Here is a 144,179-nt window from a genome sequence, read left to right as displayed (position 1 = left end):
ACAGCTAGGAAGTCTATTTTAGGTATGTTCCAAGGGGCCCATGACTTGACTAATTTTTGCTTGAGCCTGACAGCTAACATGGAGGTGGGCTGAAGTATTGTCTAGGAAGATGTTGTCAGAGTTGGGAATAGGGTCAGACAGCTGGATCAGGGCAGAGAAGCTCCCAAATATGGGAAAAGTATATTAATACCATTAACTGGTAAACCTCGTCAATCTGACCTAGACTCATGTCTATCCATATTTAGTACAGGAGCCTGTGCAACCTCTGCATCTCTGTCAGTCTGCATGGAACTCGCATTCCATGGTCATAGCTAGGAAAGAATATTCTAGGCTGCATTCAATTCAGGACCAGTCTTCCTCAAGTGGCAGAGTATATTGACACAGCCTCCCTTTGGAAAGTGGGGTCGTTTCTATTATTGTTGTTTTATATTGAAGGCAAGGTCCCACAAGAGGGTTTATGATGTTGTTCCTGATGGAGATGACCAATGATGGTGGAGAGAGGGATCTGTTAGAGGTCTAGGCCCATCATATCTGTATAGGAATCCCAGGATTTCCTGACTAGGGCCCTACTCTTTCCTTGTTTCTTTTTTTTTTTAATTATCTGTATTTATTTATTTGGATAGAGACAGTCAGAAATCGAGAAGGAAGGGGGTGATAGAGAGGAAGAGAAACAGAGAGACACCTGCAGTCCTGCTTCACCACTTGTGAAGCTTTCCCCCTGCATGTGGGAGCCAGGGGCTCAAACTTAACATGCTATCTCCCTTTTCTAATGAAGCCTTTGTTCACAGTAATGGGAAGAAGGAAAACTTAGGTTCCGTTATGATACTACCACACTACACAGAAAACTAACAGATATTTATCTAAAGAAGTACATGTAGGTAACTACAATAATAATAACTACAACAATAAAACAAGAGCAACAAAAGGGAATAAATAAATATTTTTTAAAAAAGTGCATGTAGGGAAGAAGCAATAATTTTCACTCTACCGTCTAGAGGTTTGTTGCTGAGACCCAACTGTAGTAACAGATTAACAGGAGAAAAATAAATGGAAGTTTAATATCGTTGTGAGCCTCTTGTATATACAGGATAGACTCAAGAAGACTAACTCCCTGAAATGTCCTAAGACACCTCCACGAAATACCATCTCCAGTTAAAAGACAAAAGATACTGGGTGGTGGGGAAGTCGGTTTTATTTTGGAGGTTGGGCTGAAGTGTTACTAGGAAAAGCAGTGTGTAAATAAGTGAAGCTGTTACACAGACCTGTGTCCCTGCATTCTCTGTTGGTAAATTTTTAGAGATTGACTCATCTTCCTCTGCCGTGTACAGAGATATCCGTACAGAAATTCCCCTCTTAAATGCTTATTTCCCTATTAAAGTATAACTTCTACTAGGTTTTATAAAGCTTCTCTACTGTTTCATAAAAATAACCAGGTCTGAGACAAGTGGTGGCACACCTGGTAAAGGGCACATGTTATCACAATGTAAGGACCTGGGTTCAAGCCCCTGATGCCCACCTGCAAGAGGGAAGCTTCACAAGTGGTGAAGCAGTGCTGCAGGTCTCTCTCTCTTTCTGTCTTTCTCTTTCTCCCTCCCCCTTCCCTTGTGAATCCCATTTCTATCTGTCTATATCCAAAATAAATAAATTAAAATTTTAACAAATAAGTAACCAGTTCAGGGGGCTAGGAAATAGCATAGTGAGTAGAGTGCTAAAGTTTGAAGCATGAGTTTCCAAGTTTAATCCCTGGCATCCCATGTGCCAGAGTGATGCTCTGGCTCTCTCTCTCTCTCTCTCCATCTATCTATTTATCTGTCTACCTATCTTGTGCAAATAAATAAATATATAATTAATTTATTTATTTTATTAAAAAATAACCACTGTGGGATAATCCTTATGCCTAAATGGATTATTTAGGTTGGCAAAAACTCCATGCCTCCGTAACAGTTTAACGTAACAGTATCATAGAAACTTTCAGGGGCCAGGCAGTGGCACACCTGGTTAAGTACTCACATTACAAAGCACAAGGATCCACTTTCAAGTCCCTGGTCCCCACCTGCAGGAAGAAGGCTTCACAAGTGGAGAAGCAGGGCTGCAGGTATCTCTCTATCTCTCTCCCTCTCTATCTCCTCCTCCCCTCTCAATTTCTCTCTGGCTTTATCTAATAAATAAAATTTTTTTGGAAAAAAGAAAATTAAATTTACTTATTAAAATAATTTTCATTTTATTTGACAGGACAGAGAAATTGTGAGGTGAGAGGGATATAGAGACACTTACAAACCTGCTTAACTGCTCATGAAATGTCCCCCCTGCAGATGGGGATCAGGGGCTCAAACTCAGGTCCTTGCACATGGTAAAATGTGCACTCATGCAGGTGCACCACCATCTAGCCCCCACTTTCAATTACCTATTTTTTGTTGATTCAATAATGATCAATAAGACTGTAGGATAAGAAAGGTATAATTCTGCACAATTCCCACCACCAGAGTTCTGTATCCTCTCCCCTCCATTGGAAGCTTTCCTATTCTTTGTCACTCTTGGACCATGGACCTAGGATCATTATAGGGTGCAGAAAGTGGAAGGTCTAGCTTCTGTAATTGATTCTCTACTGGACATGAACATTGGCAGGTCTATCCATGCTCCCAGCCTGTCTCTATCTTTCTCTGGTGGTGGAGGGCTCTGGAGTGGTGGGATTCTAGGACACATTGATGAGGTCATCTGCCCAGGGATGACAGATTGGCGTCATGGTAGCATCTGCAACTTGGGGGCTGAAAAAGCATTAAGATACAAAGCAGAACAAATTGTTTAATAATCAGGAACCTAGAGGCAAAAATATAGTAGATGAGATTTGGGGTTTCCATTTTGGAAAAAGCTAGTAGGTCTATTTTAGGTATATTGCAAGAGACAAATGGATTTACTAATTTTTGCCTGACCCTTGACAGCTAACATGCAGATGGGCTAAAGATATTATTTGGGGAGATGGTGTCAGAGTTGGAAATAGGACCAGAAAGCTGGATCAGGGAAGAGAGTAACTCCCAAATATGAGAAAAGTATATAAATACCGGTAACTGTAAACCCCATCGATTTGATCTGAGGCCCATATTCAACACAGGAGCCTGTGCAACTTCTACATCCCTGTGGGTCTGAGCTCGCATTCTGTGGTCATAGCTATGAATATTCTATAGGCTGCATTCATTGTAGGGCTTGTCTTCTCAAGTGGCAGAGTATATTGATCCAACCTCCCTTCGGAGAATGGAGCAGTCCCCACCACTGTTGATTCACATTGAGGGCAAGGTCCTGTAGAGACCCACAGAGGATCCACTATGTTGTTCCTGATGCAGATGATAAGTGACAATGGAGAGAGACATCTGTTAGAGGTCTAGGCCCATCATGTCTGTGTGGGAATCCCAGGACTCCCTGACTAGGGCCCGGGTGATGGGGCAGCCCGGTAGTGACCAAAAGAGCCATCATTAACATATGCCCTTTCTCTTGCTTTTGTAGTCCTTACTTTGTCTGACAAGGTTAACCTTGGAGTGCTTGAGGGAAGTGAAATAGGAAGTAGGTGAGGAGTTCCCATTACCTTTTACACATAGCATTGTGTTAGTGATTTTCCAAGGAGATCTGCATACAATATTATTTCTTCTCGAAGTTTGTATATAAGACTCCATACCATTAAATTTGGGTGTTTCTCCTAGAGTAGTTTTCATTGTCCCTACTCTCCGTGGTGGGCATTTTCACACTGCAACAATCTAGAGCTATATTAGTGTTAGGGACAAGGATATTTAATTTTTTTTAATCTCCCCTAGGTTGATCATTTCTTTCCTCCTGATGAAAGCCTCTAGGGAGAGAGTGTTAGCTTCAGCATCCACTCCAAATTTCCAACCAGAGTTGCTGAGTATATTTTAAATCCTTTGAAGGCCATCAGATCAGTCAGTAACCAGATCTGTTAGGATCCCAAGGTGGGTGGGCATGGAGGGCAGGGTTCCCTGTTTGGCTGCAAAATGGCTAGTATGAATCAATAATAAGGGTCTAAAAGCAACAGCGAGCCCCTCTCTCTATGCTGTCAGCTTCTCCTTTGGCTGAACTTGGATGCCAGGCTGGCCATCTGCCTGGGCCCATCAGAGAATGAATGAATTTATTGTGAGTGAGTGCAGGAGACAGGGAGAGCAGAAAAGGTCAAGGACATGGTTGAACTCATACATCTGCCTGGCCATGAAAATGAGAGAAGTGATCTGTGTTTAAAGGAGCTGTGACTTTCTCTTCTTTCTCCTCCCTGCTTAATAATGACTGATTCCCTTTCCACTGAAACCATATGTTTTTGTTTTTGTTACATTGTGTTGGGGGTGGGGTTTGATCTGGAAGCTCTAAAACAAGGAAAAAAGTGGCTTTTCTTAATGTTTTTTATGTTGAGACTTTTGACATACCCAAGTTATAACTCTTAAAACATGTTCCTGGATGCTTGCACCCCAGTTCTATTTCCAAACTGTCAGCTTAAGCAGCCCACTTAGCATCTCAGTGCCTTATCTGTAGAATGAAATGTAGGAGTTCTTACTTCATAGGGTTATTTTAAGAATCAAATGAGTTCATAAATGTCAAGCACTTGCAACTATGCCCTGCTTCGAACAGGCATACAACAAATGACAAGTGGCATTGCTGTTTTTGAGGTGGTTTTCCTTGCCCTGTGTATTTTACCGCTCACAAGCCCCATCTCTCACCCGGTAATTACCACTTGCTGGATGAGTCTAACCAGAGGAGTGGACAGAAGCAATAGATTGGTGAAATAAACATTGGGGTTTCCCAAAATGCTACACCCATCTGCATGCACAGTACTTCCTGTCTTCTCTCACTCACCATGAGTTCATTCATGAAATGGTAGGCAATGAAAAGAACAACAAAAAGTTACTTTAGTACCCTAGAAAGGTGACGTTTCAGTGTTCAAAAAGTGGAAACTAGCAAAGCCAAATTTTAAATCATTCCACTATAAAGCGCAGGCTGTGTTAGTCAGGATAGACAAAGTCTTGTGAAGTAACAAAGAAGCCCAGTGTAGTTATAACGTATGGTAATACCAGGAGCTTATTTCTGTCTTCCACAAACTGTCATAGGGAGCCTGGGTCCCTAACTGTATAACTCGCTGAATAACTTTGACTGGTGGAGCAGGCAGCATCTGGAAAAGGGCTGCACTGTCACAAGGGCTGGATTGTCACATGAGAAAGGTGGCCTAATCATGCACTGGCTTAAGCCCATATCCCAGAAATGAACCACATCTGCTCACATTTCTTTGGTTAAAACAGGTCAGATGTCTATGCTTAAACTCAACAGGGGGTAGGAAAGGGCAGTGCTATTGAGTGCTATCCAATAAAGGATATCCTACTTACATTCAGATGGGGAAAGAAAGGACACCAATGGGCAAGTACTTCCTACTATTAACAGATAGCAACTCGAGGAAAGGCTTAGAGGTATCATTTTTTTTAATTGGGTCATCTTTTAAATACTTTATTTATTTATTACAGAGAGAAATCAAGAGTGAAGGAGGAGATAGGAAGAGAGAAAGAGACACCTGCAGTACAACTTCACCACTTGTGAAGCTTCCATGCAGGTAGGGACCAGGGGCTTGAACCTGGGTCCTTGTGCATGGTAACATGTGCTCTCAACTAGGTGTGCCACCTTCTGGCCCCTGGGTCATCTTTTAATTTATAAAAACAAGCAAATTAAAAGGTGGCTTATGGTGATACTAGGGATTGAATCTGGAACCTCAAAACCTCAGGCATGAACACCTTTTGCATAGGCTTTATGCTATCCCCCCGTGATGTCTTCTTTAATTTTTTTTTTATTGCCACCAGGGTTATGACTGGGGCTTAGGGCTGGCACGATGAATCCACTGTTCCCGGTGGCCATTTTCTTTCATTTATGTCTTTATTATATTTTATATGACAGAGAAATTGAGAGGGGGGAGGGAGAAGATAAGACACCTACAGACCTGCTTCACCACTCATCACGTGTCCTCCCTGCAGGTGGGGAGCAAGGACTTGAATCCGGGTCTTTGTGCGGGTCCTTGCGCTTAGTACTATGTGGCTCTTAACTAGGTGCACCATCACCCAGCCCCTTATTTTATGTATTTATTTGTTTTATTTGTCTTCCACATATGAGAAAAATCACATGGTATATGTCTTCGACTTATTTCACTTAGCATAGTACCCTGTAGATCCGTCTATTTTGTTGCAAGTGGGAAGATTAGGAAAATAATTATTATAACTTCCCTGAGGGGGGCTGGAAGGTGGCTCACCTGCTAGAACACACTGTACCATATGTGAGGTCCTGGGTTCACACCTCCAACAACCAAACAGAAGCACTTTCACAGGGAAAACTTCACAAACAATGAAGCATTGCTGTGCTGTGACTCCTCTCTTTGTCTACTCTATCTCTCTTTCTCTCTATCTTTCTTTTTTTTGCCTCCAGGGTTACTGCTGGGGCTTAGTTGCCTGCACCATGAATCCACTCCCCCTGGAGGCTATTTATTTATATAGAGGCTTTTGTTGCCCTTGTTGTTTTATCATTGTTGTGGTTATTATTGTTGTTATTGTTATTGATGTCATTGTTGTTGGATTGGGCAGAGAAATAGAGAGAGGAGGGGAAGACAGAGGGGGGGAGAGAAAGATAGACACCTGCATACGTGCTTCACCGCTTGTGAAACAACCCCCTTCAGGTGGGGAGCCGGGAGCTCGAACCAGGATCCTCACTTCAGTCCTTGCACTTTGCGCCATCTGTGCTTAACCCACTCTGCTACCGCCCAAACCACTCTCTTTCTCTTTCTTACCCTCTATGTTGGAGGAGGGAAGAAAAAGAAAAAGGAGCCCTCTGGGAGTGGGTGGAATCATATAGGCATGAAGCTCTAACAACAACAACAACAAAAAATCCTGGCAGAAAATAAAGAAAACACCTCCCTACAGGATCATCCTCTTGAAACTGTAGACTGTTTCCTGCAACAGGAAAAAAAAGTTTGATTGGCTAAATAAAAAACTCAAGGCAGGTTTTTTGTTTGTTTCCTTTGTTGGGGGATCAATGTTTTACATTCAACAGTAAATACAATAGTTTGTACATGCATAACAATTCTCAGTTTTCCACATAATAATATAACCCCCACTAGGTCCTCTGTCATCCTTTTTGGACCTGTATTCTCCCACCAACCCACCCCAGAGTCTTTTACTTTGGTGCAATACACCAACTCCAGTCCAGGGGCAGTTTTTTTTTTCTGAGGTTCCAGGTATTTTTTTATTAGTAATTTAATATTGATTTACAAAATTATAAATCACCAATTTTCCACACCATTCCCCACACCAGAATTCTGTGTCCCCCTTCCATCCATTGGAAACTGCAGTAGTCTTCCCAAGGTTACAGACATGGGCCAACTATTTTTTTTTAATTTTTTCTTTTTTTTTATTGGGGAATTAATGTTTTACATTCAACAGTAAGTACATTGATTTGTACATGCATAACATTCCCCAGTTTCCCATATAACAATACAACCCCCACTAGGTCCTCTGAATCCTTCTTGGACCTGTATTTTCCCCACCCACCCACCCCAGAGTCTTTTACTTTGGTGCGATACGTTTTTTTTGTTTTGTTTTGTTTTGTTTTGTTTTTTTTAGTAACTTAGAGATAACTTTGATGTATTTCAGCGTGGTTTTGAGTCATCTGCCTGCTTTTAGTTATCCAACTTTTCCTCATGGTAATTTTATAAGAAACCATGGTTGTATTTACTTGAGTAATGGTGACCTAGATATGCAAAATGCATTACTTTTGAAATTGCTATGTTTGTAATAAAAAATCTCTAGGATTCTCTTCAGAAAGCTGTAACATACTTGCTAGGATACATTTCTGACCTCATTTTTTAATCAGTTAGCCACTGGTATAGCACAATGCAAGACTGTAACCAATCCAAGATGTTCTAACAAAACACTAAGCTTTGTGAAGGTGCCAGGGAGGTGTGTTAGTGGTAGGGTATAGGACTTGAGTGTGTGAGGCCTTGGACAGCCCCTGGCACCAACTCTAGCACTAGATATGCCAAAACAGTACTGTACTCTCTCTCTCCTGTCTCCCTCTCCCTCTTCCCTCCCCTCCTCTCTTTCTCATTTAATAAAAGAGATCATGAAAGCCAGCAAGATAGCTCACCTGGATAGTGCATCTGCTTTGTTATGAGCACAATCTAAGCTCCAGTTCGACCCCCATTGCACTGGAGGAAGTTTTGGTGCTATGATATCTTCCCTGTGTCTCTTTCTATCTAGAAAAAAAAAAAGAAGAAGGAGAAGGAGGGGGAGGAGGAGAGGGAGGAGGGGGAGGGGGAGAGGGAGGAGGGGGAGAGGGAGGAGGGGGAGGGGAGAGGGAGGAGGGGAGGGGGAGGAGGAGGAGGAGGAGAACCAGCCCAGAGCTGTGAATTTCCAGTGTCGACTAAGAGGGAGAGAGAGAGGGCTGGGGAGAGAAGGTATTGATTGTCTCTGTTTCTTATTGTTTAGTCTGAACATTAGCTGGACGTATTTGTATTCATACACTTAAAATATATGGTACATACATGCACATATATTATACACATTACCCATTTCCTGTGTGAGTCTATTTTTTTTTCTCATGTGAACACTTACCCTCGAACCTTCCTAAGGCTGACGAGACCCTTTTTCCATGCTTAGGAAAGGATAGGGAAAGATGCCACAAGTTTAATATTGATGTAAAATAATATTTATGCAAAAGGAATCCACCCACCCATTCATTTTACTACTTCTACATCTGGCAGTGATTGAGTGCTAGAAAGCACAAGATGAACAGACTGGTGATATGGCACATTCTCTTCTCTTTTTGAAAAACGGCATGTGATCTATTTAGCCTTTCATTTCTAGTGGTTCTTGTTGCTGTTTTTGTGTAAAGTTGCATCTGTTCATGATATACCGGTTTACATTAGAATGGAGAAGGGGAAAGAGAACAAGAAAGTGGAAGAACATTCTGGACCTTTTGCATCACATCTATATATGTTATTTTATTTTATTTTTATTGGATAGAGACAGAGAGAAATTGAGAGGGGAGGGGATATAGGGAGGGAGAAAGACAGAGACACCTGCAGCCCTGCTTCACCACTTGTGAAGCTTTCTTCCTGCAGGTGGGGACCAGGGGCTTGAACCTGGGTCCTTGCGCACTGTAATGTAAATACTTAACCAGGTGCGCCACCACCTGGTCCCATGTATATCTAATTTTTAAAAAGATGATATCTTGTTAAATGTTGATTGATGGGTTGGTTGGTTGACTGATTGATTGATTGCTGCTATGAGAGCACTACTCACCTCTTGCTTGTGGTGGGTTAAGGAGACTAAATCTGGGATTTCAGGCCTGAAAGTCTGTTGCACTGTCACTGGTATTATTTCTCCTGCCCTTTCTTAGAACTTCTGAGTGTCTTTTCTGTCCCTGTATAAACATGCTATGGTGTTTTCTTACATGTTAATTTCAACAATAAACTTGTTTTTATTGCCAGTAGTTAAAACTATTACACATTAAAATAAGCAGGATAAGATATCCTTTTTATCAGAGCTCTGGTTTATGGTGGTTCTGGGGATTAAACCTGAGGCCTTAGAGCCTCAAGCATGAGATTGTCTTTGCATACTGATTATGCTATCTCCACTGCACAAGAGGGTTGAGAATTTTGAACTATGGTTGGCAGAGATCTCCTGTGTGACCAGCCCCCAGTGGGTGCTGAGTTTCTCAGAGGTTTCCTTGAACAAAAGCATCACACACATTGCATTTTTTTCTATTATCACTTTATTGGGGTGTGTTAATGATTTACATTACAGTTGTTGACACACTGAAATAACAATAAAATGCCACTTAATACTAGTGAGACTATTATACATTAGAAGGGATAGTAACAACATATGTTGGAGAGGTTGTGGAGGTAAAAGAACCCTTCTTTTTTTTTTACTTCTTTTTTTAATTTATTTTATTTATTTATTCCCTTTTGTTGCCCTTGTTGTTTATTGTTGTAGTTATTATTGTTGTTGTTGTTGGATAGGACAGAGAGAAATGGAGAGAGGGAGGGGAAGACAGAGAAGAGGAGAGAAAGATAGACACCTGCAGACCTGCTTCACTGCCTGTGAAGCGACTCCCCTGCAGGTGGGGAGCCGGGGTTCGAACCGGGATCCTTATGCCGGTCCTTGTGCTTTGCGCCACCTGCGCTTAGCCCGCTGCACTACAGCCCGACTCCCTAAAAGAACCCTTCTGCACTGCTGGTGGAAATGCAGATTGGTCTCAAATGCTAGAAAGGGACCTATCCTATCACCTGGTAATACCTCTCCTGGGGATATATCCCAAGTAAACAAGCACATTCATCCAAAGGGTCATGTGTACGTTTATGTTCATAGCAGCATGATTTGTAATAAACCAAACTTGGAAGCACACTTTGCATTTTTGCTTCAAGTAGAAGAATGTGATCATGGGGAGAGAGAGCTTGCAGCAGGCTAAACAGGAATTCTTTCAGATTTCGTTGCCCTACCCCCACGGTCCAGCTGTATCTTGATATACATCATGGCAACCAACCTGAGCCCCATGTACACCTATCTGCTTTATCCCAGCCGCCTTCCAGGTGCTCTCCTCAACCAGCAATCGTCCTGGCAGTCCTACGCATAGCAGCCACTTTCCACAGTCATCTTACCTCCAGAGATTTCTGTTTGAAAAGTGGTACTGAGGCCGTAGCACAGCGGGTTAAGCGCATGTGGCACCAAGCACAAGGACCAACGTAAGGATCCCGGTTCGAGCTCTGGCTCCCCACCTGCAGGGGAGTCGCTTCATAAGCGGTGAAGCAGGTCTGCAGGTGTCTGTCTTTCTCTCTCTCTGTCTTCCCTCCTCTCCCCATTTCTCTCTGTCCTATCCAACAACAACAACATCAATTAAAAAACTACAACAATAAAACAACAAGGGCAACTAAAGGGAATAAATAAATAAATAAATAAATATAAAGAAAAAGTGGTTTTTTAGTTCAGATATTTCATCAAAAAAGGCATGGATAGCCTTGCTATTCACCCCTTAAAAACAATCTAGGAAACCATATGATGGTCTACTGTGGACTCCAAAAACAAATATCAACGGGGGAAAGAGGGCAGAGATAGAGGGGTCATGTTATTATTAATGCCATCTTTCCAAATGACAGCCACATTATTACAGCATCAGTATGCACTATGCCTATACTTTCTAGGTGGCGGAGGGTTTTTAAATACTTATGAATTAAGGAAAAGGTCATAGATACAGAGTATGTTTTTAAAACTAAGTTCAGAACAGAAGAGAACAGAACAATGTTCACTAATAACATCACATTAAAACAAAAGATGCCTAATAGCAAGCAGATTGAAGTAAAATGGCAGTTCCCTAAAATGCACAGGTGAGGTGAGGCTATGTAAAAAGATGGGAAACAGTAAGTATGTCTTCTAAGCACTACTCTATTTCAACTCTAAGCCTTTAACACAATGCAAGTTCTAGAATGTGTAAGAAGCAACATTACGACAGTGTTTAAAAGTATACTTTATGTAGTATGATATGGTGATTCCAGAAAATGAGTCATAGTTTGTAAAAGATTTAATGCTTTGAGAGTATGACTTGAAAACTCTTTTTCTTTCCTTGAACATTCTTGTGACCTTTAAGCATCCTGATCATCAACCCCTTGTTTTTCCTTTTGCCACCTACTCCCTAACTCTATTTTTCTTTCTTACAAGCTAGATGACTTAATGGAAAATAAGTAAAAGACTGGCCTTTAGGGGAATTGGTTTTGAGATAAAGTCCTAAGTAGTGGCCAGAGGGATAATGCAGTGACTGGATGCAAAAGCTTGAGGTTCTGAACTCTAATAAATAAATAATATTTTTTTCTTTTTTATTTAAGAAAGGAGACATTAACAAAACCATAGAATAAGAGGGGTACAATTCCACACAATTCCCATAACCCGATCTCCAGATCCCATCCCCTCCCCTGATAGCCTTCCCATTCTATAAGTAATAATTTTTTAACTTTAAAAAAAAATTTCATGGGAGTCGGGTGGTAGCACAGCGGGTTAAGCGCACGTGGTGCAAAGCTCAAGGACCGATGTAAGGACCCCAGCTCGAGCCCCGGCTCCCCACCTGCAGAGGAGTTGCTTCACAAGCAGTGAAGCAGGTCTGCAGGTGTCTATCTTTCTCTCCCCCTCTCTGTCTTCCTCTCCTCTCTCAATTTTTCTGTGTCCTATCCAACAACGATGACATCAATAACAATAGTAACTACAACAGTAAAAAACAAGGGCAACAAAAGGGAATAAATATATAAATAAATATTTTTTAAAATTTCATTTATTTAATTTTAGTGAGAGACAGAGAGACACCAGAGCAGTGCTCAGTTCTGGCGTATGGTGATGCCAGGGATCGAACTTGGGACTTCAGAGTCTCAGACACTGCAAGTCTTTTGCATCACCACTGTGCTGCCTCCCCTAACCCATAAATAAATTAAAATTTAACTTGTAAGTGGATAAGGTTAAGAGATGAAATATATAATGATCAACAGTTTGGGGAGTACAGATTTCCATCACTAGCATGAAGTTACTCTAGTAATAATGCATAAGACTTTTGAAATGATCTATCATTAATTAAAATAGAAGTAATGTAACATATAAGTCTATTGGAGAATTATAGTCATAAAAATGATTCTTTTCAGCATGCTCAATCCAGTTGCAATATGTAAACCATTTGTAACGCATACATTTTTATTTCTGTTATATTTCTTATAATAAAGGTGAATAGATTTGACTTCCTCTGACTTTGAAGTTCTTTGAGGGAGACAGGTAAATCCATCACTACTTATATTTTTCTCCTGACATCCTCTAACTTTTTGTTATGTGTACTCCATAAGAGGAAGTTGGGAGGAAAAATGGTGGAGGATAATAAATGAGGGAACATTGCTCTTTTTATGTATGTGGTATAAAAAATTATTTACTTACTGTGAAAATTGGGCAGTGGCACACCTGATAGAGCACACACATTACCATACACAAGGACCTGGGTTCAAAACCCTAATCTCCATCTGTAGTAGGGAAACTTCATGAGTGGTGGAGCAATGTTACAGATATATTTCTCCATTTCTCCCTCTGTATTTCACTCTGTCTCTAACAGAAAAGATAGAAAAAAGGAAGGGAAAAAAAAGGTCGCTAGGAGTAATAAAGTTATCATGCAGACACCTAGCAAGCCCTAGCAAGACTACTGGCAGCAATGAACAAAAAATGTATATGTCCCTAGGGTTATGGAGCTCCAAGTCTGCATGATTCCACTGGTCCAGATGGATTCTTTTCTTTACCAATTAGAAGGTAAGAGACAGAGAGATAGAGCCATAGGAGGAGAGATACCACAGCATTGTTCCAACACTCAAAGTCTCCTCTGTGCAGGCACTCCTACATGGTGACCGCGGACTTGAACCCAGGTCCTCTCATGTGGCAATGTGTGTACACTACTGAGTAAGCCATCTCTTAGCACTCTGTTTTATAAGAGAAACTAGAACACTACTTGGTCTTATGTAGTGTTTGAAATTGAACCCAGAGTCTCATGCATGCAAACCATACAAGTTTACCTGCTGAGTCACATCCCAGTCATTTTTTAAAGGGCTAGGTGGTGGCACACCCAGTTGAGTGCTCACATTACCATGTGCCTGGAGCTGGTTTTAAGGCCCCAATCAACACCTGAGGTGAAATAGTGCTACAGGTGTCTTTCTGACTCTCTCCCTCTATCTCCCCTCCCCCTCTCAATTTCTCTCTGTCCTATCAAATAACTAAAGAGTAGGGGAGAAAAATAGGGTTTCCTGGAGTGGTGGATTCATTGTGCAGGCACAGAGCCATGGCAGCAATAAAAAGAAATTTATTATTTATCCAATGAGAGAGAAGGCTGATATGTTATAAATGTTAGTTTTGCCTATGATTATTAACTGAGAGGTGGACTTCAAATTTATATGATTTAGATCCTAGAATTTACACTCAGTTATTTTTATATAGTCTCTATTTCTTTTTAAAGTTGTAATTAAAGTATTTTTCAAATGTTTTATATTTTATTTATTGAATAGTGACAGTGAGAAATTGAGAGGGGAGAGAGAGCAGGGAGGCAGGGAGGAGGAGAGGAAGACAGACCTGAAGCACTACTTCTCTGTTTAAGAAACTTTCCCCCTGCAGATAGGGACCAGGGACTTGAATCTGGGTCCTTGTGTATTATAATATAACATGTGTACTCAACCATGTGTACCACTGCCCATAGCCTCATTGTTTCTATTTCTTTGCTAAAATTCCCTGCTTTATATTAATTGTGAGGGCATATCCCTTAGCATAATTAAAATCGCTCCTTTATTTATTTCATTTTATTTCATTTCATTCTTTGGATCTCATTGGAGCTTTACTGCTCAAGGAGGACTTTTTCAAATAGAGAGACAGGAAGAAATACAACACAACACTGAAGCTTCCTTCAGTGCAGTGGGGACCAGACTGGAACCTGGGTCGCATGCATGGCAAAGCAGAGGCACTATCCATAGACTTGTGTTCTTTTTCCTTTCAATCACAGAAACAGGAGAAAGAAGGATAGAATGAGAGAAGAGAGGCATCATAGTGTCACTCCACCACTTTTCAAGTTTACCCTTGTTTATGGTGTTCCTATGGTGCTGAAGTCTCAAACCTGGATATTGTGAGTGTCGTGTTGGAGAGATTATAGCTAGTGATGTTTTGTTTGTTTTTAAGTCAGGGACATCATTTGATTGGTTTCAAACTGCATGGTCTGCAGGTCCTGAGGTGGCAACACCACAAGTATCAGTTCTTTAGACATAGCTGTGTTAACTTGAGACTGCCATAGCATGCAAGTGCCTCAGAAGTGAGCCACAGAATCAGAACAAAATTCATAGAGAGAAATTGATGAATACTCACTTCTCCACCTTCCCAGTGTCATTCCCATGCTTCCCAGTGGCTGTGATTGTTCTGGACTCTGTCCTCTAGTTGTTCAGATCTGAAATATGGAGAGCTAGGTGTGTTCTTTCCTGAGCCCCAAACTTGGAAAACCAGTACTATTGCCCTGTTTCTTCTGACAAGTTTCAAATCTTCTGCAGGATATACCAGGTTTTCTTTATTCTTCTATGCCTCCAAACCACTATGACCCTGATTCTAAATTATTATAGATAAAGACATTGGACCTCAGTGCAGGACACAGTTTTTCACTAAAAGTCTAATGAGGATTGGAAGGGGCTCTCTCCTCCATTTGGTGATTCAGAGATCGAGGTTCCCAATGTCTTGTGATGTTGCCATGTCATGTAACTTGAATAATCTGTGCTACAGATAGTATAATTATATATATATAATACTATAGTCAGAGTTAATGTTTTAAAACTTTGACCTTACTCTTTTGGGGCCTTTGCCTTAATGTTTGACAGAGACTTACATGTAATCCACTCAGAAAACCCCAAACTAGAAAAATTCTTTACTGATGCTGATTCTGTCTTTAAAGTAATCCCTATATCAAGGTTGTGAATTTATTATGCCTACATTGTTTTATTGATAGAGATGAGTTCTAAATGTTTTTAGGTTATAATATCTTAGGTAACACCTCGCAGTTTATCTGGTGGATTTATCTGTATTACTCTAGCTAGATTTAAAATTATTTTATTTATTTAATGAGAGAAAGGGGGAAAAAAAAGAACATAAACCAGCATGTGCATGTGTGGTGCCTAGGATCTGGGGGCTTACTCATTCAATTTCTGAACTTTATCTGCTGAGACACCTCCACTATTGCTACCGTTAACTATTTTATTTTGTTATTTTGATAAAAATATTGCTATTTTTATTTTATTTTATTTGGGGATTAATGGTTTACAGTACAGTTGATGACACATGGGTATTCCTCAAGTACCCATAATAGGTGTTCACAAAGCACTCTCACTCACAACTTAGGTCCTTTTCCACCATGGTGCACTAGGGCCCCAAAGCTCACCACCCTCTCCAACCCCTCCCTGCCCTCCTTCCTCAGAATTCTTTGTCTAGGTGCAATACACCAAACTCAGTTAAAGTTTTACTTTGTGTTTTCCCTTTCTGTTATTCTTCCTTAGCTTCTGCCTACTAGTAAGATCATCTTGTGTTCATCTGTTTCACTTAACATTGTTCCATCAAGCTCTATCCACGACGAGGTGATGATGATGACTTCAACATTCTTAACAATTGAGTAGCATTCCAGTGATATATATATATATATATATATATATATATATATATATATATATATATATATATATATCACAACTTTCTTAGCCACTAATCTGTTTGGGGGCACCTAGATTGTTTCCAAGTTTGTTTGTTTTATCGGAGCACTGCTCAGCTCTGGCTTATGGTGATGTGGGGGATTGAACCTGGGACTTTGGAGCCTCAGGCATGAGAGTCTGTTTGCATAACCATTATGCTATCTATCCTCTACTCCTTCTATGAACATAGGTACACTCAGATCTCTTTGGATTGGGTATGATTCCTTAGGATATATCCCCAGGAGAATTGCCAGATCATATGGGTAGGTCCATTTCTAACCATCTGAGAGTTCTCCAGACTGCTCTCCACAGGGGTTGGACCAATTTACATTCCCATCAGCAATGCAAGAAGGTTCCTTACCCCAACAACCTCTCCAACATTTGTTAATATTGACCTTTCTGATGTGTGACATTCTCACAGGAGTGAAGTGGTATCTCATTCTTGTCTTCACTTGCATTCCCCTCATAATCAGTGACTTGGAGCATTTTTTCATGTCTGTTAGCCTTTGAATCTCTTCTTTGATGAATATTCTGTTTATACCTTCTCCCAATTTTTAGATAGGATCATTTGTTTGTCGCTGCTGCTACTGAATTTGCTGATTTTTTTTTGTTTATTTTGGTTATTAACATTTTGTCCAATGTATGGCATAAAAATATCTCCTCTCATTCTGTAAAGAATTTCTCTGGGTGGTAGTTCCTTTTGCTCTGCAAACGCTTTTCAATTTGATGTGGTACCATTGGTATTTTTGTTTTCCATGTGACGGGACTTGAGTCATCAAAGATGCCTTTAAAACTCAGATAGAAAAGAGTTCTGCCAATGTTTTCCTCTAAATATTTGATGGTTTCTGGTCTAGTATCCAAATCCTTGATTCATTTGAAGTTTACTTTTGTGTGTGGTGAAATGTAGTGGTCCAGTTTCATTTTTATGCATGTTAGTATCCAATTTTCTGTCCAGGGAAGTCCGGTTAGCATCATGGTAGCATCTGGAACCTGGTGGCTGAAAGAGAGTTAACATATAAATCCAAACAAGTTGTTGACTAATCATGAACCTAAAGGCTGGAATAGTGCAGATGAAGAGTTGGGGGTCTCTGTTTTGTAGGTGTCCTGGAGCCCTGCTTCCCCAGAGCTCTGCCCCACTAGGGAAAGAGAGAGACAGACTGGGAGTATGGATCGAACTGTCAATGCCCATGTTCAGCGGGGAAGCAATTACAGAAGCCAGACCTTCCACCCTCTGCATCCCACAATGGCCTTGGGTCCATACTCCCAGAGGGATAAAGAATAGGAAAGCTATCAGGGAAGGGGATGGGATACAGAGTCCTGGTGGTGGGAATTGTGTAGATTTGTACCCCTCTTATCCTATGGTTTGGTCAGAGTTTCCTTTTTATAAATAAAAAAAAGATTAAAAAATAATAGGAATCGGGTGGTATAGCGCAGTGGGTTAAGCGCACGTGATGCGAAGCACAAGGACTGGTGTAAGGATCCCAGTTTGAGCCCCCAGCTCCCCACCTGCGGGGGGTCGCTTCACAGGCGGTGAAGCAGGTCTGCAGGTGTCTATCTTTCTCTCCCCTTCTCTGTCTTCCCCTCCTCTCTCCATTTCTCTCTGTCCTATCCAACAAGGACAACAACAATAATAACTACAACAATAAAACAACAAGGGCAACAAAAGGGACTAAATAAATATTTATTTTTAAAAAAGAATAGGAAAGCTATCAGGGGAAAGAATGGGATACGGAGTTCTGGTGGTGGGAATTGTGTGGAATTGTACCCCTCTTATCCTATGGTTTTGTCAAAGTTTTCTTTTTAAAAAATAAATATATAAATAAATGAAATTTAAAAATAATAATTAAAAAATGATCCAATTTTCCCAACAACATCTGTTGAAGAGACTCTGATTTCTCCATTTAATACTTGGGGCCCCCTTGTCAAGAATTAGATGTACATTGTAACTTAAGTTTGAGCTCTTTCTAGGTTAAAACTTAGCATACTTAGTTTTATTTATTTGTAGTTACTTTCATACTCATACACAAAGAAGTGGAGAAAGAAACTAACAAACAGAGGATTAGGGTCATCTGTACAAAAAAATACAATACAGTAATTTTTTTGCAAAAAGTTTAAACAATTATTTTCTGAAAGAGCTAACACCTCCTGACCAGAAGGTGACACAGTAGGCAGTAGGTAAAACACTGGACTTTTTGGCATGAGGTCCCAAGTTTGATACCTGGCATTGCAATGTGCCAGAGCAATATTCTGATTCTCTCTTTCTCTCCGCTCTCTAATAAACAAAGTAATCTTTAAAAAAAAGAGCAAGCATCTCTGTCAAATATAATTTAAACAAAAATTATTTTATTAATAAAGTAATCTTTTTATTGTTATTTTATTTTATTTTGATGAGAGAGTGAGAAGGAGAGAGACAGAGAGAGAGAGAGCTACAGAGAGAAAGATACAGAGAGACCAGAGTACTGCTCAGCTCTGGATTATGGTGGTGCTGGTATTAAACCTGGGACCTCAGAGCCTCAGGCATGAGGGTCTTTTGCAGAACTATTATGTTGTTTCCCTAGCTCTTATAGTAATTTCTACTATAAATTTATACACTAGGAAATATACAAAAAGTAATCCAAATGAGCCAAACAAGAGAAATCACTTAAAGTCTCACTATTCGATCACTGTTTACAAATGAGAGAGGGAGAGAGAGAGAGAGAGAGTATTTGCACTGAAAACTTAATGATGTTTATAACTGAACAGAAAGTAAATTTAGTACAAGACCATGAACAGGTGTTGAGCTGAGGAGACAGTCGGTAGAAATGGAGAGAATGATTTAACTCATTGATATCAGAAGTGCATACAGCAATCACATAAATGAAAAGGAACAAAACTATTTTTTATCTTATTAGTGACTTAATATTGATATACAAAACTATAAGATAATGGGTATAATTCTGTGCCATTCCTACCACCAGAGTTCTGCATCACAATTCCCTTCGTTGGAAGCTACAGTAGTTCTCCCAATGTTGCATTATGGGCTGACTATTACTTCTGTAACTATCTGCCTATATTCATATATATTTGCCCATTTTTTCCCTATGACCTTGACTTCTCTTATTTATTTATTTATTTATTTATTTATTTATTGCCTCCAGGGTTATCGCCAGGGCTGAGTGCCAGCACTACGAATCCACTGTTCCTGGCAGCCACTTTTTCCCATTTTATTTGACAGGACATAGAGAAATTGAGAGGAGAGGAATAGACAGCGAGGGAGAAATAAAGAGAGAGAGAGTCCTGCAGACCTGCTTCACTGCTGATGAAGCATCCCCACTTCAGGTGGGGATCCAGGGGCTCAAACCCAGATCCTTGCATGGGTCCTTGCACTTCATCGGTGTGCCACTGACCACTCCCTCATATCTTCCTTTCCAAGTCACACCTACACCGATTATTATTTTTCAGTGTCCTTCCTTTTTCCCTTTCCTCTCTCTAGGTCCTGATGGAGTTGGAGTTCAGAGCTCTCTGGTCATCTTCCCCTGTCATTTTCCATCCTCTGTGAGTATGGACCAAAATTATTTTGGGTGTGCAGAAGGTGGGAGTTCTGGCTTCTGTAATTGCTTCTCCACTGGACAAGAACATTGGCAGGGAGATTCATACCCCCAGAAAAGGATCAAAACTATTACAAAAGGATAGTTTTTAATAATTTAAAGGAAAAAAAGAAACTACAAGCAACATCTTTTAGGTGAAGAAAACCCCACAGTACCAGTTCCTTGATAGAAAAAAAGCTAGAGATAGTTCATAACCCACCCCCACCCCATATAGAAAAGCTGATGCCACCCCAAGACTAATAGCTTTAAGAGCCCTGTGGGATGTTAGAGGAGCCAGAGTGCTTCAACGTGTTCTTCCTGACAGAAAAAAAAAAGCATGAGGTAAATTAATTAATTTTATTTAATGGCTCAAGTTGGGAAAAAGAGATCCAGCAATTTCCTCATTGCAAGCAAGAAAAAGAAATTATCCTGTTTGTGTTACTTTGGTTGTATATTTTGTTTGTAAGGTGAGTACATTTTTCAATCAGATATTGTTCTTCCATTTAGGTTGCTAACAGAAAATGCAATGTATATACTGGAATTTTATTTATATTCTGTTGTTCATTAGGGAAATAGTTATTTACAAGTCTGTTGTCACATCCATACAATTTTTCATTGGTATTTTATTATTAAGTTCAAATTTGAAGAAAAAATGACGAAATGACTGTAAAGCTCAAGAACTTAGATAGCATTAGGAAATACTTTTTTTTTTCCTCCAGAGTTATCGCTGGGGCTCGGTGCCTGCACTACAAATCCACTGCTTCTGGAGGCCATTTTTCCCATTTTGTTGCCTGTTGTTGTTATTATTGCCATTGCTGTTGTTGGATAGGACAGAGAAAAATCGAGTGGAGGGGAAGACAGAGAAGGGGAGAGAAAAATAGACACTTGCAGACCTGCTTCACCACCTGTGAAACGACCTCCTGCAGATGGGGAGCCGGGGCTCTAACTGGGATCCTTAAAATGGTCCTCACACTTCACACCATGTGCGCTTAACTCACTGCACTACCATCTGCCCCCTGGAAATAATTTTAAAGACTTATTTACTAATGATGGAGAGAGAGGAAGAGGGAGAGAGAACACCAGAGCATCAGTCTGGCATATGCCATGCCAGGGATGAAAGCATAATTGAGAACAGGAGGGAAAGAGGAAGGCAGCTGGGAGGGATAATTCTTTTTTCTTTTTTCTTTTTAAGGGAGGGAGAATTCTTAAGTTTTAAATAAAATTTGTTGCTAAAAGAAATGAGCCTTGTATGCTACTTGTTCCCAAATCCAATCTAAAAATATCCATTACCAAAGTTTTAAAATTACTTTTTAAAGTTAAATTGCTGTTTAATTTCTCAGTTTAGGCATTCTGGACATCCCTGATTACTTCTTCAGTTTGCTTTTGGAAATTAGTTCCTTAGTCTCTAATTAAGTCTGGTGTGTGGTAGACTGAGTGATAGCCCCCAACTAAATCTGCATTCTAACCCCTGGAGCCCACTAATGTACTATCTAGCATAGTTCAAGGACCTCAGCAGATGTGATTAAGTTACGAATCTTGAGATGGGGAGATTATCCTGCATTATTTAAGTGGGTTTAAATGTAATCACATAGGTTCATATAAAAGGAAGTAAAAAGGAGATTTGGTAGCAGAAGAACTGTGATTTTCATTTGGCAAGAATTTGAAGAGAAGCAAGACAGTGGAGAAATGGGAGTAAGGCGATGAAGGAGACCATTAGCCAAATATTATAGGTGACCTCCAGAATTTAGAATGGGCCGGAAAACAAATTCTTCCTGAATTCTCCAGAAATACCACTCGGACTCGGAGGCCCATTGGTGGCACACCCAGTTGAGTACATATGTCACAATGTGCAAGGCCCTGGGTTTGAGCTCCTAGTTTTGCCTCCAGGTTTAACTCTGAGGCTCGGTGCCAGCACTGCCCATCCACTGCTCTTGGCAGCCATTATTTCCATTTTATGTGACAGGACAGAGAGAACTTGAGAGGGGAGGGGAAGATAGAGAGGAAGAGAGAAAGACAGACACCTGCAGCCCTGCCTCACTGCTTGTGAAGCATCTTGCTAACACCCTGAATTTATATTGGACGGGGGATGGAATCTTAGATAATTTGGGGGGTTACTACTGGCATTTCACTGCTCCAGGCTGACTTTTTCAGGTAGATAGAGATAGAAAGATATAGAGAAAGGTATTACAGTACCAAAGCTTCCCTTGCTCAGTATGATGGGAGCTGGGCTTGAGCCTGGGTCCTGTGCAATGCAAAGATAGGGCACTATCCAAGTGAGCTATCTTGCTACAGTTTTGACTAAGGAACGAACTGTAACATAATATGTTTATGTTGTTTAAGTCATTAAATTGATGGCAATTTGTTGCAATGATATTAGAAAACTAACATAGCAACTTAGTTTAAATATATTTGAAACTTGAAAAAGAGATAAATATATAAAGGGGCTCTGTATGTGTGTCCTGTATATAAACTACTGGTATATATTATACACACATTTTAATTTATTTCATATATATATATGTGCATATGTGTATATATATATGGAGATATATATATATGTGTGTATATATATATATATATATATATATATATGATCAGCTATTTGACTTGTTAACTTAAAGAAAAGCAACACATTCCTCCGAACTCATATGAAGGTACTGTTAATATATACTTTCACTATATCATTTGCAATTGTGGCAAAACACAGGTGAAATATAAAACATGTATGGGGAGATACAATCTTTGAAAAGTGAAAGATCTGAAGATGACTCAGATTGCTTCCATCTAAAGTCACACATGTCGCTGGAGGATAGTACAGAAGTAACATACAAGACTTGCATGTCTGAGACCCCAGAAGCTCTAGGCTCAATCCCCACCACTGCCACATGCCACAAGTGAGTGGTACTCTGGGGTCTCTCTCTCTCATAAGTAAATCCTTAAAAATATCATCATAAATGTATTTAGCTTCTTTATAAAAATATTTATTTGTTTATTAATGAGAGAGGTAAAGATAGAGAAAACCAGAGCATCAGTCTGGCACATGTAGAGCTAGGAATTGAACTGAGGACTTAGTTTTTGCAAGTTCAGTGCTCTACCTGATGTACAACCTCACAGATTATGTCTTTCATTTCTTTTTTGTGCTACATTAGAAAAACAACATAGTGTTTTTGTTAGTTAGATAGTTAGTTTGTTTTCTTTTTTATCTAAGCACTGTTCAGCTCTGGCTTATGTTGGTGCTAGAGATTGAACCAGGGGCCTTTAGTGCTTCAGGTATGAAATATTTTTTGCATAGCCATTATGCTATCTCCCCAGCTTGTCTTTAGTTTCTTTTTAATATAAATTAATTAATTAATTTTAATTTCTGCCACGAGGGTTATCACTGGGGCTCAGTGCCAGTGATACTGCAAATCCACTGCTCCTAGCAGACATTTAAAAAATGTTTTTTGTGTTATCTTTATTTATTTATTGAATAGACACAGCCAGAAATGACAGAAAAGGGATAGCAAAAAAGGAAAGAAACAGACACCTGCAACACTGCTTCACCACTTGAAAAGCTTTTCCCTTGCAGGTGGGGACTCAGGAATCAAACCTGGGTCCTTGTGAATTATAGCATGTGCACTCAACCAAGTATGCCACCACCCAGCCCCAACTTTTTTTTAAAAAAAATTATTTATAAAAAGGAAACACTGACAAAACCAAAGGACAAGAGAGGTACAACTCCACACAATTCCCACCACCAGAACTCCTTATCCCATCCCCTCCCCTGATAGCTTCCCTATTCTTTATCGCTCTGGGAGTATGGACCCAGGGTCATTATGGGGTGCAGAAGGTGGAAACTCTGGCTTCTATAATTGCTTCCCCACTGAACATGGGCATTGACAGGTCAATCCATACTTTCAGCCTGCCTTTATCTTTCCCTAGTGAGACAGGGCTCTGGGGAAGTGGGGCTCCAGGACACATTGGTGGGGTCGTCTGCCCAGAGAAATCCGGTTGGCATCATAGTAGCATCTGAAACCTGGTGGCTGAAAAAGAATTAACATAAGGCCAAACAAGTTGTTGCTTAATCATGAACCTAAAGGCTGGAATAGTGCATATGAAGATTTGGGGGTCTCTGTTTTGTAGCTAGTTAGTAGGCCTATTTTAGTTATATTCCAAAGGGCCCATGACTACACAATTTTTTTTTTCTGAGGCTGACATCTGATATGCAGGTGGATCCAAGTTACTGTCTGGGGAAATGATTTCATGGCTGGAAAAAGTGCTTGAAAGCTGGATCAGGGAAGAGAGTAGCTCCCAATTATGGGAAAGGTGTATAAATATTGTTGACAACCCCCCTTGATTTTATCTGATCTAAGACCCATATTCAGTTTAGGAGCCTACGTAATCTCTGCATCCCTGTAGATCTGAGCTCACATTCTGTGGTCATGAGTAGGAACATTCCAAGCTGTCCTAATTTCAGGTGGTAGATAGAGTATGTTGTCCAGCCTCCAATTCTCTACTGTTGTTGATCCACGTTGAGGGCAAGGTCCTATGGGGGCCCACAAAGGGGTCTGTTGTGTTGTTCCTGATAGAGATGACTGGTAACAGTGGAGAAAGGGATCTATTCAAGGTCTAGGCCCATCATGTCTGTTTGGCAGTCTCAGGACTCCCTGACTAAGGCTCCAGCTGATGGGGTGGCCTGATAGTGACCAAAGAGTCATCATTAAAGTATGCCAGTCTCTTGCCCTTAATCAGCTTTTGCACCTTACTTTGATAAGTTTAGCTTCGGAGTGACTGAGGGAAGTGTAATAGGAAACAGGTGAGGAGGGTATCTAAGTCTAAGTAGAAGCTATTTCATTAGGAACTTTATGGTGTCTTTTTAGGTCTTTCTACTTGCTTGCTGCATATATTGACTCACTGCTGACTATTGTGCACTTTTGCTTTCAAGTATATATTTTGCCCTAATTTACGGATACATGTGAACATATGTCCAATCTCATGGGACCTGATCTATACCTAGGTTTTGGGACTTTGTTAGGAAGTGAACCACCCAAAATGGAATTAGAGAATCCTATGAGAAAGGAAAGGTCTCACCCAAGTAATGAAGGGTTGACTTTCCAAGTCTGACATCTCTGGACACAGTCTGAAGTGAAGCATGCAGAGTTGGTACTCATTGTGTTGATTAGGTTGGGATCAGCAGATGCAGTGTCATTTGGTATGAATTGAGAGAAGCATACAGGAAAGTGAGCCCCACCCTAGAGGTTCTAGGACTGGGGGAAATACAGGCTCTATAGGAGAAGCAGGATGTTCCTGCTGTCTTAGGGTTTAAGAAGGCAATAGATAGTTATTGCTATAGTCACAGTATTTGGCAATTGGATTAACTTTCAAAATCCCATTGTTCGGATTTGCTGTATCATACACAACATCACCGTAATTTATGTCCTTTGACATGATTTATATATAGCTGTGTCTTATAGAGTAACGCCATGGGTTGCTTCTGTTCTCCCTGGTCTAAGCTTTTAGGAGAGTCAACATTTCAAAGACTCAGCCTGTGGTGCATTAAAAAGTTTGAGACATTCAATCATTTAGGTTAAAAGGCACAGTGGGTTAAGCACACATGGCGCAAAGCCCCAGGACAGGCATAAGAATCCAGGTTCGAGCCCTGCCTCCCCACCTATAGTGGGGCTACTTCACAAGCGGTGAAGCAGTTCTGCAGGTGTCTGTCTTTCTCTCCTCCTCTCTGTCTTCCCATCCTCTGTTAATTTCTCTCTGTCCTATCCACCAACGACAGTAATAACAACAACAACAGTGATAATAACAATGATAAACAGCAAGAGCAACAAAAGGGAAAAAGTAGCCTCCAGGATCAGTGGATTCGTAGTGCAGACACCAAGCCCCAGCAATAACCCTGGAGGCAAAAAAAAATAGTAACCTTAAACATTTAAAAATAAATTCATAGTTTTGAGTCAAGAACATGAAGTGAGGTGTTACAGGGCCTGGACAGTAATCCTAACCCCCTGCATATTAAAGCAAGAGTGATAATGTCCAGCCTGAGAACCCTACAGGGGCCTGAAATATTCGTTCTGACCTTGTCAAGGCAGTTGTAGGCAGGACTTGAAATTCAACAAATCTAGGAGCTTTTTTCATAGCAACATTTAGGGCTATATCATTATTGTTATTGCTACTGTTATTACCAGAGCACTGCTCAACTCTGCCTTATGGTGGCGCTGGGAATTAAATTTGTAACCTATAGTGCCTCTGGTATGAAAGGCCTTTTGCATAATAATTATGCTATCTTCCCAGCCCAGGACTATTTTTTCCCTTTATTTGAGGGATTGATAGTTTACAGTCAACAGTACATGTATAACATTTCTTAATTTTCCACATAGCAATCTAATCCCCCACCTAGATCTTCCTCCGACATCATGTTCTAGTACCTGAACATTTTCCCTCTCCCCAGAGTCCTTTACTTTGGTGCAATATGCCAAATGCAGTCCAAGTTCTGCTTTGTTTGTTCCCTGCAGTTCTCATTTTTTCAACTTCTGTCTATGAGTGGGATCATCCCATATTCATCTTTCTCTTTCTGGCTTATCTCACTTAACATGATTCCTTCAAGCTCCATCCAAGATGAGGTGAAGAAGGTGACTTCATCATTTTTTGTAGCCAAGATACACACACACACACACACACACACACACACACACACACACACACACACACACACACACACACCTTAGCCACTCATCTGTTATTGGACACTTGGGTTGCAGGACTAATTTTTAAGTTAATAATTATTGCATATGGCCTTCAAATGATATCATAAATATCCAAATAGCCACGACAGAGAAAAGGTTCCCCACTCTTGTATTAGCATGAAGAAATTTAACTTCTCAAACCTGAATGGCCTGAGACACAGTATTTAACAATTTTTAGCCTTGGATTTGCTGTGAAACAGAAGCAAACTCTTCTTGGTAGAAGTGATGATTACATAGGGTAGCATATGTCAAGAATAACACCGTGCCTGGCATATAGTGCTCAATGGCTAGTGACTGTGAGTTATGTATTTGTTAGGGAAGCAGTCACAGGGAATGGCAGGAAGTAATGAGTGTCAGAATTTATGGGAAAAGAGCTATCTATATTTTCTTTATATATATTAGAATATTTCAGTTCTTTATTTCAGTCTTTTATATTTGTAGTTATGACACTCAGCACTGGATGACTTTTAAAAACAATTCCATCATCTTCTGTTTGTTTGTCCACTGAAAAGTATACAGTCATTCTTGTCTTTGCTCCCTCTGAATATGATGGTTTTTTTTCAATTTCTTATTAGTGATTTAATAATGATTAAAAAGATTGTAAGATAATAGGGGTACAATTTCACACAATTCCCAACATCAGAGTTCTGTGCCCCATCCCCTGTATTGGAAGCTTCCCTATTCTTATTTATTTATTTATTTATTTATTTATTTATTTATTTAGTGATTTAATAATAATTGACAAGATTGTGGGATAAGAGGGGTACAATTCCACACAATTTCCGCCGCCACTCTGGGAGTATGGACCAGAGATCTTTATGGGGTGCAGAAAGTGGAGTGCTTCTCCACTAGCATGGGCATTGGCAGATCAATCCATACCCCTAGCTGTTTCTATCTTTCCCTAGTGGGGCAGGTATCTGGGGAGATCGTCTTCCCAGGGAAGTCAGGTTGGTGTGATGATAGCATATGCAACTTGGTGGTTGAAAAGCATTAAGATATAAAACAGAACAAATTATTTAATAATCAGGAACTCAAAAGATGAGAATATAGAAGATGAGATGGAAGCTTCCCTATTCTTTATCCTTCTCTGGGAGAATGGACCAAAATTCCTTATGGGATGGAAAAGGTGGAAGGTCTGGCTTTTGTAATGGCTTCTCCATTGAATATGGACGTTTGCAGGTCCATCCATACTTCACCTTTCCCTAGTGGGATATATCATACCACCTTTCAACCACCACGTTGTAGATGCTACCATGAAGCCATCTTGACCTCCTTGGACAGACGACCTCACCAGTGTGTCCTGGAATCATCTCTCCAGAGCCCTACCCCACTAGGAAAAGAAGCTATTTTTAAGAGTTATGGCTTACAATTTTTCAACCTCTAAAGAAATGTTTGTACCCTAGAGCAAAGCTCTGGGTAACCATACCCTAGATAATCAAATGTCTTGAAACTCGAGGGTATGAATATATTCTGTATAATACCCATTCTGTCTAATCACAATCAATTAGGCTGGGGAATAAAAGAATATGCATAGACACAGTCTATATGGCAATTATTTTAACTTTTACTCCAGTATTAACAATACTGTACTACTATTACCCACCCCAACATTTGAGAACTGTTTAGCTACCAAAAAAGATCATCTTCGGGACCTGGTGGTGGCTTACCCAGTAGAGCACATACATTATCATGTGCAAGTCCCAGATTCAAGCTCCTTAAGGGGGTGCTTCATGAGCGTTAGAACAGTGCTGTAGGTGCCTCTCCCTCTCCCTTTTCCTCTCTCTCCTTCTGTCTTTCCATATGTGTGCATATATATGTTTTTATATGTCATTTATATCAATAAAAAAAGGAAGGAAGGGATAAAAAAATGAAAAAAGTCACTAGGAGCACCAATTCCCCACAATAGCCCTGGTGATGAAAGAAGTGGGGGAAGGCTAGGAATGGGGAGGGAAAGGGAAGGAATGGGAAGGGAAAGGGGAAGGGGAAGGGGAAGGGGAAGGGGAAGGGGAAGGGGAAGGGGAAGGGGAAGGAGAAGGGAAGGGAAGGGAAGGGAAGGGAAGGGAAGGGAAGGGAAGGGAAGGGAAGGGAAGGGAAGGGAAGGGAAGGGAAGGGAAGGGAAGGGAAGGGAAGGGAAGGGAAGGGAAGGGAGGTTAGCTTTGAAAGTGTCTGGGTTTGAGACTATCAGGATTACAGGAGGGTTGGGGAAGGGCAGAGAGGAACATCTGTGAAAGGAAGATGACACACAGAAAACCTTGAACCTGAGGAACTGATTTTGACACTTGTGAAAGAACAGTGGGGTGGGAGTGGGAGCGTGGCACACCTAGTTGAGTGAACACATTATCATGCTCAAGGACTTGGACCCAGGTTCAAGCCCCCAGTCCCCACCTGCAGTGAAGCAGTACTGTAGGTGTCTTTCTCCCTCTTCATCTTCCGTTTTCCCTCTCATTTCCTCTGTCCTAGCAAATAAATAAATAATTTTAAAAATTCACCAAAAAAGGAAATGGAGAGGGGGATGGAGAATGAATATGAATGAGGCAACTCTGGGAAACACAGACCAAAATGTTGATCTGATAAAATCCCAGCCAACCCAAGAGGGAGCTCCAGAGCTGAGATTGCTCGCTAGAGGAACTCTGCCTTGGGGTTGAATGGGCAGAGTGGTGCTCCACTGTGTATGAGTGCCGGGTACTGGGAAGCATGGATTGCCCTTCCTCTGAAAAGTTGGGGTGCATCCTCAAGGTGATATAGCTGGAGGCTACTGGCTAACTCTACTTCTTGTAATTGAATAGCAGTATTCTTTCTTGCAGGAAGATTAGAGTCAGGTCCCTGAATTGCCACCAAAGAGATCTATACTATAAGTAACCTCAGTACATTTTCTTAGTTTTCCTTTTTTAAATTTGATTTGGATAGAGACGGAACTTGAGAGGGAATGGGGAGATAGAGAGGAAGAATTAGAGGGAGAGAGAGAGAGAGAGATATCTACATTACTGCTTCACCACTTGGGAAGCTTCCACTCCTGTAGATGGGGACTAGGGGTTGAACACTGGTCCTTGCACATGATAATGAATGCACCAACCAGTCATACTATCACATGACCCTAGGAGTTTTCCCCTCTTCCTCTTCCTCCTCCACCTCCACCTCCACCTCCTCCACCATTTCCACCTCCTCCACCTTCTTCACCTCCTCCTCCTCCTCCACCTCCTCCTCTTCCACCACCTCCTTCTCCACTTCCTCCTCCTTATTTATTTTACCACCTATGGGACTTTCTAGGGCTTTGCTCCTGGGATATTCCAGCACTCTCAGCGGTCTCTCCCCCCCCCCCCTTTAAATTATGTGTATAACGAAAGACGGGGACAGAGGGAGAGATACCACAGCGCTATTCACCACTTCCTCAATGCATGGTACTCCCATGTGGTGCTAGGGGATCAAACGAGGGTCCTTGCACATAGTAAAGTGTGCGTTCTACTGGGTGAACTTTAGATTTCACATAATATAAAATGTGACAATTGAAAGTATTTTTCTTGGACATTTATTTACCAAATTGTTGAGTTATAAATATTAAGTCACCTATTACAGATTCTAGCAAATAAATTAAATACACAATACACAATATATAATGTTGATTTGTTTTTAGAGGCAACATGGTAAATATTTATTCCTGTGTTATAATAATAGAGTTGGCATTTAAAATGATCAGCTATTACACTGTAAGATTTCACTCATATTTCACTCATATTGTTCCAAGTGGCAGGGGCTGTGGGTCAGTGGTACAATGCAGGACTTACACATGTGAGGTCTGTAGAGTGATTGCCCAGTAAACCCAGTAGCCAGAACAAACTCCAGTGTACATACAAGACAAAAAAGGGGGGCTATACTCTGAGGCTGTAAGGGCAAAACAGTGCCTACCGAAAGGGTGGGAGATGGGGTAAATCAGGCCAAATCAGTCAGTTGTATGGTTGAGGTAGATAAAAATTGCTCTCTGATTGTAATGGAAGTTGCAATTAAAATGAACCATGATGTATTGCACCAAAGCAAAGGACTCTGGGGAAGGAGGGCAGGGAGGGCCTGGGGCCTGGCATATAGGCATGTGGTAATAAAAAGGACCCAAGTTGGTGTTAGAGTGGTTTTCAGACACTTATCATAAGAATGAGAAATTTTACCCATATTTAAACAATTGTACTGTCAATCATTAAACTTCCAATAAAATGATTTTTTAATGATTCATGAGTGGCCAGGGATGTAGCTCAACTGATAGAGTTCAGAACTGGCATGCCTGAGGCTGCTGCTTCCATCCCTGGCACTGCATGTATCAGAGTGGTACCTGGCTCTTCTGTCTCTCCCTTCCTCCCTCCCTTGTGTATTTCTAATATGAAGTAAATAAAATAAATCTTTAAAAATGAGCTATGGCAATGGAGAAATTGCTGAAATGGTAAAACTTTGGACTTTGATGCCTGAGGCTCCCAGTTCAATCCCTGCCATGTACTGGAGTGGTGCTCTGGCTTGAATCTCTCCCTCTTTCTCTTTGTCTCATGTGGAATCTCCCCCTTTCTCTTTAAACATTTAATAATTCTTCATAAAATAAATAATGACCTACGGGCAGATGGATCACTCAGTAGAATGCACACATTACCATGCACAAGGACCTGGGTTTAAACTCTGGGCCACTATATAGGAGTGTATGCAGAAGGGGAAAGCTACATGGGTGGTGAAGTAGTGGTGTAGTATCTCTTCTCTCTCTACCTCTGTGCCTCTTACCCTCTATCTAGAGAAGAGAAAAAATGGCCACCAGGAGTGGTAGAGTCATGTAAGCACTGAGCCCTATCAATAACCCTGGTGTGAAAAAAACTTGAGGATAATGTGTTTGTTTTGTCAAGGAAGCTTCGGTGCTGTAGTGTCTTTCTCTCTGTGTCTCTACCTTTGTCTCTGTATTTCTATCTGAAAAAGTCAGCCTGGAGCAGTGAGGCCCCAATGACAACCAAAGAAAAATGGCCACAAAACATTAGAAATATAAAGCCATCATAACAGGAAGCAAGGATCTTTTCTCATGTATATTTTATAGAACTGTATAGAGAGACAGATTGAATCTATAGATACACATTGAATTTTCTAATTCACTATGACATTTTAAGAAAAGTGAATATTGATTTCCTAGGATATCTGAAAGTTTAGCCATGTTTATTTCCACATAAATGTCAGTCACAGTTAGTATGCAACTAACTTTTATATTCTGAAGCCAAAAGAAATTCTCTGTTGTCTACGGCCATACCACCCTGAACACACCCGATCTCGTCTGGTCTCGGAAGCTAAGCAGGGTCGGGCCTGGTTAGTACTTGGATGGGAGAAATTCTCTGTTATGAGAATTCGGGTAGCAAAAAATATGTGCATTTATTATCTCCATAGAATGCCACACTTTTCTGAGTGTTTTCCTAACATTATGCTGTAAAGATATTTAGGCATACTGAAAAGTGGAAAGAATTATTCAGTGAAGATTGGAGAGAGCTCACTGGGTATGGTGCCTGCGTTGCCATCCATAGAGCCAAGGTTCAAATCCTGGTACCACCTGAGAGGTGCTATGGTAATAGAGGAAGAACTGATACTGTAGTGTCTTCCCCACTATCTCTATCATTGTCTTTCCATATGAATGAAGAAAATGGCCCTGAGTGGTACAATCACATATGCATGTGGTCCTGGTTCCACCAAAAAAAAAAAAGTTCAGTGACTTCTCTCCACCTATATTCTACAAAGAACCTGTAACTTTACTTACTTTATCACATATATCTTTCTGTTTATTCCTTTATCCTTGTCTCAGTTCAAAAAAATTTAATGCATTTGAAAGTAGATGATGTACGTCAGATCAATAGCTCCCCTAAAGTACATTAGGATTCATTAGTTTTAACAGGTGGCTATATATATTCTTCAGTCTAAAGCTCTCCCAATGGAGCTATTTGGACCAGCCCCCCTTTTTTACAGATAAAATTTTGATAGTGTTATGGAAATCTTTTGAGTGTACTACCCAAGTGAGCCCCCAGAAATGTACAGATCTGTGCAACCAGAATGAATAATGTTATTATTGTTACTATCACCTGGCAGACTAATCTCCTGTTGCTATACCACTTCCCAGTCAGCCTCTCAGTCCCACACAGGAGAATGCTATACTATTCTCCTTTTTACCCACCCTACATGAGTTTTGCCTGCTCCAGAGATTGATAAAAGAAGAATCATACATACTTTAACTATGTAAGTTTTTCTACTGTCAGCATACTTCTTTCAGATTCATCCAAATCTATACTTGCTTCACTAGTTATTTCTTTTTTATTGCTGATTGGTCTCTCATTGTGTGGAGATACTTCAGTTCTTTTTTTCTAAAGTTATTATCTTTTTATTTGTTGGATAGAAACAGAAATAGAGATGGTAGGGGAAGATAGACACCTACAGCACTGCTTCACCACTCACAGAGCTTTTCCCCTGCAGGTGGGGATCAGGGCCTCAAACTCAGTTCCTTGCACATTTTAAAATATGCACTCAGCCAGATGTGCCACCACCCAGCCCCTCAGTTTGTTTATCCATTGTCTTACTTTTTGTGTATGAGCCCCAGACTCACACACATGAGCAATTTCACAGACCAACTTTTTTTTTTCTCCAGGGGCTCTGAACCTGCACTATGAATCCACTGCTCCTTGAGGCTATTTTTCCTATTTTTTTTGCCCTTGTTGTTGTTATTGCTGTTGTTGTTGGATAGGACAGACTGGGGAGAGAAAGATAGACACCTGTAGACCTGATCCTTGCGCCAGTCCTTGGGCTTTATTCCATGTGTGCTACCGCCTGACCCCCAAAAGACCAACTGTTTAATTAATTAATTTATTTAGGTACCTAGGTGGGTAGGTAGGTAGGTAGATAGATACCAACTGACCACAGCATTGAAGTTTCTATGGTTTCAGTGCAGCACTCCCTTGTGATACTGGGGCTCAAACTTGTGCCCAGGCACAGCAAGGCATGAGCTCTATGTGTTCAGCCTTCTACATCATCTTACTGATGGACACCTGTGTCTCCTATCTTAGGTTCTCATACATTACACTGCAGTTAGCCATTTTTACCAGCCTTTTCATACCTATTTATTTTCATTTCTCTTAAGTAAATACTGATGATGGAAATAATTGGATTATATTTAATTATATTTAATTATATTTAATAATTGGATTATTAAATAATTGGATTCTACTTCTTTGTGTCTTTTTTAATTTCCTTGAGTAGTGACTCATAATTCTCAGTATACAACTCATTCACTTATTTGGTTAGGCTTATTCCTAGATATTTTATTGTTTTGTTGTTCTAGTAAAAGGAATTGATTTCTGGATTTCATCTTCTTCTAACTTAGTGTTTGCATAGAGGAATGCCACTGAATTTTGAATGTTAATTTTGTAGCCTGACACATTACTGTATTGCCTGATGATTTCCAAAAGCTTCTTGCTGGATTCCTTAGGTTTTTCTATGTATAGTATCATGTCATCTGCAAATAGGGAGCGTCTGACTTCTCTTCCAATCTGTATGCCTTCAATTCCTTGCTCCTGCCTGATTGCTATGGCAAGAACTTCCAACACTATGTTGAATAATAATGGTGATAGTGGGCAGCCCTGTCTAGTATCAGATCTGAGATGAAATTCTTCCAGTTTTTCATGATTGAATTTGATGTTGGTTGTAGGTTTGCTATATATAGATTCCACTATCTTCAGGAATTTTCTATCTATTCCCATTTTTTGTAGTGTTTTGATCATAAAGGGATGTTGTATTTTGTCAAAAGCTTTCTCTGCATTTATTGATATGACCATGTGGTTTTTGGTCTTGCTTTTATTGATGTGGTGGATCACGTTGATTGATTTACATATATTAAATCAATCTTGCATCCCTGGGATGAACCCCACTTGGTCATGATGAACCATCTTTTTTTACTATATATTTTTAATTTTTATTTATTTTCCCTTTTGTTGCCCTTGTTGTTTTTATTGTTGTTGTAGTTATTATTATTGTTGTTATTGGTTTCGTTGTTTATAAATAGGACAGAGAGAAATGGAGAGAGGAGGGGAAGACAGAGAGGGGGAGAGAAAGATAGACACACCTGAAGATCTGCTTCACCGTCTGTGAAGCAACTGTCCTGCAGGTGGGGAGCTGGGTGCTTGAACCAGGATCCTTATGCCGGTCCTTGCACTTCACACCACGTGCGCTTAACCTGCTGCGCTACCACCCAACTTTTTTGATATACTGCTGTATCCGGTTGGCTAGAATTTTGTTCAATATTTTAGCATCTTTGTTCATCAGAGATATTGATCTGTAGTTTTATTTTTTGGTTGTGTCCCTGTCTGTTTTTGATATCAGAGTGATGTTGGCTTCATAGAAGCTGGCAGGGAGTATTCCAGTGTCTTCAATCTTCTCAAAGACTTTTAAAAGTAGAGGTATTAGTTCTTCTTTGACGGTTTTGTGGAATTCATTTTTAAAACCATCTGGTCCAGGACTTTTATTCTTGGGAAGGTTTTTGATAACTGCTTCAATTTCATTAGCTGTTATGGGCCTGTTCATATTATCTCCTTCCTCTTTATTTAATTTTGGAAGTTGGTAGGTATCTAGGAAATCGTCCATTTCTTCCAGGTTCTCTAGCTTGGTGGCATATAGTTGTTCATAGAAGCCTCGCATGATATGTTGAATTTCTGTGCTGTTGTGATATCTCCTCTTTCATTTACTATCTGATTTATTTGGGTCTTCTCCCTTTTTGTTTTGTGAGTCTGGCTAAAGGTTTGTTGATTTTGTTTACTCTTTCGAAGAACCAACATTTACTTTCGTTGATCTTTTGTATGGTTTTCCTATTCTCAATGTTATTTATTTCTGCCCTAATTTTAGTGATTTCCGTCCTTCTGGTTGTTTTAGGGTTCCTTTGTTGTTTTTCTTCTAGGTCTTTAAGATGTGCAATCAGGCTGTTTATTTGTGCTTTTTCTTGTTTCCTAATGTGTGATTGTATAGCTATGAACTTCCCTCTTAGGACTGCTTTAGCTGTGTCCCAAATATTTTGATAGCTTGTGTCTTCATTTTCACTGAACTCTCGAAACATTTTGATTTCTTCCTTGATTTTCTCTTTGACCCAGAAGTTAAGAAGTGTACTGTTGAGCTTCCACATTTTGGGACTGTTACTAATCTTTTGTTGATTGTTAAGTGTTAGTTTAATTTCACTGTGGTCTGAGAAGATGCTTGGGATGATTTTGATGCCTCCATCTAGTCTGAAGGACAGTCGTGCAGTATATAGTATTCTTGGCTGAAAGCCTTTCTCATTGAGTACTCGATAGATATCTTGCCATTCTCTTCTAGCCTGTAGTGTTTGTATGGAGAAGTCTGCTGCTAATCTTACGGGTTTTCCTTTGTAGGTGACTCTTTGTTTTTCTCTTACAGCCTTGAGGATCCTTTCTTTATCCTTATTCCTTTCCATTCTAAGTATGATATGTCTTGGTGTCTTTAGGTCTGGGTTAATTCTGTTAGGGACCCTCTGGGCTTCTTGAATTTTTATGTCTTTGATGTTGTCTAGACTAGAGAAGTTTTCAGCTACTATGGCCTGGAAAATGCTTTCTTCCTCTCCTTCTCTTTCTTCCTCTGGTATGCCAATAATGCGTATATTGTTTCTTTTGAAGTCATCCCATAGGACTCTGTTGTTGTTTTCAGCAACTCTTAATCTCTTTTTGAGATCTCTTACTTCTTTTTTAGTTGTCTCTAATTCATCCTCAATCTTGCTAATTCTTCAGCCTCATAGATTCTCTTCTCTCTGCCCTCTACTGTTTTCTGGAGTTCATCTATTTTGTTGCCCTGCTCTAATACTGTTTTAGCTTGTTCAACTAGTTGCATTATTAGCTCAGCAATTTCAGCTTTCAACTCTCTAACAACCATGAGATAACTAGTATTTTCTTCCATATTCTCATTTGTTGTTCCTGCATTTCTGGTTACAATTTTTCAAATTCTTTACTCACTCCTGTTATTATTTCCTTAGCTAATGTTTGGATGTTGAACTCGTTATTTTGTGCTTCACCCTCTGGAGGATTTTTAGCTGGACTCTTGTGCTGGTTCGATTCTCCAATATTTTTTCTTGTTGTTTTAACCATTTTATATATTACGTTATGAGTTCCCTTTATCAGTACTTTTCAAAATATTGATCACTATTGCCTGGATTGACTTGTGTCTAAGTAAGTTAATTAAAGGGTTCATAGTGGTGGAAGTTAACAGTTGTTTCAATCCCTGAGTTGGAGCTCAGTGGTTTAAAAGCCTCTTTCTTTTTTTTTCCTTCCCTGTAGGCTATGGGAGCCTGAGGGCTTTTAAACTATCAATAGGCTTCTTAACTTAATCACTGACTCCTGACCAGGAGATAAAGCAGAAATAATCCAGTGGTTATGCAAAGAGACTTTCACAGTCCCTCAGCTATGCCACCGAGGTATAGGTCTTCTCCTGTTTCCCAGTTAGATCTCTGTCCCCTGGTGTCCCTCCCTGTCGCTGCTCCAGATTCTGAGGGTAGTAGCAATGGAGACTCAGTTTTGCACTTGGTGAGTCTCTGGGGAGTCCTCTCCTCCCTTAAGCTGTCCCCTTGTTGGTGGAGCAGACTGGAGGTGGTGTCTCAACTGATAAAACTGCTGAACTGTTAGCAGTCACTTAATCTCTCCTTAGGCTCCTCTCTCCTCTCTGTCACCAGCCACACATGTTTGTACTCACCGGAGATTTACTGGGTTCCTGTGGTCATTCTAGTCCTGTCTTGTTTCAGTCCTGAGTGGTCTCCTTTGGTATTCCTAGTTGATCCGGGAGAGGAGAGGAGAGGAGAGGAGAGGAGAGGAGAGGAGAGGAGAGGAGAGGAGAGGAGAGGAGAGGAGAGGAGAGGAGAGGAGAGGAGAGGAGAGGAGAGGAGAGGAGAGAAAGTGATCTGCTGCTCGTATCTCTGACTCCGGAAGTCGAATCTCACCATTTTTTAATAGCTGAATAGTTTTGCATTGTGTATATATACCACAACTTACGTAGCCACTATTTGTTGGATACCTAGGTTACTTCCAGGCTTTAGCTATTACAAATTATGGTGCTATAAACATAGGTATACACAGATCTTTTTAAATGGGTATCTTAGTTCCTTAGTATATGTCCTCAAGAGATGACTTGCAGGGTCATAGGGTAGGTTTCTTTTATTTTTTGTTTTTTATTTATACAATGGATGTATTTATAAAACCATAGGATAAGAGGGGTACAATTCCACACAGTTCCCATCACCATAACTCCATAACCAATCCCCCCTTAATAGCTTTCCTATTCTTTACCCCTCTGGGAGTATGGACCCAGGATCATTATGGGGTGCAGAAGGTGGGAGGTCTGGCTTCTGTAATTGTTTCCCCACTGAAGATGGGCATTGACAGGTCAATCCATACTCCCAGCCTGTCTCTCTCTTTCCCTAGTGGGGCAGGGATCTGGGGAGGTGGAGCTCCAGGACACATTGTTGGGGTTGTCTGCCCAGGGAATTCAGGTTGGCATCATAATAGCATCTGGAACCTGGTGGGTGAAAAAAAGTTAAGATATAAAGCAGAACAAATTGTTGACTAATCATGAACCTAAAGGCAAGAGTATTTCTGATGAACATTTGGGGGTCTCTGTTTTGGAAAAAGCTCATAGGCCTATTTTAGATATATTCCAAGGGGCCCATGACCCTACTAGTTTTTTCCTGAGCTTGACATCTAACAACCTAACCTAAGTTATTATCTGGGGAGATAGTGTTATAGTTGGAAAAAAGATTAGGAAGCTGGATCTGGGAAGAGAGTAGCTCCCAAATGTGGGAAAAGTGTATAAATATTATTAACTGTGTCTATAAATATTATTAACTGTAAATTTGATCTGGGGCCCATATTCAGCACAGGAGCCTATATAACCTCTGCATCTCTGCAGGTCTGAGCTGGCATTCTGTGCTCATGTCTAGGAACATTCCAGGCTGTAGTAATTTCAGGACCCATCATCCTTGGGTGATAGGTCGAATATGTTATCCAACCACCCTTTGGAGAATGGAACATTTGGGTAAGTCTATTTCTAGCTCCCCAAGAATTCTCCAGACTGCTCTCTACAGCGGTTGGATCAATTTACATTCCCACCAGCAGTGTAGGAGGGTTCCTTTGACCCCATTATCTCTCCAGCATTTGTTGTTACTATCTGCTCTGATTTGACATTCTCACAGGACTGAAATTGTATCTCATTGTTGTCTTTATTTGCATTTCTTTTACAGTCAATGACTTGGAGCATTTTTTCATATATTTTTCAGCCTTTTGGGTCTCTTCTTTGATGAATCTTCTGTTCACATCCCCTCCTATTTTTGGATAGGGTCATTTGACTTTTTGTTTGACTTTGTTGACTTTGCTAGATCGACCCAGTCTGGAAAAGAGAAATTTCCCATGAGTGGTCATCCCACTTCCGGTTATCTTGTCCATCTCCAAAACTCTCTCCCTTTACACTGTCTGAACTGGAAGACGCTTTGAAGAGGGTTAAATCGGGAACAGCTGCTGGCTATGATAACATCACCCCAGAACTCATTCTTAACCTGGGTCCCGCAGCAAAGAAGTGGCTCGCTTCATTCCTGTCCCACATCTTGGAATCTGAGTCTATGCCCAAAGTTTGGCGTCGTGCGAAGATTATAGCGGTTTTGAAACCAAAGAAAGACCTAACACTGGCCGCCAGCTATAGACCAATTTCTCTCCTCTCCGTGTGTTACAAACTCCTTGAGAGGCTGCTTCTGTCATGTATTTCTCCTCTTACAGAGAATTTCCTATCACCCGCCCAAGCTGGTTTCCGCCCAGGAAGATCTGCCTGCGAACAAGCCCTGGCCCTCTCAACTTACATTGAAAATGGATTCCAGAAGAATTTAAAGACGGGTGCTGTCTTTGTTGATCTCACAGCAGCCTATGACACGGTCTGGCACCGTGGTCTCCTAGTCAAGATCTCAAGATGCCTGCCTCCATGGGTGGCCAACACTATATCGTTTCTTCTCCAAAACAGAAGATTCCGGGTACATCTGGGTGACAAGTCTAGCAGATAGAGACTTGTCTCAAGTGGCCTCCTCCAGGGCTCTGTTCTGGCTCCTACGCTATTTAATATTTACATCAATGACCTCCCAGAAACTTCTTCAAGGAAGTTCATCTACACTGATGACATCTGCTGTGCAACTCAGGCATCCAAGTTCGACATCTTCGAGGAAACACGAAAGACATGTCTCTGATATCTGATTACTGTAAAAAATGGTGACTAATCCCTAGCACTGCAAAAACGGTATCATCTGTTTTCCATCTTCACCATGCCTCGGCCTTGCGTGAGCTTAATGTGCAGCTTGGCGATATGAGAATCCGGTATGAAGCCCAGCCAGTCTATCTTGGCGTTACTCTCGATCGGATCGCACTCTGTCATTTCACGAACATCTCATAAAAACTGCAGCAAAGGTGGGCGTGAGGAATAACATCATTGCAAGACTGGCCAGCTCCTCATGGGGCACAAGCGCTTCCACACTACGATCATCCTCTCTGGCATTATGCTATTCCACTGCAGAATACTGTGCCCCAGTATGGTTCCGTAGCCCCCATGTCCACTTGGTTGATTCCAAATTATATTCCTCCATGAGGATAATTTCTGGAACCATCCGTTCCACCCCGGTTCCATGGCTGCCAGTTCTTAGCAACATCGCCCCACCAGATATTCGTCGGGATGCGGCATCATCTAAGTTCATTTCCCACGTCTACGCTCGACCGGACCTGCCAATATACGCGGATATCTTTGCCCACCCTGTCCAACGCTTGACGTCTCGTCACCCAATCTGGTCCCCTACGCCTACACTGAACTTCTCTGTTCCAGTCTCTTGGAAACAGAGTTGGCAGTCAGCTGAGGTAAAGAACAAACACCTCATCACAGACCCCTGCAAGCGTCAACCCGGCTTTGACCTAGCACGTTATGATTGGGCCCTCCTCAATCGCTATCGAACAGGCCATGGCCGGTGTGCTGCTATGTTCCATCGCTGGGGAGCCAGAGATGACCCAAACTGCCCCTGCGGCTCCAGACAGACTATGACCCACATAGTCAATGACTGCCACCTCTCCAGATTCAAAGGAGGTCTCGAAACTTTACATCAGGCTCAACCTGATGCTGTTGACTGGCTACGGAAGAAGGGAAAACGCTAGAAGAAAAAGAACTTTGGTGAGGGTGGTATTTTTTTTTTAAATAACTTTATGTAGGTGAAATATTTTACTAGTGAAATGAATCAGACATGGTCCTGTGTCATGGCACTTACCAATACACATATCCTCACAATCTGTCCTTACTACTATCTCCCTATGCTAATTTGACACATGCAAAATAGAAATGATTCAAATAAATCTAGTTTGTAAAATATGTAACTGGGAGAGCCACAAAGGTTTAATGGAAAGCAATTCAGAATATTTAGATTTCTAAGGGCAATTACCGGACTCTCTCTCCAAAATGTTCCAGTCACAATCAAAATAACTGCTGGGAAGAACTACTGGTATGACCCTGTGGCGATTCTTTTATTCTCAATAAGCAACTGTGTCCCAGTTCAACCAAAAGTAAAAGGAAGAATGGAAAAGTAATTTGGGATCAATCACTTCAAACCCACAGCCTGATTCACATTGAATTCACTCAGATGTGTTTAATAGCTCATTTGAAGGCATGTGAGATGCCGCAGCTGACCTGATTGTAAGCAGAAAAGCATAGAACTTAAAAACCAAACACGCATGTAGCGTGGAACAACAATCAAGTCAGGCTCCTTAAAATGCTAAGTACCAGAAGACCTGAAAACATTAGGGCAAAGTCCACATAAGAAGGGCCAAGTTTTCCTTCTCAGATGGCCTTTTAGCAGGCTCAAATTCGAACAATGCTAAGATTTAAGGTCATAGATGGGTCTTATCTGACAATCCATGTTGTTCTTCCTGATCTACTCAAACAACTTTGTTCAAGGGCCTTAAGAGAAATTAGTGTGTCACTTAAAATTCAGCAGCAATTTGCGCCTAGGTAAAACAATGAGCTGTGACCATGGTCAATGTGTCCCAAGCATGAGCTGGGCTTCTATACAGCTGGACCCTTTAACTTGTTTGCCGGGCACAAAAGGTCTATTTATGAGTAGGCTAGGTGTCCTTCACCTGTGGAGGGGTGCACGCAGAGGAGAAAGGCCAGAAAGAACCTGGAAGAGTAGACATGCAAACTTGTGAAAAGTTTCAGGAGGTCGAATGGCTGCAGGGAGTGGCATCGTAGCCCCGGGGAGGGGGGGCTTACTAACTTGCATCCTCTCCAAGCTGGGCTTTTTGGGGGGTGAGTGTGGATGCACCAGAAGCTCCCATGACTTGTCCGCGGGAGCTCCTGCTGGGCATCTGGAACCTTTTATCTTCCAGACCTTGGTGGCGGACGCCCCGCCCCTCGTTTTCTCACCCTTCCTGGCCCCACCCCTCCTCTTGACCCCGCCCTCCCGGCCCGGCCCGGCCCCTTGGCTTCCCAGCGCCCTTCCCATCCGCTCCAAGCTGCAGACTCTGGCCGGGCTTCGCGGCAGTGGGAGCGCGCAGGCGCAGCTGGAGGCTTGCGAAGCGCGGAGGAGCGCGCGGTGAGTGAGGTGGCCGTAGCAGGCATGTCGTTGGGGGAACGTGCCTCGCTGCGGAAATCCCGGGAGGGTTTGGGGTGTATTGGGGTGGCTGCACGGAGAGCCTTCTGCCCAAGGAGGGAGTACCGGCCAGGCAAGAGGTAGCGGGATAGGGCGCGCTGCCTGAGGGGTCTGGTCCTGGCCGCGTGGGGAGCGGAGTGCGTGGTGGCGGAGTGGATGAGGGCTAGGTAGGAGCGGAGAAGCCGAGAGAGCCGGCTCCCGAGGTTGTAAGTCCGCACCCAGCCATGGCAGGACGGGGAATCCTGCCAACGGTGCTGGAGGGTGTCCCAGCGCCAAGTTCAGAGCCCCGCTAGGTACCCCGGAGCGGCGTCCCGGACTGTCCCTACCTCTGAGCTCAGAGTTGCCTGACACGTTCCCCGTCGGGGGGCTGAGGACTTGGGGGAGGCGGGTGGTCTTTCGGGCTAGTGCCTAGGAGGGTGTGGCGTGACAGTGACTTCCACCCCCACCCCCCGCCCGGGGGAATGTGTCTGTCTTCTGGTCCATTGTGCTCGGGGGCATTTTAACAAAGGCTGCGACTGTTTAGTAGGCATTGGCGGGTGCCTGTGGGGGAGGTCAGGGGAGGGGGGTGCTCTGGGTGGCCCGCGGGCGGGGCGGGGGGCGGCGGGGGAGGAGGGGAGGGCAGGCTATGCGGGGAGTGGGAGGAGGGAACAACCTTCCTGCCTCAGCTTTTTCCTTCTTCCTGGTCCAGTGATTTTGATCTGTGCTAGGAAAGGTCTCACAGGGATATGACTAGAAATTAGTGTGAGTGAATGTGTGTGCGCGCGAGTGCGGTGCACTCTCAGGCTGCGGCCATTGGTTTTGTCATTGTGCTATTTATGTATTTTCTAAGTGTCTCTTCAGGAGAAAAGTGAAACTAATGGAATTTCACAGACAGTAATTGAACGAAGGGGTGAAGTGGCAGAGTGTCAAAACTTGGAGCTGAATTAATGCCTCCTGGTAGCCCTACAGAAATAAAACCACTTGGAAGGATGTGAAGGGGCACAGGTCTGGTTAAGTGAAAAGTTAGAGTGCTGTTGATTGCTTCCGTCGAGTGGATTATTGGAAATGGGTGTGATTTGAAATGGGCGTGAAGGTGCTGCCACGTTTTAGGGACGACTCACTTTAGAAACTTTAAAAATAGTGGGGGTGGGGGCAAGCTAGAGATAGCTCACCAGGTAGGGTGCACTTTTTATCATGACTGAGGCTCAGGATTCTGGTCAGAGCAGCAGGAATATTCCGGACTGAGCTGTCCAGGGGGAGTTCCATGGATTAGTAGAGCCCTGCTGCAGTGTCTCTCCTTTCTCCCTGTCTCTCCCACTCACAAATCTAAAGTAGCAGAGTGAAAAAAAATTGATCCTTGGGGAGGCCATTGGGTTGTAGTAAAAAAAAAAAGATAGTGGGAATGTAAAACACTGGAGCAACACTTCCATTTTTCAAATTTGAGATTTTTATGTAAAGTGGCTTATGTATTCTCAAGCATAGATGTTGATATTTTTACTCATTTGTTTAACTTTCAAGAAAACAAACTGAACTTCGTTGTTAATATTTTCGGAAGCTCTGGCCAGGCTGGCTAGCTTCGCGGTGGTGAACAGAGACGCGGAGACAACGGCTGGGAAGGGAAGCTGTATTTCTTTATTCAGGAACAACGATTCATAAACTAAGACAAACTAATCACCAAACAGAACTCCGCTGTCTCTTTGCGGCGGCACAAGCACTCTCCCTTACTCTCGAACTCAGGAACCATCTCTTATTCTGTAACTCTCGCACTCTCGAACTCAGGAACTCAGGAACTCTCCAACTCTGGCACTCTGGAACTCTCGTACTTGAGAGCCCTCTGAAACTCTGGCACACTGGAACTCTCTCTTACTCTGTAACTCTCAAACTCTTGAACTCAGGAACTCTGGCACTCTCGAACTCAGGAACCCTCTCCCAGGGTTCCTTCCGGTGGGGCCAAGCAGGCCGAGAAATTAATAGGACTGATCCAATTCTCTTGGCGGGGGAGGGCTAGAACAAACCAATGTAAAGCGTACGACACACTGGAGCAACACTTCCATTTTTCAAATTTGAGATTTTTATGTAAAGTGGCTTATGTATTCTCAAGCATAGATGTTGATATTTTTACTCATTTGTTTAACTTTCAAGAAAACAAACTGAACTTCTTCCTCCTCCACCCCTTTCCCTTGATTGTGAATCCTATTTTATAAACATTTATCTTCAGATCTGAAGATTGTTTAAAAGCACATTTGCCCTCACCCCTCCTGTCCCCCAAGAAAAGTGAATTAGATTTCTTCTTGCTATAGTCATTTTACTCTCACTTTTCCTGTTAATTTAAGTTAAATGTTGCCAGCATTCCCAGTTTGGGGGAGAGGGAAGTGTTAGGGATTCAGTTTTCTTCTTTCAGTGCTGAATACAGTTATTCATCCTTCCAGACATAATCCAATTCACTGCTTGGAAAAATCTGCCACCCCCATACCCCATGATGAATCACCCCCTTTTCTATTTAACTGATTTACTGACTTGTTTTTTTAATCTCTCTTGCTACCAAAATCTCAGTCTTTCCTAGGGCTTTTTGGTTTGTATCTAATGCCTGGTAAATGCACTTGATGGCTAGATATTAATAAATGCTGTTGGAAAAATGTCTCTGTATAAAGTGCTCAGGTTATAGAAGAAAATCAGAATGCTGAGCAGCATTACTTGGAATACGGGTAACAGTGAGTATGGAAATATGTTCCCATGTATTAGCCTGCAGTTCCCTCAAGTCAACTTGACCTCTCTGTTTCTGCTAGCCAGTCTTGGGCAGCTGTCTCAACTCCTTCAAGCATCACTGGCCTAGTCACCCATGGCTCCTTACCGTGTCACACTCAAGTTCATCACCCCTACACTTTGCTTTCACCTCGTAAATGCATTTACTTACCAAATAGGCGAGTAGATCATGAGCAAATGGTCACTCAGTGTATGAGTGAGTAGAATTGATACTTTGGTTTAAAAGTGAGTCAGGAGTGGCTACTTGGTTAGTCCATGTTTCTGTGCCTGCAGAGCAGAGAACCAAGCATGGCTATTAGTGACTTTTGCTTTTCATTCCTCACTTAATTTATCCCTTCTCCACCTAAACTTGAAAGCATTTTTCCTCCAAATCACTCCTTTTCATAAAATTGACCATGGTTTCATATAGACACTTCAAGTTAGTGCCTTGTTTTGTAAGTAACACGTGGGAGTCGGAAGATCAGTAGTGCCTATAAAGTCAATACATCTTTTTAGAAAATGTTGTTCCTGAGAGATAGCTCAGTGTTATAGCAGAGGACTGACCGTGTCTGAGGCCCCAGGTTTAAGCTCTTGCCACCACTGTATGCCTGAGTTGTGTAGTGCTCTGGCAAAAATAAATCTAAAGAAAAGCTTTATTTTTTCCTGTCTCACGGGAGAGGGGGGAGGGCTATTCCAAACTACTGTGGTTATAGCTGCCTTCTTAAAACTTTTTCTTTTTCACCTAGACTTCCTCCTCATATTTCTGGGGTTCCCTCTAGTTTTTTGACCAGTCAAGTTCAATTATTTGAGTCATCTAAGCCTCTTCTTAGTCTAAGACCACTTCCTCTTCCTCTCCTCCCTCTATTCCTATCCCTTCCCCCACCCCTCTATTGAGGCTTCACTGCTCTAAGCCAGCCCTTTCAGATAGAGACAGAGAGAGACACCATAGCACTGAAACTTACCCCAGTGTAGTGGGAATTACTCTGCCCCCACGTTTGAAATTTTACTTACCCTTGCAAGTTGTGAAAGCATATTAAAGAAGAAGAATAAGAATACACTTAGACTACAATGTACTAATTAATTGCTAACTTCATTTCTCCCAGAGGCAAAATATTCATGTTATTTTTAAATGAAATTAAGCTACACAGTATTCTTTGAACTGTTTTAACAATATTAGCAATATTATCTGTTTAATTATTTAAGCATCTCTTAATGGTGTAAATAGTATTAGCATAGTCATAAGTAGTTTTTGCTTTGTCTGTAGACAATCAGTGAGGGATCTGTTGCTGGTAGATCTTAAAATCTGTTTAAGACTGCCTGCTAGAGTGGAGATTTCTCTTGAACATGGGTTGAAGGCATGGAAAAGCAGACCCAGTATATCTTCCTGGCCTTATGCCTTTTAAAAAGAATTTATTCGGGGTCCAGGCGGTAGTGCAGCGGCATGAAGCGCAAGGACCAGCGTAGGGATCCCAGTTTGAGCCCTGGCTCCCCACCTGCAGGGGGTTGCGTCACAAGAAGTGAAGCAGGACTGCAGGTGTCTTTCTCCCTGTATCTTCCCGTCCTCTCTCGATTTCTCTCTGTCCTATCCAACAACAGAGACAGCAATGACAACAACAACAATGGTGAACAAACAACAAGGACAACAAAATGGAAAAAATGGCCTCCAGGAGCAATGGATTTGTAGTGCAGGCACCGAGCCCCAGCAATAACCCTGGAGGCAAAAAAGAGTAAAAAAAATAAAAACAATAAAAAAGAATTTATTCATTTAAATGAGATACTTTATACCCTCAGCTCCCCCTCCATCTTAAATAAAAAGAATGAAAAAGTTAGTTCCAGAAGAAAGGAATTACAAATGTATCAGGTATGGGTACCATGGGGGAAAAAAACAGAACCCCACGTGGGGATTGAACTTGAAGTCTCATGCTTGCAAACCCTGCACTCTACCCATTGAGCCACCTTCTAGGCCACAGCCTCTTTAAGACTTTCTCACTCTGTTCAGTGGGCAATATTATGGTAGTCAGGGACATGGAATTTGACAGAAAGATATTAAACTACTTTTTCTGTCAGCTTAGCAGGTGGTGCAGTGAGTGAATAAAGCACTGGACTGGATAGACTATCAAGCATGAGGCCCTGAGTTCAGTCCCTGGTATCAAATATGCCAGAGTGATGCTCTGGTTCTTGTTCTCTCTTCCTCTCTGTTTATATCTCACTCAAATCTTTAAGAAAAAAATAATATATTTAAAAAATATTCATATTGCCTGGTAAGTGAGATCAGGTATATGAACAGCTTATCCTGACATCTAGCATTCATCTAGCCCTAGAAATGGTAGCTGTTGTTTGTAAAGCCAGGTCTCCTGAGAAACACAATTTCAGCAGCAGTTACTTTATTGTTATTTTTTTGTCTTGTCTGGGGGCTTCGCGTCTCCTGGCAAACTATTCAACTAAACAGAGGAAGAGACCACAACACTGAAGCCTCTGTCTAAGCCAGAGTACTACTGCCATGTGGTGTACCAGGGACTCAACCTAAGGCAAAGCAGGCACTTTCCCAGATGAGCTATCCCACCACTCTCAACAATTAGCTTTAATATATGTTCTTATGCACATCTCATACTCTGCTTGAGCAAAGTCTAAATGTTGAGAGGAGTGTGTTTAAAGCTGATAGTATCAGATAATCATGCCGATCTAGCATAATAACAATTAGCATAGTAACAGTTGAATTTGGTGACTTTTTTTTGTTTTAGGTGTGTGTCACCTCCACAGGGTTGACTTAATTATATTTCTATGTTGGTGGAGTATTATTGATGTTATAACCAAAAAAACCTAGTGGCAGGTATTTGAGTTCAAATTCCTAATATGGAGTACTCCTGGACATCTCTCTTCAGGAACATACTCCTCCCCCAATATAAAAGCCTCAAATTAGAATTTCAGAGTGGTGCCTGATCATGAAAAAAAAATCCCAGGAGATTTTGAAGTGTATCCTGGTTAAGCAGTAGCAACAACAGTACTTTTTTGGTGTAGTGATCAAGATGTAGAAGCAGTGACTTTTATTTCCTGCATATTTTTTGGTAGAGGGAAAAGGAGAGAAAAAGGATAGAGTTTGAGAGCCAGCGAAATACCTCAACTGATTAGTGTGCCTGCTTTGTTATGCATAAGGCACAGCCCAAGGCCACCACCTCACTAAAGGAAACATCAGTGCTTGGTGCCTTTCTGTCTCTCTATCTGAAAAGGTCATCCCAGAGCAATAAAGCCCCAGTGATAAAGACTGGAGCGTGAGATGATGATTTTGTCAATTTTGTCACCAGGGTTATTACTGGAGCTCAGTGTCTGCAGGACTCCCAAGTGGTGAAGCAGGGCTACAGGTGTCTCTCTGTCTCTCTCCCTCTCTACCTCCCCCTCCTCTCTCAATTTCTCTCAGTCTATAATAAATAATTTAAAAAATCAAAGCAGGAGAGACAGAGCATCTGTAGATAAGTGGGGTATGTGAGAGAGTAGTGATCAGGGACGAGTTTGCTGTCAGTGCAGATTTGTAAGAAAACAAGGAAACAGTTGGAAAGAGACCTTTCCAAACATGAAACATCAAGTGCAAAGGTTCTGAAGGTAGTATCTTTCTGAGACCTTTTCCAGGCAGTCAGTCACGTACTGGTCCTTGTGGGTAGGATAAGTAGAGGGAGGAAAGGATACTAAGAAACAGGGTCAGATAAAAATTGAGTTGGAGGGGGAAGGGTATATAGGTCTATTTAATTCATTATGGAAGGACAGTAAGAATAATGAATGTGAAGAAAAGTGATAGAGGCTTTAAAGAGAAATGATCAGATCCAATTTCCATTTTACAAGGATCAAGCTGAGTGCTTTGTTGAGAACAGATGGGGGGGTAGGTCAGAACAGAAGAGAAAACAAATTAGAGAGTGACTTGGTGACCTGGGTTGAGGGCCAAGATATAAATATAAAGTAATTGGATTTCCTGTTCATTTAGTGTAAGTAGAATTGAAAGGGGGGATGTGATAAATGATGAGAGTCAAGTAAAATATCAAGGAATATTTATTTATTTATTTTTGTCACTAGGGTTATCACTGGTGCTCTGAGCATACATGTCACACTTCTAGTGATCTCTCTCTCTCCCTCTCCCTTTCCCTCTCCCTCTCCCTCTCTCTTTCTCTCTCATATTCTATTTATTTTTCATAGAGACAGAGAAGTTAAGAGGAAAAGAGAGACACCTGCAGCATTGCTTAACCACTTTTGAAGTTTCCACTTCAAAAAGTGGGGACCAGGGGCTTGAACTGGTGTCCTTGTGCATTGTAACATGTATGTTTTATGGATATGCCACATCCTGGCTCCTTTTGTTAGTTTGTTTTAAGATAGAACATGATAAGGGAAGGAGGGAGGATGTGAGAAAAGTGGGAGAAGGGAGAGGGGCAGGAGAGGAAGGGACCACAACACTACTGTACCACTTGTGAAGACAGTTTATTTTTTCTTAATCTGTATAAGTTTTCTCATTTGTAAAACCAGGATTATTGCTAGGATTCTACATCTGTATGATTCTACTGCTCCTGATAGACTTTTTTTTTTTTAAGATTGAGAGTCAAAGATGAGTAGGAGAGAGGAGAGAGAGACCAGGAGAAAACATAACACTGCTCCACCACTTGTGAAGTTTCACCTGTGCAGGTGACTCACCTCTGGTGGCTGGGGACTATAACCTGGGTCATTGTGCATGAGAGAGCATGCTGTCTACCTGGTGACCTGTCTTCTTCCCCTTACTTCCTTCCTTTAAATTTTTTTTTCGATTTTTATTTTTTAAATTTTATTAATTTTATTTTTTTGAGAGGGATGCAGAGAGAGACACACACAGAGAAACACCAGAGCACTACTCAGCTCTGGTTTATGGTGGTGTGGGGGACTAAACCTGGGATTTAGGAGCCTCAGGCATGAGAGTCTGTTTGCATAACCATTATGCTGCCCCCCCCTTTAAAAATATTTTTGTGTGCATAAACTTCATTAGGTGAAAGAAGAAAATGATGACAAAATCATTCATAATTATGAAGTAGTGTGTTTCTGAAGAAGCATTTTTTTCTCTTAATCTTTACTGCCATGCCTATCCCCATCAGGTATTGTACTTATTGTTGAATGTAAAACATTAATTCCCCAATAAAAATAAATAAAAAAGTCATTTCATTTTCTTCTAAGTCATATGGTATTCTGAGTGGAAATCAGATAACATATATATATATATTTTTACTGTCATTGCTGGCATTGGGGTATAAGCTCAATCTCATGCTCCTGAATCAAACTTAAACTTAGCAAGCGAGAGAGAGAGAGAGAGAGAGAGAATATGATATCACAGCACTAGAGCTTCTCCTGGTAGTGTGATACTCTCATGTAGTGCCACAGCTTAAACCCAGGTCAGTGGCATGGCAAGGTATGCACCCTGCCTTGTGAGCTATTTTCTGACCTCTCAAATACAATTCTTTGCTTTTCATATGGGTAAAATGGTAACCAACTCCTCGTTCTTTCAAGTTTTTTTTTTTTTAAGAGGTGGGACCTCATGTATGTGATTCACTGTTCGTTTTTTATTTGGGGGGGGTGGATGTTCTTTTTCATTCATTCAGATAGAAGGAAAGACAGTGAAGAAGAGATGACATAGCATTGGAGCTTCCTCCGTTGCCATATTTGCTCATGGTCCCAGGACTCAAATCTGGGTCATGATCATGGCAAGGCACAAATTTCTGGTGAGCTGTTTCTCTGGATCTTTTGGATCTCTGGAACTTTTAGTATGCTTGATATCATGGTATCCAGGCTAAGTTTTCATTCCGGTAGAGAAGCCAAGAGAATGATAGACACACCCCAGTACCAGAGTTTCCCCCACTGTCATAATATGTCCCATGTAGTGACAAGGTTTGAACCTGGGCCCTGTGCACAGCAAGGCACTCACCCTTCCCATTGAACTCTCTCTGGCCTTTTCAAGTTTTTTTTTTTTATTTATTTTTTATTTGAAACCTTGAGTGCTTATACTGAAGAAATATATACTCAGAACTGAAGTCTATGCATTAAAAAGCTTGAGACATTCAATCTATTTATTAACTAGTGATTTGTAAGACTATAAGTTAATAGTAATATATATTAACATCATTCCTGCCACCAAAGGTCTGTTTTTTTCTCTGATTTCCTGCAGTTTGATTATGAAATGCACTTAGTTTTAGGGTTTATTAAAAAAAAAAAACACTTAACCCTGCTTGGTATTCTCTGAACTTCTTGGATCTGGTATTTACTGGTAAAAAGCTCACTTGCTATAGTTTTATATATTACTTCTGTCCCTTTATATTATCTGTTGTGGTTTTTATTTTATTTTATTGTTAAAGCCATAGCATATTGATTTTAGTATTTTAAAAATTCTGGTCTGGGGGCTAGACAGTGGTGCTCCTTTTTAAACACACATATCGTCAAGCACAAGGACCTTGGTTCAAGCCCCTGCTGCCCACCTGTGGTGAAGGAAGTCTACAGGTGTCTGTCTCTCTCTCTCCCCTCTCAGTTTATCTCCATCCTGTAAATAAAATAGTAAAAACAAATTTAAAAAGGCCATCAGGATTGGTGGACTAATAATGCTGGCACCAATCACCCTGGTGGCAATAAAAAGGTAATTAAAAAATAAAAATAAAATAATATTCATGGTTTAAACATTCCTGCAGTATCTGACTCTGGTTCTTATTCTGTCCAGTCTTGTCAGGCTGTTTTTCTAAAGATTTATTTGCCGAATATCAGAGAATTTCACATGCAACAGAGAGTGCCTGCGAGAAAACAAGGCCAAGTGGCTCAGGAGGTAGCACAGTAGGTCCCTCAGGGGCAGGGAGCCTTTTTCCTACCCAGAGATAATTTAGGATTTATAACGTCATTTGAAGGCCATACACAGTGATCGCCTTAAGAATTAGCACTTAAATGTTGCTATGAAAAAAGCTCCTAGATTTAATGAATATTGAATCCCCTGTAGTTGCCTTGGCAGGGCCAGAACAGATGATTTTGGCCTGTAGGCTGAACATTCCTCACCCCTGGGATAAAGTATTGAACTCACTGGCATGGGGTCCTGAGTTTATTCCCTGGCATCACGTATGCCAGAGTGAGGCTTTGGTTTGTGTTTGTTCTCTCTCTTTCTTTCTCTCTCATAAATAAACCTTTACAAAATAAACAAGCCAGAGCACCGTTCTGGTAAATATAGTGACGTGAACTGAACGGGGAACCTTAGTCATGCAAGTTCAGTGCTTTTCCCACTTTTCACTTCCCTGCCACCTTCAGGCTACGCTAATTTTTGTTTTGCTGTATACTGTGTGTGTGTGTGTGTGTGTGTGTGTGTGTGTTGTTGTGTTGTTAAGTGGTAAATATGATATACTAGGTAAATTAAACTGCAGTGAATTAGACCTTTAGTAATGTTGTAGTGAAGTGTGTATATTGGGGGAAGCATTCTATAGTCCTGTGATTTGATCTCTGTTTGGCGAGTTTATGACCTAGACTGTGACCCCTTCACACTCACAAGGCACACACATGGCCACAGTGGCCTGGATTTGTGTGTTTCTCTTCCTTTGGGTACCTTAGGCAATGAGCAAACCCAAACCTAAGTTCTTCTTGGTTAAGCTGTGATTCTTTGTATCTGCCTGTCTCCAGTTTGAGGTCAGGGTCTTATGATCAGTTAAAAGATGTTGATGTTTCAGTTTAGTCAGTTTTGCTCATTGCTAGGAAAGAGTTGCTACTTCTAAGTGTACAGTGGTGTAGAATCTGGACATCTCCGTCTGCTTTTCTTGAGATTTTTATTACATGATTATCTCTAAAGAGTAGCTATTTTGCCTGTTAGCAACTTGCTGTAAATGGGATTATCCATATACACATACTTCTTTTGCTCATCTCATTTGTGGGACAGGTTCACTAGTTTGTTAATTTCTCAACCTGGTGTGCATTTACATGCCCTGGAAAGTGTGTTAAAACACACATTGAGATTTACGAGGTCTGGGGCAGGCCCTGAGATTCTGCTGTCCATACAGCTCCCGTGAAACGCTGCTATTGCTCTAGCCCAGACAGTACTTGGAGTCATAAAAAGACTAGTTCATTTCTTTTTTTTTTCCTCCAGGGTTATTGCTGGGCTCGGTGCCTGCACCGTGAATCCACCGCTCCTGGAGGCCATTTTCCCCCCTTTTTGTTGCCCTAGTTGTTGCAGCCTCTTTGCGGTTATTATTGCCATTGTTGACGTTGCTTTGTTGTTGGATAGGACAGAGAGAAATGGAGAGAGGAGGGGAAGACAGAGAGAGAGGGGAGAGAAAGATAGACACCTGCAGACCTGCTTCACTGTCCATGAAGCGTCTTCCCCACTTCTCTTGATTTCTCTCTGTCCTATCCAACAACAGCAGCAGCAATGGCAACAGTAACAACAGGAATAATAAGGGCAACAAAATGGAGAAAATGGCCTCCAGGAGCAGTGGATTTGTAGTGCAGGCACCCAGCCCCAGCAATAACCCTGGAGGCAGGAAAAAAAAAAGCAGTCACTACTGATGGTAGTTTTTGCAGGCACTGAGCCCCAGCAATAACCCTGATAGCAAAACAAACAAACCAAGGTGCATAATTTTCTGGAATATCCTTGGTAACAAAACCTCCCCTATATTTTGAGTGACAAAGCCTTGTTATCAAAGCAGTGTAGCTCTCTGTATCTGTACCAATCTGTTTTCAGTGTTCATGTGCTTTGTGGTTTGGTTTCTGATGCTATGCATTCCATTTTTGTAAAATAAAATGAAAAAAAAGCCCATATGACTAACTTGCCATAGTAATCCTCTCTAACATGTTGCTTCAGGGAGAAAGCTGGCAAAGAAACATATGCCTAGTTTTAAATTTTACTGTCACTGTAAAAATTTTTTTTTGATGAAATATATTCATTTCTTTCTGTTAGTATTACTCATGGGGCCAGAATAATGATTTTTAGAAGGGCATAGTTTCTTTCTTATGCAATTTTTTATTGTGCTTCAGTAGTTCACTCATTCCCCCCCCCCAAGGATTTATCAAGAAAATGATTTTCTTGATATACAGAAGTAAGAAAACAGGCTTTAGGCTCATAAGAAGCCAGACTGAAAATAATTGTTTATGTTGTGTTAGTGTGACCTATATTGGAACAACTCAAATGTTCTTTGGAACTTAAAAGGTTCTTTTAAGCTTGTTGAACATGAATTATTAGCTTTTTCCCTTTATATTTTATTCTCTAAACTATGAATGTTCACCCAGTTTATAAAATCAGCCATCCCCACAAGCCATTCCGACTACTATTGTCTCTGGTTCAGGATTTATTACTCCTTTCCCTGCATTATAATCATATCCTTGTGTTGGTGTCTTAAGTCATTTACTACCAATCCTTAACCCAGATTACCCCGCTTGCATATTGCAAGCCTCCAGCCTACTGGCACTACCCTTCACAGTGCTTTTTGAAGTCCCCCATTAGCCCCTATCGCCTAAACTTTATATAATTGTACCCATGTGTCAACAATTATAAACTATTACCCTCCCTCAATAAAATAAACTATATAAAAACCATGCAGGGAGAAATTCAACAAGAAAATGAGGATCCCGGGAGCCGGGCGGTAGCGCAGCGGGTTAAGCGCAGGTGGCGCAAAACACAAGGACCGGCATAAGGATCCCGGTTCGAACCCCGGCTCCCCACCTGCAGGGGAGTCACTTCACAGGCGGTGAAGCAGTTCTGCAGGTGTCTGTCTTTCTCTCCCCTCTCTGTCTTCCCCTCCTCTCTCCATTTCTCTCTGTCCTATCCAACAACGACAACAACAATAATAACTACAACAATAAAACAAGGGCAACAAAAGGGAATAAATAAATAAAATATTTTTAAAAAAAGAAAATGAGGATCCCAACTCAGGCACATATAACAATGTTCAGGCTATAGGGGGACTAGGCTAATGTGTAATTGAAATTTAGGTTTTATTTTCTAGAACTCATTCCCATTCTTGGCAGACCTGATTTTCACAAGACTATATCAACAGTAAGCTCATTATTTAAAAAGTTGCCCAAATTACTTTTTCTCCTCTCAAGCAACTCCTGATCACATGGATTATCTATAATATTCTGTAATAATAGTGACAATAGCAGCAGCAGTAGTGACAATAACCTCTCTATTGTAGCAGATACTATGTATCTGCATATGTGCAGTTTTTCTAACTCACACAGGATATATGATGCGTATCTCAATAGTGAGGACAGTGCAGTTCTGAGAGTTTAAATGCCTCAGTTCACTCTGGGGTATGTGGTAGTGCCAGAATTCTAACCGAAGTCTCTCTGACACTAAATCTAAGCACTTTTGGTAGGAGACCTCATGGCACAAAGCATGTGTTTGTGCTGCCTTTTCCATTTTTTTCAGTTCTACACAGTGAACACACAGTGAAAATAAATATTGAACACTTTCTAAGCATGCATTTTCAAGCATCAAAGTCTAGCAAGCATTAATTGCTGAGTGAATGCTGAATGAGAGAGAATATTATATGAATTAGAAAGGGTAGTCTCCACGTAATTAACACAGTGGCAGGTATCCAAAAATACTTTATGAATTGATGAGACTGTCTACTCAAATATTGTTGAAATAATTAGATTATCCACTATAGCCTTATATTAAAACAGATGATATAATGAATCTGATATATGAGTCATAGACCTAACCTTTTAGTGAAAAAAAGATTTTATTTTTGCTATCAGGGTTTTCACTGAGTTTTTGCACCTGCATAATTACATGGTTCTTGGTAAACTTCCTTTTTTTCCCTTTAAGACAGGGAAGGTAGAGAGAGGAGATATTATAGCACTATTCTACCACTTGTGATGCTTTCTATTTGCATGATATTCCTGTGTGGTGGCAGAGGGGCTCGAACCCAGGTCCTTGCACATGGTAAAGTGTGTAGTCTGTGAGGTGAGCTATCTACTGTCCCCTAAAAAGATGGGGTTTAATAGATGATTTTCCCTTTGTATCCCTCACAGAGTAGCTGATATCATATAATAAATTCTACTTCCAAAAGAAGGCTTCATTTAGCTACTTGATCTTAGCGACTGCCACCTCTCAAGATTCAAAGGAGGTCTCGAACCTTTACATCAGGCTCAACCTGACGCTGTTGACTGGCTATGGAAGAAGGGCAAATGCTAGAAGAAGGAAGTGACCCTTTGACTTGTTCACTCCCTAAAATTTCTCACTTGATTTCTGCCTTTTCCCTGGATAATGCTATCTGTTCCCATGGCTCAGCTTCTTTCTGTACATGGACAAACCCACAGTTGTATCCAGTTAGTTTTCTTTGAAAAGCTAAGACTCAGCCACATAAATGGCTGGCTTAAACATCTCCCCCTGCCAGCTCCCTCATTTACAGTCCAGGAGAGGAGAGGTAAGGGGAGGGGAGGGGTGGGAGCCCTCTTTATCATTACCTCATTTTCTCAAGCATAGTATGTAAGAGAATGTACTCTGCATATCATGTATAATGAGTCTCATTTCAGATTTTACCAAAAGTACAAATTTTGGGATTAAAGCTTCTACTTCTAACACTTAACTGACTACAGTATCATACAGCTTAGTAAAATTTTTGGAGTCTCTACTGCACTATAATATGGCCTTACTCCAGTGTCTGTGGCCCTTAACTAGTGAAGATAATTAGCGTATCCTGAGTTTTCATTTATGGTTCCACATTTGTGGAACTAACTCAAGGTTTGTGTGGGCCCCACCCCTACCCACATTGTCTCTTTCCTAGCTGGATGCTAAACCACACATTCTTTTTTGTGAGTTATTTTTCCTGTTATTTCCAGTCCTCATAGAAGACCTGTCTAATGGTACTGTCCAGTTAACTCTTAGTCTTCTGGACTTTTCCATGGTTTTCTTTTTTTGTGCTAATGCCAATGTTATATTAGGCATTGACATGTGGTTTTAGTTCTTTTGTGTGTGTGTGTGTGGTTTTATCTTTATCATACACTGGATAGGACTTATTTGTGAAGATACTATGTCAATTGTCTTCAAACAGCTTAAATTAGATGCTGTCTTTGTATATGTTGGCAAAATAATCTCAAGTATTTCCTTCCTAGGCTCACTTTAATAGCCCTCTTGGATAGTATGCTGCTTTATCATGTGAATGACCCAGGTTCCAGCCCAGCCCTACCACACTGAAGGAAGCTTCAGTACTGTGGTCTCTTTCACTCTTTCTGCCTCTCTGCCCTCTGTCTTTAAAAAAAAAGTATTTCCTTTCTACATTTTGCTGTAGTAAACAGATTTATAAGGGTTATTACATTCTAAAAAATGTTTAATGTATTTTTTGAATTTTAATTTATTTATTTTATTGAGAGAGATACAGAGAGAAAGATACTAAGAGAGACCAGAGTTCTGCTCAGCTCTGTCTGCCTTATAGGGCTGCTGGGGATTGAATCTGGGACTTCAGAGCCTTGGGCATGAAAGTCTTTTGCAGAACCATGTGCTGTCTCCCCAGCCCAAAAATGTTTAATATTTTATGTAGCACTGATGTAAGTTATGAATTCTTTCCAGATGACCAAAAGTTAATGTACTTCGAGCCTCCATTTTGTCATTGGTAAATCTTAGTTCCTATTTATCAGTCATTTTCTGTCTGTATCTGTATTTAAGGAGAGACAAATCAAATGCATGTTGTGGTAGGTTCTCCAGCCAAGCAAGACCAAGGCCAATTCTCTGAGAACTCTGACAATGGTATGTTTACAGTCTGTGGTTCTAGCACTGCCTGGAGTAGATGTTTCTGATTATAGTCCACTGGTTATATTTAAACTACATCCTTTGATCTTACTCCATTTGATCAGAAGCAACAATATTAATTCCAGGTAATATTACCAGATCCTGAGAGTATACTTTTTTTTTTTTCCTGAGAGTATACTTCTGCAGGACTAAGAGGGAGTTGTTCGGGGAAGTCGTTTAACTGATACAATGTTTCATTTACTGTGCACTGCACATACTTCCCACAAATTGGCCTTCTGCTTCAAGGGTGCCTGTATTTGTGGAGGTTAATACCGTCAGCCATTATTGGTAGGTGACAGAGACTATTCTGTTTAAAAACATAATGCTCATTCATCATTTACTTTTAAGTAATTCAGAACCCATCGAAACACTGTGTTACCTCTTAGTGCTTTAGAAATCTTGGCATTGAATGTCATTTCTATTACTTCTGGTTCACAGAGAAGCAGCTTGGTCCAGCATATTCTAGAAAAGCTTCTCTGTGAAGCAACCTTGCATGCCTTCATTCAGGCCACAGGGGCAGTGCTTGACCGTTGCCTGACCCAGCTCTTAGTGAAATGCCCTGGGATTCCTCCTGGAACAAGAGGAGTTTAAGCAACTTGGTGAAAAGTTTTCATGAGGCAGTTTCTATTAACATATCTTGTGGGAGACTGCTATAAGGCCATTTCTCAGCCATTGCTGACTTTGAGTTGTGTGTGGACTTTTTTTCACCTTGAATCTTGTGGGGTATAGTCTCAGGTATCTATGTAAGTCAACAAAACTGCTTTGCTTTAGCTTAGAGGCAGCTCTGTCATCTAACCCCTGCTGTTTGATGCCAAATGAGGAATTAGGGACTCAAGCAACAGATACCAGGCTGACTTTGATGTCTAAGTAATAAATTGTCTGAGTTCATTTGAGCATATTGTCTCCTTACCAGCTGAATTATGGCAAGTCAGTTTACCAGTTTAATCTATAGTAATACGTGGTGACTCAGGTAGCCACTGCATTGCTACTTGGGGGCCACAGTGGTGCTCTCAGGACAAATAGCCAACTGCTGTCTGTACTGCAAGTTGGTCTTTGGGCCTGGTATTTGTGTCTGGGAAGAATGGGGCCACAAGTTTGCAGATAGACAAAAGGCAGGGCCTTCTGTTAGAATTACTCTTTTCTCACATTGTAGACCAAGGCTCATCAGAAGGTCTTAAGTCCTATAACTGGAAGGGCCATACAGATTCCAAAGATAACTCTTCACCCACCCTTTAGGCATGGTAATAGACAAAGCATACTCACAGCTTTGGGACTTGCTCAGAGTGGTTTACATTATTTGTTTATTTTTTACATTTTTATTTACAAAAGGATTTATTGCCACCAGGATTTTCACTAGGATTCGGTGCCTGTATAATGAATCTATCACTCCCAGTGGCCATCTCTTTTTCTTTCTTTTTCTTTTCCTTTTCTTTTAAGGTTGAGAGGCAAGAGGGAGATAGGGAGAGAGGAAGAGAGACTTCTGTAACACTGCTTGATTGCTCATGAAGCTTTCCCCTGCAGGTGGGGACTGAGGGCTTGAACCCTGGTCCTTTCACATGGTAACATGAGTGCTACTAAGGGCACACCACTACCCGCCGTTTGGAGTAGTTTACCTTAAACAGTGCATTCCTGCTAGGAGGTGCTTGCCTCCTGCTCTTAGACCTTTCATGTGCTGCCCCATCTAGATCCACCATGCACCCTGTGGTTTCTTCAGTTGGTTTCCAAAGACACTTAAATGTTTCACCATATAAACCTGTGCACAACATTGCTGTCCTCACATTAGATAAGGGAAAAGAAGATGGAAGGTAATGTCTGTTTACATTTGTTCGGACAAAAATCTGCAATTTTTGTTGATTCTGTGCTATGATCTTTTTAAACACACACACACACACACACACACACACACACACACACACACACACACACACACACACGAGAGAAATTGAAAGGGAACGGGTATAGAGGGAGAGAGACGGACACCTGCAGCACAGCTTCATTGCTGAGGTTTTCCCCTTGCATGTAGGGACAGGGGGCTTGAATTTAGATCCTTCTACATAGTAATGAGTACACTGGATTGGGTGTGCCACCACCCAGCTACCCTGTGCTATGAACTTTAAAAAAATATAGGCCTTAAAGCTACAGATTTCCCTCTAAGCACTACCTTACATTCATGTCACAGACTTTGACAATATGATCTCATTACTGTTTAGTTAAAAAACATTGCTTGATTTCTCTTATAATTTTTTTAAGCCAGTGATTTAGAGGTTTACTGATTCCTTCCCAAAGTAAGATTTTCATATTGGTATTTGTGAAGTATTTGTAACAGAAGGTCGGGTCGTTTACTCTTTCATGTCTCTAAGGGAACTTGGAACTATGACTAACTTCTGGACCCCAAGGAATGTGACCCTCTAAATGTTTTTATGTTAACGGTTGATTTTGTTTTGTACACCAGGAGCAGCAGACCATGCTGTACCTGTTTGTCAGAATTGCTTTGAACTAAACATCCAGGTTGATGATGTGTATTTGGATTCATTGCTGGGGTCCTGCATTTCAGTTACTGCAGTTACTGCAGCTGGTCACGTAGGCGCATATGCCTACACGAGCAGGTCACAAACTGTTGGGACTCAAGCTCTTTCTGCTTTTTCCCTGAACAGAGATTTTGCACATTCTTGAACATGTTTGTGTCTTGTCCTTCTAAAGCCTATCCAGTGTGTTTGTTTTGCCCACTCACTTTTTAAAATTTATTAATTAGAATATGAGTTGAAATATCACTCTGGCACACATGAAGCAGAGGATTGAACTCAAGACCTCATGCTTGAGAGCCCAATGCTGTATCTACCACGCCACCTCCTAGGTCACTGACCCACTTCTGTTACTCTGTACACATTGTCGTGATCGATCACAACCATGAGTATAACCTACTGTTGTCCTTCTGGAGAATCCCTAAAGTTGAATGTGGTCCTATGTGCCCTAAATAAAACTATGCCATACTCTAATTTAATGTAGGCACAGAACAAACTGTATGACTTCCACATGGGAAACAAAATGAGGGAGTAACCTGGGAGGTGGTGTATTAGTAGAGTACAGTACTTATAGGCATTAAGTGCTAAGTTCAATCCCTGGCACTGCACATGCAAGAGTGATTCTCTGATTCTCCTTCTGTCTCTAGTTAAATAAATCGTAAAAAAAAAAAAAAAAAAGGGAAAACTATTGAGACTTACTTTATAGCCTAGAATTTGGTCTCCCCTGCTTAAATGTACCTTGTAAACTGAAAAGAATGTGTGTTCTGTCATACTCATATGTTGCTCTGTAAGTTTCAGTGTAGGTCAGAGAGGGTTGTAATGTTGGTCAGATTTTCTATAGCTTTTGTTCTAGCCTAATCTGTTGTTGGAGTAATAAAAGTCCCTATGACGAGGGAATTGGCTCTCTCAGTTATAGCCTGTTGCTTACCCTTTGAAAATTATATCTTTTTCATCTGTTCATTTTAAACCTGTCTATGTGTTTATATTTGAAAAGAGTGTCTTGTGAACAGAGTATACTTGTGGGTTTATATTTAGTTTTCCTTTTGACAATATCTTTTTTTAAAAAGTATTATCATGACTATTATTTTTTAAAAGACACACATGCACACGCAGATGGACAGACATAGAAACCAAGATAGACCAGAGCACTGCTCAGCTCTGGCATATGTGGTGCTGGTCATTTAACTGGGAACCTCATACATGCAGGTCCTGTGCCCTGCCACTGATCTGCCCCTCCCCCACCATCACAACCAGTATCTTTTTAAAAAAATTTTTCTTTTTTTTTAAAATTTATTTCTTTATTGGGGAATTAATGTTTTACATTCAACAGTAAATACAATAGTTTGTACATGCATAACATTCCCCAGTTTCCCATTTAGCAATACAACCCCCACTATGACATTTCATCCTTCATGGACCTGTATTCTCCCCACCCACCCACCCCAGAGTCTTTTACTTTGGTGCAATACGCCAATTCCATTTCAGGTTCTACTTGTGTTTTCTTTTCTGATCTTGTTTTTCAACTTCGGCCTGAGAGTGAGATCATCCCATATTCATCCTTCTGTTTCTTTTTTTTTTTAAACAAGAGGTTTTTTTTAAAAATAATTTATTTCTTTATTGGGGAATTAATGTTTTACATTCAACAGTAAATTCAATAGTTTGTACATGCATAACATTCCCCAGATTCCCATTTAACAATACAACCCCCACTATGTCATTCATCATCTTTCATGGACCTGTATTCTCCCCACCCATCCCAGAGTCTTTTACTTTGGTGTAATACTCCAATTCCATTTCAGGTTCGACTTGTGTTTTCTTTTCTAATCTTGTTTTTCAACTTTGGCCTGAGAGTGAGATCATCCCATATTCATCCTTCTGTTTCTGACTTATTTCACTCAACATGATTTTTTCAAGGTCCATCCAAGATCGGCTAAAAACGGTGAAGTCACCATTTTTTACAGCTGAGTAGTATTCCATTGTGTATATATACCACAACTTGCTCAGCCACTCATCTGTTGTTGGACACCTGGGTTGTTTCCAGGTTTTGGCTTTTACAAATTTTGCTGCCAAAAACATATGTGTACACAGATCTTGTTGGATGGATGTGTTGGGTTCCTTAGGATATATCCCCAGGAGAGGAAGTGCAGGATCGTAGGGTAGGTCCATTTCTAGTCTTCTGAGAGTTCTCCAGACTGTTCTCCACAGAGGTTGGACCAATTGACATTCCCACCAGCAGTGCAGGTGGGTTCCTTTGACCCCACACCCTCTCTAGCATTTGCTGCTGTTGCCTTTTCTGATGTATGACATTCTCACAGGAGTGAAGTGATATCTCATTGTTGTCTTGATTTGCATTTCTCTGACAGTCAGAGACTTGGAGCATTTTTTCATGTGTTTCTCGGCCTTTTGGATCTCTTCTGTGGTGAATATTCTGTCCAAGTCCTCCCCCCATTTTTGGATGGGGTTATTTGTTGTCTTGTTGTTCAGTCTGGCAAGCTCTTTATATATGTTGGTTATTAAACTCTTATCTGATGTATGGCATGTAAAGATCTTCTCCCATTCTGTAAGGGGTCTCTTGGTTTGGGTAGTGGTTTCTTTTGCTGTGAAGAAGCTTTTTAATTTGATGTAGTCCCATAGGTTTATACTTGCCTTAGTCTTCTTTGTAATTGGATTCGTTTCATTGAAAATGTCTTTAAAATTTATACGGAAAAGAGTTCTGCCAATATTTTCCTCTAAATATCTGATAGTTTCTGGTCTAACATCCAAGTCCTTGATCCACTTGGAATTTTCTTTTGTATTTGGTGAAATACAGTGATTCAGTTTCATTCTTCTGTATGTTTCAACCCATTGTTTCCAACACCATTTGTTGAAGAGACTCTGCTTTCCCCATGTAATAGTCTGGGCCCCTTTGTCAAAGATTAGATGTCCATAGGTGTGGGGCCGTATCTATGTTTTTTAACTGCCACCAGATCTATTGCTGGACTCAGTGCTGGCACTACAAATGCACCATTCCCAGTGGCCATTTTTTCTTTCTCCTTCCCTCCCTTTTCTTCTATTTTGATAGGACAGAGAGAAATTGGAAGGTGAGGGGGAGATGAGAGAGAAAGACATCTGCAGACCAGCTTCACCACTTGTGAAGCATCCCCGCTCCCTGCAGGGGCTCAAACCAGAGTCCTTGCTCATGGCAATCTGTGTATTCAGCCTGCTGTGCCACTGCCTGGCCCCACAACCAATATCTTTTTAAGTGGAGCATTTGTCCAGTAAGCTTTAATATAAGTACTGACATAATTAGGCTTAGGCCTATTGTTTTATTCTCTATGTATTTCTCTTTTCTTTGTAGCCTTTAGGAAAAGAAAGTGTTTGGGGGCCAGAGATATAGCCCAGTCTGTTCAGGGCACAGGATTTATATTCCAGAGGCCCTAGAGGTCAATCCGTGACACCACCATGAGCCAGAGCTAAGTGGTGCTCTGTTGCAACCCCCTATTATAAAAAATAAACATTTTTTTTAAAAAAATAATGTGAATCCCCTTTTTTTCTATTGATATTTTAGCTACTCACCCTCATTGGTCCTATTTTTAGTATCTGCCTTAGGGTTTACAATATCCAAACAAAACTTTTCACACTCCATTTAGTTAATGATCTACTAACTGTACATTAATGGTGTACATAATGTACTTAATAATGTACTACTTTAAGTAACATATGGAAATTGTAAAACTTACAGGCTTAACCTCTGTCCCTTTTTTTTATAGTTTCTGTGTGTATACATAGAACACAAGATAATATTATTTTATTTTTAAACAGATGATAAAGGAATTTAGAAGATAAGAGCAAAACATAATGGCTGGGAAGATGACTTGACAGGTAGGATGCTCTCCTAGCTAGAGTGAGACCCCTGATATCATCCCCAGTACTGCATATGCCAGAGTGATGTTCTGCTCTCTTTCATAAAATAAGCCTTATTTTTTTAAAAAAAGTTTTCTTTTATTAATGAGAAAGATAGGAGAAAGAGAAAGAACCAGGCATCACTCTGGTACATGTGCTGCCAGAAATTGAACTTGGGACCTCATGCATGAGAGTCCAGTGCTTTATCTACTGTGCCACCTCCCGGACCACAAAATAAACCTTTTTTAAACAAAAATAATTTTGTGATTATTCAGCTACTAAATATTCCTGTTACTCTGTTGATTTTTTTTTTTTTACCAGAGCACTGCTTAGCTATGGTTTAGTGTAGGGGATTGAACCTGGGACTTTGGAGCCTCAGGCATGAGAGTCTCTTTGCATAATCACTATGCTATTTACACCCACCCCCATTTTTAAAATATCTTAATCCCATCTAAATACCCTTTTCCCCCTTTTCTTTCTTCCTTCTTTTCTCCCTCCCTCCCTCCCTCCCTCCCTCCCTTCCTTCCTTCCTTCCTTCCTTCCTTCCTTCCTTCCTTCCTTCCTTCCTTCCTCTTTCTCTTTTTAGTAGCTAGGAAGACCAGTTGAGGGAGAGTGAAAGGAACTAACTATAGCATCAATGTTTCCTTCTATGTGGTGGAGGCTGGGCTCCAACCTTGGTTGTAAACATTGAAAAGCAGTGCACATCCAGTGAGTTTTTTTGCTCCCCCTACCCCCTTCTCACCATTTTTTGCTGGTGCTTCGAGCCTGCATGATCACAGTTCCATCACTCCCAGAGGACGGACTGACTGACTCTCTCTCTCTCTCTCTCTAGTTGTATTTTTTTATTTTAACACTTTCTTTTTAAAAAATTATCTTTATTTATTGGATAGAGACAGCCAGAAATCAAGAGGGAAGGGGGTGATAGGGAGAGAGACAGAGAGACACCTTCTGCCCTGCTTCATGATTTGCAAAGCTTTCCCCCTGCAGGTGGGGACCAGGGACTTGAACTCTGGTCCTTGCGCATTGTAACACGTGCTCAACTGGGTGCACCATCACCTGGCCCCCTCTTCTTTTTTTTAAGCTTGAGTATAAGAGACAGGACAACTCCACACAATTCCCGCCACCCAATCTCCATATCCCCTCCCCTCCCCAATAGCTTTCTCAATTCTCTATCCCTCTGGGAGCATGGATCCTATGATTTTGTTAATGTCTCCTTTCTTAAATAAATAAAAATAAAAAAAGAGACAGGACAAAGGCACTTGATGTTCCTATGTGGTAGCTAAGGGTTTGAATTCAGACCTCTGTCAGGTGAGCTATCTCCTGCCCCCTCTAGGTTTTTTTAATCTTTTTTTTTCCTTTTATTAGTCTTTCATTTTCAATTTTTTTTCTTTCAGTGCCAGGCTTGTCACATGTGTGATTTCACCCATTCCTGAGGTGAGACTCTTTTTTTTTCCTCAAATTCTGATGGAGGGAGAGACTCCACAGGATCAGAGCTCCCCCTGGCCACCTGGTGGTTTAAAATAAATGCATTTTTACAGTGTTTTCATCATAGTGATAAATGCCTTTGGTTTTAATTGAAAATATCTATTTTCTTTTTTACTTTTAAGTGGTATTTTTGCTGGATTTAGATTTCTGGGGTAAAATTTCTTCAAGACTTTAAAGATATTTTTCTAGTCTTCTGGTAATTGTTTTCTTAACTGTGATGTAATTTTTCTCTTGCTGCTTTCATGATTTGCTCTTTATCTTTTACTTAATGTGATTTATTATATATGTAAGTCAGTCACTGTTTGGTCTGCTTTGTATTTAATGTATATACCTGAATTTTTGTCTTTGTTATTTGGGAAATTTTCATTCCTTGCTTTTTAAAGATATTTTGTGTCTGGGATTTTCTTTTTTTTTTTTTTTTTTAATACTTTTATAGAGAAATCGAGAGTGAAGGGAGAAATATAGGGAAAGAGAGAGACATCTGCAGCCTTGCTTCACTACTTGGAAAGCTTTCCCCAATGAGATGAAGACTGTGGACTTGAACCCAGGTCCTTTCTCTGCACTGTGACATGTACACTCAATTGGGCGTGCCACTGCTTGGCTCCACTTGCATTATTTTTAATTTTTCTTTTGGTATTCTAATAATACTTATTTAAGACTTAAATAGAATGTAACACAGAACTTCTACATTGTGTTTCAGGCTTTGTATACAGCTCAGTCCTGTGACTTCTGTTAACTGTCTTCACTTACTGCTCTGTCACATTAGTATGTCTGGATAAATTGTCAGTGTTAGATCTAGTATCTTTTTTTTCAGACATTATTTATTTTCTTTTTCTCCCTTCCTCCTTCCCTCTCCTTTTTTTTCCTCCCTTCCTTCCTTCCTTCCTTCCTTCCTTCCTTCCTTCCTTCACCAGAGCACTGCTCAGTGGTGTAGGATTGAACCTGAGACCTGGAAGCCTCAGATACAAGAGTCTGTTTGCATAACCATTATGCTATCTCCCCTGCCTTTGTTTTCTAAAGTTTATTTTTTATTGCCTCCATTCTCTGTTGGGGTATTCATGAATTGATAATTCCAACATCTGCCATAACTGAGTGTGGCTCTGATACTTTCTTTGAATTATTAAACTAGGTGTTTGGTTTCTCTGCTGTATTGAGATCTCACACATGCCTGATTTCACCACCCCAGGCTACATTCTTTTCATTCTTTGAGGTTCTATAGCTTCCTCTGGTGCTATAGCACGCCCATGTGGTGCTGAGGTTGAACCCATGCTCTGTGCATGGCAAAGCATGCATGGTAAGCAACTCAACCATCTTCCAGTCTCCAGGTGTGGGAGGTTTTGCCTTTAATTATGCCTTATATTTTCTTTTTTGAAAGCTGGGCCTGATAAATAGGCTTTTAGTGTGAGGCTTGATGTTTAGCTGGCTAGAGGCTGGGCTGTGTGTCTAGTGTTTGCTGTAGCTGTGTCAGAGGATGGAATTGCCTTTGATATCTTTTACTCTGTGGTTGTGTTTCTCCAGAGACTTGTTCTGGATTAAGTCCTGACTTGTGCAGTTCTTTTAGTTGTATCCCCGTTATATAGGAATCCTGTTGGGGTGGTAAGGTTTTATGGGAAAGGAAACATTCTCTTTGATTTGGTTTCTGTTTTTTGTTGGGTCCTGTGTCCCTGGACTTTGACCTTCACAAGTGGTTCTGAGTTATGTTTTAGCCCCATTAGGTAAGACAGCAGGGCTAGATTTTGCTAGAATTGCGTATTTCCCTTCCCCTACATAGAAGGCTAGAGGGAGTTAGAGTCAGCTGAATAAGTATTTACAGCCAATCTGAGTACTTAAAGTCCCCAAGGTTGCTCAGGCTTTGGGGGAGAGGCTTTGTGAAGAAGAGAACATTCTAGACATATTACAAAATATCTGTTTTCCCCTTCTCATTACTAGAAGGCTAAGGGAATTGTTCTTTCATCTTCAGTGTGAGAACCTGTTAGGCCTTTTGGGGGTAAAATTCATAAAAGTGTGTGGGTGCCTTGAAGTCCTCTCTGGAGTTTTTAAGTCTCAGACTTAACTGTGCTCATCCTTCACCAATCAATTAAAGCTTGTTTTCTTGCTCTACTACTGGCTCTGGAGCTTTCTCTTCTTGTGCTTCTACTTTGATGGTTGTGCTTTCTGTGTCTTCACTCTTCGTAGTTTGCAGGGCACCAGTTTGCTCTATGCCCTCAATCCTCTGATGAAACCAGGAAGAATTGTTTTCAGTTGCTCTCTTTCTTGTTGTGATTTTGTTGTTGTTGCTTGTTTGTTAAAAGAATATGAATGACAACTTTTAAGTTCTTCGTATAAGAAATGTGAATTAACGACATACCTGTTTGCATTTAATTGAAGATAGCCATGTTCACATCCTCATCTGTTAATTTCAACATCTGGTTCACGTGAAAGTTGGATTAAAATGACTACTTTTTTCTCTCCTAATAATGCTTTCTCCTGTCTGTCCGTCCGTCCGTCCGTCCGTCCGTCCGTCCATCCATCCATCCATCCATCCATCCATCCACCCACCTACCACTAGGGCCTCATATATGAATGGTTTCACTGTTCCTGGGCCAGTTTTTAAAATTTCAGACATACAGAGAAACAAACAGGGAGAGGGAAGACATCTCTGCAGTGCTCCACACCCCCCCCCCCCCGTGGAACTTCCTCTGTGGCTGTGGTGCTCAGGTCTGAACCCAGGGCTTCACATGGTAAGCTGTGCACCCTACAAGGTTCCTATTCTATGGATCGACCTGCCAATGCCCATTCAGCAGGTAAGCAGTTATAGAAGCCAGACCTTCCACGTTCTGCACCCCATAATGACCCTGAGTCCATACTCCCAGAGGGTTAAAGAATAGGAAGCTATCAGGGGAGGGGATGGGATATAGAGTTCTGTTGGTGGGAATTGTGTGGAAATGGAAAGTTCTGAGAAATAACTCCTTGAGGGAAAAACAATAAAACAAAACAAAACAAAAAAACATCTACTGAATCACTTCTCACAAATCAAGACCATTTCTTCCTTCAGTAAATGTTGGTAAGGTAGACTCCTGTGTTGTCCTACCCTCTTACTGTCTATACAAAGGGAAGTGGGGGGGCATTTAGAAATACTCAGTCTTATAGAAAGCTAGAAATAGCTTATATGATCTCACCTCATTAAATTGTATTGAAAATAGAATGACTTTTCACAGGAAAAAAAGTCTCTAAACTTGTAAGAAGCTATTTTATAGTCCCCTGGCAGGTGATATATAGTGGTTAGGGTAATGAACTTACAAGCATGAGGTCCTAAGTTTGATCCTTGACATAGCATGTGCCAAAGTGAGGCTATGACACTGTGTCCTCTCACATGGCAATAGACAGATCTTTTTAATAGTTTTATACTTAATTTTATTTATTTTTATAAAGATAGAGAAATTGAGAGAGGAGAGAGAGACACCTGCAGCACTGCTTTACTGCTTGTGGAACTTCGCCCCAGCATGTGGTGACTGGAGGCTTGAATCCTGGTCCTTGTGCATGGTAATATATGTGCTCTACTGGGTGTGCCAACACCCAGCCCCAACAAATTAATCTTTAAAAAAGACAATTTTAAGTTGTTTTGCACCAATTGATTCTCCTTTGTTTTGTACAATGCCTATCATAGGTATTCATTGAATGCATGTTGCATCCATTATGAACTCAGCATAACAAGTTACCATTAAGGAATTTGCTAGGTATGAAGATTTTGATTATCTCAGGAATAAAATGATTAAAAATAATTGTATATTTTATTCTTGTACTCAGTAGATACACAGATACTGCAATTATTTCATAAGAGATTAATTTGATATGCTGCATAATATGGTGCTATGTAAATGAATTGTTTAAGGGGGAAATCCTATAATGGTTACTTCTTCAGTTTTTACTCATTTGTTGAAGAATTGTAGCTTAATAATTAAATAAAGCTCATATTGTGGTTCTTACCTGATATAACTGCCAAAGTAAATTAGATCATAGCTTGAACAAGTCAAGATCAGGTAAGGAGGAGGTTGGGTGGTGGTTCACCTCGTAAAGCACACATATTACCATCAGCAAGAAGAGTGGTTCAAGACCCTGGTCTCTGCCTATAGGAGGTAAACTTCGGAGCAGTGAGTCAGTGCTGTAGGTCTTGGTTTCTGTCTCTCTCCCCCTCCTCAATCTCTCTCTGTGTCTATCCAAATAAAAAAAAAGTAAGAAGGCTTATAGAAACCAAATAATCTGGGATACAGTATAAGAAAGAATTAAACACATTCTAGTACATAGGGTTGAAGTGCTATACAGAGTGTCTATAAACATATAAAGTCTAACTTTTTTTTTTACCATAGCTCTGATCAGCTCCAGTTTATGGTGGTGCAGGGGATTGAACCTGGGACTTTGGAGCCTCAGGCCTGAGATCTTTTGAGTAACCATTATTGCTACCTATCCCCATTAAGTATAACATTCTTCAAAAAGTAACTCAGTATTTTGGTTCAATACTCTCTTGTTAATTCACAAGTAAGAGATAATTCAGAAGGCCTTGATATCATTTTGATAAGTCATAAGCTGTCCTATAGTAGCTACTCACTTGTGAATCAGAATGAGATCAAAGCAGCCATGCTTGTGTGAACTACTAGCGCTGTTCAAGATTTGGAATTGCTTTGTTGATGTGATTATTATGAAAGATGTATAGCTACAAAGACCCATAGCTACATATATATATAGCTTTATTTCTTCTGATAACCTGGATTGAAATTCAGTGCCCTCAAGCTGCCTTGAGACCTGAATTGCATGAGTGAGCACTAAAAATGTGAAAACAATCCCAAACCAGAATAACAAGGTAAGTGAGGCCAAAGAATGTTTTTAGTGGATATTCATGCCTGTTGCCAACAGGATTCAACTTTTCCCCAGATAATTCTGAAAGATTCACTTATAATTTAAGAAACATGTTTGATCCTTCCAATTGCATTCTTTTTGATTCTGTAGCAGACTGCATTAATTAGTATCCTTCAATCTTCCACTCATGTCTTTGAGGTAGATGAACACGAGTGGGAGTTAAGGAGCTATATTTTCAAGGGATTTTCTTCATGTTCACAGTACCTGTGTGTTAAGGACAAATAGAAGGTCTGTTTTAGATTATGTTGCGCAAACCTTATGACATTTAAATGAAACTTGGCAAAATGCTTGGCCAAAAAGAATTTCCTCCTTACATGTGGGAGACATATAAGCTTGGTATTCAGAGCTCAACTAGGCATTTCAAAAGCAGTTTCCTACTAGTTCTGGATAGTGAGGTGATTTTTAAAAAATTTTTACTTATGAAAAGGAAACACTGACAAAATGATAGGATAAGAGGAGTACAACTCCACACAATTCCCACCACTAGAACTCCGTATCCCCTCCCCTCCCCTGATAGCTTTCCTATTCAGTATCCCTCTGGGAATATGGACCCAGGGTCATTATGGGGTGCAGAACGTGGAAGGTCTGGCTTCTGTAACTGCTTTCCTGCATTGGGCACTGGCAGGTTGATCCATACTCCCAGCCTGTCTCTTTCCCTAGTGGGGTAGGGCTCTGGGGAAGTGGGGCTCCAGGACACATTGATAGGGTCGTCTGCCCAGGGAGGTCTGGCTGGCATCACGATAGCATCTGGAACCTGGTAGCCTCTCTGAGAATCCCAGGTTGAAAGCAGCTTCTTTGTGTAGCTCATCCTAGGTATTGTCTCCAAGTCGCCATCTTGACTCTGCCCTAAAGTGATTTTTTTTAAGCACTTGAATTTTGATCGTCTCCAGAGTCTTTAAAGCTGCATTACAAACTAGACTGGTCTGATCATCTGGAATCTTTGCCAGGTTCATAATTGCATTGAGATCTTTAATGATCACAAATGGCAATGTAAAGTCCTTACTTTTACTCAGAAGGAGAGAGAGAGACAGAGAGAGAGAGAGAGAGATGATGATGATGATGATGATGATGATGATGATGATGATTTCTAGATGATAAGGAGCAAAAAGATCTTTTAGTTGGGAAGACTTGGGATACAGACTTCCTATGATCCAAACAGTAAATTGCATTGTGATCGTCTTAGACCTGAAAATGTCTGCTAGTCTGTAAGCAACATGAGGACAGTTTTCTTTTTCTTTTTTTTTAAATCAATTTAGTTATTGTTGAGTTCTGGCATAGCACTTGGCTGTGTTATATGCATATAATTTTTCATGGAAAAATGGGAATTGTACTATATCACAATGATATATATATATTTACTTTTACATCAGAGCACTGCTCAGCTCTGGTGTATAGTGGTACTGGGGATTGATCCTGGGACCTCAGAGCCTCAGGCATGAGAGTCTTGCATAACCAATGTTATCTCCCCAGCCCTGTTTCTATATTTGTACATAGAAGTAGAGGTAGCAACGCTGGGCAGAAGGCAAGGTTGAAAAACCTTCCCTTCTGTTCTGGCAAAGAAGCCTTTATTTTCTTAACTCTTACTCTATTACTTATAGCATCTCTGACATTTTACTGCATTTTTATGTGTGTTTGCCTCTTTCTACCACAGTGGAGATTACTATTACTGTCTACACTCTTGTTATATTAGTAGGAATTAATTTGACTGAAATTAATAGAAAATGAAGTTTAATAGAGGCTTAGATAAGGGCATGGTTATCTCACAATAAAAGTTTGGAGCTAGGAATTCAGGGATGCAGTCTTTAAGGATGCCTAGTTTTGTTTTTTTAGTCTACTAAGTGTAGCATGTGGTTTTTCATTCTCAGTTTCATGACTGTATGAAGACTATACTCCAAGCCTCACATCTGTATTCCATGCAGGAAGTAAGAGGGCAAATGACAGAAGAAGTATGCCAGAAGTGTGTTCTCTGGAAAGGAAGACTGCCTTTTTATCATATTGGCTAGAACTGGGTCACATGACTACCCTCAGTTCCAGGGAGGTCTTAAGAACATTTCCAGCCCCTATTTTGAAGAAAGGGAGGGGCCAAAGACAAGTGGATGGTACTTGCATATGTAGTCTGTAATCTCATGTTCATAATTGGGGCTTCCCACAAAAGTGTCCTGGTATGTGTCCTATTGATTATGTTGCACACTGAACATTTTTCAGTCATAGGTTTACCTTAACATCTCAAGGACAAAATCTGCCCCCCCCCCATACACACTTCTACTTCTCCTTCTTCATCTGCTTCTTTTTTTTTTTTTCTTTGTGTCTTAAAAGTATGGTCATGGTTTCTGACTTTTTTTTTTTTTTTTACCAGATTACTTATCAGCTCTGGTTTATGGGTGTTGTGGGGGATCAAACCTGGGACTTTGGAGCCTCAGGCATGCAAATCTTTTTGCATAACCATTATCCTATCTATCCTCATTGAACTCATGGTTTCAAATTAAACCTGCACTAGCCATTTTCAAAATGAAAGATACAGTCAGAGATGAATAGTAGTACAAGAGAAGGTGCTTCTAGCAACTTGACTCCATCAATATGGAAACAATTTATCTCTGAAAGTCCTAGGCTCCATAAATTCTCTCTCTGCTTCCTAGGGTTCTGTGATTTCTAGGTGTCTTTTAACTTTGAATTCCTTCCTTCTCCTGTGAATTACATTTGACAGAGGATGGGAGGGACTGTATCATTTAATAGGGTCCTTGACTGTTCTCTCTTTAAAACAAATTATTTATAAAATATCGACAAGACCATAGGATAAGAGGAGTACAATTCCACACAATTCCCACCACCAGAGTTCCAAAGATAGAGACAGACTGTTCTCTTTAAGCTGGTTGGAATGAAGCTGAGGGATGCTGGAACCCTTTGAACCCTCTAATCTCTGCTACTGTCCCTTGTTCTTACTCCCTGTTACCACCTTAGGGCCCTCCTCCTCAGTTCTTTTTTTTTTTTTTTTTGCTACATTCAGTAGAGAGGAGGAAATTTTTATATCTCTTTATCCAAATACACAACATTTTCCACTGCAAATTCCCTTGTCTTCACTTACCACAGCATCAGGAAAGGCCTATGATCATTTATTAGACAAATCCTTTTCCTCTACAGGCATTTTATTTAATTGTTCTAGGATAGGAAGGAGCTTTTTTGAAGGCCTCTATTTTTTTTTATTACTTCTAGGGAATGTATGTCTAGTTCACTAGGGGAGAATTTTTCCTTTGAGGTCCACTTATATAAGGAGGAAAGGATCAGGTAAGGCAATACATACTTAGAGGGTAGTAGTCTTGGGGCAGAAATTATTTTTTTATTTTATTTTTATTTTTTATCTTTATTTATTTGATAGACAACCAGAAATTAAGAGGGAAGGGGGAGATAGAGAGAAGTGACAGAGACTCCTGCTTCACCACTCACAAAGCTTTTCCCCTGCAGGTGGGACCAGGGGCTTGAACCCTGGTCTGTGTGCATTGTAACGTGCACTCAACCGAGTGCGCCACCACCCAACCCCTTTTTCCTTTCTTTCTTTCTTTCTTTCTTTCTTTCTTTCTTTCTTTCTTTCTTTCTTTTTTTTAGAGGACATGTTCTTCATGCATACTTTAAAAATTAAAAGCAGTCCATACACCAATAAAACACAAGAACAAAACTATAACTGACAAGATACAGTCATAAAAGAAGAAATATGGCAGTGTCATATATATTGTATGTACTCAATATGACATGATCAGGGAATTGTAAACCGAAGCAGTGATATATCATTTAGATTTGAGTTCACAGGTTTGAGAAAGTGATCTTATATGTGAGGAGTAGACAGTCTTCAAGGTATTTTTTTATTATTGTAAAAGACTTAAGTTTACCACAAAGTAGAAGGGCCAATATAATAAAAACTTTGATGTTCGTCATTTTATTTTACATATTTGAAGAATACACAACCCTCCCTAATCTGGTTCTCTTCTTCTTTGCCTCCTTCAGTATTCCTAATGCCAGCATTAGGCAATCACTCTGAAAATAAGCACACTTGTACTGGTGTTAAAAATGGAATTGCATCAGATTTTCTGATAGGCAAATTACCAATCTGTGTATCACCCTAGGAATTTAATCTCAGAATAACCAGATATGTGCATAAAATTTAGGTATGTACATTTTTCAGTTATTTATAATAAAAATAAAATCATGAATAGCAGCAGCAGACTAGTTAAATAATGAAGTTAAATAATGAATGCTCATACAATAGATGATGAAGCACCATGAAAATTTATACATGTTTCAAATTTTCTGATATATATATATATATATATATATATATATATATATTTGGTGAATAGGAAAATTTCCCCATGAATGTCATGCAAGATTCTGCCAGCAGTTCAGTATTAAAATGTGATTGTGTGTGCATGTTATGGATAGTTAAAGTAGAAAAAGAATGGTAAAGGGGAAAACATGAAATTAAATGATAGTTGAATTTATGGTGAGAGATAGTATATATTAAAATAAGCAGTTTGTTTACGCTGATCAGAGAATTTGTTTTAACCATCAGTTACTGCTTTCTTCCTCCCTCCCTCCCTCCCTCCCTCTTTCACATACAGGCCAGAGACTAGAGCAGGGTAAAATGTGCACTCTAAATTAGTGAGCTATTTCTCAGTTCACATCTAAATTAGGAGGAATGGTGTAAAGATTTGCAAGTGGAAAGCAATATATATATGGGGAGGGAAGGGGAGAGAGAAAAGGAGAGAGAGAGTTAGTTTGTTGAGCCTTAGCTTGATTCATGGGCTTTTGTTGGCCTGGAAAATCAACTAAGAGGGGGCACAGGCGGTAGGTAGTGCACATGGCAGCAAACCGCAAGGACCGGAATAAGGATCCTGGTACAAGCCCCTGGCTGGCTCCCCACCTGCAAAGGTGTTGCCTCACAAGCAGTGAAGCAGGTCTGCAGGTATCTTATCTTTCTCTACCCCTCACTGTCTCCCCTGCTTTCTCGATTCTCTGTCCTAGCCAACAACAGCCTCAATGGCAATAATAACAATAACGACAACAACAACAGCAACAAAACAGGAAAAAATGGCCTCCAGGAGCAGTGGATTCGTAGCAATAACCCGGGAGGCAAAATATATATATCAAGTAAAAGGAGCAAGAATTCAGCCTAGTTTGTTGACATTGTCTGAGGACTTGTGATTCAAGTTTGAATGCAGTTAGTAATTTTTGTTGCTTCCACCTGCAAGTCTAAAAAGTGGACATTTCAGTATTGGAAAATCCACTGTAAACCATGAAATTAAGCTGAATGAAAATTTCCCAATCATTTAGCACTCTAATTGGGATAGTTTGTGTGCTACAGAGTCAACTAAGTAGTTTCTCTTCCCATGAAGTCTTGGCTTGCCTCATCTAGGAAACAACCAGATTAAATACCTTACTAGACTCACTGGGCTGCTAGTTGTGCAGACCAAGTAAAATTTAACCAAGATTCTTCTTGATGTATAGCTGGGAGATCAGTAATGATAATTTCAGAAAGAATTCAATCTGTATCCTTTGTTTCCTTACTTCATCTTTAATGGAAAGTTCTGTAATTAGGATACATAACAGCTTTATAGAGAAATTTGAACCCACCTGAAATTTTGAGTATTGACATATCAGTAGTCTAGAAAAATGATCCCCCCTCCCAGTACCAGGACATATAGCGTTGTCCCAGCAGCTGAACTCCAGTATAAGGTTTGGGTGTTACATTTTAACTATTACTGTATAATAACAAACATCTTCATCTGTTTTGGCTGATTGATCCCAGGGCTGCAATGATTTGGTAAACCAACTTGGCAAGCTTTTCACTATGCTTCTGGGGAAGTTGTAATTCATAGGATGCAAAACTACCTCCAAATGGACTGTTGTCCCTTGCCCTCAATTATTTAGAGTGGGATGATACTCTGAATTCTCCTGGCCTTCAGGGTTGCATATTAGCATTTGTTCCAGGCTGCTGTCTGGTTTTGGCAAGGGGCCAACAGAGTGAATCACGCTTTAGGTTTTGTTCAGAGTATCTTTCTGTCCAGGGTATTTGCTGCGATCAACCAGGTGCGGTGAGTTCTTTGAGCATGGCCATTCCACTTGACCCAGTGCGCTTTGTGATTTTATCTAGGCAGTTTTATGAGTAGGTCTGTTTATAAATATAAAATACAGGGTCTGATACGTTTATGCTGTCTTTCCATTGGCCTACTTACAACAAAGAAGCTTTGAGTAATTGCCCTTTAAATTCCTTATTCAGTACATGGATGTTGAAGATATTGCTCAAGACATTTTTTTCTTTTGAGGACAGTGAGGATCATTTTTATCTCTTATCTCAAAATGATAAGTAATGAGGTTCTGGGCAGTGATTTGTTTTTATCCTAGGGATGCCAGGACTCTTGTAACCAATTGTGCTTTTTCTCCTGGCATTGTATACTCAAGCGATTTATCTCTTTATTTAACAAAGATACAGAACCTTTCAGCAAATTTTCTGTTTACTAACCTGAGGCCTCTCTTCAGGTTGTATAATCCTGAATCTCTTTTATTCTTGACTTTTACCCCCACTGTCATGCTTTTGTTAAAGATTCCCTCCCACCCCCGCCAGGGTTATCACTGGAGTTCGATGCCAGCACTGAATCCACGACTCCTGGCAGCCATTTTTACCCCATTTTGCCCCATTTTATTTTTTCACTTGACAGGTCCCAGAGAAATTGAGGGGGGAAGGGTGGATAGAAAGGGAGAGAATGATAGATACCTGCAGACCTGCTTACTGCTCCTGAAGCATCCTCCCTGCAGGTGGAAAGAAGGCTTTTTATTTTTTTAAAATTTTTTCATAGTTTTTTAAAATTTCATTTATTTATTTTCCCTTTTGTTGCCCTTGTTTTTATTGTTGCTGTTGTTATTGATGTTGCCGTTGTTGGATAGGACAGAAAGAAATGGAGAGAGGAGGGAAAGACGGGGGAGAACCTGCAGACCTGCTTCACCGCTTGTGAAGCGACCCCCCTGCAGGTGGGGAGCCGGGGCTCAAACAGGGATCCTTACACTAGTCCTTGCGCTCCTGGTCCTTGCGCTTTGTGCTGCATGCACTTAACCACTGCGTTACCGCCCAACTCCCTGCTTTTCATTTTTTTAAGATTTTTATTATTATTATTATTATTCATGAGAAAGAGAAAGAGAGAAAGAATCAGACATTACTCTGGTACACATGCTGTCGGGAATTGAACTTAGGACCTCATGCTTGAGAGTCCAGTGCCTTATCCACTAAGCTATCTCCAGACCACGGCTTTTTATTTTTTATCTTATGTACATCATCTTTAATTCTTTCTAGAACTAGGCAGCTAGGGAATGAGTAAATAGAATGAGTTTGATACTGAAAAGTTAAGTTGAATGTGTTTAATTGATGCCCATTTTGCTTTTGGTATTTATCATGATTTGATAGTAACTTAGAGTACCTAATTAGGCTACCTCCTAGAAGTATTTAGTCACTTGAAGTGAAAAAAATGATAAAGCAACAAGTATCCATATGCATACAATAATCCCAGCAAGAAATTATTCAACGCACAAACAATTTGTATCTTGACCTTTTCAATTTTCAGTTCCTGTCACCAAGAATCTTCTGTAGGACAGGAAACAGAGTCCCAGAAATATCTAAAGACTGATTAAAGACAGAACAAAGGAATAGCTCAAGGCATATTTCTTGGTCAAGGTCATCCCCCACACCCACCCTATGTGATCCATTGTTTTTACTGCCATACCATTTCCATTTCACAAAGGAAAAATTCTTTTAGTTAAACTTCCCTTGTGTGTTTTCAATTCCTAGGCATTAAGAAGAAAACTGGCTAAATACACTCTTAATTTTCTCAGTGATAAACTCTTGCTTTCCCTAGAGGCTCTGATAGCACTCTCTCTGGATGTCTAAATCTAGATCCTTAAATTTATCTATTCCAAGGAAATAATAAAATATGGAAGGAACAAGTTACATTTTGAATATGTACTGCTATATTATTTGTAACAGCAAAATAAGGCCAGTTCTTAATAGCTGCAATATTTTTTTTTACTGTGTGGATGTGACATAGTTTATTTCTGAAAGACAACATTTAGGGCAGGGTTAAATTGTGGTTTCTGAATATAATGCAGCCATTAAGAGTTGTGTTTATGATTTAATTTCTTAAAAAGATTATTACAGTACATGAATGACCAAGATAGAATATCATATGAGCTCAACTAGTAAGAATTCTTACTATTGTATGGTGTGAAGCACTTCAATTTCTTTACTGAAACCATTTTTTTTCCAAATCACTTTACTGGAGGGGGGTTATTCTTTCTTTTTTAAAAATAATACACAATTTTCTTAATTATGGGAGAAACACTAGACCAACACTTCATTATTTTATGTGGTGTGGGTCTCACACATGCAAGACATGTGCATTACTGCTCAACTACCTTCCTGACCCTACTCAGAAATTATTTTTGATGAAAAAGCTATACATGTTGTTTATTTAAGAATGTATCCTGCGGGCACTGGGTGGTGGTGCGCCTGGTTGAGTGCATGAGGACCGGGGTTCAAGACCTGGTCCCACCTGCAGAGGGAAAGCTTCACAAATGGTGAAGCAGGGCTATAGAAAGAATGTATTCTGTAAGATATTTCTTCTCCTCCTCCTTCTCCTTCCTTATTTTATTTGATAGGAAAGAAAAATTGAAAGGGAGGGGGAGAGAGACATTTGTAGCACTGCTTCACCACTCATGAAACTTGCATTTGTATGTGGGGGCGGGGGCTTGAACCAGGGTCCTTGTGCATGGTAATGTGTGTATTCAACTGGGTGTGCCACTGCCTGGCCTCCTCCAAAACTTTTTCTTTAGAATTGAGGTTGATATTTTAGTTGTTTGCATCAGGCCATACATCTGGCTCTCCCAGTAGCATTAATTACATATCCTTGAATATATTCAGGATAGTGACATGCTTGATGTCACAGAAAGAATTCTTCCTTTTAAATCCTCAGAGCTGTACCAGATTTGTCCCACATATTTGTGATGATTTATCAGTGCCATTTTTTGTGTGATATGTATATGTATGAGTATGCAAGGAATATTAAAAATGTGAGGGCTGCATCCAGTTGAGCATACACATTACCATGTACAAGGATCTGAAACAAAACAAGTAAAGGGAAAAATGGCTACCAGGAGCAGTGAATTCACAGTGCATTCACCAAGCCCCAGCTATAACCCTGGTGGCAATTAAAACTAAATATATGAGAGCCGTTTCTGATTGAGTTTAAAGTGCTCTTAGCTTTCAGACAGCACCCACCATCCACAGCTCCTTGAGTTCCTCCTTGTCTGCTGCCACTTTGGCCACCTTGCCCACACCACATGTTCTGGTCCCACTCTCACCACTGTTTTCAGCTCATAGCAGCAGTCAAGTCAGGGGCCGCCAGCTACATGGCATTCCCATTCCAGAAAGGCTGGGGTTTGAAATCGCGTATTTTAGAATCAAAGAGATAGTAGCACATGGGGAAAAAAGTATATTTTGAGAAGATGGAATATTTAAAGTCTCTCATCTGCTCTTGGTCTTAGGCAAAACAACATGTTCTCTGTTCTGAAGCCTACATTGAACAGGCATGAAAGACAAATTAAAATGTGCATACAATGAAGATATTAGAGAGTGTTATTTCATTTCCATGGGATTTCAGGGAGTTTGAAGTAGAAAAACAGACTGCAGAAGGGACAGGGCTTGCACCACTGGACACCCCAAGAAAAACCCCAGATTCTAGACCTTCCTTGGAAGAAGCCTTTGAAATCAAAATGAACAAAGATGACATGAAGCTAGAGCCATCTATGTCCGACCACAGCATATGACTGTACCGGGGCCTGGCTCCCCTAGTCCTGGGGCCAGTCAGCAGAGATGGACTGTCTTCCTGTGGGTCCAGGCTACACCTAAGGGGAACAAGGGCTACCTCCAGCTGGGGGCAGCTCAGCTTGGCTGCAGGCATTCTCCTGAGACTAACAGAGTCCCAGAGTCCTATGCAGTGGAGTAAACAAGGTGAAACCTAAAAAAAAAAAAAAAAAAAAAAAAAAAGTTGAGCTCTTGGAGTTACTTAGTATATCTGACCTCAGTTATAAGAATTATGGGATTGCAGAAATAGCTCACCTGTCTGGCCCAGATCCAAATCTAGGAACCATATGGGAAATGCTCTGGCACTGGAGGAAGCCCCAGTGCTGTGGTTTCTCTTCCTCTTTGTGTCTGTCTGAATGACAAAGCATGCAGAAGTGATGGAATCACTTTTACAGGAGGCCCCAACTCCACAGAAATAGAATAAAATAAAGAAAAATCCCCCCCAGCTCGTCTCTCGCTTATGGTAGTATTTAAAATTGAAGGAAATGCTATATCGTTATAAAATAAAATAAAATAAAATAAAAATCTCAATGCCTTATGCTTATAAGATCACATTTAAAGCATCAGTTTGTTTGCTTTTAACTAAGATTGTATGCTGTCATATGCCTAAGATAATAAACAAAGCCACATTGCTTTCTTGCTACTTTTTCACTCACACATGATGTCCATTATGCATTGATTTTGTCCAGCAATATTAACTTTAACTGATCGTTCTCCTATCTGAAGAATCTTATTAAAATTTAATCAGTAAACTAAAAATAAGCAGCTAATGCCATAGTGCATTCTGGTAACTCGTAAAAAAAATAAGAAGAAAGTAAAAGCCTAAGGCCAGCTTGTGAGTTTAAAAGAAAGTGAGTATATAGTCATTTGCTACTCAGTGTACACACACACAGACACAGTCAGTTTTCCTCTCTTGGATTACTGTGATGTACTGGGACTATAGATACACTTTTTTTATTTGTAGAATATATACTGTTTTTCATATTAGCACTAAACTGCCAGGAGAGAGAGATTGGAGTTTGTATATAAATAATATGATATAAAGCCCCCCATTATGTCTCTTGTTTTCCTCAGAAAAGCTTTTCTGGACAGTGACTATAGTTAATACAATTCATGTAAAAATTTAAGACATTTAAAAATTCTTTTTATCGGATTTTAAAAAGTTTTATTTTCATGAGAGACAAAGAGAAAGCCAGAGTACTGTTCAGCTTTGCTATATGCTGGCACTTGAACCTGGAACCTGGGACTTGAGGCATGAAAGTCTGGTGCACTACTGCTGCACTTTCTTCTCAGTCTAACAGGCAACATGATTCTTGAATTAAGTCCTATGTACTATACTTTCTATCAACCAGAAATGAAGCAAATCTTACCTATGGGAATTATCTTCATACTAGTCTTTCTTTACTTTTTTTTTTTTTTTTGGTTTCACTAATGTGTTAGACTTGTTTCTCTTCTCAAAACAGATATGTATGTAGAGAAGAGCCTAGCCTTATGCCTGCTATTATTTCTTTCTTCTTTTTGATTATGCCTGTTCTGCTGGTCAAAAGCACTTGTTTTCACAGTAGTGCACTTGTTTTCACAGTAGTGCAGAGGATCCATCAATTTAGAAAATGTTCACTTAGAGGATGGGTGGTAGCACACCAGTGCATATCTTACAGTGTGGAAGAGCCTGGGTTCCAGCTCCTAGTCCCCACCAGAAGTGGTGAGGCAGTGCTGCAGGTGTCTGTCTCTCTTTCTATCTCTCCTTTGCCTATCAAATTCTTTCTGTCTCTGGTCAATACATGTATACATACATATTATAAAAATAATGAAAGTATCATTTTTCTCATTTTAAAAATAGTGTGTTTTTTATTTTAATGGACAAAATACTTGAAGCAGTCACTTTAAAAAAATGCCCAAATGGCCAGTTAACATTCAAAAAGTTATTGAACCTCATTGCTTCTTAGGAAAATGAACAATGGTTGCTACTATTACCCGCCAGAATGACAAAATTTAGAAAAACAATACCAATAGTCTGCAAAAATGTGAAGCAACTAGACAGAGGAGACGCGTACTGGTTATGTAAAAGACTTTCATGCTGCTGCAGATGGTGTACCCAGGAGTAGATTTTTCTGACACATTTGGAATTGTAGAAGTTGGGGGAAAGGTCACAATTGGATAATAGATTGGTGTTTTATTGAATGAAAGTGATAATCAATACATCACGGTGGATGAAATAATCTTTCAGTTAGGCAATACAGTTGACTTCAAGTGATTTATAAAACATCTAGGTTATGGGCTGTATTTGTAATGATGACTTTTATTCACTAAGGAACTTTTATAATTTTTGGCATGATTTATTTAAATAGTTACAACACTATCTTTAATATTTTATTGTGTACTTCAAATATAAGTCTCACCATCATATAAAATTCATAACTCTAACTTAAACGTTATTAGAGAATTTTCTGTTATCCGTGGTGGCTGGATCTTTATGTTTTAATATATTTATGTTAGGTCTACTTGTGTTTCTTTGGACTTACTGATTTATGAAATATCAGCAAACAACTTCATTATATACAGGATTTAGCAAATAGTAGTCCAGTACCTGTTCTTATGTGGTCTACAAAGTGAGAATGGCTTTTACAATTATATTGATATTTTAAACTTTTTAAAAATCATTTTACAGGGGGGTTAATGGTTTGAAGTACAGTTGTTGACACATGGGTAATTTTTGTTTTCCTTCAGGGTTACCACTGGGGCTTGGTACTGGCACTACGAATCTACCACTCCTGGTGGCCATTTTTTCATTTTCAATTTTATTTGATAGGACAGAGAAATTGAGAGCGGGGAGGGAGATAGGGAGCAAGAAAGATAGACACCTGCAGACCTGCTTCACTACTTGTGAAGCATCCCCACAGCAGGCAGAGAGCAGGAGCTCAAACCTGGGTCCTTACACATGGTACTATGTGCGCTTAACTGGGTGCACCACCTCCTGGCCCCCACATGCATAAAAATGTTCATCTCCCCATGATAGGTAACTGTAAAACACTCTCACCTCAGCCTATGTCCTTTTTCATCATCAACCAGGACTTGAAAGCTCCCCACTCCCCTTTCCCAGAGTCTTTTGCTTTGGTGTAATACACCAAACCCAATCCAAGTTCTGCTTTTTGTTTCCCTTTTCTATTTTTTTCCTGAACTTTTAAAAAAATATTTATTTCCTTTTGTTGTCCTTGTTGTTTTATTGTTGTAGTTATTACATTACTGTTGTTGTTATTGATGTCTTTGTTGTTGGATAGGACAGATAGAAATGGAGAGAGGAGGGGAAGACAGAGAGGGGGATAGAAAGATAGACAACTGCAGACCTGCTTCACCGCCTGTGAAGCGACTCCCCTGCAAGTGGGGAGCTGGGGACTCAAACCGGGATCCTTATGCCAGCCCTTGTGCTTTGCGCCAGGTGCGCTTAACCCATTGTGCTACCGCCTGACTCCTTTTTCCTCAACTTCTGCCCATGAGTGAGATCATCCCATATTCATCCTTCTCTTTCTTCTTTCTGGCTTATCTCACTTAACATCATTCCTTCAGCCTTCATCTGAGATGGAGAAGGTGAATTCATCATTCTTAATAGCTGTGAGCAATATAATATATATATCACAACTTTCTCACCCATCTGGTTTTGGACACCTAGTTTGTTAGGTGTCCAAAAAACAGGGCAGTGGCGCATCTGGTGGAACACAAGTGTTTCAGTGCACAAAGATCCAGGTTCAAGTCCCTGGTACCCACCTGCAGGGGACAACTTCATGAGTGCTGTACTGCTGCAACCGTCTCTCTTTCTCCTTCATTCTCCTTTCCCTATCACTTTATCTGTCTCTCTCCTCCAATTAAGTAAAAAAAAAAAAGTAAAAATATTTTTGAAAATTTATAAAAACAGAAGTGCAAACACATGCATGTACACACAGAGACTCAGTCCGGATGAAAGAATAGAATAAGAGCTACAGAGGATCAGAGCAGGAAAATCCTGGTAACAAAGGGAAGCAGAGGCCAGGAAGGTTACCTGCAACCAGGAGTTCAGGTTGGGGGCCTTGGGGGTAAGTTGATATAGGTAGTTGGTCTTGAGCTCTGTATCTCTGTAAAGAAAGGGAACTGTCTTCGGAAGATTCCTTCTGAACTAGTAGGCGAGGCAAGCTGACAGGTAATATGATTTTTCCTTCCTTGGTTTTATCTTCCCTAGAAGAGCATCACCTCCAGTGCGGTGCCCGTTCTCTGCCGTGGTGACCTCTGGAGAGGCGTCCTCTGAAAATCCTGGCCCATGCCTGACAGCCCTTTCCTTTGTGGCTTCCCTAATACAACTAAGATAGACTTGCTTCTTTTCAAAAAGATATTAAGTATTAAAGCATAAATAAGAAATGAAATGAAATACAAGAAGTCCTTCCAGATTCACCTAGCTTCTCTAATATTGTCCCTGTCCATGCCACTCTCAGAGTCAAATCTTTTTCTGTGCTTCCAGCGCCAAGACATCTTCAAATTTAGCTACATGATTCCCTTGCTTAACTTTTTCATGACTTACTCTAAGGTGTTACATTTTAGCACACTTGGGGCGGGGAGGGTCTGGCACAATTCCACCACTTCCACTAGGCTCACTTACCCCCTTTTAATATCAGAATGAAACAAGGGGGGGGTACCATAGCACCACTCCACAGTTCATGCATGTGTCTTCCCCACTGCCATACGTGGTGCTCCTGTGTAGTGCTGGAGGCTTGAACCTGGGTCCTCATATATGGTAAACTGTGTGCTCTACTAGGTGAGCTATTCTCGGCCCCTAGCATGTTATTTCCCCCCTTACCAGAGCACTGCTCAGCTCTGTCTTAAGGTAGTGCCAGTGTTTGAACCTGGGACCTCTGGGACCTCTTGTCTGAAGACAAGAAAGTCTGTTGTAGAAACCACGGTGTTATTTCCCCAACTCTGAATGTGTATTTTTTTTTTTCTGGAGTGATAAAGCTCTTATATTTAGCTGTATATAACACTTGTTTTATGTGCCTGCATTAGATGTTAAAATTGGGATGATAGGACCAGTGGAATAGCTCACTTGAATAGTGCACTGCTTTGCCATGCGTGGGACTCAGGTTCAAGCCTGACCCTCAATGTATTGAGGAAAGCTTTGATGCTGTGGTATCTTTTATTTCTCTCCCTCTCCCCTCCCCTCCCCTCTGCTCCCTTTCCCTCCCCTCCTCTTCCTTCTCCCCCCCCCCTTAAAGGTGAAGGATCTTCTTGTGAATGAGTGTTAGCACTTCTGCTGTTTCCTAATTTTATCCCAGAATACTTCATCTAAAGATCTAAAGGGTCAGGAGCCACTAGCTTCAGAGCTAAACTTTCTGTGGTGCTGGGTTTCTATTGAAGTAAATCTGGGTTGCATCAAGGAGAAATCCCAGTGGGTAGGACTGCAGGCTTCCACTTCAGTTCAGCCTGATGACTTTTACAGTTCCTTATAGTTCCAAAAATCTCTGATCATCTAGCCACTTTGACTTCTTTCTTGACTCATTTTATGGTCCATGCAATTAACACCTTGTTAAAAAAGAAAATGAAATTTTAGGACTTCAAGAGGCATTAGCAGCTTTCTTGTCCATTTGTCCAGAGACTTAAGAACAGGATGTTTGAGAAATGTTGATTGCTTATAAAAAAGGAATAAATAACTAACTATACTGAAAGACTATACTTTCCTCATATTCAGTAGCATTTTATAAACTGAAAAGTCAGCCTATGATGACGTTTGCAGTGCATAAATCATTGAACTCTGTTATGTGGAAAACTGAGACATGTTACACAGTACCAACTACTGTATCACTGTTGACTGCAAACCATTACCCCCCCCATAACGAAAAAACTATTGAACTCTCAAGCATGAGGTTCCAATTTTGATCCCTAGTTTTTACATGTGCCAAAATGATGCTCTAGTTTTTATCTCTTTACCCAAAGACAGAATTTCTTACATTTGACCACAGCCCTGGTTTTGACATCCTTTGGAAGGCAGTGTATGAAACACCTAATTTTCCCCCACCCCTGCCTTTGAAAATTGGAGCTATAGGAGCCAGGCGGTGGCCCACCTGGTTAAGTGCACACATCACAGTTCACAAGGACTCAGGTTCAAGTCCCTGGTGCCCACCTGCAGAGAGGAAACTTCACGAATGGTGAAGCAGGGCTGTAGGTGTCTCTCTGTCTATCTCCCTTTTCCCTCGCAATTTCTCTGTATTTAATAAATAAATAAAAATATTTTTAAAAGGAAAATTGGAGCTATAAAATTATTTTCCAGTGTCTCACAGCTAGTCTCAATTTGTGATTTACTTTTGGATTGACTGGTGCATGACTACTCCCTCTTGGCTTTTCTTATCAGGTCTCAGTCTGCTATTTATTCTCTTAATTACCTCTGGTCCATGATGCTTTAACTACACCCCTCCCTCTCCTTGACTACATTGAGATATAATTGACATGTAACATTGAGTAAGTTTAAGATGTACAACATGATGGTTCAATAATTTTATATTGTGAAATGTTTAGTTACCCCAACAATAGCAAATAGATCTATCACCTTACACATTTACCCCAATAATAGCAAATAGATTTATCATCTCACACATTTATTTATTTTGTATTGAGCATTTTGGGTCTATTTGCTATACATTTACCCCCAGAACTTAGCTTAAAACTGGAAGTTTGTGCCTTTTAATAGCCTTCACCATTCTCTCTTCCCTACAATCACCAGTTTACACTGTTTTTAGGATTTTTTTTTCTTTGCCACTAAATTTTGTTGCTGGGACTCAGAACCTGCACTATGACTCCACTTCTACTGATGGCTTTTTTTTTTTTTTTTTTTGACATATGGTGAGGGTGAAGTAGATAGACAGACAGATACCTGCAGCACTGCTCCACTGCTTGTGAAGTTTATTCTCTGATGGTCAGGTCTGGAGGCTTGAACTGAGGTTCCTCAGACATGGTAATGTGCATTCTACTGGGTGTGACACCACTCAGTCCCAGGAACTTGTTAAGATTCCACATGTTATATAGTATTCTCCTTTCTCTGATTTATTTCCTAGCATAATGCCGTCAAAGTTCACTCATGTTGTCAATTGACAGAATGTATCTTTATAAATGACTAGATCCCTTTTTTTTTTTTTTGGTGAGTGTGTGTATGTCCAACCATATGTTGGGAGATCTTTCTATGTTTTGATTCTTGCAAGTAGTGATGCAGTGAAAATGGTGTAACAGAAATCTTCCACATACAGATTCTAACTCTTTGCTGAAGTGGAATTGCTGGATTCATGTCAATTTGCCATTTTTTTTTTGTAATTCTATGAAGAACTTCCACTGTTATCATAGTGGTTATTATTGTGGCTCTGATTTGCATTTCCCTGGTGACTAGTGATGTCTATATTTTTTAATAGTTATATGAGTTCATTGTACATTTTTGGATGTTGGTATTCTGTTGGATATGTGGCTTGAAAATATATTCTCCCATTCCTTAAGTTATTTTCCATTTTATTGATCCACTTCTTTTGCTTTGCTTCTACTTCTTAAAGTAGTCCAATTTACTTAGTTTGCTTTTTGCTGTCAAATCACTACAAAGAGAATGACGAGGGTTTTCCCATTTTCTTTGAGGGGTTTTATACTTCACATCTTACATCTCAGCCTTTAATTTTTAGTTGATTTTTATCATTGATTTAAGGTTTAGCTCTATTTTTCATGAGAATATCTAGTTTTCCCAGCACCATTCATTGAAGAGACTATCTTTTCCTCTATGGAGTAGTCTTGGCTCCTTTACAAAATGTTAGTTTTGCCTAAATGTGTGGGTTTACTTCTTGGTCCTTGACTGTTCTTATTTGACTGTTTTATACCAGTACCATACCTATTTTTTGGGGGGGAACCATATTTTTATGGTAGAGAATGGGGGAGAGATGGACCCAGAACATCTTTTAGCTCTAGCAAGTGGTGGCAGTAAGTACAGTGATACCTGGGACCCGGGGGACTTGAGACATGCTAGTTCTGAGTGCTCTGACATGGAATCATCTCCCAGACCCTGTACTGATCTACTTTGATTACTGTTGGGTTGTTGGAAAAATCATGACTCATTTCTCCATAGAAAAATTACAGCCCAATAGAACTTTGTGATATAGTTTGAAATTAAAAAGTGTGATGCTTTCAACTTTGTTCTTCTTTCTCAAATTTGTATTGGATGCATAAATATTTACAATTGTTACATCTGGAAGAGCTGACCTACTTTTACTATATAATTATTTGTCTCTTGTGACTAATTTTTTTTTTAACCAGAGCTCACATCTCAGCTCTGGCATATGGTGGTGCAGGGGATTGAACCTGGGACTTTGGAGCCTCAGGCATGAGAGTCTTTTTGCATAACCATAGCTGTCAACCCTGCACTTGTGACTATTTTTAAAATCTGTTGTCAGGCATCATCATTTAACATCCAGGTTATGTTTCAAGAAATGCATTGTCAAGTACACTCATTGTGTGGACCTTACAGCATGCAATGACATAAAACTAGATGGCATAGTTAATTTTTCAGTTAATTTACTGGAATATCTGAAATGTCAGAGACAAAAATAGCTATTTCTGCTTTCTTTTGACTACTACTTACGTGAAATGTATTACCCACCCATCATCACCTGTTCTGTTTCCTTAAAATCAAAGTTGAATTTCTTGTAGGCAGCATATTTTGCGATCTTGGCTTTGATTCACTTTATTTTCTTTTTTCCCCCACTAGGGTTTTCACTAGGACTCCTCATGATGCCACTGTTTCCAGTGGTCATTTCCCCCCTTTTGGCCATTCTTTTAGAGAAAGGCATCTTTAGCACTACTCTACTGCTTGTAAAGCTTCCCTCCTGCAGATTGTGACTGGGAACTTGAACCCAGGTCCTCCAGCATAGTAATGTGTGCACTGTACCAGGTGTCTAGGTGTCTTTTGACTTGATAATTCAGTCATTTACATTATAGTGAGTCCTAGTAAGGCCATTTTGGTCAATGTTGTTTTGTAATAATGTTGGTGAGAAAAAAATCTATTTCTTGCAGGTAATACTGTCTGTGTGGCCCTTGTTTTCTCCTTGAATGCTTGGGTCTTCTTAAGTGTTGTTATATATGCACATTAGCTTATTTATTTATTTTTATTTCAAATTTCATTTATGTATTTATCATTGGATAGAGACAGAGAAACTGAAAGGGGAGGGGGACATAGAGGGGGGAAAGAGACAGAAAGACACCTGCAGCCCTGCTTCCTCACTTGTGAAGCTTTCCCTTTGCAAGTGGGGACCAGAGCCTTGGACCCAGACCCTTGCACACAGTGATCTGTGCGCTTAACCATGTGTGCCACAGCCTGGTCACCACGTTTGCTTCATTGATGAGTCTCATCTGTGCCAGTCTGAGTGAGTGTGAGTATATATACTCTGTGATGGAAAGCCATCCTTTCCAAGTTGGGTCTCATCTGTTGTCCTATGCTGCTTAAACTGGAATAAGATTATGAATGAATGAATGAATGAATGAATGAATGAGTGAATGAGTGAATGAATGAGCACATTACCCTTTAATATTACAAGTGCTTGAAGTTTTCATTTAGAAGTTCGGTGACATTTTTGTGCTTACAAGTAGAACAATTAAACTGTGGTAAACCTATGGTAAAATCTTGTTCCACTAAAAATCATAGTTTTCAAGAACCCATTTAAGACTTAATGTCATTTTTGATAGGGATTCACTACATTAATTTTAACCCATTGAATCCTCCTCTAGTCATTGTATTCTTCAGCTCTAAGGCTTGTTTTGATAGTTTCCATTTCCTTTTGGATTTGTCAGGCTGGTGATTGCTGTTAGGCAAGGCCACTGATTGGGCTTCTTGTTGGGTAGAGCTATGTGCTCCGTTACTGGGTGGGGTTGCTGGCTGAGCTTCTTGCCTGTGCAAGGTTGCTGGCTGTGCTCAGCAGTTGGGCAGGATTTTAGGCTGAGCTGCTTGTCAAAGATTTGGAGGCTGGACACCGTGGCTGGGTAGGATTATAGACAGAGCGCTACATCTTTAGTACTGTTGTAGGCTGGGACCCTCGTGTTATCCTAGTTTATTCCTTGGTTGTGTGTGTATTGATTAAAAATCTCCCCACAAGGGCTGGGTGGTGGTGCACCTGGTTGAGCACACATGTTAAATGTGCAAGAACCCAGATTCACACCCCCAGCCCCCACCTGCAGGGGGAAAGCTGTTCCAACAGTTGGACAGGACAGCTAGCTTGGCTCCCTGACGAAGTTGGGCTATAGGGTGGGCTGTACAGTTGCTCTAGCTCTTTGGTCAGGCCTCCAAGACTAGTCAGGCAGGGCTAGAGGCCATGTTCAGCAGTTGGATGGGGCTAGGAATTCCTTTCCCTTCCTGGGCAGGGCAGTAGAACAGCCTCTCCTGCCAATACCACCCATTGACTGGGAGTCTGGATCAGGCAAAACTGCCAGCTAAGCTCTCTGACCAAAGGGGGCCACTGGCTCAGCTTTACAGATGGCTCGAACTGCTGGCTAGGATTTCTGCTGTGCTGCTGCTGCAAGCAAGAATGCTATATCTACTGAGACCTGAGTACTGGTTGTTAATGGCCCCCCGCCTCCCCTCCACCTTCTCCATCTCTCTCTGATCCTCTCACTTGTCCGGTCCCAAAGGTCCCTCCAGGGACCACACAAGACCTGGTGAGCCTGCTGGAAAGTGTCCCACATGCTCGGGGAGTTGGGTATCCACACTGGGCTTCTCACGATAGAAAACCTAGTCCCGGGGTAGGAGGGCTTTCTGTGTGACACTTTGCCAGCACACAGGGGCAGTGCTGTCAGTGTGCCCATCTCACTTACCCTTATAAGGTCTCTTATCCAGTGGAGTGCTTCACTCTGACCCTCGATCCTGGAATTCTCACAGTGGCATCATCTTTTGCTAGTTGGTCTGTGAGAGAGATTAAAGTCAGGAATAACCTATGTGGCTGTAATAGCGCTCCCCTGTATGTTCAACTTCCAGTAAGGTATCCATTCCTTAACCAGCAGATAGATTTCGTCTTACCCTTTTGCTTCTCTGATGCTTAGCTCCATACTGGGAATGCGATGAGTGAACATTTTGCTAGCACTATGATTGAAGCCAGTCAGAAAAGGAAGCAGTTTGCTATCAGTTTGCTTCTGTGGATTTTCACCTTTTAAAAACAGAGTTCTTTTAAAAAGAGAATTTTCCCTCAATGCCTGAGTTTGCAGTGTATAATTTTTCCTTCAAAATTTTATGCTTTCAGTAGGTTCATGGTTATTGTTTCACGGTTTTTATTAGTAATAACTCTGTCGCGGGTAATTTGATTGGGGACACTGCTGTTTGACACCTAGGAAAATGTTACACTACAAGGACTATTGGATTTGTTACAGAATGATAATTGAAGAGAGACCAGGGATAGGCAAACTAATAACATGCTAGGAATGTTATTAAAACTGGACATTTTGATATTTTCATGCACCGTCTTTTTGTTTATATCAACCACCACCTTTCTAAGAGATAAACAAACAATTTGTCTTTTTTTTTAATTTGGCAAGGGCAGAAACTAATGTCAGCTAATCAAAGCTACAATAAATTAATATAGCACCCATGCTTCTAGAGTACTATGGTCTCGTCCTATGAAGTAAGATAACTGTGATGGAGAAAACACTGATGGTAAGGGGGCCAGGTTGGAACCCTCTGAAATAGAGTGCTCATGTTGACCACATCAGCTTTAGTGGGTTTATATTCTATATAGGTTCAGCCTCTGTGAATCTGACTGTGTGTATATATCGTGTTTTGTGCAGGGAATCATTGTCCGGGGAGCTGTCGGAGACCACAAGAAAACATGGGGAGGAGTAAGTTTCTCTTTACTTTTAAATAATTTAGGCTGTCTCCACATTAGTTCACTGTATCCAGGATATTTGATTTGCAACTCAAGAAGTTTTTTTGTGGACACCTAAATTGTATTTGTCTGGAGCTGGACTCTGTAGAAAAAGACAGACAAACCACATGTTACTCACTGACAAAGATTCCATCCCCCCCCCCCGCTTTTTCTGGATATTTCCCTCCCAGTATAGGAAAGAAGTCCAAATGACACAATATAATATAGATCTTCAGTAATCCAAGTGCGTTGTAACTCCCAGTAATGTTGCCCACACACTTCTAGTGCTTTTTAAGAATTACTGATAATAGTAAAAACAAACAAAAAGATTATTCCATGCAACCAATGGCAGTAGTAAAAAATCATCTATGAGGTTGTTTTTGGTTTTGCTTACAGTGATAATGCTTGGCATTATGTACTACTAGACAAAACCCTTCTGCCATTCCTTTCTCATAATACGATTTACATTCAGTGAGTCATAGGTCGTTTTGTTGCTAATATTGCCAGTATTTCAGTGACTTTATAAATAATCCTGATAGAGACCATACAGTCAGATGCTGTAAAGGACCTCAGAGGAAGGCTTGGTGTTGTGTGATGTAGCATAAAGTATAGAATCAGCAGTTTGAATTCAATTTCTAAGTCTGCTACATTGATCAAATCCTACAACTCACTTAAACTTGTTTGTCCATCTCTGAGACTCTGAGATGGGATCAATACATCCTGCATTTCTAGCCACAGGAAGTTGTGGTTGGCATAATGTGATAATACCAGTGAAAGCATGTTGAAAACTCAATAGCAGTGGTATCTACTCACTGCTGCCCTTACTGAATAAGTTTATCTGCATAGGTTCTGTCTCTTTAACAGCTGAATGGAAGTAATTTGATCAGATGTGATTGTTAGACAGCATGAAAACGGACCAAGGCTGTGCAACTGATAGATAATGCTTTTTCTGAAAAGATTTACCCAGAGGAGGAAGAGGAAAATATTAAAAAATAAATAAATAAAAAACTAGAGCATCACTCTGGGCCATAGATGCCAAGACTGAATGTGATACTTCATGCTTGAGAGTCCAGTGCCTCATCCACTGTACTACCTCCTGGGCTGGCAGAAAATGGTTCTTCATGTTTTGCATCCTAGGCACCTTACTCACTGTACTTTAGTATGGACCCCAGTAGGCTTCCCCAAGGATTATTAATCAATCATGGAAAATGTTTTTCTGAGTCTTTTTAGGTTAGATTTTTCCACATTTTTTCCAAAACTTCCCTTGAAGATTGATTAGCCTCAGAGATTTTGGTTCTTCCTCAAACAAAACATACCAGTTTCTCAAAGTTCAGAGATTTTTTTTAAAGTAATAAATTTTTAAGTGGTTAGAGTTTTAGGACTATTCTGCGCTGTGTCCTAATTCCAAATTAGTGGCTAACTGAAGCTTCTAGAGCAACTCACTGTCGCTTGGTTCTCACCTAATCTCAAGATTCAATTCTACTGGATTGTTGGTAAAGTCATGACACAATTTTTTTGTATAGAAAAACATAGACGGATACATTATGACTTTTTGTGACAGTCCAATATTTGGAGACTGTTTTGATTGTTGGATTTTTGTGTGTGTATGTGTGTTACTAAATTCATGATTTTTTAAAAAAAATTATTTATTTAAAAAAGGAGACATTAACAAAACCATAGGATAAGAGGGGTACAACTCCACACAATTCCCACCACCAGGTCTCCGTATCCCATCCCTGATTGTTGGATTTTGTTGTGGCTACTTGCAGAAGAGAGTTCCACTGAGACAGAGCAGCACTTTCTATTTTCAATACTTCCTTTTCAGAAACGACCATCAGGTCATTAGCCAAGGAGGTCATTAGGTACTTATGTTAAGAGGTGTTGTTTTAGCCCGCATTTATCTAAAATGCCAGGCATTTAATTGAGTTCTTGCTAAATGGCAGGACACCATCATGTAATCTGCAAAGATAGGCACATTTCCAACCTGGAGATAAGGAAAGTGCTCTAAAAATTTTCATTTACACAGGGAGGCATGTATGTAATAGCATTTTGACTGTGCTAGCCACTTTAAAAATGTCCTTAATGTTCTGGGTCTCGAAAAGTATATCTTTCATGCTAAGAGGTTTGCTTGGTTAGACTGGTTATACTTGGTAATTGCGAACACTATTAGTGGTGGAAAAAGGATGCTATTGTGTGCTTTTTTCCTTCTTTCTGGCAGTGTACAATGAAGTTTTTACTGGATTTGCCAAAGATCCTCACAGGCACAGTTCGAGCTGGGCATCCAAAGTGACAGCCATGGAAAATGTCACAAAGGCATGACACTAACCTCATTAATTAAGGAGGCATAAAAACAAAGACCATAGCCAGAAAACCATATTTTGGTTAAAATAGAGGTGAATTTCTTATTAGTATTCTTTGATATTGGATGGAGTAATTAAAACTATCTTAGAAGAAAAAAAAATTTTTTCCCTCCAGGGTTATTGCTGGGCTCGGCGCCTGCACCATGAATCCACTGCTCCTGGAGGCCATTTTCCCCCCCTTTGTTGCCCTAGTTGTTGTAGCCTAGTTGTGGTTATTATTATTGCCATTGTTGATGTTGTTCGTTGTTGGATAGGACAGAGAGAAATGGCGAGAGGAGGGGAAGACAGAGAGGGGGATAGAAAGATGGACACCTGCAGAACTGCTTCACCGCCTGTGAAGCGACTCCCCTGCAGGTGGGGAGCCGAGGGCTCGAACCGGGATCCTTAGGTCCCTGTGCTTTGTGCCACATGCGCTTAACCCACTGTGCCACCGCCCAACCCCCAGAAGAAAATTTATTTACTTTTTTTGTTAGTGATTTAATGACTAACAAGATTGTGGGATAAGAGGGGGTACAATTCCATATAATTCCCAACACCAGAGTTCCATATCCCATCTCCTCCATTGGGAGCTTCCCTATTCTTTATCCCTCTGAGAGTATGGACCAGAGATCTTTATGGAGTACAGAAGTTGGAAGGTCTGGCTTTCTCTAATTGTTCTTCGTGGACATGGGCATTGGCAGGTTGATCCATAACCCCAGCCTGTTTCTATCTTTCCCAACTTGGGGTAGGGCTCTGGAGAAGTAAGGTTCCAGGACACATTGGTGAGATTGTTTTGTTGTTGTTCTTTATTGGGGGACTTTAATGGTTTACAGTTGACAGTAAACACAGTAGTTGTTACGTGTAATATTTCTCAGTTTTCCACATAACAGTAACCCCCCACCTAAGTCCTTCTCCACCATCATGTTCCAGGACTTGAACACTGACCTCTCGTCCTAGATTCCTTTGGATATTTAGGACTTTTAACAACATAAAACTTTTATGAAATTAACAGCTTTAGGTAGAGCACTTAGCAACTCAGAGGTATTTCTTCTATATTATCTTATTTGAGTTGTCAGAGAATACAATGATGTAAATAAGAATTGTCTTCATTTTCTGTTATGAAAAGATTCACATAGGGGGTCGGGTGGTAGCACAGCGTGTTAAGCGCACGTGGAGCAAAGCGCAAGGACTGGCATAAGGATCCCAGTTCAAGCCCCCAGCTCCCCACCTGCAGGGCAGTCACTTCACAGGCGGTGAAGCAGGTCTGTAGGTACCTATCTTTCTCTCGCCCTGTCTTCCCATCCTCTCTGTCCTATCTAACAATGACAACATCAATAACAATAACTACAACAATAAAAATAAATAATAATAATAATAAAGAAAAGATTCATATAAAGACCACAGCTGATAGAGAACCAGAAAGTGAACCTAGGTCTTCTTATGTCATACCCAGTTTTAATTTTATTTTAATAAACTGTGTTCTGAATAGCCCACTTAGTATGAAACAGGTGAAAAACTTAGGACCTGTTGGCTGTGAAATTTAGGGAAGAAAATGTTTTCTGAGACCTGTGATGATGTTCATGTGTTTCTCAGAGCATGGGGAACTGAACAGATAGGCAAATGAAACGGCTCAATATTCACCACTGTTTATGGCAACATATAAAACACATGTGTATCAGAGTAGAGTGCCTCAGCTCTCACAATCCTTGAGTAGCAATGGTCCATGATCGTGGCAATTCAGAGGCAGCAATTGGTTCACAAGATCAAGGGGCATAACTAGAGGGATGATGCAGTGCAGAAGTTTGCTGTAGGCAACCCGCAGCGAGAGGTGTCAAAAACAAGGGGTTAAAACATTATTGACCTGTTAAAGTTTTAATTCTTTTTAATTATTTGTAGATTTTATTTTTAGTTTGTTTTTTCTTTATAGAGACAGAAACAGGGAAGGCGGAAGATGGAGAGGAAAGAGACACCTGCAGCACTGCTTCACTACTAGTGAAGGTCTTTTCTCAGGGTAACATGCACCCAGGTGTGCCCCCACCCCCCCACTTTGTGGTTTTTCGTCACACAAAGACTACAATGCATGGTGGAAGATGAGAATAGTTTGAGAAGACAAACAAAAATGCAGTATATGTAAATAAAATTATGTTTTAAGATTTAGTAGCAAATTGACATCTTCACAGAGCACTTATATCTACTAGACAAATCACAAAGAATTTTTTTTTTGATGTCAGGGATTGAGTCCAGGACTTCGTAAATGAGGACCATGTTCTCTCCCACTGAGCTACATCCATCCCCAGCCATAATCACAAAATCTTTTGGTGGGGGGTGGAGCTCACAAAAGAAATGTACATTCCACTAAAATACTGACTGCTAAGATAATTTAAATTTAGCTGGAAACAAAAACTTGCATCTACCTTTTTATCATCACTTCTTCCCTCCTAACAGCTATGACATTCATGACAAAAATGACAAGTCTCAGTACTCTACAAAGCAATTTCATGTCAGAACACACTTCTTTTACTGCATGTTCTAAAGTGCCAGAGCAGTAATCTATGGTCCTTTAGCCTAATATGCAGTTATTAATAATTGCACTGTCTTTACCTTAATAGCAAAGTTTCTAGAAGAAATCCACCATGCTTTCTTAACCAGAGCAGACCACAGTATACTCCGTCATTTTTTTTTTATACAGATAATTTTTCTTCATTTTTTTAGTGACTTAACTCTCTTTGATTCACTATTGCTGCACTGCTCAGGCCAATCCTAAACTCTAAATCTACTCATGCACCTCCGAGGAATGAATGTTCAAACTACAAACCTTGTAAAGTGACATAAATATAACATAATATCTGATTTTGTTGAACTACTCCCAGATTTATAGTTCAGGTGAAAGCACACATTTAACAGAATTGATTATTTCATTTTCTGGGTTTTATTAGATCTGAGACTGTTTTTACTACAGTAGAATTTGTATGCTTCTGTAGTTGAGATGTCACCAATTTATCCTAAGCCCCTATTTTCATAATTCTGTAATAGCAATACAAATTTATTTTAAGTTGACATCAACCATTATTTTTTCCTGGCAAGTCTACTTTATCACGAAGGTTATTCTTGGGGCTCTACACTTTCATGACTCCACCACTCCTGCATAATCTTTTTTTTTTAAGCCAAGGCTGAAAGGTAGGGAGGAAGACAGAGACAATAAGGAGAAAGAGAGATACAAAAGTACTGCTTCACCACTCATAAAGCTTCCACCTTGCATGGTACATCCACATCATGGCCAGGGTCTCAAACCCTGGTCCTCACACATGGTAGGTAGTGGGCACTCTACAGGGTAAGCCATTTTCCAGTCCTGGGAGAATTTGTTAAACCATTTTTCTGAATCTCATTTCTGTACAAAGCATAAAAGTCATTAAGACATCTGAATACATATTCTAAAATAGAGCTTTTAGGGAAGCCATATTGAGTCAGCTAGACTCACTCTGGGGGACTCATTTGTTTTGAAGAAAAAAATTGATTTTTTAGGTACACATGTACCTCTTTTTGTCTTCTCTTAGAAATCCTTTTCTGTTATTTTATTCAAACTTGTTTCCAGAAACCTGCCTGTTATCTTGCATTTCACTATGTGCCTCCAGAAGATATTAATAACAATCACTCTGAAATACTCAGACATCCTACTCTCACCAACTTAATCCTGAACCTTTAAATGTCTGATTTCTTGAGTGGGGTTAAGCGCCCTGATTCACATGGAAACACACACTATATGCCATTCTACTTACACAGCAACTTTGTGATAACCTAGTCGGACGCAGGGGCAGGCACAACATGTAGCAAACTGGGAAGAGTATAAACTGATGTGCTACGAAAACATTCTTTACTTTTCATCCATAGGTATTTTACAGTGGTAAAATACAATTAAGGTGTATTCTGTTTCTCACTTTTCTAATTAGGAAGATGATCCAGATAGCATCTTTTTGGTTCGCTTGATTTTTGTTTTTTAGTGAAATGCCACTTTCAGATGTGAGACTTTTCCTTGGACAGGGTATTTCCTTCAGCCTGTGAGAGAAATACCTATTCTTCACGGTTACTTTTCATACCTATTTTTAACACCCATTTCGTTGGGGGGAAAAAAGCCTTGAAGGCATTATATGTTGTGCAAGCATGTTCAGCTGAGTAAATAGCAGTATCCAGCAGTATCAAAACTGGAAGAAGAAAAGGAACTGAGAGTGTGGCACTTCATAAGATTTGTTTTTTCTTTTAAATTAAATCTCAGCACAGAGTTGGGTAGGGAGGGTAACTGGCTGATTTGTCATTTCTTTTGAGTTATCTTCCTTTTTGTGGCCACTTTAAGGAAATGCTTATTTACAAGACAGTTGTCACAGGAGTGACAGGAGAATTTGGATATGATTCATCATTACTACTTAATAAAACTTCTTCAAATTATAAAAACCACACCCACCTCACTTGAAAAGACCTGAAGATAACACCCAATTCCTTTACTTCAGGAACACCTGCAGGTCATGCATGGGGTTAGGGCCAGAGCTGGCATAGGAATCTAGACATCCTGATTGCAAATGCAGGATTTTTCCATCATACCAGACCAACCCCACTTAATTTTGTTCTTTTTCCTACATTTTCATTTGCCTCAGTAAAGTGGTGAATGTGTACTGACTTTTTTAGATTTCAACAAAATAATTTCAGAAGACAGTTTTCATGTGCCAAACAGAAGGCTCATATAAATGAACTGCTTAACGTGTCCTGCAATTTTTGATGAGAAATTCACAACTAAACAAACTCTTAACTCCGAAAGAAAAATAGTCTCCTGCTTAGTAGCATGTGGACTCATAGATTCAATCTTTGCTATACCAGCATGTATACAGCATTGTCTGGTAACAAGCTTTCCATTTGAATAAATGTTTTTTGGACTGCTGATGCTTGCTTGTAAAATAATTAAAAGCCTTTTTATTTATTTATTTATTTTTATTATCTTTATTTATTGGATAGAGACAGCCAGAATCAAGAGGGAGGGGGTGATAGAGAGGGAGAGAGATAGACACCTGCAGCCCAGCTTCACCACTTGTAAAGCTTTCCCCCTGCAGGTGGGGACTGGGGACTCGAACCTGGGTCCTTGCGCATTGTAATACATGTGCTCAACCAGGTGTGCCACCACCCGGCCCCTTAAAAGCCTTTTTTAAAAGATATTTTTATGTGTAGGCTATTTTATGGAACCCATTCTAAATTAAAATATATAATTAACTGCCTTCCTAAACATCTTATGGTCCTTTGGGATGACTCAGAATTATTATTATAATCATTGATTCCTATAGTTTCTTCATGCGAGAGGGGTTGGAACCTATTCTAAACTCTCAAAAGGCCTGTCTCCTTCTGCCCTCAGTAGTATTTTCTAAGACTAGTATATCACCTCCGAACCTCCATGCATCTTTGGGGTTCAGCATTCAGCCTCCCCGCCAGGTAACCTTTCCTATGCTCTTGCACATTGTATCTTAAAGCACTTTTTTTTCTTTTATCTGCTTAGTCAATCTCTTGCTTTCCCTTTCATGGACTAATTGACCACATGATAGTGATGGAGTCATTCTGATGAGAGCCATTTGCCATATGTCCAGAGCACAGCACTCTGCATACATCACCTCAGTCACAACTGTGAGATTGATGTGATTATTGCAAGTTTACACATGGCAGGGTTTATAACACCCCCACCACCTGTTTGCTCTTTCTTACATTTAAATGTATATTTGAGGTGCACTTTTTTTTTTTCCAAACCACTAGAGCTTCACAGCTTCAGGTCAACTTCTAAGATAAAACAGACGAGACAGACACACAATACCAAAGCTTCCTCGGACACAGTGGGGGCTAGACGTGAACTTGAGTTGCATGCCTGGTAAAGCAGGCACAGGAAGCCAGCTATTTTGCCAGCCCCTATGTGCACCATTTAATGTGCCTGGGATACCAATGAGGGACTATTTGTTACTCAAATAGTCATAGCTCCTGGCAATATGAGGACGTCTGTCCTCCTTTCCCTGACCAACCCTGTTCTCATAGGGAATTCTTTTTTTAAAAAATTTATTTCTTTATTGGGGAATTCATGTTTTACATTCAACAGTAAATACAATAGTTTGTACATGCATAACATTCCCCAGTTTCCCATTTAACAATACTCAGCTGTACATACTTGCACAACATATAATGCCTTCAAGGTTTTTTCCCCCAATGAAATAGGTGGTAAAAATAGGTAGGAAAAGTAACCATGAAGAATAGGTATTTCTCTCAGAGGCTGAAGGAAATACATAGGGAATTCTAAAGCTAGCATTTAGAGCAATAAGCCCTGAAGTATAGTTAAGAAAATGTTAGGTTCATTGTTATTCTTGATGGCACTGCTGTTGTTGCCGTTATGACGTCCTATATCAAAACCAGGGCACCAGATCAGACTTTCTGCCACCCAGAATAGGTGCCAGGACAATAAATAAGTCATCATAGTACCAAAGGCACCATGTTCAGCTTAGCAGTAGACCTCCTATGTATCCATTTCTTTTGTCTGGCCCTGAAGAACCTGGAGGGCAAAGCCATTTACTGCTCATCTTTGTGACATGTCATGCTCTCATTGTACATAGGCTATGTATAGTAAATGTTTGCTAATAAAATAAAAATGTAAATATACTTGCGACTTTAAATACAGCAGCTTCACTGAAGTCATACCCAATGAGAGAGAACTGATTAAATAATCAGAGTAGAGATTTTACTAAGTGGACTGTTACTTTCCAAGCTTTATCACCTGTTATTTTCCAACAAATGGACATGATTACACTTGCCTAAAGATTGTTGGCATTAAAATGTCTGTTTGAGTGTCTTGCATTGCATTAAAATATTACTCAACTGTATGTTTTGGCTAAAGGCTGTAATTTAGGGGGCTGCTTGAGAAGCCATCTTGTTTCATTTTTAGTTTCTTCTGGAGAGGAAGTTTGGGTGAGAGGTATTTATTTGGAAATCATGAAAACATATCAACAATTTTTGAATAAACATACTTATTTTGTGGGTGTGTGTATCAGTCTTAAATTTAAAGACTTGCTTTCACTGAGTCTAGAGAAAATACTTTGGGTTTTCCTTTAGTTCTTTACTAAGAAAAACTGTTTTGAATAGCTCTTCAAAGCACACTCATATCCTTTACGCATATGACAGTATGTGATCTTGGATGCTAGCATACACTTGGTTCCTCACAGCTAACATGTAATCTGATGAGGAACAGGCAGGGGAGGTGGTAAAATTCAGTTTCAAACATCACTCCGTTAGTGTGTTAAGTCCAAAGTAAAGCCCTTCATTTAATCTTAGAAATAAGCTAGTGTTTTAGAAAGAGAACATCTGTTCTTAACCTTTAAGTCCAAGTTGCCACCTTGTCTTTTGTTTCCATACTGGAAAAAGAATCTGAATTCTGGCAGAATTTATTAGATTTCCAGATTATTTTGATGGGAACTGGCAAATGCTCTGCCACAGTTTCTATTTCCTAATACATGGCAGAAATAAGTGATATATATATGTTTTTTTCTTTTCCTATTGATCAGTTTCATTTTCTAGGTTGTGTGTGTGTGTATTGTCGTGTCTGTCTCCTCGCTAGGGATTCCTAGTTCAGGGCTGACAGGCTGGCTTTTTTAGATAGAGACAGAGGGGGAAAGACACCACAGCACTAACATTCTTCCAGTGTTATGGAGACCAGACCTGAACCTGGGACAAGTGCACAGTATGGCAGAGCAGGTGTACTATCCAGGTGCACTATTTTGCTACCTCCCAGATGGAGTCATTTATTTACCGGATGTGTCAAGAAAGAGAAAATGGACTTGCTAGCTTACTCCATGGAGTTTTCAGCACTACCTTTCCTCCCAGAATAGGAATCATACAGCAGGTGTTTGTGGAAAGCTCCTGGTCATTTCATTAGGCTGGGATTAGAAGAGCTGTACGACTTGGCATTTGGCCTGCTTTCAGTCATACTCCTTAGTCACTTTATCCTTCACTTTCCCCTTTTTGTCTAGAGAGTTTATAAGAAAATCATTTTCTTCAGGAGAATTTTATCTCTTTCTCTTAAAAGATCAAAATGCATTATTGTCACCTATTTATCTTGAAGAAAACTGCTTCAAGTCAGGGATATCTTACAGTGCACTAACATATCTATTATATTTTAAAACAGTGAAGTAACAGCCCCGGGGCATAGCTCAATGTTAAAGGAGAGGATTTGCATCCCTGAGGCTCTAGGTTCTATCCCTGATAATGCATATGCCAGAGCAAAACAGTAGTCTGATCTCCTCTCTCACATAAAATTTTAAAAAAGCAAACAAGGAAGCAGATAATCCTTATTAGTTTTACACTTGCCTAACCATTTCTAACAGTATATGACACTGGTTTTTGATTTTTTTTTTTAATGAGTTAAAGCTGGTATAGAGATTCCCATCCATTTGATATGACCTGTAGGTGAGGGAACTAGACATTTTTATCCCAGAGAAAAAGAAATCTCAAGGGAAATCAGTTGCTCTCTTCATGTATTAGCTGACCTGCTTTAAGGAGAACTGTCTCCATTTCAGAGGGTATAAATAAGACTAGTGACTAGAAAGCTGATTCATTGGACTGTCACTTGAAGCAAAGGGCCATGAAGTCAGATAGCAAAAAAGCTTATAATTTTTCTTTGATATTTATAAATATCAAGGGCCTTAAAAAGGTGTTCAGTAAGAAATCTTTAATATTTTTACTTATTATTGGATAGAGACAGAAATTGAGAGGGGTGGGGGAGATAGAGACACCTGCAGCCTTGCTTCACTGCTTGTGAAGCTTTCCTTCTACAGGCTTGAACCTGGGGCCTTGTGCACTATAATGTGAACACTTAACTAAGTGCACCACTACCTGACCTCACGAGAAATCTTTTTTTTAAAAAAAAACACTATATTTCATTTATTTTAATGGGAGACACACAGGGAAAGAGAGATAGAGAGACTAGAGCACTGCTTAGCTCTGGCTTATGGTAGTCCTGGAGTGTGAACCCGAGATCTCAGAGTCTCCAGCATGAAAATCATAACCATTATGCTGTCTCTCCTGAGCAAGATTTTTTTAAAAGGTGTTAATTCTACCCCCAGGCCTGAAGCCAGAGACCACAAGCTCAAGGCAGCTGTCTCTGGTAGCAGGTTCTATATGGGGTTTTGCTGCTGCTAAACTGTGAGAAGTACTGCTAGGAATGTCACTGTTGGTCTCTTTTTCAGTTCCCTTCATAGCAAAGTTTTATAAAGATTTCTTCTAACAATATTCTAAGGCTCTGTAATTCATTTTTACAGGTGAGTGTGAGGTACATGAGGAAAAAAAAAACCCTTGTGAGTGGCTTTCTGTATGGTCCCCCTTTTATTAGGAGGCTAATGGTTTACACAGTTGTCAACACACAGGTAAAATTTCTCATCTCACCAGGATAGGTGTCTCCAAAAATACACTCACCCTCAATGTCAGTCGTTTTCCACCATCTTTCACCAGGACCCCAAAGTTTAACCTGGACCCCAAAGCTTAACCTGCCCAGCACACTCCCGGCCCTCCGTCTCAAGAGTCTTTTGCTTTGGTGTAATACACCAAGCGCAGTCTAAGTTTTACTTTGTATTTTCCCTTTCTGTTCTTGCTTAAGTACTGCTTGCAAGTGAAATCATTCCATATTCATCTTCTTTTTTGGCTGATCTCAGTTAACTGCTTCCTTCAGACCCCATCCAAGAGGAGGGGAAGAAGGTGATTTCATTTCATTTGATAGCTGAGTGGTATTCTCATTGTAATAGCCCAAACTTGGAAGTAACCTAGGTGTCCAATAACAGATGAATGGCTTAGACTGTTGTAGTTTTCTTTTTTAAAGGTGGATTTATTATCTAGATGGAATGAAAATCAGGATTGTTCTGGCATACTCGCGATGCCTGGGATTGAACTGGGAGCCTTATGTTTGAAAACTCACTGCTCTAGCCACTGCTCCACCTGCTGGTCCATGGCCTACTATAGTTTTCAACCTAGTATAGATGCTACTTTACTGTTAACAATTTGGATACTGCAAGTAATAAATACTAAATCTGTTATAAAAAGGAATATACTTTTTTTTTTTTTTGCCTCCAGGGTTATTGCTCGGGCTCGGTGCCTGCACCACAAATTCACTGCTCTTGGAGGCCATTTTTTCCCTTTTGCTACCCTGGTTGTCTTACCATTGTTGCGGTTATTATTATCATTGTTATTGATGTCGTTGTTGGACAGGACAGAGAAATGGAGAGAGGAGGAGAAGATGGGTAGAAAAAGACAGACACCTGCAGCCCTGCTTCACCACCTGTGAAGTGACTTCCCCAGGTGGTGGGCTAGGGGCTCGAACCAGGATCCTTTCGCCAGTCCCTGCGCTTTGCGCCACGTGCGCTTAACCCACTGTGCTATCGCTCAGCCCCCGAAATATACATTTCTATAAGAAGTAAACCTTAAATTTAGTACTGCTGTTGTCACTTAAGCTTACTATTTTTCATTTACTTCAAAATGTTCTTTGCAGAATGTAGAGTTTTTTCCCCAAATGCCTTGAAGGATCTACAATGTGCTTCATATGTCAGAAGCATAGAAGATCGCGGAATTTTCTCACTTAGCAGAGATTAAATTCTAGTAGAATTGTATTTACCTCTTTAAGTAACCTTGGCATTTAGAAAAATGTAGCAGCTATATAGTTTTTAGTGACTCCTAAGAGTGCATATAAAGGCCAGGGTGATAGCTCAACGTGCTAGAGCACAGGATTTACATGCCCATGGCTCTTGGCACCACCATAAACCAGGGTCGAGTGGTGCTCTGGTCTCCCCTTCCCCTTCACTTTCATAAAATAACACAAATACTTTAAAGAGTGCATATAATGTTCATCTTATTTATTTTGCTGGATATCATAAATATACATTTTGAAGGTTTATGAGAAATCCCTCCTATGAACCTTGTAGAATTTTCTTTGTCTGAATGAAAGTGAAATGGAATTGAAAGTATTAAAGTGTCAAAATACATTGAACTCAAGTGCATTTAGAACAAATTTATCACTAGTGTTCCTTGGAATGCATCATGGTCCATTGCATTTTAATTTCTTAAAATTGCTTTGTCATCTCTTTTATACACATAATCACATTAATGTTCTTTTTGTTTAAACTAGTATGTCAATTGGAGTTTGGTTTATTTTTTAGTGGAACAAAGGCAAGTGTCTAGAGACTTGATTTTTGATTAGCTTCTCCAACAGTAGAATGCATTGGGGGGTATTCACATGTAATAATGAACACAGGTTATGGTATCTTTGTTACAATATTTAAAATACGCACAGTTGGCAGGGTTGTGCTAAGGTCTGACAGCAATATGGTTAATTATATTACTGTCGCATGCCAGTTAAATAATGGCCATTATCCCAGCCAAGGACAACTGCTACTTAAAGGACCTTCTCACACGAGGAGTAAGAAAGAAATGGTAGTTTGGAGCTAAATCGTATGGCTGTGTTATCTTGAATTTTAATCTCCTTCAACTACCCTTTTATGCTTATTTTTATTTATTTATTTATTTTTTAGTTTTCCTCACAGGAGAAAGTGCTAATGCAGTATTAAAACGCTACCCAAGAGCTAATGGACTTTTTGAAGAAATAAGACAGGGAAACATTGAGCGTGAATGCAAAGAAGAAGTTTGTACCTTTGAAGAAGCAAGAGAAGCCTTTGAAAACAATGAAAAAACTGTAAGTAACTGGCAATTTAAAAAATATTTTTCACTCACCTTTTGATATGTGCAACTATTCTGTGGGTTGGAGGGCTAGGTCTACTCCCCTCTATGTTGGTCTTTGAGGTCCAGCTTGCTGTAGGACTCTGCTGAACTGATGAAATATGTCATCTTTGCAAGGGGGGAGTATTAATTTCAGACAAGATTTTGCTTAAGAAAGTTACAGAGGGGCCAAGCAGTGGCATACTGGTAAAACTCATGTTACAATGCGCAAGGACATGGGGTCAAGCGCCCGGTCCCCACCTGAAGGGGGGAATGCTTCAAAGACAGTGGGGCAGTGCAACAGGTGTCTCTATCCAAAAAAATGAGTAAATAAAAAATTGTTAAAAATAAAGTTATAGATATCATCACCTCACTACGCATAATCAGAGCAGGAAACCCACAGATGCCAATACTTTTGACACATTTAATTTCTTGTACAAAAGAAAAAAACATATACATATCCGAGCTCCCATCCTGACTGTGGCACTCTTCAGGTAACTCCTGTTGGCCTGCTTTACAGTTAGAAATGAAGTCAGGTGTACCAGACAGATAACAAATATTTGAGGAGCAGCAGAGGCAGGGAGGCATTTTTCAGAGGGGGTGCTGATCTCTTGCTAAGTAGAGAAGGGCCTTGGGTAAGAGGAAGGAGCTAAGGAAAAGATGATCAGAGAGGCACCGATGCTACATTGCAATGTGCACAGCAAAAGTAGATTCAGTTATAGAATGGTAAGTTGTGAATATCAGTTTTTCCTTTCTTATTAGCAATTTAACAGAGTTTAATTTCACATCCATACATGGTAAGTGTAAGTTAACACACCCTCTAGCAAACTTCTGTGAACATCATTTTTTTTAAATCTCACTAAAGTCACACAGCTAAGTACCAGCCAGGAGTGTAACTCAATAGTTGACTGCACAATAGAAAATTAAAAAAAATAATAATCACAGTTAAATATAGTGGGAAAGTCTACATCATTTATGGCCCCATGTACACACAAGGCTGTTTGCTCTTTAATACCTTTACAACCTTTTTCTTCTGTGTCTGTTTAGTCCTCAATGGTATATTTATTTAATTTTTTAATATTTTATTTTTTACCACAGCATTGTTCAGCTCTGGATTATTTGTAGTGCCTGAACTGAACCTGGGATCTTTGGTGCCCAGGCATGAAGTCTTTTTGCATGATCATTATGCTATCTCCCAGCCCAATTTAAAAATTTTATTCATTTTTAATATAATTTTTATTCATAAGATGGAAATATTGACAAGACCATAGGATAAGAGGGGTACAAAGATTCTCATCACCAGAACTCCGTATCCTATCCCCTCCCTTGGTAGCTTTTGTATTCTTTCTCCCTCAGGGAGTATGGACCCAGGATCATTATGGGGTGCAGAGATGGAAGGTCTGGCTTCTGTAATTGCTTCTGCTGAACATGGGCTTTGGCAGGTTGATACATACTTCCAGCATGTCTCTCTCTTTCCCTAGTGGGGCAGGGATCTGGGGAGGTGAGGCTCTAGGACACATTGGTGGGTCGGCTGCCAGGTCGGCTGCCCAGGAAAGTCAGGTTGGTATCTGGAACCTAGTGGCTGAAAAAGAGTTAAGATATAAAGCAGAACAAATTGTTGACTAATCATTGAACCTAAAGGCAAGAATATCGCAAATGAAGAGTTGAGGTCTCTGTTTTGGAAAAAGCTAGTAGGTCTATGATTTTATTAGATTTGTCTCAGCCAGACAGCTAACATGCAGGTGTACCCAGGTTATTGTCTGGGGAATGGTGTCAGAGTTGGAAAGAGGACCAAAAAGCTGGATGAGGGAAGAAAGTAGCTCCCAAATATGTGGAAAGTATATAAATATTGTTAGTTAACCCCATTGATTTGATCTGTGGTTTATGTAACCTCTGCATCCCTGTAGGTCTGTGTTGGTAAGTTCGCCTTCTGTGATCATGGCTAGGAACATTCCAGGCTACACCAATTTCAGGACCCATCTTTCTTTGGTAGGTAGAGTATGTTATCCAGCCTCCCTTCGGAGAATGGAACATTCCCTACCATTGTTGATCCACACTGAAAACAAGATCCTATAGGGGTCCATTATGTTGTTCCTGATGGAGAAGACCAGAGACAGTAGAGAAAGGAGATCCCTTAGAGGTCTGGGCCCATCATGTCTGTGTAGGAATCCCAGGACTCCCTGACCAGAGCCCCAGGTAATGGGGTGGCCTGGTAGGGACCAAAGAGTCATCATTAAAGTAAGTTGGTCTCTTGCCCTTCAGCTTTTGTAGTCCTTATTTTGTCTGACAAGTAATTGAGGGATGTGTAATAGGAGGTAGGTGAGGAGGGTATCTAGGTCTAAGTAGAAACTGTTTCATTAGGTACTTTATGGTGTCATTTTGCATCTTTCTACTTGTTTGCTTCATTTATTGTCTCACTGCAAACTATTGTGCACTTTTGCTTTAAAGTATATATTTTCCCCTAACTTATGGCTACACGTGTACATATGTCCTATTTCATGGGCCTTGGTCTATATTTTAGCTTTTGAGGTTTGTTAAGAAGTGCACCACCCGAAATGTGATTAAGGAGCCTTATGGGTTAGGAAAGGTCTCACCAGAGTAATGAAGTTGAAGGGTTGACATTTCATGCCTGATGTCTCTGGGCACAGTCTGAAGTGAAACATGCTGAGGTGGTACTGGTTGCATTGATTAGGCTGGGATCAGCAGATGCAGTATCAGTTGGTATGAATTGGGAGAAGCATGCAGGAAAGTGAGCCCCACCCTAGAGGTTTCAGGAGAAATATGGGCTTTATAGAGAAAAGGGAAGGTTCCTGCTGTCTTAGGGTTTAAGAAGGCAATAGATAGTTATTGCTATAACCAAATTATTTGGCAATTGGGTTAACTTTGAAAATTCCATTGTTAGGATTTGCTGTATCATACAAGACCTCACTATAATTTATGTCCTTTTATGCTATTTATATATAGCTGTATCTTATAAAGTAATGCATCTGCTCTCCCTGGTCTAAGATTTTAGGAGATCTACCTTCTCTGACCCATCTTGGAGGAGCTAGACAGAATTATGTAATGTGAGATAAGTTAGAAAAACAAAGACAAATATGGGATGATCCCACTCATAAACAGAAGTTAAGAAAGAAGAACAGAAAGGGAAACTGAAAGCAGAATCTGACTAAGTTTGAGTATGGCATCAAAGTAAAAATCTGTGGATGGAGGGTGAGGTTCAGCTTCACTGCGGGGGATGGGGGATGACATAGACCTTTGGTGGTGAGAATGGTGTTAATATAAACTCCTATTAACTTACAGTCTCATAAATCACTAATATGTGAGGGGGGAAATGGATCAATTGTCTCAAACTTTTTGATGTGTAGACCATAGCTCTGAGTATATGTTCCTTCAATCTAAGCACTTAAAATTCTCCTCAACACATAGTGGAAGGAGATTTATCTATTTTATGCTTCCTTGTTTTTGGCCACATAATAAAAAACGTTGCCCATCAAAAAAAAAATTCAGTTTGATTACCACTTTGAAGTTTTAACAGTGGGCTCAAATTGTTAATACATTTCTAATAATGACTTGTTCTTTGAAATACTCTTTTTTTATTGCCACCAAGGGTTATTGCTGTGTGTTGGTGCTTGCATGACAAATCCAACACTCCTGCATTGTAACGTGCACTTAGCTAGGATTTTTATGTTGTTATCCAGTTGTCTAAATACCATTTACTACATAACTCCTCTTTGTATTAGTTACTTTAGATACCCTGTGTCATGTAGCTAATCTCAGTATGTACTCAGTATAATTCAGGACTTTATATTCTACTACTCCATTCTGTTCAAATGTTGGTACTACACTATTTCAGTTATAGAAGATTTTTTAGGGAGTCAGGCTGTAGCGCAGCGGGTTAAGCGCAGGTGGCGCAAAGCACAAGGACCAGCATAAGGATCCCGGTTCGAACCCCGGCTCCCCACCTGCAGGGGAGTCGCTTCACAGGCGGTGAAGCAGGTCTGCAGGTGTCTATCTTTCTCTCCCCCTCTCTGTCTTCCCCTCCTCTCTCTGTCCTATCCAACAACGACGACAACAACAATAATAACTACAACGGCAACAAAAGGGAATAAATAAATAAAATAAAATAAAATAAGAAGATTTTTAGTATATTTTAGTACTAGTTAGAGCTACTTACTCTTAAAAGCTCTCTTTTTCATTGTTTTGTGAACCATTCCTTGCAAGCTTATTTCCCATATGAGTTTTGGTATTCATTTGTCTAGCTCCAGAAAAAAATAGTATTTTATAAGGATTTGTTTTGGTTTGTAACTTAAGGAGAGTATCTGTAAGATACTAAATCTCCTTCTCCTAGAGATTTCTTCCCTTGTATTAGTATTAGTATTAGTTGAAGTGACCAGTTCTGTCTCAAGAAATACATATATCCTGGAACTTTTGGTGCCTAAGGCATGAAAATCTTTTTTGCACAACCATTAAGCTACCTCCCAGCCTTTGATTTATAGTCTTTATCATTTCATTAGGGGAGGGGTTAATGGCTTACAGTAGATAATGACATGTGGGTACTATTTCTTATCTCCCTGTGATAGGTATCTGCAGAACACTCTCATCCCCAACTTAGGTCCTTTTCCATTATTATACACCAGGACCCCAAATCCCTCCCCCTTCCCCCAGACTCCTTAGCTTTGGTTCAATAAACCACACCCAGTACATGTTTCACATTGTGCTTTCCTTTGCTGTCCTCGTTTCTTGAAATTTTCTGGTATTCACCCTCCTCTTTCTCACTTAACATGATTCCTCCAAGTTCTAGCCAAGAAAAAGCAAGAGATATCTTCATTTTTTTCTTTTTAAAATTTATTTCTTTATTGGGGAATTAATGTTTTACATTCAACAGTAAATACAATAGTTTGTACATGCATAACATTCCCCAGTTTCCCATTTAACAGTACAACCCCTACTATGTCATTTATCATCCTTCATGGACCTGTATTCTCCCCACCCATCCACCCACCCCAGAGTCTTTTACTTTGGTGTAATACTCCAATTCCATTTCAGGTTCGACTTGTGTTTTCTTTTCTAATCTTGTTTTTCAACTTTGGCCTGAGAGTGAGATCATCCCGTATTCATCCTTCTGTTTCTGACATATTTCACTCAACATGATTTTTTCAAGGTCCATCCAAGATCTGCTGAAAACAGTGAAGTCACCATTTTTTACAGCTGAGTAGTATTCCATTGTGTATATATACCACAACTTGCTCAGCCACTCATCTGTTGTTGGACACCTGGGTTGCTTCCAGATTTTGGCTATTACAAATTGTGCTGCCAAGAACATATGTGTACACAGATCTTTTTGGATGGATGTGTTGAGTTCCTTAGGATATATCCCCAGGAGAGGAATGGCAGGGTCACAGGGTAGGTCCATTTCTACTCTTCTGAGAGTTCTCCAGACTGTTCTCCACAGAAGTTGGACCAATTTGCATTCCAACCAGCAGTATAGAAGGGTTCCTTTGACCCCACACCCTCTCTAGCATTTGCTGCTGTTACCTTTTCTGATGTATGACATTCTCACAGGAGTGAAGTGATATTTCATTGTCTTGATTTGCATATCTCTGACAGTCAGAGACTTGGAGCATTTTTTCATGTGTTTCTTGGCCTTTTGGATCTCTTCTGTGGTGAATATTCTGTCCATGTCCTCCACCCATTTTTGGATGGGGTTACGTGTTGTCTTGTTGTTGAGTCTGGCAAGCTCTTTATATATGTTGGTTATTAAACTCTTATCTGATGTATGGCATGTAAAGATCTCCTCCCATTTTGTGAGGGGTCTCTTGGTTTGGGTACTGGTTTCTTTTGCTGTGAAGAAGCTTTTTAATTTGATGTAGTCCCATAGGTTTATACTTGCTTTAGTCTTCTTTGTAATTGGATTCGTTTCATTGAAAATGTCTTTAAAATTTATGTAGAAAAGAGTTCTGCCAATATTTTCCTCTAAGTATTTGATAGTTTGTGGTCTAACATCCAAGTCCTTGATCCACTTGGAATTTACTTTTGTATTCGGTGAAATACAGTGATTCAGTTTCATTCTTCTGCATGTTTCAACCCATTGTTTCCAACACCATTTGTTGAAGAGACTCTGCTTTCCCCATTTAATAGTCTGGGCCCCTTTGTCAAAGATTAGATGTCCATACGTGTGGGGCCTCATTTCTGGGCTCTCAATTCTATTCCACTGGTCAGTGTGTCTATTCATGTTCCAGTGCCAAGCAGTTTTGATGACAATGGCCCTATAATACAGTTTGAGATCTGGGAGTGTGATGCCTCCATTTCTGTTCTTTATCTCAACATTGTTTTGGCAATTCTAGGTCTTTTCTGGTTCCAGATAAACATTTTTAGCATTTTTTCTATTCTCCTAAAAAATGTGCTTGGGATCTTGATGGGGATAGCATTAAATTTGTAGATGGCTCTGGGTAATATATTCATTTTGATGATGTGAATTCTTCCAACCCATGAACATGGAATATCTTTTCACTTCTTTGTGTCTTTTTCAATTTCTTTGAGTAGTGACTCATAATTTTCAGTATACAAGTCTTTCACTTCTTTGGTTAGGTTTACTCCTAGATATTTTATTGTTTTTGTTCCTATAGTAAAAGGAATTGATTTCTGGATTTCAATTTTTTCTAACTTAGTGTTTGCATAGAGGAATGCCACTGACTTTTGAATATTAATTTTGTAGCCTGACACCTTACTGTATTGCCTGATGATTTCCAAAAGCTTCTTGCTGGATTCCTTAGGTTTTTCCATGTATAGTATCATGTCATCTGCAAATAAGGAGAGTTTGACTTCTTCTCTTCCAGTCTGTATCCCTTGAATTCCTTGCTCCTGCCTGAGTGCTATGGCAAGAACTTCCAACACTGTGTTGAATAGTAATGGTGATAGGGGGCAGCCCTGTCTAGTACCTGATCTGAGGGGAAATGCTTCCAGTTTTTCACCATTGAGTATGATGTTGGCTGTAGGTTTGCTATCTATAGACTCCACTATCTTGAGGAATTTTCCATCTATTCCCATTTTTTGTAGTGTTTTGATCATAAAGGGATGTTGTATTTTGTCAAAGGCTTTCTCTGCATCTATTGATATGACCATGTGGTTTTTGGTCTTGCTTTTGTTGAAGTGGTGGATCACATTGATTGATTTACGTATATTAAACCAACCTTGCATGCCTGGGATAAACCCCACTTGGTCATGATGAACAATCTTTTTGATATACTGCTGTATCTGGTTGGCTAGAATTTTGTTCAATATTTTCGCATCTATGTTCATCAGAGATATTGATCTGTAGTTTTCTTTTTTGGTTGTGTCCCTGTCTGCTTTTGGTATCAGGGTGATGTTGGCTTCATAGAAGCTGGCAGGGAGTATTCCAGTGTCTTCAATCTTCTGGAAGACTTTTAAAAGTAGAGGTATTAGTTCTTCTTTGAAAGTTTTGTAGAATTCATTTGTAAAACCATCTGGTCCAGGACTTTTATTTTTGGGAAGATTTTTGATAACTGTTTCAATTTCATTAGCTGTGATGGGCCTGTTCATGTTATCCACTTCCTCTTTACTTAGTTTTGGAAGTTGGTAGGTATCTAGGAAATCATTCATTTCTTCCAGGTTCTCTAGCTTGGTGGCATATAGTTGTTCATAGAAGTCTCGCATGATATGTTGAATTTCTGCAGTGTCTGTTGTGATATCTCCTCTTTCATTTACTATCCGATTTATTTGGGTCTTCTCCCTTTTTTGTCTTGTGAGTCTGGCTAAAGGTTTGTCGATTTTGTTTACTCTTTCGAAGAACCAACATTTACTTTCGTTGATCTTTTGTATGGTTTTCCTGTTCTCAATGTTATTTATTTCTGCCCTAACTTTAGTGATTTCTGTCCTTCTGGTTGCTTTAGGGTTCCTTTGTTGTTATTCTTCTAGGTCTTTAAGATGTGTAATCAGGCTGTTTATTTGTGCTTTTTCTTGTTTCCTAATGTGTGCTTGTATAGCTATGAACTTCCCTCTTAGGACTGCCTAAGCCATGTCCCAAATATTTTGATAGCTTGTGTCTTCATTTTCATTGAACTCTTGAAACATTTTGATTTCTTCCTTGATTTCCTCTTTGACCCAGAAGTTGTTAAGAAGTGTACTGTTGAGCTTCCACATTTTGGGACTGTTACTAATCTTTTGTTGATTGTTAAGTGTTAGTTTCATTCCACTGTGGTCTGAGAAGATGCTTGGGATGATTTCAGTGCTCTTGAATTGGCTGATGCTGTCTTTGTGGCCTAACATATGGTCTATCCTTGAGAATGATCCATGTGGATTTGAATAAAATGTGTATTCCAGTTTCTTGGGATGAATGACTCTGAAAATGTCCTATAGTTCTAGTTTATCTATCTCTTCATTTAGCTCCCTTATGTCTTTATTGATTTTCTGCCTGGATGATCTGTCAAGTTGAGAGAGTGGGGTATTGAAGTCCCCTACTATGATTGTGTTACTGTTAATATATTGCTGTAGCTCTTTCAATAGAAGTTTGATGTATTTAGATGGCTTCTCATTGGGTGCATAGATGTTAATAATAGTTAAGTCCTCTTGATTGACTGATCCTCTGAGCATTAAGTAGTGTCTATTCCTATCTTTTTTAATCTTATCTATTTTAAAGTCTATCATGTCAGATATGAGAATAGCTGCTCCTGCCCTTTTTTGTGGGCCATTGGCTTGTATGATAGTTTTCCATCCTTTCACTTTAAGTCTGTGTTTGTCTTGTTGAGTTAGGTGGATTTCCTGTAGACAGCATATTGTTGGGTTGTGTTTTCTGATCCATCTTGCTACTCTGTGTCTTTTAATAGGTGGATTCAGGCCATTGACATTTATTGATATCAAAGATTGAACATATTTTAACTCCATTCTTGTAGAGTTTTAGAGTGTTTTGTTATATGTCCTATTTGTGGTGGTCTGGTTGTTTATAGGAGACCTTTCAGAACTTCTTTCAGGGCAGGCTTGGTGATGGTTGATTCTTTCAACTGTTGCTTGTCTGAGAAGTTTTTGATGCCTCCATCTAGTCTGAATGACAGTCTAGCAGGATATAGTATTCTTGGCTGAAAGCCTTTCTCATTGAGCACTCGATAGATATCTTGCCATTCTCTTCTGGCCTGTAGTGTTTGTATGGAGAAGTCTGCTGCTAATCTTACGGGTTTTCCTTTGTAGGTGACTCTTTGTTTTTCTCTTACAGCCTTGAGGATCCTTTCTTTATCCTTATTCCTTTCCATTCTAAGTATGATATGTCTTGGTGTCTTTAGGTCTGGGTTAATTCTGTTAGGGACCCTCTGGGCTTCTTGAATTTTTATGTCTTTGATGTTGTCTAGACTAGAGAAGTTTTCAGCTACTATGGCCTGGAAAATGCTTTCTTCCTCTCCTTCTCTTTCTTCCTCTGGTAAGCCAATAATGCGTATATTGTTTCTTTTGAAGTCATCCCATAGGACTCTGTTGTTGTTTTCAGCATCTCTTAATCTCTTTTTGAGATCTCTTACTTCTTTTTTAGTTGTCTCTAATTCATCCTCAATCTTGCTAATTCTGTCTTCAGCCTCATAGATTCTCTTCTCTCTGCCCTCTACTGTTTTCTGGAGTTCATCTATTTTGTTGCCCTGCTCTGATACTGTTTTAGCTTGTTCATCTAGTTGCATTCTTAGCTCAGCGATTTCAGCTTTCAGCTCTCTAATAACCATGAGATAATTAATGTTTTCTTCCATATTCTCATTTGTTGTTCCTGCATTTCTGGTTACAATTTTTTCAAATTCTTTACTCACTCCTGTTATTATTTCCTTAGCTAATGTCTGGATGTTGAACTTGTTATTTTGTGATTCACCCTCTGGAGGACTTTTAGCTGGACTCTTGTCCTGGTTCGAGTCTCCAATATTTTTTCTTGTTTTAACCATTTTATATATTATGTTATGAGTTCCCTTTATCAGTACTTTTCAAATTATTGATCACTATTGCCTGGATTGACTTGTGTCTAAGTAAGTTAATTAAAGGGTTCACAGTGGTGGAAGTTAACAGTTATTTCAATCCCTGAGTTGGAGCTCAGTGGTTTAAAAGTCTCTTTTTTTTCCCTTCCCTGTAGGCTATGGGAGCCTGAGGGCTTTAAAACTATCAATAGGCTTCTTAGCTTAATCACTGACTCCTGACCAAGAGATAAAGCAGGGTGTGGCAGAGATAACCCAGTGGTTATGCAAAGAGACTTTCACAGTCCCTCAGCTATGCCACCGAGGTATAGGTCTTCGGAGTTTCCTGGTTAGATCTCTGTCCCCTGGTGTCCCTTCCTGTCGCTGCTCCAGATTCTGAGGGTAGTAGCAATGGAGACTCAGAGTTGCACTTGGTGAGTCTCTGGGGAGTCCTCTCCTCTCTTAAGCTGTCCCCTTGTTGGTGAAGCAGACTGGAGGTGGTGTCTCAACTGATAAACTGCTGAACTGTTAGCAGTCACTTAATCTCTCCTTAGGCCCCTCTCTCCTCTCTGTCACCAGCCACACGTGTTTGTACTCACCAGTGATTTACTGGGTTCCTGTGGTCCTTCTAGTCCTGTCTTGTTTCGGTCCCGGGTGGTCTCCTTTGGTATTCCTAGTTGATCGGGGAGAGGAGTTGAGAGAAAGCGATCTGCTGCTAGTAGCTTCACCTCCCAAAGTCGAATCCGATATCTTCATTTTTTAACAACTTTATTAGCCAATCATCTGGCTTTGTTTATCTGGGTTGTTTTCCAGTTTGGGCTATTATAGATTGTGCTGCTATGAACATAGGTGTCCAGAGATGTCTTTGGATGGGTGTTTACTTTCTTTTGAATAAATTACTGAGTCATAGGAATAGGTCATTTCTACTGTTCTGAGAAATCTCATTGTCCCCTTTCTCAATAAATGCTACCCTCCTGGCAACAGTTAATCTGATTCCTGCCAATTAAATAATGCATTATGCTGCACATGTTTGACTTCTTTCCCTTGCTTAAGTATATTCAGATGTATCCATTAATAATATACCCGTATCAATCTTTCATTATCATTCAATAGTATATCCTTATATGCATATGGACATTTGGGTTGCTTCCAGTTTGGAACTGTTACAAATAAAGCTGTCATAAACAGGCATGTACTAGATTTTTGATGTTTTTAAATTAAAAACCATATATTTTATTTGAATTTTACAAGTTAATAGTTAAAATTATACTTTAAAGAGGATTATCTAATAGATCATTATTATTAGTGGTAGTGGTATTTTACTAAGCTGGGATCTTGTCCATCATGATTTCCTCCAGGTGCAGGTCTGACCGTGCACATAACCTGAGGTGCACATAACCTGAGGTGCTGTGGCACCTGGGCAAACTCCGCTGCTGCAGTCTCTCCACTCAATGAGATATCGCCCCAGCCCCCAAAATTTCATTTACAGAGAGGATCCATATAGTTTCTTCCCAGTTTTCCCCAAAGATTATAGCTTACGCAATTGCAGTCCAATATTAGTACCAGGGAACTGATCTGGGTACAGTCTCTGCATAGTTCTGTAATGTGTGTGCCAGGTGTACCATCGTCTGACCCAAAAGTGAATTTATTTTATTCTTGCCTCCTGGGCTTGGTGCCGGCACTACAAATCCACTACTCCTGGCCATTTTTCCATTTTATTGGAGAGGGAGAGAGACAGCTATAGACCTGCTTTAACACTTGTGAAATATCAGTGTGGAGCAGGGGCTAGTACCCAGGTCCTTGCTCATTGTGATATGTGTGCTTACCGGGTTTGTAGTTCTTTATCAGTTGTATAGATTCCTATAACTACCACAAGAATTCAGGTGCAGATTTTTCTAATTATCACAGAATTCTTTTTCCTTTAATAGTTACTTTCTCTCCACTGACACTATTCCTAAACACATCTCATTAATCACCAGCCTGTCCCTTCCTCAATAATTCTGACATTGTGGAACTGTTAGGTAAAGGAGCCAAGCAATATGGAATCTTTTGTTACTGACTTTTTGTGTGCTCAGTGTAAAATGCTCTTAAGACTCATCTAAGTTGCACATGTTAGTAACTGGCATATATTAATGTTATAGTTTTCAACTACGGTTTAGTATTAGTTAAAAATGATGATAGTTTAATAGTAGTGCTGGCTATAACACTGTTGGTCCTTCCATTCACTCACTTGGCGATATCTATACTATTTGTTTGGAAGCTTGTACAAATAACACTACTTGGAATATTTGTAGTTTTTTTCTGGTGGACTTATGTTTCCCTGCGGTAAACACCACAAGTATAATTGTTGGGGTGTATGTGTAGTTCTTTAGGATATTAAGAAACTAATCTGGCAGTGTACAAATCCAGTGTTTGACCTGAGCGCCTGCCTGCATACTTTCCAGCACTTGATGTTGTTACTGCTTTGTTTTCCTAACTTAGATTGGTATATGGGGATGCCACATTGTGGATTTAATTCATTTCTTTAACAGATGATGACAAACATCACTCTTAAATAAGCATTTTTTCTCTTTTTAAAGAGATGTATTAATTTCATGAGCTGGAGATAGAGACCAGAAGAGCATTCTGGCATATGTAGAGATTGAACTTGGGACTTGATTCCTGTAAGGCAACAGCTCTACCATTGCACACCCTCCTGAGCCACTCCAACCTGTTTACATGCTTAGTTTTCATTTATATGGGCTTTGCTATGTTACCTTTTCTCCTGTTGTCTTGTTTTCTGATTCCTTTCATTTGTTACTGAATTAATTTTCTTTTTGAAAGATGTCGGGTAGAACCCAGCCCATGTAAGGTATGCCCTCTACTCTTGAGCTACCTCCCTGGCCCTAGATAACAATCCATTACCAGATACGTGTTTTGTAGACCACTGATTTTTATGAGGTAGTTATATATTTGACTACCTTTCTGCCTTCTTTGATTGCTCTGGTTAGTGTTATCATTGACTCTCAAAGTAAACACTGTTTTAATGCCCACTGCTCTTGCTCTTCTGTTAAACATCCCTGTGTCTCTTTTCCTGCCTGCAGAGCCAGACAGGAAGCTGTCTTTCTGACTCTCAGATTTCTACCCTGGAGGGCTCTCCTGAAGTGCAGGCCTGTATGACTAACTGCTTCTCAACATTTCCTGTTGGAATTGAGTAGTCTCTCAAACTAAACACAGACACATGCGTGCCCCTGCCCAGAAAGTATGCTCCCAACAGTCTTCCAGTAACTCTGTCCATCTGTTTACAGAACCCCTGCCCCTCCTTTTCTTTCTCCCCGTCCCATTTGCCAGTCATGCTGATTCTAACATAAAAATATATAGAACCTAAGTTGTCTCTCGCCCTTTCTGCCTGTTACCATTTTGCATCTAATCTACCATCAGTTTGTATTATTTCCTTACTATCACCCCTATAGTAGATTCTCAAAAATTCAGCCTCTAGTTATCCTTTCAGATCTTTTCTTTGTGAAATGTCTTTCTCTCCTCCTTAGTGAATGCCAAGGTGTAGAATAATCTACCGGTTACGCCTTCACTGTGCCTACAGTTCCTTCTTTGCCACATTGTCACTTTGTGGTGATTTTCTTATCCGTCACTGTGTTCTGCCTCATGGCCTTAGTACTTGCTCTCTCACTAAGAATTCTACTCAATTTTCTTAATTTACAAAAATTATAAGATAACGGGTATAATTCCAGACCGTTCCCACCATCAGAATTCTGTGTCCTCTTTCCCTCCCATCAGAAACTGTAGTAGTTCTCCCAAGGTCACAGATACAGGTTGACTATGATGTCTCTGGCTTCTGTTACTGTTTCTCTGCTGGACATAGGTGTTAGCAGGTCGATCCATACCCCCAGCCCATTTCTGTCTTTTTCCTTAGTGGGATAGGGCTCTGGAGAGGTGAGGTATCTTGTCCATTCTGTGAATTATTTTTCTTCCCAATACATATCATTCCTACCACCAGAGTTCTGAATCTTCAATTTCCCCATTGCAATCTACCACAGTTCCCCAGTTTTTCTGCCTTTACTTATTACACCTACACGGATCACTACTTCTGAGTGTCCTTCCTTTTTCTTCTCTCAGATAAGAGAAACAGTGCCTACTGCCCTTTCAGTGATGGTATAAAAAAACAAGATTCCTGCTGGAACTAGAATTCAGAGTTCTAGCTCCTGTCATTGCTTCCCACTGGGCATGGACATTAGTAGGTCAGTCCATACCCCCAGGCTGATTTGTTACAGAGGAAGAAGTGCTTTACAACTACTTCATAAGTTAGCTGTAACCTGAACTTCATTTAAAGTTACTTTTTATTTTGTTGGTGTTAGGTTCTTCCTCTCTTTACGGTTTAAAGTCTTTCATCAGAGCTTACTCATGCTGTTTAAATCACACCATCCACAGTAAGGTGTGCTCAAGGGCTTTTGGTCAGTAAGTGTAATAGAAATGACATCCTGACCCTCGATCCATCTTGAACTATTCAGAATATTGTTTGTTGTATGTTAGGAAGGAATTTTGTATTCAGAAGCATTGAATAACAGCTTCATCTTTAAAGTTCGTCACAGATTAATCTTGGCAGTTGAGAAAAAAATCATTTTGATTGGCTCTGGGGATTTGCTTTTAACGCCTTTTATTAGCCATCTCCTTGTTTACTAAAATTCATAACTCAGAACAGATTTACTCCTAAATGCTTTCACCACTCCCAATCTGGAGTGTATCAAATAGAAATTTGCTTTTAATAGAATTTGGGACAGGTTAAATATTAATAAAAAAAAAAGATTACAGTAGAACCAGAGCATCACTCTGACACGTGATCAAACTTAGGGCCTCATGCCTGTGAGTCCAACTCTTTAATTCCTGGGCTACAGCAATGGGTTTTTTTTTCCCTATTTAATGTGGAATGTAAATATAATTATACAGTGGGAGGACGTGTACTTTGTGGTCCTGATTTTTACCAGCTTTGTCAGATTTACTCAGACACATCTGCTGAGTGCCAACTATGCCATAGACACAAGACCTAGAACACACCAACCCTCCCTAGTAGCATTTGGGATTTAGTAGAAACTGTACACAAACAAAGGTTCATTTGTTAAGTAGATCATCTGCTTTGAGAATCAGAGCTGAATTGGTGTCTCAACTATGCCACCTGCTGGGTGCTGTGTGTACATTCCCGCACATTCATTTTTCTGGGACTCAACTTCTGTGGGTTTTTTTTAGTTTTTGTTCTCTATTGGAGTTTCACTATGCCAAGTTGACTTCTTCAGATAGAGAGAGAGGGAACTACACTGAAGCTCAGGCTCAAACTTGAGTTGTGCCCGTGACAAAGCAAGAACATTATGTAAGTGAGCTATCTTGCTTACCCTCGAGTGCTTTTATTATACTTAACTGAGAGAGAAGAGACCAAAGCAACACCTATCCAACTGAGCTATTTTGCCAGTGCCATTCCTTGTGAATGCTCTGTGTGTACTTGAGAAGATCATGTATTCATTTATACTCGGAACTTTTTATCCCAAAATATCTATTAGGTCCATTTTGTTTATGGTTTTATTTAAGTTTGCTATTTCTCTGGGTGTGGGTGACGGTCCTCTTCCCTGTACATTTCATGCCCCACTCCTAAGTCAATAGTTGCATTCTTGAAATTGAGTTACTGTCAAGGATTTCTATCTAAGTCCAGAAATTCCATGGCTCCCCAAATAACTTGAGCCTTTATTTTTGAGAGAAAAAGCAAGATACCATCTGTAGAGTTCTCCCAGTGTCTTCCGTGATGCTTCCATGTGGTTCCAAGGCTTCACGCATGGTATGGGATGTACTCTACTGGGTGAAATATCTCCCTTAGATTTATTCCTAAATGCTTCTCTTTCCAAGGTTTTGCTTTTAAAGTTTGTCATGTGTGTAAATTGTTGGGGGATCAAAATATTAAGTGTCCCTTCACAGTTGGGTATATTACAAAAGCAAATATATTACAAAATATATATTCAGGGCTGGATGGTAGCGCAAAGACTGGCGTCAGGATCCCGGTTCGAGCCCCTAGCTCCCCAGGCGATGAAGCAGGTCTGTAGGTATCTTATTATCTTTCTCTCCCCCTCTGTCCTATCCAACAGCAATAGAATGGGAAAAATAGCCACCAGGAGCAGTGGATTTGTAGTGCTGGCACTAAGGCCCAGTGAGAACCCTAGAGGCAACAACAACATATATATATTCATTCAGAGACTGTGATATGAGGCAGCGTGTAGACTGAAGTACTCAGTGTCTGAGGTGTGTTAGAATTGGAATTGGTCACTGGACCCATCGCAGACAGTCCTGAGGAAATTTCCCTTCAGCTACATGGAGGTGGTTTCCTAGGGCTCCCATGAGCATTCTCACTACCTGTTTTATGATCTTTTGAGAATGTTCCATTGGGCAAGAATTTGCCATTTTGTGCCCCTGGAAAGATGTAGACATAACTCTGTCCATTAAGTGACCCTTTAAAATAAGTGGTGTTAAATTGTCAATGGCGGTTTTTAAGTTAGTGCTGAACTTGATTTCCTGGTAGTTGGCCCCTTTTCTAGATTATAAATGCTATTGTCTCGGTTAATTTTTTCAGGGTAGGGTAGTGACAATGTGGAGGACTTGCTCCAGTGTGGGTTTCACCTGCCTGTACTATCAGTCGGTTAACCTTGACCTGAGGCCACCATAGCTCTCCTGGGCTAGGTAGCCTTTTCCAGACCTACCCTCACACACTGGGTACTAGCAGGACTGACAAACTGTTATTTTTCATCACTTGTAGTGTAACTCTGCCCATTGCAGGTAGCAGTGTCTAATAGAGATTCTCTAGCCTCCACAATTGCAGATATCTGCCTACAATTAAGCTCAGGCAGGGCACGTGTAGGATTTCATAATTTGTCAGTGCTCCTCATTAGAATTCATTTACTAGAAGGAATTATGATCTGACAGGTGCCCAAGGAGTACATGGCAATACTGTATCAGAGTTTGAGGTCACATAGATGAGCTGAGTATTTTAGAAGACCTTACCTTGTGTAGCTAGCTGCTCTAGTTTGACAGCCTGAGTGCCTATTCTGGAGATAGATTTCACACTTTTGGGCATAAAATTTGTCTATTTTTCCATTGAAAACTTCACCTACCTCTCGTGACCCAGGAGGTGGTGAACTGGTTAGAGGCGCTGGACTTAAAAGCATACAGTTCTGGATCTGATTCCCGGTGTTAAGAGTGATGCTCTGATGTTGTAACTCTCCCCTTAACATAAAGAAATAAAACATTGGTGTTAGGCTTTTGAGATAGGTACTTACTTTGCCATTGGGTTTACTTTATGAACATGTAGATCACACATGTTCCCAGGCCATTTTTTAAAAAATTCAGATAGAGACATAGGTGTCTGCACCAAGGGCAGCACTGGTACTGTCTGTATCTGGTGAGCTGGTCCTCCAGCTAAACTTTAACCTTGGAATCCATACCACCACCCCCTTCTCTGTTGTTTTGAAGACTGGGGGAAAAGGGTTTGTTGGAAAAGTCATGACATTTTTCTAAGCAAAAAAAAAAAAAAAAAAGACTTTCTAACACTCCTTTAGTCACTAAGTTAGTTGGGAGATAAACAGTGTTTGTCAAAGGGCAACCCTCTCGTTTGTCAAAGGGCAACCCTCTCCCTACCACGCACATTTCACACCTTTGGTAGTGGGGCCCTTTGCCTGGCAGACAGCTCTCTGGGACAGAGTAGCAGCAGCAAGATGGCTCACTTTGAACGTGTGACACACCAGCCTAGTATTGCAGCTGCTCTGGTACGCCTGGTCACTGGGTGACAATACTGTTATTGTTAGAAATGGCTCACCATGACATCAGTGAGGGAGCTGCAGTCAGTGTGATGAATGAAAACAAAACCTTTCATGGTCAGAATTCAGTAGAACCCTAGGGTAGCAGTGTTTCTCAGCAGATGTACAATCCATGTCTACCTTAGCATACTGGGTCAACCATCAACTCATAGAGTGGTGCTAGCTAACCTGTTACAAAAAAAAAATCTATCGGAGAAGGATGAATATGGGATGAGCTCACTCAAGGACAGAAGTTGGGCTGGATTTAGTGTATTGTACCAAATTATAGGACTCTGGAGATATGGGCTTGGTAGGGGAGGACCTAAGCTGGGGGTGAGACTTTTGCAGAAAATTGAGAAATTTTAGTCTTGGTACAAACTGACATGGAGACCATATCCTTAACTGCATAGATAGCAACAGGCGCAGCCCAGAGAGCACTATGTCCTCTTGCACTGAGTGCTTTATAAAAAGATTGGCATTAAAACTATATCTTGAAACAGCATTATTAATCCAGTGTTAAGGCATTATTGTGCTTTAAAGCTGACATTTGATAGGAATCACTGCTCATCATGAATAGACTGAAGGCTGGATTTTCATTTCACTCCACTATTAAAAGACTCAAAATATACACCAATCATCTTTATAACTGACAAAGGTCCATGAAGACTGAATAGGTCAAGTTCTTCATTTTACAAATGAGGAAATCACAGAACTAGAAAAGTTGCCTATTTGCTTTTTTCTTAGCAGGATATTGATTGATGCAGCTCAAATGGCCCTAATTCTCCTAATTCATTATCTTCCCCACCGAATACAATGTCCTTCTACTTTAATTGGTGATGATTATGCTGGGGTTTTACAATGAGACGATTTATCTCTAGGCTTCTTTTGCTGGCTCTTATCAGCCTCTAGAGTAAAGGCATATCACAATACAGTTATTCAAACCCAGACATGATTGAAATGAGAAAAAGTGGTGGCTAATACCTACTCCTTGCCGCATTTTTACTTTCATGTAGCTGGCTTTGGGCTGGAGAGACAGCCTTGCATGCGCTGTGTTCTGGGTGGGTTCTATCCTGGCACCACTTGGGAGCAACAAAGAGAACAGCATGAATGGTGGATCAGCGCTTGTTCTCACTGTAAAAAAGTTGAATTAAAAATTGGGGTTGAGGGGGTCAGGCGGTGGCACAGTGGGTTAAGCGCATGTGGCGCAAAGCGCAGGGACCGGCATAAGGATCCCGGTTCGAGCCCCCGGCTCCCCACCTGCAAAGGAGTCGCTTCACGGGCGGTGAAGCAGGTCTGCAGGTGTCTATCTTTCTCTCCCCTTCTCTGTCTTCCCCTCCTCTCTCCATTTCTCTCTGTCCTATCCAACAACAAATTGTGTCAACAAGGGCAATAAAAGGGGGAAAAATGGCCTCCAGGAGCGGTGGATTCATGGTGCAGGCACCGAGCCCAGCAATAACCCTGGAGGCGAAAAAAAAAATTGGGGTAGAGAAGTAGTTCAGCATGTGCACCAATGAGTCTCAAGCTTTGTTCAGTGTCTAGCACCACATGTGACTAAGAGGTAGTCTGGTGTGTCTGTTTCTTGAAAAATAAAATGCTTGAATAACACCAGCTAGGAAAGGCACATTAGATGGTACTGTATTGTTAAATATTAGATTATGAATCAAGTACTCTATCAGCAATATGAATCAAGTACTCTATCAGCAATATCCAATGTAGCTGACAAAGTTGGAGTACAAGGCAGGATGTCTTGAAGAGAGAAATTAGGAAGATTTCCTGTTATCTGAGGAGAAAGAACCTGAACTTTTAGGTAATTCTGAGAATATTTGGTTTGATATTGAGATTATTATAAGCAGAATGAATGGAGCTCTCATTCAATGTCTAAAGAAGCAGAGGAGATGATACAGAAATAAAGGTAATGGAACCTCATTTCTACATATTGGAATTACTACTTTGAAAGACTGCATTGTAAAGATTGGTATGCATGCCAAAAACTAGATTGAGGGAAACAGATATATGGTTCCAGGGAGGTGGGTACAGCATACAGGTTACCATGTGTGAGGGCCAGTCCCCACCTGCAGTGGGGAACTTCACGAGCATGCTGCAGGTGTCTTTCTCTTTCATAATTAAAAATTCAGGACAAACTCTAGTGAAAACAAATGTCTATTTGGGTGTTATTTAATTTTGCATAGAAATGTGGGCTTATGGGCAGTAACACACATGTTGTGAAGCGCAGGGACCAGTGTAAGGATTCGAGCCCTCAGCTCCCCACCTGCTGGGTTGCTTCACAGGCAGTGAAGCAGGTGTCCGCCTTTCTCACCCCTCTCGATTTCTCTCTATCCTCGCCAACAGCAGCAGCAATGACAATAGTAACAAAAACAAGGGTAGCAACAAAATGGGGAAAATAGCCTCTGGGAGCAGTGGATTCCTAGTGCAGGCACCAAGCCTCAGCGGTAATCCTGGAGGCAAAAAAATATGTGGGCGTAAAACCACCCTATTTTCCTTTTCTGCTCTCACCTCTTCATTGCTGTTTCTTCAGGGATTGCTTGCCCTAAACCACCAACACTCTTGAGGAGGAAAGGGGCACACACTGTTGACTACAGATCTAACAACTATTTTGTGGATCTTTGCTTGCTAAGAGAACCCCAACTTTGGGAGAGAAAAAACAGTATATTCATTTCGCTAGGGACAAATCAGTCATGAGTCAACTAAGGCAAATTGTCCCCTTTTTAGGACTTAACAGTAAAATCAAAGGATCTGTCTGATCTTATCACTCTCATTGTGTTTCCCTCTCCCTTTTTGGTTGTTGCTAGGGCTTCACTGCTCGAGAGGGTCAGCTCTTTAAATATATACATAATTTTTGTAAGTTGATGGAGACACCTGCAGTACTGCTTCCTCACTCTTGAACCTGGGTCCCTGCATATGAGCACATATACTGTCAACTTCCTGGTAAGGCAGGTGTCCTGTCACCAGTTTCTGATTCCCTGCCTCTGCTGGGGCTCAGTGCCTGTACTACGAATCCACTGCTCTTAGAGGCTATTTTTTTCCCATTGTTGTTGGATAGGAGAGAGAGGGGTAGAGAAAGATAAAATATACCTGCTTCACCGCTCCAAGCAACCCCTGTGCAGGTGGTGAGCCGGTCCCTGCGTTTTGAGCCTTGTGCACTTAATGCACTGTGCTACCGCTCAGCCCCCAGAAGTTTAGATTTTAAGTTGAAATTTGTATAGACTTGTTTAAGCACCAGGACATGATTTGTCTTGGTTACTAATCCATGTGTATTTGAGAAGAATAGGCAAGAATAGGCTTCTATATAATTTATTTAAAATTTCTCCCTCTCCCTCCTATAACAAGTAATACCACAGTGGTTGCTTGCAGAGAGGAATACCATGTGGCAGTGAGCTGTGTCAACTACTCGAGAACAGCAGGTCTATGTCACCAAAGAGAATGGGTTTGGGTTTGAGATAAATGCAGACTTACATAGCACAAGAGAAAAAACAATCACCATACTAGTATTAATCTTCAGAAATACCATGCTTGATTTGACAACAGGGAGAGGGTTCCTATTCTAAGTGCCAGCTTCATACCACCAAGCCCTAAAGAGTAACAGTAATTAGAGGGCAGAGCATGTCTAAGAAGCTCCTGTTGGAATAGGCATTGTACTGCAAAATGAGACAGACATATGCTACTAACCTAATCAGATAAGTCCTTTATACCTACGTACAAGTGAGCAAAGATTTGAGGAAACTATAAGAAATCAGTAGATCCAGTATGGTCCTGACTAAGCCCCACCACCTTGGGAGTGTCACAGTACTAGGAGAAACTCGGGAGCATGCTGAAGGCTATGGATTTCCTTCATGTCTCCTAACTCCTTAATAAAATGCTTTTGACTCTTGGAGGGACCTCATAGCGAGTCTTTTTGAAGTTTGTGCAATTATTATAATTACTAGATTTCACTTGTTGGGGTTATGTTATTATTCCCTGGAGCTGTTTGTAACTGTATGTAACTATATATGTGGCTTCTCTGCAAAATTTCAGTCTGAATGTCTACCTCATTTTGGGAGGCAGACCAGACCCTGCTACTGTGGTGTGACCCCCACTCCAGTTCAGCAGAGACACACCTACGGGGGTGGGGAGCAGTGCTATAAGTGTTAAGTTGTCAGTATCTAGGAAAAATACTGAAAATATTTTCTTCAAAACCAGGTGTGGGTTTCAAAGAAAAAAGTACAGATTTTGTATGAAATATTCAGTTACATAGTTCAAGTCTCTTTAAAGCTAGATCATTTGAATTTTGAGTAAAATGAGTACCTTCAGCTGCATAGTAATTACCTTCCACATTTTATGACTTTAAGGGGTTATGGTAAAATTTATTTTCAGTGCATTTGCTTTGACTGGAAGACTTCTCTGATGTTAGATCTCTCACAGTTCCAATTAACTTGCTCTCTTATAGAGGATGGATTTCAGGGCATGCTGTTAATACTGTGTTTCAGTGGAAGCTGTCTGGATATAAGCAACTCAACTTTCATGCATGTATTTGTATGTACTGTAGGTTGCAAGGATTTGACATTTTCTGAGAAACTCAGATGAGGTTGCAGCTGCGGGTCCACGAAGTGAGGAGCTCACTTCTAAGTAGTTCCTGTTCCTAGAGATGAGGTTAATTCGTCTGGGGTGTGGCCTGGGTAATTCCAATATGCAACACTTGAGAACCTTTCTGCCAAAGTACACAGTGAAGTGGTTTAGCAGCTGAAACCTAAACAATGGTTAAAAGTGTGTTTATATACATACACATTCTTCACAATTATTTTATAAATAGGTTGGAAGCACTATATGGCCTATAAGTCTAGCCCAGTACACTGTAAATGAAGTTATGTATTGCTTGCTCTGGCCTTTATGCTGTAGTGGTAGAATTAGTAGCTAGAGCATTTATGTCCCACAAAGTCTGAAATATTTACTATCTTAACAGAATGCAAACCTTTCTTTTATAGTGACTTGTGGCAGGCCCTAAATATTTCTAAATTTCCGATTCTCTTTACTTACTAGTATTCTTACTTATCCAGCAGCCATTTTGCTTCTTCTAAGGCAACATTGAGTTTTTAAACAGTGCACAGTTCCTGGCGCTCTGTCATAATTAGTCTCCACTGGTGTAGTTCCAGTTTCCTTACAAGGTTCTTTGCTTTCTGGGGATGTTTACTTTCCCGATAAGAGATGGGGGTTTGTGAAGAAAGGTCAAGGAGTAACAGGACACACCAGTATACAACATACTGTGCCTTTCTGAGTCATTAACCCTGACATTTTCTTTCTTTCATATAGGCCTCTTGATAACACAAGTTATCATTTAAATACTGTCTGGATATTCTGTTATTGCTGGCTAATCCAACAGATAGGACTAATGGAGCCAAGGCAATTTTTACCCTCAAATTAAATCCAGCTCTTCCAAAATACTCAGTATTGTGTAAGTCCCAGGTTCAATCCCCCTCACCACAAGCCAGAGCTGAGCTGTGCTCATGTGTTTCTCAAGCCACCTAGCTATAAGGTGATAGAATCATCTGGTTGAGGAGGAAGAGTATCTTTAAATAAATACTTCTACATCTCAAATCTATTGCTAAGTCAACCTCTACTTGATAGCCAGACTCCTTGAACTATCTTTGTATGGGTGATTTTCTAAAGGGATGAACTTATTCATTTTAGACACAGTACTTGCACTTGATTCAGAAAAGAAAAATAAGTATTTCTCTTCTTCCTATCTTTGGACTTTCAGCTGTTTTTCTTAGTCCTTCACTTGTCCAAAGATAAGTCAACTTCTGTTTTCTGTCTTTCCTATGTACGTATTGTAAAAAACACACTGAAGCTTTTTACATTTCAGTCCCCTGCACCTTCTTCCCCCATACCCCTCCTGGCAACCACCAATTAAGTTACTGTAAGTATCAAGTATTTGAATTTCTGAGCTCATTTTGAATTAGTTCTTCTGGTTGGTTTGAGGTGATAGTTCTGTTTCATTCTTTTCCATGTGGCTGTTCATTTTTCCGGCACCAAGATATTTTTAAATTTGTATTGGTTATTTAACATTAGTTTATAGAACTTCCTATTCCCAGAGTATGTTTCCCACTTTAGTCATATTTCAAATGATCGAACTCATCTGGTAGTTGTCAGCGTAATCACCTCCAGTTCCATTTCATCCTGAATGTCATTTCAAAATCTTGTACCATTTATTTAAGAGATCATCTTATACCCATTGTATAGTACTGTCTCTTTTGTCTTGAATTAATATAAGTAAAGCTAGCTCTAGAATGGTGAGGGCCAGGATACTGCAGATGGGGATGAGAGCTGGAACCGTGCACGGATTAACTAACGTGTACTCTCAACTAGGTCCACCACTGCCCCCGTTGTATGTCAATACTGTATTAATTGCTGATTTCTTTGGGTATTGGGTAGTATGGATATGATATATGTGCTATCATTCCATTCATGTGTGTCTTCAATTAAACAGGTGTCTTTGTATGTTCTTTAAAATCAGTCTCCTGTAAGAAGCATACAGATGGGTATTACTCTCTCCTACTTCAGAGGCAGGAATAAGCCATGTAGGTGCGAGATAGAGAAGCTACTGGGCTCTTCTTAACACTATCCTCACTGCAGACATCATCCATTTGTAGAATTTAAAAGAGGTGCTGAGTTGCTTGATTAGATTCTAAAACATGCTCTTCTCTTTCCAGTTATTAGGGATTTTAAGTCATGCATTTTATTTTTAAAAAGAGTGGCAAATATCATAGGACCTTGAAGTATATTAGACTTTGTTATAAAATCCAGCCTACTGTGATGACACCTACTGGTCTTAAAGGGATACTCCACTATAGCAGAGTTCTCTGGCGGCACCTTCAGATTACAATCATAGCATGCTCGGAAATTGAGGCTCTTTATGAATATATTTTGGATTTTTCATTAAGATAACGGAATAATAGTAGTATATATAGTAGTCTGGATTTCAGATGCATCTAGTCCCCAAAACAGTAAGTCTGCTAGTGCCTTTGTACTCAGGTCAATGCTATCTGAATTCAAATATTTAATGCATTCAAATGAGTCAGTTTACTTTTGCTTGCAGATTGAATTTCTAGGAAAGTTTTTTGATCAGATTTGTGAGGAAGTGAACTGAGTTATCAGGTTTTGTGCATTTTAATAAAATTCTAACTGAATCATTTTATTTCTCTCCTCTCTACAACAAAAGGAATAAAGTCAGCCTAGGAGCTAAAATTGTATGTGCATTAGGTCCTTATATCACAAAAATTAAAAGTTTGTATCACTCTATAGATATTTCCCAGATAAATCAATCTTTTTATCATCGGAGCTTGAACCTGGGTCCTTGTGCATTGGAGCATGTGTGCCACCACCTGCCCCCTTGATGTTTATTAGTATTTGGGTATAGGACTAGATACTGGGGGAGGGAAAGGAAATACTCAGTTGCAGATAAAAGAATTTACAACTCATATTGGGTTGTGGGAAAAGTCATGAAACATTTTTGCATAGAAAAATAAGTCACAGCTTTTAAGTAGTATTCTAGGAAGATTCTGAACTCATGGCCACATGGGACACTGAAAAAAAAACCGAAAGAACTGTGTGATAACCTAGACCATCATGCAAAAGGGGAAGAGAGAAGCTTCACCAGTGGTTGTGTGATCTCTTGCCCTCTTTCTGGAAGAAAGACTACTGGAAGCAGAACCCTCAAATAGAGAGATGTAGTGTCACCAAAAACTCTGCCACAGTGGGTACCGTCAGGACACAATTCGCAAATAGGGAGCATCTCCCTGAAAAGTACCTAGACAGGTTTGAGTCCATTAGGATTTTCTTCTGAACCTTCTCCTCTGCAGGTGGGGACCAAGGCTTGAACCTAAGTTGCATCATCACCCGGCCCCTAGTGACTATCACATATGAGAATCCAGAGAACCACTTCAGTACATGTGATGCTAGAATTGAACCTGACATCTCAGGCAATTTCCATAGCCATAAATCATCCTACTTCAAAAGCTACTACTTTGATCTGGGAGGTTATGTGCTGGGTAGAGTTGCCTGACTGAATTCAATCCCCAGCATCACATATGCCAGAGTAATTAATGTAATTGAATCTTTCCCCATATAACTGCTGCTGGAATCTCTGGCTTCAAATCTATCTGAAATTAGGGGCTGACGGTCACTTCACAAACAGTGAAGCAGGTGTCTTTCTGTCCTACCCAATAAAAGTGGTCACCAGGAGCAGTGAATTTGTACTAGGCACAAAAGAATCACAGCTTTGGTTTTAGCTGTAAGATTCATCTCCTATATAGGAATAGCCCTGGAGCATCAAGCAAAATCAGTAAAAAGGAAGGCTGGGGAGGTAGCATAAGGGTTATACAAAAAGACTTTTCATGCCTGAGGTACCAAGGCCCCAGGTTCAGTACCCTCATAAGCCAGACCCAGTGCTCATGTAAGAAGGAAGGGGAAAAATGCCACATCAGATAAAGAATTCAAAGTAATGGTCTTTTAAAAATAATTTACTGGGGGAGTCGGGCTGTAGCGCAAAGCACAAGGACCGGCATAAGGATCCCGGTTCGAACCCCGGCTCCCCACCTGCAGGGGAGTCACTTCACAGGCAGTGAAGCAGGTCTGCAGGTGTCTATCTTTCTCTCTGTCCTATGCAACAACAACAACAACAATAAAACAACAAGGGCAACAAAAGGGAATAAATAAATAAAATTTTTAAAAAATTAAAAAAATAATTTACTGGATAGAGACAGAACCTGAGGAAAAGGGGAGGTAGGAGAGACACTGTTTGTTAACCCCCCCCTTCGGGTGAGAATCTGGGCCCTCAAAGTAATGGTCTTAAAGATGCACACCAAGATAAAGGTCCCAAACTGGATCCTTGGCATTGCATGTACCAGAGTGATGCTCTGCTTCTCTCATAAAAAATGCAAATATATAAAAGAGAGATTCATTCTTAAAATGAGCTAGCAATATCACTCCTAGACATTTATCCAGAAAAAAATGTGAAGGGACATACATATGCATCCCCATACTCACAGCTGTGTTACTGGCATTAGTTAAGAAAGAAGTTATGGGACATACACTCAATGGAGTACTACTCAGCAATTTAAAAAGACAGCTTAAAACGGTTACAACACACACAAGTAGAACCTGAAATGGAATTGGCATATCGCACCAAAGTAAAAGACTCTGGGGTGGGGGTTGTATTGTTATATGAGAAACTGGGGAATGTTATGCATGTACAAACTATTGTATTTACTGTTGAATGTAAAACATTAATTCCCCAATAAAGAAATTTAAAAAAAAGTTACAGCACAACATCAAGATATAATAGCTGAATTCTTAACTAAATAGACTAAGACATTACTAAAATGTTAGGGGAAAAAACATGCTATCTACAGAGAAATAGCTAAGACAACCTGTTAAAAGCAGATTTTTTTCACTTGAAAGTTTGTGGGGTCAGGACAGTGTTCAAAGTGATAGATTCTGACCAAGAGTACTCCTACCTGGCAAAATTAAGTTTTGTATCACCAAGGGTTAAGGCAGTGGTGCACCTGGTCCCATTAAAGCAAAAAAAAAAAAAATCATTGGGGACCAGAAAATGGTTCACCTTGTAATGTGCACATGGCTTCAGGGTTGTGTATTATGCAAGGGGGAAGCTTCAAGTAACAGCATATTGTTTCTCCAAAAAATAAAAAGGCAGATGGTACACTGAAGGGGAGGAAGAGTTCAGGGACTGGTAGTGCCTCATCTGGTGGCAAAAATTAAATAATGTCAAGTTTACTGCCATTAAAGCACTGAGCATGCATACTTGAGACCCAGTATTTCAGTACAAAGCAGTATTATGTGTGCCACTGCCTGGCCCCCAATACACAACATTTCAAATGACAAAATATTAGTAGTGAAAACCAGATATTCAGCACTATATACATGAAAAAAACAAGCAATATATTCCTAGATAACAACTGCAGGGTGTCTGGAAACTCTACTCCAATGGAGATGAAAGTAAAAATAGGACTATATATGAAATGGAAATAGCTTTTGTACAGCAAAACAGACTACCACAAAAATGGAACCACCACCCTACTGACTGGGAGAAGACATATATTACACAAAAAATTCCTCAACCAACAATCCCCTTGAAAAAAAAAAAGACAAAGCTACTTCTCCAAAGAAGGCAGATGTTCAAATTTGCTTATTTTATTTTGCAATACTGGGAATAAACCCAAGATCTCCCAGAAGTTTGATACCACCTGAGCAGACTCCCTGAGTATTTTTCTTTATGATTTTAAAAGATGCACTTATTTTGTCAACCATAGAGCTTCCCTGTGATCTCAGGGCCTTGGATGTTAGAGGAAGGCACAAGCTCTCCTGGGTGAGATGCTGCCATGCTTTCAACTTCACTTATGAAAATGTGATTCAAGGCCACAATGAGCTTTTACCTCGCAGCTATAAGTATGATAATCTTTTTCAAAAAGACTTAAAACACATGTGTTCTCAAGAGTATGGGATGAAAGAAACTTCCTTAAACTAAAAATAGAATAGAAATACCATCTACACCCTTAAGTTGACAGCAGCACTAGATGTAGAAACACCTTAATATCCATCAACTGATGGCTAGATGCAGAAATTGTGCTGTATATACTTAATGGAATACTATTCAGCTCATAAGGAAGATGAAATCTTCTGCACTGTAAACTACTAGGACCTCCCCCCTACACCCAAATACAAATGAAAGAAAAACAATTACAGAAGCCAGATGTCCCACCTTCTGCACCCCATAAAGATCTTCGGCCCATACTCTGAGAATGATAAAAAAAAAAAAGGGAAGTGATGGGCAACTCAGGTGGTGGGAATTGTACCTGTTACCTTAAACCACTAATAAAAGAAATCTTACTTTTCACAACATGATTATTAACTTAAGCTTGATCATGCAAGGTAAAGTCAGTTAGGTCATTTAGAAAATTATCAAATGACTAAAATATCTTATTTTTTCCCCCACCTGCAGGGGAGTCGCTTCACAGGCGGTGAAGCAGGTCTGCAGGTGTCTATCTTTCTCTCCCCCCTGTCCTATCCCACAACGACAACTAAAGGTAATAAATATTTAAAATAAATATATTTTTTTAAAAAGAAAAAATTTTAAGAAATAGACCAGAGCACTGCTGGGGATTAAATTAAACCTAGAGCGTCAGGCATGAGTCTTTTGTATAACCATTAATACTATCTCCCCAGCTCTAATGATTTCTCTTATGTGGGATGTAACTACCCAAGTAAAACGAACTACCAAATTTCAACAAAACTGTGTCAGACTCTGCAAAATGTTTTTCAATATTTGCCCGTACAAACGAGTTTCAGTTACTCACCACATGTCTTTTGAGGTTATAGCCTAGGTTTGAAAATAACCTTACAATTTTCACTAGCTGAAACTTTATCAGTCAACCGAGGAGAAAGTCTGGTGCCCCCATCCAACAGCACCATTAGAAGACAAGGTTTTCTTTAATTTATTTTATTTATTTATTCCCTTTTGTTGCCCTTGTTGTTTTATTGTTGTAGTTATTACTGTTGTTGTCGTTGTTGGATAGGACAGAGAGGGGGAGAGAAAGACAGACACCTGCAGACCTGCTTCACCGCCCGTGAAGCGACTCCCCTGCAGGTGGGGAGCCGGGGTTCGAACCGGGATCCTTATGCCGGTCCTTGTGCTTTGCACCACCTGCGCTTAACCCGCTGCGCTACAGCCCGAGTCCCCGAAGACAAGGTTTTCATCTATGGAGTGTTTTGTATTAAAAACCCACCACAGTCTAAAACAGCATGTAGCATTATACTTTGGTGCTAAGAAGCGTGGAAAGTAATATCTGACATTTTTTTAAACAGGAGCTTATTTTGTATAATTGGTAAAGGCGAAATCACTATTCCTGATGAAAATATTTAAAAATCTTTTCTTTCTTGTAATCTTGTGTTGTGACTGACCTTTTAAGAGACTTTTCCCATTTTTTGATCATACTGATTTTCAATGCATTTGTCTTTCATTTTCCAGAAGGAGTTTTGGAACACCTACACCAAAGCACAACAAGGAGAGAGTAACAGAGGAAGTGACTGGTTTCAATTTTATCTCACCTTTCCATTAATCTTCGGCCTCTTAATTATCCTCCTGGTCATTTTCCTCATCTGGAGATGCTTCCTGAGAAACAAAACTCGCAGACAGACAGTGACTGATGGTCACATTCCTTTCCCTCAGCACCTTAACATTATCACTCCACCTCCAGCACCAGATGAAGTGTTTGATAGCAGCGGATTGTCACCGGGCTTTCTGGAATATGTAGTTGGGCGCTCAGATTCTGTCTCCACTCGCCTGTCCAACTGTGACCCCCCACCAACCTATGAGGAAGCCACTGGGCAGGTGAACCTACGCAGGAGTGAAACAGAGCCTCACTTAGACCCACCACCGGAGTATGAAGACATCATCAACTCCAGCTCAGCCAGTGGCATTGCTATGGTGCCTGTGGTCACCACCATCAAATGAAGCTGCAAACTTTTTACTGTAATCATTTTTCAAGTACTAATGAAAGAACTTTCTAGCACTTTACCATGGCATACATGTGCATTGATTTAGCTTACTGGGCCCTTGTAGCATACCACATTATGTTCTCTGATTTGATTTTCATTAGTTGTGTTTCCTTTTGCAAAACTATGAGTCATTCTCATTTTGCTAAAGGACATATGAAGATGAAAACACATACTAGTGGAAGTCTTCATGTGTAAAGATAGTGTCACTGATCCAGATATGGGGAGTGACTCAACATTTTGTATAGCACCCCACAACATGCTATTGAATTTTTGAAGATGAAACTTGCCCTTTTTTTTAAATTCTTACCCAACTTTTGTTAACTTTGAAAGGAAAATGCATATCACTGAGCTTCATTTTAGAAGTAGCTCAGAAATAGAGAGGGCACAGTATATGATTACTGACATGCAGAAAGTCAGTCGTTTGACTTGCTCTGTAGACAGCGTTTCTTATTGATTTCCTCCATTCCCCAAACGAGTGTTTGCTTATTATCTTTGAATGACACATGCTCTTTCTGAAGTAGGTGTGTTAGTGATAGGGAAAAGATATTAAAAATCCTTTCCTTATTCATGACAATAGTTTCTTTTTTGCTGTTTTATTGATTTTTACTGTTACATCTCTTTCCTACCCATCCCACAGAATCTTAAAGCACTTAAGTTTAATTAAAATAATTTTTAAAATCATTTTCCTATTGATTTTGTATAAAGTTTTTGCCTCAAGATAATTGAGGCTATTTTCCATTAAATGAAGAACTGTGTTTTTTTTTTTTCTCTCCAATTGCTGGAGGAACAGTGCAAAGTCTGCTTTGTGCCAGGTGCACAATTAATCTAGTTCTAGCTTCACATAGATTTCATTTTCATTGCTGTTGAATGTTGTGGTTTCTTTTAAACTGCAGAATTTTTACTTTTCCCTTGGAGCTGTGAATGAACTGCCAATATCAACTGGCTCAGAAAGAAAACCTGACAATTATTTCGCATGAAGTTCCATTTTGCATGCATTGATGGAAGAGTCATTGCAGCCATTCAGGCAACATTGGTGTCCCTTCCAGACTGCCTTAGTGTTGGTAACTGGTTGAAGAGGCAGAAGTACTACAGATTTGGAGCTGTCCTGCACTGTATCCGCCCCCCGAGACCCAAGGGAGTGCTGGTGGGGAGAATGCCACAACAGGAATCTGATGACTTTTGATCCCATTCTGTGACATACCTGCCATGGTACTTTGGGAAAGACCCAAATCTGATCCTCAATTCCTCTAATGTTTTGTCCTAAAAAGAACAATCCAATGAGATGCATGGTGCCTGTAAGGTGTCAGGTTATAATATTTCTCTTACTATGCTTAAAGGAAAACTTTCCCCACGTTTTCCTCAAATTTATCAGAGTTTTCGCAGGATGCTCCATAAATGGTGAGTTTGTTCTTAAGTGGAGTGTAAGGACTGTTGTTTAAACTCCTTTTATTTTTCTGTCTCTCCCAATTTAAAGAAAACAGCTCAACATAGACAGGATTAAGCAGACATTGTAAAGGAACTAAAACACATGTGTTCAGTTGTTAAATTTGGCCATGGTGAGCTTGGGCTTCTAGTTAAAGCTGTAAGTAGGAATATTTGGTTCAATGACAGTGTGTGTGTATTTGGATTTTAATTTTAAAAGTGAGCTTCATTTTTGTGGACTTTTTCATTACTATTGGGCCTTAGATTTGACCAGCAGTTTTCAAAGTGTGGGCTATGGCCTCCCTGGTAGTCCTCAAGAGCCCTTTAAGGGATCTGAGAGAGAGAAACTATTTTCATACTAATACATTTAGCTTTTTCCACTTTCTCTCAAAGAGTACTTTAACATTTTTTAAAATGCCATCTTCCTATAACACTCTTGTTTTAGAAAATATGGCAACATGCATTGTCTCTAATATGACAAGTACTGATAGACATAAAACCCAGTAACAAAAAGCCCTTTGGCATTCTGACCCCACATTTTAAGGATTAAACGGGGCCAGAAGTCTGAGAATTGTAGGATTTTGCATTGTAAACACCTTGGTTTTGGATTTAATTCTGCCTCTTAAGAGATTCCTGAATTACAGTGTAAGTCGGACTATAGATCCTTAAAGAAAAATCCAAATACTTACCAATGACTCCATTTTTCTTCTCTCAGCCAGAGTTCTCATGGAGGCATTCACACAATGACGCAACAAACAAAATACAATGTTCAAGAGACATTCTCTTAGGTTTGTTTTGCTTAATTTGGTTTGAGTTTGTTTTCAAAAGCGCTTTTGCTACCCCATCTGATTTTATAAGCTGAGTTTCTTAATATTTCTTATAATTAAATGGAGCTTGTCTGGAATAATGTATTTTTATGCTTTTACCTTTCTTACCTGATTGATATTTCATTCATCTTTGATCATTTTTAATAGAGGTTTATTTTTGCAGGATATATTTAGGACCTTTCTTAAACAGTAACTAAGTGGAACCAATCAGTTTGCATTAAAATGAAGGATGGGCTCACTGGTTGTCCAGTGGAGTGGTTCCCAAGCAGTGGTTATGTCTGAAATCATAGAACTGGCAGTTTCTGCCTCCCTGATTTGAATGTCACAGTGGGTTATATCTGTTTAAATTAAATGATTTTTTCCTACTGACTAGCATAAATACTAGCTATATTTGAATCATTGTTAATGATGATTGATCTCTGATACGATAACCATGGAGGTAGCTTTAACTTGGTTCTTTGTAAATAGCATGTATTTTAATATTTCACATTTTTAAACAGTTGGTTTACATTAAATTATGGTATTTAACTATTTTTATGTTTATACTGGGTAAGGTTTTTCTTAAGTTTCTGTGTTTTCGGTATGCTAAATAAAGCTATTTTTAAACCCAAGATAATTCTTATGCTATTAATGAAATTGTGGCAGGTTGGTAACATGCTGCATAAGCTCTTACTACTTAGAATTTTTTTTTCTCTTAGGAAGTGAAAAATGTCAGAAAGAAAAATACATTTATAAAAAAAAAAAAGTTCAGGCATAAGGATCCCGGTTCGAGCCCCCGGCTTCCCACCTGCAGGGGAGTCGCTTCACAGGTGATGAAGCAGGTCTGCAGGTGTCTGTTTTTCTCTCTGTCCTATCCAACAATGACAACAACAATAAAACAGCAAGGGCAACAAAAGGAAATAAATAAATACAAAAAAAAGTTCAGCTGAGAGTGGTGAAAACTCAGGAATGACCAAAAAATTAATAATAATAAAATGGAAATACTGACAAGACCATAGGGTAAGAGGGGTAAATTTCCATGCAGTTCCCACCACCAGAACTCTGTATCCAAATCCCTCTCTTGAAAACTTGCCTGTTCTTTATTCCTCTGGGAGTATGGACCTAGGATCATTATGGGGTGTGGAAGGTCTGGCTTCTGTAATTGCTTTCCCACTGAACATGGGCATTGGCAGGTCAATCCATACCCCCAGCCTGTCTCATAAGAGAACTTTTTATACTATGGAATGTCTGTGCTATAACACAGGAACACTTGCTCCAAAGGGATGGATAGAGCTGTATTGTAGACAGTCAAGTCCTGTCTACAAAGAGAAAGAACACATGGTTGGAACAACATCTGTGATCTCAGGGCATCCTCCTAAGTGTAGCTACTTTAGAGACTAAAAGTGGGGAGGACAGGTTTAAGCCTCCACTACCCATCTACAGAGAGGGAGCTTCACCAGCAGTGCTGCAGCTCTCTTTCTCTTCATCCTATCAAATAGAAGGGGGAAATGTGTGCCAGCACCGAGTCCCGGCAATAATAACCCTGGTGGTAATTAGCAGAGAGGGAGAGAAAAATAAACAGACTAAAAGTTAATGCACCATATTAAAAAAACAAACATAAAGATTACTTAAGCTTTGTGGTATATAAGTTAAGATTAATGGGTCAGGAGATAATGCCATCAGTAGGGTAACAGACTTTCATGCCAGGGCACAAGATTCAACCCCCAGTCCCACCATAAGCCAGAGCTGAGCAGGACTCTGGTGTCCGCCTGTCTCTCCATGGGGCTCCCTTCCTACACCATGCTCCAGACAGTCTTATTTTTTTTATTTTGCTTTTGATGAGAGTTGAGACAAACCTGCAGAACTGTTCATGAATCTTCCTTGCTATAGGTGGAGACTGGGAACTTGAACCCAGGTCTTTGTGTATGTAGGCTCTACTGGGTGCACAACCTCCTAAACTGTAGCTTATTCATTTTAAGAATCTAGAAATGTCCCCTGGATGCTGCCCAAAGTGTCCTGAGGAAGTACTTCTGTGATTTTTATAAAGTTTTGTGCTTTTTAAAATTTTTTTATTATCTTTATTTATTGGACAGAGAGGGAGGGGAGGGATAGAGAGAGTGAGAGACACCAGCAGCACTGCTTCACCACTTGTGAAGCTTTCCCCTTGCAGATGGGGACTGGGGGATTGAACCTGGGTCCTTGCGCATTATAACATGTGCGCTCAACCAGGTGTGCCACCACCTGGCCCCTAAAGTTTTGTGTTTTACAACTTACTAGATTTATGAATACTTCTATGAAATCTAACACCTGAATCAAGACATTTCCAGCACCTTGGAAGGTTCCCTTCTTAAAGATAACACTATCCTCATACTTACCATAACAGGTCCTTTTTAAAAGTTCAAACTTGGCTATGGTCATCTGGAATTTATCATGCAGTCCTGTCTATCAGTCCACGTTATTTTTATGTTTTCAACAATGGAAATTGACTTTCAATGTTGTTTCATTCATATAACACTACTTAACAGATAAAGACTATTGCTTATAATGGACTATAGAGGTAGACAGCTTAAAACTATGATCTTTCTGGCCAATCCTGTATCCTCTGGAAACACTAGAATTTAATGAGCATAGAACACCACTGTAACATAACACCCATAGATGTCTGTTCATTTTTCTACCTAGCCCCTGCCAAAGACATAGAATCTCCTCAACTAACAGGCTGGTGAGGATTCATATTCTTTCTGGTTCGATAGTTATTTTCTTTTTTGGATAAAGACAAATTGAGAAAGAGAAACACTTAAAGTCCTGTTTTCCAGCTCTCCAGGTAAGCACTGGGGGCTTGACCCTGGGTCTGTTGTGCACATGGCAATGTGTTCCCTCTACCAGGTGTGCCACCACTCAGTTCCTATAAAATTACTTTAAGAACCATGGGATGTTAATAGTCCTCACTCTGTTTTTGTCATGTTTATCATTGCTATTTTCTCTGCTACATCCCCAGTATTCATTCCGTCTGCATTTGTGGGGAATGATGGCTTTAATGTAGGCATAAACCATATTTTAAAATAAGCTTAGAGTGATGTCACTGAAAACACTGCAGAGTAGGGTATACTAAAAGCCTATTATATCATAAAAGCAACAAGTAATCTGGCAAAAACCAACTTCATCAGAAGTCTGGAAATTGAACATTCTAGAAAGCAGGCAAAGCCTTAGTTCTTGCTTCCCATCTCAGTGGCATCTTGAAAGACAACAGCCCAAGATTGAGGTGTAGGTTCCATACCAGAGAGAACAAAATTGACCTTATTTTTTCAAAGAACCATTGCTGGTAGTTTAGCCTGGCTTAATGGCTTCCTGGAGTACTAGCTCAGGGGATCTCCTTTATTTATCCTTACCTGGAATTTTCCCAGTGTGGAGGCAAATGACTGGGTAGGGATGAGGTCAAAATCACTTAAGAGCATTAATACTGAAAGCATTAACTGAGAATATCTGAACAAATTCTAACTGTTGAGATAAACTATGGGCAAAATGCAGACCCAGAGAAGAAAGGCTGGGAATGAAGAAAGTAAGGACTTTGAAAAGTCCCAGCAGTCTAGAAAGCAAAGCAAATATCCAGTGCTAGGTGTATACTCTAAAAATGTCGGAGAAGGCTATATATAAATAGGTCTTCACGTTGGACTTGCAGGGAAGCTTACGGTAGAGCTGTACACTGCTGGGAGTTGAAGATTTGCCCTAAAACATACATAAAACGTCGGCAAAAACTGGGGCACTTTTTTTGGAAGGGAGTGAAGGGAAATCTATGTTTAAGGAGCTCAAGTCACTAACTGACCACATAATGACTCAAGTGGTCATGCATGCAAAGATACAGATATTACAATTAAGTTTGAAATGCCACTAGACAGGGCCAGAAAAATAGCTCGCCCGGGTAGTGCACCTGCTTTGCCATGCATGTGACCTAGGAGCAAGTCAGCCCAGAAAAGTGAAGCCTCTGTGATAATACCATATATGTGTGTGTGTATTCACTATAGCAGTAAGAAGTATAATAATGATTAGGGGAAACATCTAAGGAGAGGAAAGGCTCCGATTTTCAAAATGTCCATTCTCTAATATTAATTAGTAGCCCCAACTGCTAATTCCTTTTTTTAAACTATTTTATTTATTTATGAGAAAGATAGGAAGAGAGAGAAAGAACCAGACATCACTCTGGCACTCAGGACCTCATGCATCAGAGTGCAAAGCTTTTATCACTGCGCCACCTCCTGGACCACAATTCTGAGTATCCAATACCAGCTGCCTATGTGCCATGACCACAGAACCAGGTTACCATGGAGACCATCCCTGAACCTCATTCAGAAAACTAAGTAAGTAGTTTATGGTACCCAATTGTTCATTAAAAAATGTTATTTTGAATAGAGACAGACGCCGATGAAAAAAACTGCTTAGCTCTGACTTATGGTGGTTTCAGGAATTTAACCTGGGAATTCAGAGCCTCAGGCATGGAAGTCTCTGTCTCCCTGTCCCCAATCCATTTCTATGTCAGTGGCATACCCCCCTTTGACCACAGAGCTCAGATACTAGCCTTGTTCCAAACAAAGACCTTGAAGATAAATCTCACCCGAGCTGAATAGAAGAGCTGTCTCTGTCAAAGCAAACCTGTACCAATGTGGAAGAGCCTACTCCCTCAAATGCACAGATGCCAACATAAGTAAGGATCATGAAAAATAAAGAAACTGTGACAACTGATGCTAAGGAAATGCATATTATGTACACAAAGAATTGGAAAGAGATCCCATGTTGATGGATTAGAAGAACTGACATCATCAAAATGACTATTCTACTGAGAGCTATATACAAATGCAATGCAATCCCTATCAAGGTCCCACCAAATTTAAGAGAATAGAATAAATCTTACAAAAGTTGACTTCCGGGAGGCATGGCTATAGACTAATAGCAAACAACAAAGACCGTTCCCCCCCAAAACAACAAATATTGACAACCATCACGTCCACAAACCTCACTAAACTGCAGCTGGGACATCTGCAGACACTGAGGCCTCAGATGGGTGCTGGTTGCGTGGACAGGGTGAGAGGGGGCACAGAGTTGAAGCCAAGCACCCGGAGGCTGGGAGCTCTGGCAACAAACAGCACCATTTTGTCTCTGAGCAACAGCACTCAAGGCTGTGCAGGGTGCCGACTGTGAGGG

General features: G+C 40.2%; 1 protein-coding gene across 3 annotated transcripts; it reads left to right on the top strand.

Annotated features, from left to right (window-relative positions):
- Positions 1–42,110: 42,110 nt before the first annotated feature.
- On the top strand, positions 42,111–139,620 carry PRRG1 (proline rich and Gla domain 1). 3 transcript variants are annotated; one of them, XM_007523211.3, is made up of 5 exons: positions 42,111–42,234; positions 92,252–92,302; positions 106,247–106,407; positions 136,226–136,729; positions 137,649–139,620. In XM_007523211.3, the coding sequence occupies exons 2-4, from the start codon at positions 92,293–92,295 to the stop codon at positions 136,709–136,711; spliced, it is 657 nt and encodes a 218-aa protein (XP_007523273.1). In that variant the 5' UTR covers positions 42,111–42,234; positions 92,252–92,292; the 3' UTR covers positions 136,712–136,729; positions 137,649–139,620. The 3 variants fall into 3 exon arrangements, with proteins under 3 accessions (XP_007523273.1, XP_060038682.1, XP_060038683.1); XM_060182699.1 differs by having other exon boundaries at positions 136,226–139,620; XM_060182700.1 differs by lacking the exon at positions 42,111–42,234 and adding an exon at positions 42,288–42,371 and having other exon boundaries at positions 136,226–139,620.
- The last annotated feature ends 4,559 nt before the right edge of the window (positions 139,621–144,179 follow it).

Source organism: Erinaceus europaeus, chromosome X (genome assembly GCF_950295315.1).
Source record: "Erinaceus europaeus chromosome X, mEriEur2.1, whole genome shotgun sequence".
NCBI lineage: Eukaryota > Metazoa > Chordata > Mammalia > Eulipotyphla > Erinaceidae > Erinaceus > Erinaceus europaeus.
Note: the sequence above shows the minus strand (reverse complement) of the source record. Positions and strands in the feature narration are given on the sequence as shown.

Coding starts and splice junctions, on each gene's coding strand:
- PRRG1 (XM_007523211.3), top strand. Junction 106,408..136,225: donor TTGAAAACAATGAAAAAACT/GTAAGTAACTGG, acceptor TTCATTTTCCAG/AAGGAGTTTTGGAACACCTA.